The sequence below is a fragment of the Coloeus monedula genome (genome assembly GCF_965178545.1).
Source record: "Coloeus monedula genome assembly, chromosome: 1".
NCBI classification, from domain to species: domain Eukaryota; kingdom Metazoa; phylum Chordata; class Aves; order Passeriformes; family Corvidae; genus Coloeus; species Coloeus monedula.
The window spans coordinates 112,196,014-112,340,192 of record NC_138781.1 but is presented as its reverse complement, the minus strand read 5'-3'; the positions used below and the strand labels follow the sequence as shown (position 1 = coordinate 112,340,192).

At 41.2% G+C, this 144,179-nt stretch overlaps 4 protein-coding genes across 4 annotated transcripts; 1 reads left to right on the top strand and 3 right to left on the bottom strand.

The window, feature by feature from the left end:
- Window positions 1–23,136: 23,136 nt before the first annotated feature.
- Window positions 23,137–28,942, bottom strand: LOC309583496 (histamine H3 receptor-like; the record flags this gene model as incomplete). Its single annotated transcript, XM_082299199.1, has 3 exons — window positions 23,137–23,922; window positions 25,912–26,078; window positions 28,696–28,942. The coding sequence occupies 3 exons, from the start codon at window positions 28,940–28,942 to the stop codon at window positions 23,137–23,139; spliced, it is 1,200 nt and encodes a 399-aa protein (XP_082155325.1).
- Window positions 28,943–34,350: 5,408 nt separating this feature from the next.
- On the bottom strand, window positions 34,351–40,659 carry LOC309574071 (histamine H3 receptor-like; the record flags this gene model as incomplete). The annotated part of the gene is made up of 3 exons (XM_082283410.1): window positions 34,351–35,142; window positions 37,707–37,873; window positions 40,413–40,659. The coding sequence occupies 3 exons, from the start codon at window positions 40,657–40,659 to the stop codon at window positions 34,351–34,353; spliced, it is 1,206 nt and encodes a 401-aa protein (XP_082139536.1).
- Window positions 40,660–43,222: 2,563 nt separating this feature from the next.
- On the bottom strand, window positions 43,223–56,767 carry IMPACT (impact RWD domain protein). The gene is made up of 11 exons (XM_082280809.1): window positions 56,676–56,767; window positions 55,721–55,849; window positions 54,940–54,992; window positions 54,592–54,654; window positions 52,407–52,492; window positions 50,712–50,840; window positions 50,333–50,427; window positions 48,041–48,114; window positions 46,427–46,517; window positions 44,335–44,469; window positions 43,223–44,086 (listed from the first exon to the last, which is right to left on the bottom strand). Exons 1-11 carry the CDS (start codon window positions 56,709–56,711, stop codon window positions 44,015–44,017), a joined length of 963 nt encoding a protein of 320 aa, XP_082136935.1. The 5' UTR covers window positions 56,712–56,767; the 3' UTR covers window positions 43,223–44,014.
- A 6,847-nt stretch (window positions 56,768–63,614) lies between these two features.
- OSBPL1A (oxysterol binding protein like 1A) lies at window positions 63,615–141,893 on the top strand. The gene is made up of 28 exons (XM_082288192.1): window positions 63,615–63,759; window positions 69,058–69,180; window positions 74,668–74,753; window positions 76,650–76,724; window positions 77,482–77,593; window positions 78,699–78,784; window positions 81,945–82,089; window positions 82,824–82,891; window positions 82,972–83,016; window positions 84,446–84,519; window positions 84,604–84,667; window positions 85,591–85,692; window positions 87,157–87,279; window positions 89,074–89,155; window positions 91,768–91,874; window positions 111,856–112,018; window positions 119,051–119,207; window positions 124,199–124,274; window positions 125,890–126,024; window positions 128,870–128,967; window positions 129,657–129,839; window positions 130,335–130,442; window positions 130,534–130,623; window positions 130,873–130,999; window positions 134,236–134,352; window positions 135,126–135,249; window positions 136,961–137,051; window positions 140,728–141,893. The coding sequence occupies exons 2-28, from the start codon at window positions 69,060–69,062 to the stop codon at window positions 140,828–140,830; spliced, it is 2,862 nt and encodes a 953-aa protein (XP_082144318.1). The 5' UTR covers window positions 63,615–63,759; window positions 69,058–69,059; the 3' UTR covers window positions 140,831–141,893.
- Window positions 141,894–144,179: the final 2,286 nt, after the last annotated feature.

Below are 144,179 nucleotides of genomic sequence, written 5' to 3'. Positions count from 1 at the left end.
CCCACCTGGCTTTCCCCTGCAGCTCATGCTTAAGAGAGGAGCCTCTCAGCAATGGCTGTGCCTTGCAGCTGAGCCTTAATCAGGTCAACAAGAATGGATTTTGCTCCACACTCCCAGTGGAAGGCTGTCACATGAGCATGGACAAGAAGTCCACAGATCTTCTGGACAAAGTAAACTTACCCAAAAGCCATTGGTTTGTCAGATTGCTATTTTGAAGCCAGCCAATTCAGCTACTCCATCTTTCGCAACTCATCTGTTTGCTGTGGCTTAGCAAATCCGTGGGCCCCTCTCTGTCTATGGCAGCTGTGTTATTGCCCATATTGCTGCAGGGAAGAAAGGTGCTTCACATCTTTCCAGGTTATTACTGCAGATTGGTCCATGCAGAGTGCTGCAGCTGCAGGTTGCAGCCCTGGTGGCTCACTACCCACCCCCACTCCGCAGGCACTGGCATGGCCAGTGCATCTGCTCTGCAGAGCCCCAGGCTCAGCTGGGGGGCCTGGGGCTCATCTGGGCTCAGAAGGCTTGAGTGGCATTTCCACAGGGACCTTCGCCATTCTTTCTTCTCCTCAGCTGCTGCAAAGCAGCAGATAACCACAAATGCATTTTTCAAAAGGAGAGTGTGTCTGCATCTCTGCTAACTCCTGATCAAGAGCAGCAGCTCTGTGTTTGCCACAAATCCATGTTCTCACTGCTCCCGAAATCCCAAAGCCAGTGTGAATGATAGGACCTGAATAAAAGTCAACTATATGATATGGGTTAAAATCAGATGAAAATCTGGAAGGCAGTGTTCAGAACGTGCACAACGTTCTAACGGGTGTTTCAGCTGCAAATCAATCCCAAACTTCTGACCAAAATTCACCCTGCTTTGAGTCAGTCCCAAAGTTCACACCCCAGAGCCATGGAGTAGTGGGGATCTTGAAATCAGGCTTGAATCATCTGCAAGATCAATGCTATTTACACCTTACCCGATGGCAGCAACACATCCAAAAGGGATTTGCTACACCTCTCAGAGTAGCCAGGATCTGGGAGGTCAGCCTTTTTATTAACAGGCAAGGCTGTGCCATGTGAGGAACAGCAGAATTTACACTTGCCATCTGCAAAATGAATTACATGTTCCAGGCATCTGCAGCTTCATAAATTATAACACAGTGTCAACAGTGCACCTGTGAGGAGATTTTAGACAACAGGAGCAAAGAAACTGCCAGTGAACCAAGGGGATGCACAGGCAGGAACGCTGGGAAGGCATTTGGCTGCTACCTGCTTCAGCTTGCCCGAGCTTTTCCCTCCTGCATGCCCAGCCGCCAGCAGATTCGCACCACCAAGAGTCACAGAAAGTGCACACTTTTATCAGCCTTTTAAACGCTGCGCCCCTTTCTGTAATTAGGTGTGGGGATGAGGCTCTGCTTGGCCTTCCTCTGTGGTTCCCCTTGAGCATCACTGGTGAGGGGCTCTTGGGGGAGAGGGGGCAGGCAGGGGGCCGGGGGGCTGGGGTTTTGCATATGAGATTAAGGACTGAACATCCTGTTCATTTCGCTTTTATCTGTCTGTGTGCTGTAGCGCTGAAGTCTCTGCTTTCCCTGTGTTATATTCAGCGCGCAGAGTGACTCATCTGCAAGCGCAAATTACCTTGCTAAAGTATTCTTAGGAGAAATAATTAGCCACAAGCACCTCCTCTCCAGCCTCCTGTATGTGCCTCCGGGGACTGGGGCGCTTGACATAAATCATTTAGTCCCGAGCCCTAGCACACACCTTTCCCAAAGGACTCCATAATTGGCAAAGTAGTTGCCAACCGGGTTTAAAGTGATTTGAAATTGTTTTCCATACAGCCTTGCTGATAGCAAAAGGTTTCCCCCTTTCCTCAAGCATGAGTTACAGTAACATGATTGGATGTAACCCGTTATTCAGTTCAAGCTGTGATTCTGATACAGTATAGACAATATAAATTCCCCAGAGCTCTGTGAGGCCACCTCAATGGTCCATTTAAGTCCAATTCAATTAGGCTCACTATAGTTCTTAGGATTTCTTAGGTATGTTTGCAGCAGCCTTGGGGTTTGAATGTGAGAACAGTATTCATCTAGGAGTTTTAAATTAGGTCTCAGGTGTCATCATTCTAAATGAATTATTACAGTGGTGTGTTCATGCCATTACAGGTAAGGTTATGTTAGTATCTCCATTCAGCCATATTAATGCACCAAGGGCTGGAGCTTGGTATGTAAGGTCCTTGCCTTACAGCGTCTGCTTTAACCTCTCCCTCAAAATAACCGGGCTGCCGGGCACCGAGCTGTGTTTAAAATACGTGTAAATAGCTTGTTTACTTTCAGTTTCTGACTGATTGTCAGCGTTGTGAATTAGGAGGTGCTGTTACACCCGCAGCACTGCCAGTGCCCTTCCCTCCTCAGAGGGTCGGGGAAAGGGACCCTGTCCAGCCTGACCCCCCTCACTGCCGATGGCAAAGAGGTGTGCAGAGAGGAATGGAGTGCTGGGATGGGAAAGACTGCAAACGTTGCTCCTGCCTTTCTTTCAGTTGTTGGATTTTGGAGTCCTGGTTTTGCTTTATTTCCCCAGCCACGGCTCGCAGGGAGGGAAACATGAAAATGTGCTTCATTTCGCTTTCCCCAGCTTTTCTCCATTTGTGTCTGCATCTGATCTCCCTCTGGTATTTAACGCTCCTCTCAGTGCTTTCAGGAATGAGTGTGGTGAGGGAAGAGAAGCACTTCAGCAGCCCAAATGGCCCCTCCATATTTCATGTCTACAGATGGACACCATTTGGCTCCTATAACAAGGCAATGCAAATGCCAGCTATGTAGATGAAGCTTACTTCAAAGGAGGAAAAAAGAAGAAGCAGAGAAGATGATTAATTTTTAGCAGGGAACTCTGGAAGCCTAAACTGGCATTTGGATTGAATCCTGAGACTAGATTTAAAGGTCAAAGATAACATGTCTTTATTGGCCTATATGTCGAAATTATTTTCATTGTTTTACTCTGGTCCCATCTAGTGGCTCCTACAGAAAGTGAGAGCCCTTCGCTCCGTTGCTGTATTACCTGGAAAAGCCACAGTCTCACTAAGGCTAAAGAGAGAAGGGATAGGGGATATTTCACAGGTGGAGACCTGAGAAATAAAGCAACCTGTTGACCTTTACGTAGTTTCACACTGGCTGTCAGGTCTCCCAGATCCAAGCCTCCTGAGACCCATACAGTGCTTCCGAGAAGAGTATCCTACCTCTCAGAGCCATAACCTTTTCCTATTGTTTTTATCCTGGAAATTTCACTTAGTTTATCTCCACTCTGATTTGCTACATCTTGCCCCTATGCTCCTGGGAGAAACATGTCAATATTTTGCCTGTGTTATATAGGGGAATAGTCAGAAGAAAAGACTCAAAATCTTTCCTCTGCTCTCTGTCATATCTTTGCTAGGGCAGACTGTAGCCCTAAGGTCCTTCCAAGATCAAATAAATGCCTCCAGGAAGAAAAGATCAAAGGAGAAAGAAGCTTAAGAAGTCACTAGTCTGGGTATTTCCTCCTATTAGAGTGGCCCATCATGATTCAAGCAGTCTCCTGGGTAACAAAAATTATGGGGCAAAGCATGTTTCTCTGGGGACAGAGGCCCCCAGGTGAGAGAGAGCATCTGTAGGGCAAATCCACACATGCAGGACTCACTTTTCCCACAGCCATCTAGAAGAGAGTCAGACCTCACCCACAGGCCAAGTAGCAAGATTAGTAGCAATTATTTCCGAGATTCTCAGCAAGGCCTGTGGGCGGTGCAGCACTAGCACAAGCTTCGGGGCACCTCACAGCCAGGGCTTTGGCTGAGCACAGAGACATGGGATCCATGAAGGTCACTGTTCCTCCAAAGGCATTTGGAGCACACACTGAGGGATGGCTCTGCTGTTTCAGGACCTGAGCTGGGATACCCTGACTGCCTCATTATGCCATAGGAGCTTCTCTGGGGGATTGACACTAACTGGGGGATGCCTGCACCATCCATAGATGACCACTTAACCAAATATATTAGGTCACCTGCTAGGTGCTGGGTGTTTCCATTCATTTTCTTGTAGCCAGCTTCAATTTTTAAGCCTAAATTTTGTCTCCTTATTTTTCCTTGGCACGACCTCACTTCTTTTAATACTGCTACTATTGAGGTACAATCAAGGTCACTTCAGAGTGTCACTTCTGGGACTGTTCTTTGTTTGCAGATACCCAAGGGAATTAGAGCCAAATGACTTAGTCACATATGCAGATATCTTATTGAGTCAAGGTCTCAGTGAAAGGGAATGTAATAAAAATTAATATCTCCTAAGGAACAATGTTGATTTGCAACTTTTTACCTTGTTTACCAGAACATTTTTTCTGGGAAAGCCTATGACTTCCAGAAGTTTTATTTTAGTAATTAATTGTACAGATGTATTTTCTTACCATTTAACTAAATTCTTTTGCTAGAAACCCTTTTGGAATTTTAATCAATGGAGATTTAGTAGGAAAATAACAGGTGCCCACTTTATATCTTAAGAAAGGTAGGACATGTCACAGAAGACAAATTTTGACATCCCTGCAGAGCTAATCTAAAGCCAGACTGGCAACTGGGAGAAAAAACCTTCCCTAAAACACAAATCCTCAACAGCTCTCTTTTGGACTCTCAGATCTAGGAATCAGTCTTCATCCGTGAGGAGCTTCTGTTCAACACAAGTATTGGAGAGGAGGAAAAGAGAAGAAAAATTACTTTGCCTTTGTCTCTTTGCTTGCCCAGCCCTACAGTCTTCTGTGGCCTAAATGCACAAAGCAGAAGTATTCACAGGTTTGCCTAACATTGTACTGTTCACAATCATCCTCTCCGGACAGACCCACTGCCCCGTGGTCACTGGTGTTTGTCAAATGTTGTCTGCATCGGGAGCACCTGAGGACACTTCCCAGCTCCCTTACTGGGCAGCCCAGTTGCACCGCAAGACCCACTGCTGCTTCCCACACGCCCTGCTTGCCCCAGGAAGTGAGTGCAGGCTGAGGATGATGTGCTTTTCCTGGCTCCCTTCCTGGCGTCCTGCAGCTCAGCCCTGATGTATCCATGAGATGCAGCCTTCTCATCCCGGCTGGACTCCCACTGCCCTCAGACCTTTGCATGCAGAGAAGAGATTAACTCTTTATTGTGAGGGGGAGTGAGGCACTGGAAGAGATTGCCCAGGAAAGCTGTGGATGCTCCATCCCTGGGAGAGTTGAAGACGATGTTGGATGGGGCTTTGAGCAACCTGGTCTAGTGGAGGGTGTCCCTGCCACAGGCAGGGGGGGTGGAACTGGAAGATCTTTAATATCCTTCCAACCACCATTCCATGATTCTATGAGTCCATGAAGCGAGCAGCCACAGGAAATGTCAAAGACACTCTAAAGCTACTGCTGGGGGATCCTGCTAATTTCATCACTGTTTCCTTCCACCATCAGTAAGTAGCTATAACAAAGAATGCACAGCACCGATACCCATAGCATCCATACCTCACCCTCCCAGAATCCATACGGACCTTTTGTGTGAGTCGGGGCTGCTCGGAGCCACTCAAAGCAGCAGATCCCGCAGTGGGTGTGAAAATCCCGTGTTCTGCCACTCCATAGTTCTGCCACACCATCGCTTCTCCTTGCGTGGCTTTCGGAGGGTTTCCGCGGAGCAACAGTGACATCCAGTGGCCGCATCCACCCGGTGGGATTCCTGCTGCAGGCACGACTCGGGATCATTACAGATGCTCTGCCTTCATTATGGAAAAAAAGCCGGCTCGCAGAGAACTGCCGGGCTGGTGAGAGCGCACCCTAAGGGACATGGGGGCTCGCCTTCCAGCAGCAAACCTGTGCGCTCCTGAAGGCAGCTGGGGAGTCGCGGGTCAGTCAGGGGAAAGCAGGAACTGCCCAAAGAACGCGGGCAGAAACAATTTTGTGAGGGGGAGACAGTATTTCTGAAGGGGAAGGTCATCTCTAAGCCTCCGGCCACTAGCCCCCCAAAACCACAAAAGAGACAGGGAGTAGCCTCACATGAGTGAAATTATCCTGGTGGTGTTTTTCCATCTCCTTGTTTCGAACCTCACAATTGTGCCTGTAAATCTTCCAGCTGCAGTCAAGGGACTGAAAAAAAAAAAAATGGCAAACGCTGTGATTCTCCTGATATCTGCCCATCACTGGAACCTTGGCTCCAAAATAGTGAGTACAGGGAAACGGGCAAAATCAAAGGGTCAGTGATGCTGCAACCTCTCTGACTTTTTTCCCCCAACAGTCCAGCTTTAGTGTAAATGATGACAAGAGCTACCCTTAAAAAACTGACCTGAGGCTAAGTCTCCACCGGAAACCTCTGCCTGTGGAACCACATTGGTTTAAGCAGTGACATTTTTATTCCTGTTTTTTATTCCTGGTAAATCCCTAGAGCAGGATTAGCTGTACTAGAAAAAGTTCCTGTGAAGGAGTGATGGCAGGCGAGTTAACAGGCAGTAGTCTCCACTCACTAGCAGTGCCTGGGGCAGCCCTAGCTCAGCTTCAGTGCCCTTTCCTCCTGACCCTCCTCCCTCTGAAGCACAGCCCTTGAGCTGTGGCTGTGCTGCTGGGCTCTGCGGCTGCGCTGGCTCAGCCCTCCTGCTACAGAGACCCTTCATCATCACCCTTGCCTGTAAGATCCCTTACACAGCAACAGCCCAGTATTTCCAAGAATACGCTTTTACTGGCAATAGTACTAGTTACAAGTGCTGCAAGGTAATTTGCCATGACTCCCACAACAATCTTTCCTCTCGTAAGATCTACAATAGTAAAAAATACTCAGTAGGTGGAAAAAATCCATCATAGAGGAGGGAGAAAGGCTCTGTGCACCTGAGTCATTCCTTGTGCATTAAAGATGAAGGACTGGAGTAACTACATGGGAAGCCACTTCCCAATTTCATTATCCTTGGCTGCACGGTAGATATCATAGCTCTAACATTTAAATAAGTTACATGGATGCTGAGAGAGGATGACCCATGACCCACAAATGTTGAGAAGTGATTTTTTGGCCCCTGAGAGGAAAAAAACCCAGATTACTAATTAAGGTAAATAGTAGCTTTATTTCTAGCTTTCCCAGTTGCTCCAGGGACATTCAGGACTGTCAGTGAATTGGAAAAAAAATCAATAACTAATTGAGAAGTAAACATTTGCTGTTACAGGTCATCCCCTGCAACCTCAAGCCACAGAAGAGGAACCCTCTTGTAAAATTTCAGTCCCTCAGTCTGGTTTAAGACATTGACAGGATTCTAGTATGACCACTTCCACCTCCCACATGGTAGATCTGAGGGAGGATAGAAACCCTGCAAGTATCCTGCTAGAACCCCTCACAACAGTGCCTGGAAATAGACAATATAAATTCCCCAGAGCTCTGTGAGTGCCCGGGACACCTTCCTTGCTCCAGCCTTGCTCCAGCCCTGCTCGTGCCTCCTAAGAATCACTTTCTAGAAATACTGGAAGTGGTTTCCTCACTAGCAGTGAATGTTTTGAGGATGTCATGGGCATGTGGGCAGAGCTGGACCTATCCTGGATGAGACAGCACCAGGACAGCCTTCAGAGGTGCCTCTTCCAGAGGCACACCTATGGGTGCAACTCTCCTTTCGTGGAGTACATGCCACTGATCTCATAACTGTAAAATGACTTTTTACCACTGCCACTGTCGTAGTTACCATTGCTGGCTGCCCTCGCAGGCAGGCAGAGGGATGTGCCCCCGACCTCATCAGGGAGCTTCTCCCATTGCAGAGCATTCACCGCTGTCACATGTGTGGAGGCTAAGGAGAAGGAGAACGGACTCCACTTTTCCACCCCTCACTTAGCAGCTGCAGTAAAAGGTGGACCAACCCAGTCTGTGAGAAAAACTTTCTCACACAAGTTGCTTGTTTAACAGTGTTGGCTACTGCTGCTGTCTTCCATCCCCAAGCCTAACAGGGAAAAACCCCTGGGAAACCAGCTGCTGTTAGATGTGCAGCAGCTCCAGCAAGGGGCCCAGGTCAGTGACAGTGGTGGTAACACGCCAGGAGTCCTGGAGCCGGGGTACAGCTGTCAGCACAAGAGGTGGGTGCCAAAATTACACCAGCACCTCATTAACCTGGAGAGGCAGCTCTGTGCAGCAGAGGAGGCAGGGATGGCCGAGGAGGAAGAGGCCAGGCTGCTGCTCAGATGTCAAAGCACAGGCAGTAATTGACAGCTACATGCTGGCAGGCAGCAGTGAGGGAGAAATCTCTATACCTGTCCTCCCAACATGAGGAAAGAGCTGCATGGTTCTCTAACAACCTCATTTCAGAATCGTCTTCCTTTTCATGTGCGTAATAGCTACCAGCAGCATCTCCTGTCAATTGCTGACAAAGGATCCCACCTGGCACTGTGCAGATGCTGCCTCATGAACAACAGGCCACCAGGAGAGAGGTGTTGAGCGTTGGAAGATTTATAGGAATCAAATTCTTCTTTGTAAAAGAGAAAAAATGTGGGTGGCAAGAACAAAAAGGATGAGAATAGCAAAAACAAAGACAGGGAGGAAAACCTGCTGTGAGGAAATACAAGAGGAATAAACTTACAGGAAAGAAGTCAGTGGCCCAACCAGACTGGTGTAGTGAGTCTGGTCCCCTCTTTTGCTTTTAAACTATGTCAGAACTTTCAGTAATGGATACTGCCTTCAGATGGAGGTCTGAATTTGCACAGATAGTTCCTACAATTCCTTTTAACTCATAAGATTTCCTAGTTGTCATTTCCCTTCCTCCAGGAAGGGCCAGTAGCTAAGAGAAAAGACCCATGCAGTGATATTTTGCTCAGGTACTTCTCAATCCTTCCTTTGTATCAGTGTAAGTTCCAAAGGTGCTTTTCCTTGCCTCTAAATGTCAGTAAGCATGGATGTCGGGTAGCACTGTGTCTATGACCACAGACACTGATCTACAATTTGTCTTCATTTTTCACCTTTTTGTTTTGTGGAGGCACAGCTTCTCTTGCTCACCTGGCGGACTGAGTCATCTGACATTACATTTGCACTTTCCCAGAGGCCAGCAGGCTTCAGCTACTAAGCCATCATCATCCAGCCTCCCCCTATGGGCATAATATGCTAATTTATACCTACAATCAAGCATCTGTGATACCATTTGTGCTGCAGATACTTTGGAGGGAATTGATGGTTATTCAGATCTTGTGTTAACTGAGGAAAAACTGATTTATTTCCCCACTGAGTGGAGCAGTTACTAAAACCAGTGTGGATGAACTCTGCTTTTTCAATGTGCCTTGGCTGCATGCTAATAGTTTGGAGTCTAGGTGACTCATTCATTGGAGAAACTTTGCTCTCTGAATTATTCACTTATTCAGCCTACTAAGCCAGATAATAGGAAATGGCAGAACCTTTCCTCATCTCTCAGAGGGTATATTAATATCCTTTAAACATTCATACTCTGCCCAAATATATACATTTCAAGACTTATTTTTGCGTGTGTTCTTTTTCTGTAGTTGATTTGATATTCTTTTATTCTAACTTGTACCATGCACGTTTGGCTGGGAATAGAGCCGTACTTCCACACAAAGAAAGAAGATGGGCTCCCTTTTTTACACAGGCATTTTATGTGTGAAGATGCTCAGCATTTATCCCCTATGATGGGAACCACCACCACCTCTTTCCTGTCCTACAGTCATTGTCTATTTCTAAAGTCACTCCAACTTTATTTTAAAGTACAAACAACTCCATGTGAGTGAATTCATCATCATTTACATAAATTACAGTAGTTTTTCTCTGAGATAAAATCCAAGATACACATTACTTCTTGTGTGTATTCAAAGCAGATTTCATTACACCTTTCTAGCTGTCTACCTTTTCCCTCACACTGATTCTCCATTTCAAATTCACCTCCTGCCTTACAGTCCTTTGCTCTGGCAGGGCCAGGCCACCCAAAGTGCAGACCCCTTCTGCCTGCTCTCATTTTCCTAAGGCCCCTGCGCCTCTGTCTGTTTTACTTCCCATTCAAGCCAAAACAGCAGATAAACCTACTTCTGTCCTTTTCACACCTTCTTCTGTGCTAATCCCCCCTCGTGGAGCACAATCTCCCCACCACCACACTGGTCACTCACTGTGTCCCCAAGCTGTGCCCAGCTCCTCCAGCAAAGATGAACCACCAAAATCATGGCATCATGGAGATTCAAGACGCAAAGGTGAGCAAAGTTCTAGAAGGCCCTGCATAGTGAGAGGGATTTTAGCATTGCTTTTGCCCTTATCTATATATCACCACATAATTATTTATTACCATAAATTCTGTTAACGAGGAACAATACTGAGTCCAACAACAGACAGACAAGATAGGTGTGATCCACCATCCTAGACCCCTCTTCAAGATTCACTTCTTCCAGAATCCCTGAAGGCTGATAAGGAGTCGCAGGTGGCTGAGATGCTTTTGGTGCACTAATTTCATTTCATTCTGTTGCCCATCAAGGCTGGTAACCATTTTTCAGGCAAGGACCAGATCATTCTGTGATTATAAAGCACCTAGCACAGCTAAATCTCAGTCCAGCTTGTCTGTCAGCCTCCAGTTACGCAAAGCATGATAATATCTGATTGCGTGCCTCTCCATTTGTCCCTCCCTTGGGGCTTCCAGTATGAGAAAGTCAATCAGGGACCAAGTCACCCTGTGCATTGTCTTTTGCAACAGGCTCCTGTCCCAAGTTCCTCTACAAAATTAATATAACATGATAATATGTAGAAAGTCTTCACTCAGACTTCCTTCTTATCCATTTATTCTTACAATAGAAACTTAGCAAGGTCACATATAATGATAATAATAATGGGATTAGGGGTAATTTAGAACATATATAAGGACAGTTTCTGATCACAATAAGGTGAAACACCTCTTTTCTCCTGCTGAGGCCTATTTGCCCTGAGTCATTATTTATCTCTGGCTCTTCACAACCCTGCTGTGCTAATACTGTTTCAACAGAGATTTTTAACATTTAATGAAGGCATTATGTTAGATTTTAAGCAACTGATTGTAGTATTCTGCATAGCTGAACCTTATTTTTCCCCTTCACTTTTTTTCAGGTGAAGCATTACATTTCATTTCAACCAAGTTGGTCTCTGAGTAGACCAGATTTAAATATCTGCAAACTTGCTTGCATTTTCTTCATCTAGGGATAATAAAGCAGCACATGAAAGCTGTGTTTCTGAAGTTTAGTGCTGAACAACACATTGGAAAAAAAATATGGTCAGTGATGGGTGAGAGAAAGAAATTGCATGAGGAGTGCTATTTTGAGAAGAATTAACACTTTCAAGAATAGGAAGCCCACAGGGGCTGAGTGTGGCCTGTGAATATGAGCATGGGAGAGACCCAAAGTAATTCCTTCTTGCACAGCCAATGTAAGCCATAGAAATACCCTTGGTGTGTGGTTGCACCTTGTAGGGTCAAGAAACAGTGAAAATCCAATGCATACAGACACCGGCAGAACCTAAAAGAAGAAAAAACTTCTCCCTCAGAGATATCCAGAGTCCTATGGGTCCATCGTACTGTACTATCTATGCCATCCCTTTGCAGCAGATGAATAAGGAAGGGAGAGTGTTAAATTTCCTGGCATCTATTTTAACACATCTTCCATTCTGGGACCTTAATTATATCCAGGTGGTGTCCAGGTGCAGTTGTCTGGACTATCTCCATTGGGCACATTTGCTTATAGAATAGTCTGGTTAGAGGCTTTTTTGTTTTAGAAAAATGTGTTCTCCTGGCCATTCATTATGGGCTTGCACTCTTCCCAAATTTTCCCTATGTCCCCAAACTGAAAAATAGCTAATCAAAGCCATAAATAAAAGAAATCCACTTTGACAACTGAGAACACTCCTAACTAAGTTTATACAATACACTAGGCATCACTGATTATTCCAAAATCCACAGCAAGGGCATATTTTAAACAGTGCAATATTATTTCTGAGATGAATACAGTTTGTGCTTTTTCTTTTTGTACTTGAGACCACCAAATCTCACCATGAAATCTAAAATATACTCTGGACTTTATGAAGCAGTAATATGAGAAGAAAGAAAGCTATAATAATAAAAAATGATGGCACCAATATACAAGAAGAACTTGAGGAAAAAAAGAAAGAACAACATTTTTGGGAGGCAAAATAATTTTCCAATGATCAGACACTAAATTTCACCACCAGATTTGATTAGGCCCAACAATCTCACTAAGATTGTTCATGAGCTAATTGCTGTCAAAATTTTATTATGGCAAACTATGACAGCCTAGATGTGGGTTAGCAAACAAATGCTTCTAATGGTAATATGGTCTGACAATATCATTAACTGTGAGGACCAACAAGTATCCTCATTCTCAGCAACCTTCATTCAGAAGATCACAGTCTGGACTTGATTTGGTTCATATCTGAGGCACTATAAAAGACAGATGATTAAAGAAAATATCTTTTAAGGAGTTATTACAAACTGGCTCAGCTTAAATTAAATGTGAAACACAGCAAAAAGAAAGTTTCATAAGTAAAGTCATTAATTTGAAAGAACAAAAGTGCAGGTAAGTCAGCCAAACTAAATATTGAATGTAAAGAAAATGTTCAGCTTCCCTAAGACAAAGATGACCAGCATGCTAGAATAGGAAGGATGAGATAATATCCTGCCTTAAATTAGAAAAGCTTTGCCACAAGATTTTTCAAGTCTGTTAGCAAGTCTCTTTGATAAAGTAATAAGGTTGTAGACAGTGCTGTAGGACTGGGGAACAAGGGTATGACCTCCAATTAAGAAGGTGAAAAAATTGACCCATATTTACAGGTCTATTAGAGTCACTTGAATAGCTTGCTAGGCTTTAAAATAGCATTCTGTGGGGAGTCTAATTAATGATGCAGGGGTAAAAGCAATATGGGATAAAATGCAACATGGGTTTACTAAAGGTAGACCTTGCCAGATTCACTTAATGTCCTTTTTTGAAAAGGGAACTATGAGGGCAGCAGGGGAGGTATTTCTAGTAAAAATAGGGAAGCATTCATGTCTTTGTACGAGGCCCAGGTGATACCATATGGAAAACTGCTACAATCCTGGTCACCCATGTTTCAGGGAGATGCCTTCCAGCTGGAAGAGGCACAGAGAGGTCAGTGGGAAGGTTAGGAAAATGGATGTGAGATGTCTGGCTGTTCAGCCTAACAAAGGCTGGCTGACTGGGGATATGTCTACAAGCAGCAGCCTGGGGAAAAGAGACTCAGCTAAAATAAAAAGCACTGGCACGGAACCTATACATACAAAGTGGTCAAAAGTAAATTCAGGCTGGAAGCAAAATGAGCTGCAAAAGCTTTGCAGCCCAAGCAAAGGTTTCCAACAAGAGTTGTGGCACAGAAAGCTAACTACAACTCAGGCTGAGATGCAGGTATGTGAGAAAGGATGGCCCAACAAAGGGACCAGAATGTCACTTCGAAGACTCTCAGTGAAGATTTCCTCAGTTCCCACTCAATGATTTTCAGATAATTGCTATGATTTTACATAAACCACATGCTCTGAACCAACTTTCAAATCAAATTATTCAAATTAGTTCATGTTAAGAAACTAGCACAAAACTAGCATTGCTATTAATTTTGCTGGTGGCAGGAGTTGCTGCTGGCTGCTGACAGGATCCCCTTGGCCACTGGAAACCCTTGTCTCGTTCTGATGGGACAGGGTGTGAGGGGGAAGTAAGTGCCACGCTGTGGTGGACCCCATTTTACTGCCTCAGAAACATTCCCTTCCATTTAAAATCTGTCTTGCTTTAGAAGTCTTTCACACAGGAAAACAATTGTGGATTGTAGCACTCTACTTCCTCTGCTTTCACTTCCTCGGAGAATCAAAACTGACACACAGAAAGAAATTTCTAAAAAAAAGTAAAACCTGTTAACTTGTTTACACATTTAAAGTGTTCTCAAGAACTGAATGACCTTCACGGGTCACCTCCAACCAAATTTATTCTGCAGTTACATGAAGTGGTGCTACAGGCCTTGTCAACCTCTTCTCCCAGCTGACCCCTCTCACAGAAGCTGGAAACAGTGTGGAGCAGAAAGGCTCTGTTCAGCGCCAGATACAGTCTACCTACAAGGGTGACACTGCAAGACCATGCTGTAAGAAAACTGCTCACATCATCACCAAACTCATGAATGTTTGAGGGAAAAAAATTAAACTTTGGGTGACAGTAATTTCAGTGGCATTGAACACTTTGAGAGGGACATAATATGTAACCGAGTCAGCTTTGAAACCTGCTGGATTTCACAAACTCTGCTGCATGAGGAAGGCTTAATTTTTTCAAATGTCTGAGGGCCTGCAAATCTGCAGCTAAGCTGCGTTAAAGGTTTAAAGACCATTTATTATTTTCTACGGATCTAAAATCCTTAAATCACCTTAAACTCTTAGCTCATCTAAGATCTTAAAATAGAAGAACATAAGCTCCCTGCGTCACTGTATCAAACATTAATCTGATCAATATTTACTAAACTTATGCAGATAAAAGTCTAAACTTTATATTATTAAAAAGTTGTGAGGTTTTAGAACTGTCATGACTAAACGTGGCTCAGCCGACTTTGCAAAGGCAGTCGGCATTCATGTAAACTTTCACGCTTCAGAGATAGTTTATTCTCTGTATTGCACACATCCCTTCAATTTGGGGACCCCTCTTTATCATTTATGAGGTAGGGAGCCACTATAATAAGGAATAATCAAATTATACCATACCAATTTTGTCTGTATGACTAAGGAATGCATCCCGCAATATTTGTATGGATAACTGCGCTCCATCATTTTGTTGTCCTTCAGCAGGGTTTCAGTCGCATATTGCACAATAATCACAAATATTGTGAAATATATACAGGCTTGCAGCTTGTCTTTTGATTTATTCTTCAGATCTTGTAGAATCATTAAGGTTGGAACGGACCTCCAAGATCATTAAGTCCAACCTTTGACCAAACACAATCATGTCAGCTAAAGCATACCACAAAGTGCCACATCTACCCATTTTTTTGAACACTTTCAGGGATGGTGACTCCACCACTTCCCTGGTGAGCCTCTTATCATGCTTAACCACTCTGTCGGTGAAGTTTTTTCTTAATATCCAGTGTGAGCCTCCCCTGGTGCAAATTGAGGCCATTTCCCCTCGTTCCATCCTTAGTTGCCTGGAAGAAGAGGCCAACACCCACCTTGCCACTGCCTCCTTTCAGGTAGTTGTAAGAGCAATAAGGTCTCCCCTCAGCCTCCTTTTCTCTTCCCTCATTTCCAGAGAAACTTAACTTTCCCTATTCAGTGTTAAGTAGTCTCTTACTTCCCTCTATCACATCCTTTGTTGTAAATTAAGGGTAGTTTTGCTTTTTCTTTCTGTTCCCCTAACAAAACCACAAAGATGGAAAGAGAACTTTGCTTTCCCCAGCACTGAGGAGATGTCCAGAGTAGTTAAAGATGAGAGTAATAAAATAAGGAAAGAAAAGAGGCTTTAAAGGACTAGCAGCTCCTGTTACTGGGGCCTTGAACATTACAGTGGAGAGGGAATTAACGGCTCAGCAGAGAAAATGGGCTGCAGCACCTTCATATAGCCCAAAAGTGTAGGGGTGATGGGGCAGCCTAAGGACTCAGCCAAAGTGTGTGCCCTCGATGTTTGTCATTATATGCAAAGATAATTTAGAATTGGAGACCCTGCAGGCTGGCCCATCCAGGTGCCTGTGCTCAGGGTACTCAGCTCTGGAAACGTGCTTCCTTTGGTTCTCTGTTGCCCACCTCACACCTCTGCCCTCCTCTCTCCAGGGCAGGGCACGACTTTCAAATTCTCCTCACAGCTGTGGAGCTGTGGAGCTTTTTGCCTCTTAGAAAAGCTAAATTGGAGGCCAAGTGCCCTGACTGACAGCAAAGCACAGCTGATGGCAAGAGCCACCAGGCAGCCACTTCTCTTTGCAGTCTGCTGCCCCACCTCAGGCTCAGCCAGAAGCCCTTCAGGTGCCACAGCGGCAGCTTCCCCTTCAATTAATAAATCTGAACCGGGAAGAGCCATGGAGAGGCAGGAATTATCCAGGGCAGTCAAAGGGGACAAGGCAAAGGCTAATGGCCTGAAGCAAGAAAGAAAGGCAATCCAAGATGAAAAGATCTTAACAGCAAGGTCCGTCAGAAAGCACCCACAAGAACTCTTAGAATGGTTATTTTTGCTTTGGGAGGATCAGGGGAAGGAAGGAGAGGAGACAACTGCTTCAAGTCCAAGAAATAAACAAACACACTCCAGGAATACTAATCACTACAGAAACACTTCAAGTTGCTCCACTGAGGGTGAAGTAGTCCCCTCTCCCCAACCTGGCCAGAAATCTGTAATATTATCAGCCGTGCAAAAGTTCAGTTCACTCTTTTACCTCTGTGCAAAGCTGACATGTCATAAATGAGGAAAAAAGCGCCCATTTTTTAATGGGCAACCTTGTAAACTGCACCCTTGTTACTAGCATCCTTTTTTAAAGGATCGAGAAAATTTGGAGGGGAAAAGAAAAAAAATAAATACTCTATTTAAACTCTCAGAGCTTTTCCAGCCCAGAACTGGATATAGCACAGCAATGAATAGCACTTGTCCTTCTGCTGGTTCCCTTTCTCATGAAAAATACATCCAAAGAAATCTGCTACATCTCTCTATGGTAATTGATTCACTCAGATCCCTTCTAACATCTAAGAAACTGTGTGAGATGAGACACTCAAATATGGCTCAAGGTCTTTACCAGAACCAGAGGTGTATTTTGCCTGTTTTCTGTTTTAGTAGGCAAGTAACTACTCCTCCTCATATCCCCCATTTGGTTCAGGTTTCCTACCTGTACAGATATGCCATCCCACGTTACCAAGGAGCAACAAATCTCTGACTTCACAAGAAATAACTTGCACAAGGGCTAGGGCCTAAGCTCTGGACATGGGAAGAATCTCAGAAAGATAAGAAATCCCCACTTTGCTTCAGTTTTGATTTAAACTCTTCTTTCTTCAGTCTCTTATATGCACAGATTCAAGTAGCAAGGAAGACTTAAATCTGCATGCTAGATGGGAAGAATATTGAAAAATATAGTACTGCCATTCCTTATCAAGAAAAAAACTTACAGGCCTTTACACCCAGGTTCTCAAAGCACTCTAATTTCAGTACCTCCAGCACGGTAAAGAGGAGGGATACAACACCAGGTGCAAGGCTGTAAGAAGAGGTGAGTCAGAGGCCAGTGCAATTTGCTCTCATTATACCTGATGTATAATAATGAAAAAATTACATTGTGACATTAACTAGTGTGCACAACCCAGCAATAGAGAACAGAAAAAGACACTGTGTCAGTATAACAGCACAGAAGTCAGGCGGTGAGTTAACCTGAGATGGCATTAGTAGAACAAGCTGAAAACTGATTGATCTGCATACACTGGAATTTATTACAGAAATAGAATACAAGTAATATAAACCCTTAAACTTCAGAGGCCATACCCATTAACTTCCTTGGCTTTTTTGCAGAAACTAATATGGCTCATGTCCTGTAAAGAAGGCATTTGTACTGACATACTCTCTTTTTACACATTTGAGGATTGACTCTACTTGCAGTCATTTGTCAAAAGCAGCAGAACCAGTTGAACGTAAATGTCCCGGCAGGCAACTCCACAAATTTTAACAGTTACAAACAGTTTCCCATGTACAAGCAGTTCAAGACAGAGTTAAAGTTGCTCAGACCTTTAGAATGCCAGGGAAAGCATTAGAACCAAGATCTGTCTTACTGGGGAAGTTCTCCATCCCCAAAAACCTGGCTGAGCAGACCCCCTTGAAGTTGTCCACTGTACAGATCAGACAAAGGCCTACTCCATTGTTGTATGGCACAACTTGGCTGTCTTGGTAAATCTCCAATGACTTCAGCAGAGCTAAAGCTCTGATCCATAGGAATTGACTGAGAAACATATTCAAGTACTCATATCCAAAGCTGCAGTTCCATTGGTAGTTGAAGATAACCCAAAAGTAAGCTGCTGACAAAGGGCAGCAAGAAGGGCAGGAGAGATGGACTTCTCCAGCCCATAAGCAGACTAGCTTAAATAGCTTAATGAGAAAAAAACCTTTTATATCAGAAGAGAGGGCACTTTTTTCCAACAAGCCAATGCTGAGGACCTGCTCTCAGCTTGCTGTGACCCTCTCTCTTTTTCCATTGGTGACATAAGGCTCTGCTTTAAATTCTGAGCACAGGATGATTTCTATGCAGAGCAATTTAGGAAGAAGTTCTGTGCTGACTTATGATTATCTGTGTGACTAAAGTCTTCCTTTCTTTGCCAAGGTAATAAGCCCTTCCCCTAATCTTTTGTGCAGCAGAGTAAATATTAGATGTAATACAGCAGATCTGGTGGCAGTTTTAGCAGAAAGGTGCTGGTGTCATATCATGTAGGATTGTACATATAAATGGCACTTTTTGAAAAACCCACGGATCTGCAGGGTTTAAAAATACCGTGTAGCACCAGTGACACCTGCAGGAACATGCTGGTTGGAACAGCAAGAGGGAAAAAAAGCCAAAATGAGGCTTCTGTGAGAAACTACTGTAAGAAAAGCCAGGAGATGTACTCACAGTGCCTGACTCCTTGGCATATTTAAGATAAAAATTTTGGGCAGAGTTGTTTAGCAAGAAGAGAAAGTAAATGAACAAGTATACACACAAGTGAAAATCAGAGCACTGTGCCAACACTTAAAGGCAAGAAATTTGCTTCAGCTTGACATACAGTACCCAGATCCTGAAAAAAAAGAGAGGAAGAGTCTTGAGGACAATTCCTAGTGATTAACAGCGATATAAGAAACAGTCTGCCTTTTCCACCTCCCCTTTTGCATGGTAAAAAACTGAACTTCACCTTCATCTTCTCTCATTACATGATGCTGTTCCACTTTTGCCACACAAGAATCCAGCCACTCAGCTTTATACCAGTTTACCCTATTTACACTAGGAAAGTTGTTTCTAATGCACATCATTAACACTGCTGCTAAAACATTGTATTTAAAATAAATGCATGCAGGTAGAAAACAAAGGAAAATTTGGTTTTTCTGCTCAGGATTCATTTGTAGTGGTTCTTGGCTTAAAATTTTTTTTATACTTAGTGAAACAGCTGTACAAATATGACCGGGGAACTGTTGGGCAAGGCACAGAGAAATATGTGCCACAGCAGATCTATAGACACTGCAAGAGTGTGGAGGAACATGAACTACCTGATGCAAAATGGGAAACCTGGTAATACAAGAGTACAAGAAATGTGGTGACTCTGAAAGGAAAAAAAATGCATCACTGAAGGATATAAGTGACAGGAAGATTGATATAATGATAAAGTATTAGGATAGCACTGGTAAAAAAAAAAAAGTAAAGAGTGGGATCTGGAATTTTTGGGGGGGAAGAAAGCAAGAGATCCTTTGCAGGCAGAACTGAATCCTTCTGAGAGATGAGTGGTATCACAGACTATGCTGCTTTGGATGACTTCAGTTCCCCCAGTATGGCTGGGGCAGAACATGACAGAACATGAGGTGACAAGCTGTGTCCAAGGCCCATCTCAGAAGTCCAATTAAAGCCTCAAAAAAATGCAGAAGACAGAGCTCAGAGCAGCCTACAGGCCCTCATGTATCTCAGGAGAGGACCACCCCAGTATAACAATGCTCCTAGGCCCAGGCTGATGTCAGGACTGGAGGTCCAGAGGAGGTCAAGTCATGGCATTTAAGTCCTACTGGGTGCCCACAAGGCCCTCACACAAACAGCAGTAAGACTTAATTGGTCTTGACTAAGGTTTCTCAGCAACAGCCCAAAGACGATTTTTTATGAAGGACTAAGCTGTTGTTCAGTAGTGAAACTAAAAAGCCACCTCTCCAAGGTCCAGACAAATTCCTCCTAAAAAGCATGGCACTGTCTTTTGTTCAACTTTAGATTTTGGTCTTAGATGCACATCTGAATTTTGGTTTGTTTTATGGTTCCACAAGTCCAAGGGAGAAGTGAAATCTGCATCTGACAGTAGTATCAGATTTTCCCTCTAACCATCAGCCTTACTGCTGCCTTTCATCAGCATGGATCCCAGGCCATGGTTTGCAGGACCTGCACTGACCATGGGTTCAGAGCAGGTATGGGAAGAATTTCATGCCATCAGCATGAAAGCATTACTTAGGTCAGTAATGCAGGTTACTTGTGCAACTTCCACAAGGACTCACAGTCTACAAGTCTCCTTGGTCTAAACCCTCCCCCGACTGTTCCAAGGGTTTCCACAGCCTGGCTGAAAGGTGTACAGAGATCTTGTGAGACCCCAGCTGCAGTTCAGCATCCAGCTCTGGGGTCCCCCACATAAGAAGGGTATTGACCTGTTGAAGCAGGTCCAGAGGAGGGATACAAAGTTGATCAGAGGACTGGAACACCTTTCCTATGAAGACAGGCTGAGGGAGTTGGAGCTGTTCAGCCTGGAGAAGGTTGTTCAGCTCCAGGGAAACAGCCTTCCAGTACCTAAAGGAGGGCTACAAGAGAGCTGGAGAGGGACTTTTTATAAGGGCAGGTAGTGACAGAACAAGGGGCAATGGCTTTAAACTGAAAGAGGGCAGGTTTAGATTAGATATTAAGAAGAAATTCAAGGATGATGAGGCACTGACACAGGTTTCCCAGAGAAGCTGTGGATGCCCAGTCCCTGGAAGTGTTCAAGGCCAGGTTGAATGGGGCTTTGAGCAACCCAGTCAAAGGTTTGTACTTGTCCCTGCCCAGGTACAAGTGATCTTAAAGGTCCCTTCCAATCCAAACCATAGCATCAATGCTGTGATTCTGTGCCTTTCTCTGCTGGAAATAATTTCTACATCAGAAGAATAAAGAGACTAATCTAGCCCCTCACCTAAACAAATCCATTTTGCTTTCCCACCAGTTTCTTTCTGACTCCTCTATCCTACTAACAATAGGTAAGGAAAAGAGAGGGAGATAAGACCAAATAGATTCCCAAATTATTTCCCAGTACAGTTGCAAAGGCTGACAAAAATAAGCCAGAGGTATTACTGAAATGTCTGCTCACGCCTCTAAAAGCAAGTTTGCACCAAGAAGCCCTGTCCAGTCCGTGTTTATTCTGATCACTCCTAACATGTCAAGTCAGCCCAAATGGAGGCAGCATTAAATGTTTCACTGCTCCTCAGAGCACCTAAGCCTGTCCTCCATATCTTGTATCAACTAACCTCAACTCGCTTTTCCTTGGCTTTGCACAGGGCACTGCTGCAGAATTCACAAGGCCTCAGTCAGCTTATAAATAAGCCTCTGTTGATACCAGCACTCAGCTCTTCTGGCCTGCACCAAAGAGTTGTGGCAGAGACCGGGGTGGTATGAGAAGAAAGCAAAAGATGTGAACAACAAAGTGGAAGAACAGAAAAAAATGTAACACGTCATAGATATAAGATTATGTGTCCTTGTCTATACATGGCAAGAGCTAAATTTCAAAGATATCTTTTTGATAAGCTAACTAGATTGAAATCTTTAACTCTGTATTGCTGACACAGTCAAAAGTATGTCTTATAAACTTTAAGGAGGATTTTCTCTGAAAGCTGACACAGACGGATCAGTTTGCACGTGTTCAACACTACTGACTTTACAAGTGGCATTTTAAAAGAATGACAAAAACTTTGCAGATGAAAGACTAGTACATGCTGCACTTAAAGAAAACAGGTGGGTGTAGTAGCTCTTGTGTTTTGTGTTCTGGCATGCTTTGGAGATATATAGATATAGATATAGATATAGATATAGATATAGATATAGATAGATATAGATATACTGACTTTTGGCAGTAATTACAAACCCAACTCTCTGGCCAAAATCTTATAACAGATGCAAAACATGGGTCTTCAAAGTAGTTTCTATTGAATATCAGAGTTTTCATCACATATTTGAGAGACAATACTTCTTACATTGCTGAATACATGTGTAATTTGTATAAGTAGAAGAGTATGAATTATCATATAGTATAGCAAAATATGTAACTGTGATTAATGCTAATTCAGCCTAGAAGAATATTCAGAAGACTGTTAGGTAAAATATACTAATACACTGTATGAATATACAACAAAATAAAATGGACACCAAATACTTCTCACATTTCTTTAGTTTTCATTCTTCCATTTATTTCCCAGCCTTATACTTACTGACTATGTGATGAAAAGAAATTATTTACACTTTAAAGTTACACCTGTTTAGTAAGGAAGTTAGTAGCTGGTAATTCCAGAGCCACGCAACTAAATAGCCCTTAACAGTATGGAAAGTGTGTATTGAAAGAAGATCACCTCCAAGCTGTCTCAGCTCTCACCACACATACTACAGGCAGACATCAAGGTCAGCCGTTTTTCTGGCTCATGCAGAAGAACAAACACAGCCTTATACAGTGCGTAAGGAATATACCCATTAATCACAACCTCCAACTAAGAGCTTGCAACAGAAACAGAATTGGATTTTCCCCCTCAAGGAGTGAGAACAAATACTACTCTTCCCTGTGATCTCTCAAAACTACATCTGAAGACGTCTGGTTTCTTGCAGAATAGTTGGGCATCCACGTCAGTGCTTTACACACCTGAATTCTCTACTGCTGTAACTGAGCAAATATAGCTACTGATGGCCTTCTGCAGAGACCACATACATCCAAGTTTTTGAAAGTAGTCCCTATTTGCTTCTGTTGGCCAAAAACCTTTAGTGAAAGGAAGTAATCCTGCTATGTGCCTGACAACAAAGTCATAACTTCACTGGATGTTTCATATAGGCAAAAATCAGGTTCTGAATGCAGTGAAAATTGTTCAAAAGAAATAGAACAGAGAAGATTGCAAATTTAGAATACAATTGACCCTATGGGTAATACACAATTTATTGTATTTTTAATTAATGTCACCTGTGAACAAAATATAAGCTGTACTGCAGTTGAAGAGAGCATCTTCAGCAATTAGAATTAAGATAATATGGGTAGACTACTAGGCAAAGTCAGACAGAGGCAATAGCCTTTAACTGGCCAGTTAAAATAGCTGGGAAAAGTACACAAACCTTGGGCATGCACATTTGTCTGCAGGAAGACATTTCATGAAAGTTTTATTTAGACTTTCCAACTAGTTTAATCTCCTAAAACAGACTAACTCTAATTTCAAACAGTGGCTACTTACATCCCTCATCCAGCTCCTCTTGGACCTGCTTTTTTTTTCCTTCTAAAAAGAACCTGATCTCAATGTTGCAAACTTTTTGGGACATAGTATTTTCAGAAAAGCCATTCGAAATTTAACATGACAGAGAGGATAAAGAAATGGGTTCAAAGAGGAATTGATCCACAAAAGCCAAAAAGTTGCTTCATACAGGGAGCTATGGATGCACTTTCCTTGGCAGGCCCCACGGATAATCATTAATAAAGAGTATGGGGCCCAGCAAATGGTAAACACACATACAATTATGGCAAGGGTCTTCACTCTCTTCTTGTCCTGCTGCAGTTTTGATCTGGTCTTTGCACAGAAGGAAACAGGACAGTCATTTTCTGGGGTTACAGAATAGTCTCTGGATGGAGATGAGCAGTCAGTTACCAAAGACTCTTTCTTTGGTCTCATGGAGGAAGAAACACTGTCCTCTGCTTCTGACAAACGAGATGAAGTCCCTGGCCTCGGCAAGCCACAAAACCTCCAGGATAAGCTGCTCCTCCTTGGAGGCTCACAGTCCTGCACGCTGCCACGCCGCTGGCGCCTCTGGATGTTGTGGAAGATGTGCATGTTGAAGTAGGTCACCAAGAACAGCGGCACAAAGAACTCCAGGGTGGATGCACACAGGAGGAAGTACCAGTTGTCAAAGAACTCGGCGTAGCACTGATCTGCCGCTACCACGCTGTGTCCGGCCACGTGCTCCCAAAGCAGGATGGCTGGGCAGTAGAGCAGGAAGGCAAAGACCCAGATGGCCACCATCTTGATGGCAGGGCTGGATGTTATTCCCTGCCGGGCTCTGTAAGATACCTGCGAGGGAAATAAACATAAACAGTTCATGTTGGGGTCCCTTCCCCCCGCCGTGTAGCCCTGGGAGAGGGGCCCTGGGGGGACAGGCACGGGGTTTCCCTGCCCCTGGTCAGCCTCATTCCCCATTGGTTGTTTTGTGTTCCCCTGTGCGGGCAGAGGACCCTCGGGTCCCATGACTGTGGCAGTTCCTTGGCAGAGCCCCGGCCATGCGGCTGGAGAAATAAACATCTCTGAAACATCAACCACAAATCGGTCCATATATATATTTCTTTCCCACGGGCCTCATTGTCTGATACATCGTGTTACAGAATCCCCACTATAACAAGTTCAGACTTGTAGAGACTTATTTTGGAAGTAAGAGTAGTAACAGGGGAGGAACTCAAGAGATGCTTGGTGATACAGAGCTGTAGCCGTGCTGATCAGCTGAAGCTCACCCAAGTCTGTTTAGTTCATTGATGCTGACAGAGCATAGGGTTATCTCTCTTACAGGTTAATATCACTGTACGAGGGTCCAGGTCCAGGGGACGAAACATGATCATCCATCTGTACCTAGTAATTTGGTATGCCCTGTTTGAGACACCTATTGTCTGAACTAGCAGAGGAATTAGCACTTTATAGTTGTTTGGAGCGTGACTCCCACTCACTGGCAACAGCACTGCTTTTCACAGCATTTTACAAACAAATAATGGTATGCACCATGGTGCTCAACAGAAAATGAGGCACATAGATTTAACCTATGAGAAAATTACTTACTTGACACTTCATGAGGATGAAGGAATAGATACCACTTCTGCACCACAGCCCTTAGCTGATGAAACTAAAAAATCACCCATTTCCTTCCTTCTCCACCCACTCCAGGGCCAGTACCTATTTTCCACTATATGTTGCAGAACAGATAGTTATATTGTGGTTCACATCCTGCTCCATCCCTTTCACAGGATGAATGTGTAATTCTGAGAGCTTAGACATACAATTGTTAGCAAAAGTTTGACTTAATGTCACTAGAACTATCATACCAATGCCCATAGGTATTAATTGCATTTGTATAGGAGCTCTGAATTTTGCACTTTGGAAATTCTGAGTCTTTGGCTCTCCAGCGTGAGGTTTCTTACACAACAAGGTTGATTTCCCAGATGTTTTCTTTAATTAAAATAAAGTAAAATAATAAAATTTAGTAAAAATGTAATTCTAGTAATTTAAATTAGTTATCATTAACAAAAAATAAGACTGAAATTCTATCACATGATCATACATCACAAAAGAAGTGGAACCTTTAGTTCTCTGTGACATTCCCTGCCACTTGAGCTAACAACGTGGCTGGTGAGAAATGCTGGCCTCCACCCCTAGCAGGGCCCAAGACATAAAGCACACACCAGGCATGTAGGATTCTCCACAGAAAGCAGACAGAATGTGTCTGAAGTTTGAGGTTCTGCTCCAGACACCAAGAGGATTTTATTGCTGCATATCTACAGGCAATGACTGCAGTCTGCCCCTTGTTCCACTCTCTGTCTGTTTGCTCTTGCTCCCAGTCTTATCCAGAATCATTTGTGACCACATCTCAGGTCTAAACACCCTCCCTGGTGTCCTTTATTTCACTGCCCTAGCTTTACTGTCTTTTCCTTTCATACCTGATTTTAGGTCCAAACCCAAATCAAATACTCTGAATTTCCTCTTTCCCTGCTCCTTTTTTACCAGTCTGCTGCCTTACCCTTTTTACCCCCTAGCCTGCTTTTCCTCAGGCAGTAACCAAACAGCAGCTTGCAGCAGAAATGGTGAGAAAGGTCCTGGTTGACCAGCTCTGCACTGAAGTATGCTCAATGGAGTATTCACCCAATCTAGCTGCAAATATCTAATAATCTCCACATGCCAGTATATTTTTGAGAGGGATTATCTTGACTAAATTTGGGTTTATGCTCATCAGCATGGCAAAGGTTGGTGAATATAATCTTCCAAGGAAAAAATCAGAGAAGCTATAAACAGGGTACTTACAGCTTTAGTAACTGACAGGAAACGGTCGTAGCTGATAAGAACAATGTTAAACACTGACGCTGTGCAGAGGAGATGGTCCATAACCAGCCAGAGCTTGCAGATACCTCTTCCCAAGTGCCATTTCCCTGTCAGGCTGTAAGGGATGTAGAGGGGCATGCAGAACACACCTGTGGAAAGCAACCACAACGACACCATGTGGTTCATAGGGGATTGCAAACTCCTGGAAGCAGAGAGACACACTATGCTGGTACTTGGGTAAAAAAACCAACAAATCTATTAAGGTGAATGTGTAATTTACACACAGAAATTCTCAAATTCTCATGAAATCCGATGGTGACTTTCTATGTCTTCGATCTTAGTGTGATTTATGCTGATTGCTGGGAATAAGCTCAAAGCAAGTCAGCAAAGAAGGATTTACTGAAGAAGAAAACTTAAGTCTAACCAACTTAGACTCTCTAAAGGTATATAATAGTACTGCAGCATATATGCACTGTGGTTGCATTCTGACACGTAACCTCATCATTGTATTTCCTCTGTTCTTTTATCTGTGTTTTAATTTTCCCCCAAACACATCTAAAGGTGCTGCCAATGGCAGTTATTACTGTAAGATTGGTTAGCTTTTGTAAGCTAAAGACAATATATTGGGCAGTCTGTGTGGTGTTTGGAAATTTCTTTTACCAGAGATAAAGCAGACACAGCAGAAGTATGAATCTCCCATTTTCAAGGAATGTTTAATTTCATGCTTGTTCTCCACCTGAGAATAACTCCAGAACTACTTTTTGGTTTGTTAAATTTGTGTTTTGTCCAAAAGACCTTCCACTGAAGTACTTCATTAAGAAAAAATCATGTTTGTGTTTTATTTTTAAGCCAGCAACTTCTTCATTTTAACACTAATATTCTTTCAAAAGTGTGGTGCAATAGCTCATGCTACATTCCTGAAAATGCTGATCTACCAGAGACAAATAGAAAATTCTATGCAGCTTCAAGATCCATTTTAAACTCTCCAGATTATTCTTTTCTTGACATATCCACCAAGATCTTAGAAGTTACTAAACATATCCAGGGCGATGTGGTCCACTGACAATAAAACCTGGGCAATGAGCTGACAGACTGTTCTCAACAGGGAAACGCTCACAGGGCTTTCAGTACTGATGGCTTGTTTTAACATATATCTCAAATACAAGCAGCATCACTTTGGTACAAAATACACATTTTTCATAGCTGCTGATGACAGCTCCTGTTCTCATGAACTTCAATGGGATCAATGTTTGGCACCATGTCAAAAAGTAATGACTGCTTTTAGCTATACATATAGAGGCAAACTCCAGGTTTTAAGCACTTACATTTGAAGCTATTTTTATTTTTACTAATTAGTGGATGCAAAAGACACGAGTCACATCTCTGGAAAGGTTCCAGGCTTTTAATAAATTTTAAGAAAAACAACCCCACAACAATTTCAGAAAAGGAAGTATTTGCTGATCAATATCAGAAGCAAAATCTTAGATTTGCACAGTCTGTATAGGCTGATGGCAATCTGATGGCAATCATTTCCTCTTGGCTGATATAAGAATGCATGAGGCACCAGCCACAAAGAACTGATGTGGAAGGTAGATATTTAACTCTCTTGACTAAACTATGAGATACAAGGAGAAACAGACCTTTGCAGAAGAACTGAGCAATGAAACAGCAGCTCCAGCAAATTGTCTGCCTTAGCAGGAAAGCAAAGGCTTCATCATATGCATCGTTTGGTTTCTGCCCCATGGGACAAGCCCCAGAATAAGGCAATACATACTATAAACGGCATAAATGAAGGAAAACCTTAAAGGCTAAAATAATACACTTCACTACACAGCATTGACAAAGGAACAGCATTTGGTGGGATGGTATTGTCAGAAGTGCAGTAGGTCTGTGGCCGCGATTTCCTTTCTCACAATTCAGTGAATACCGGTCTCTGTGACCATCCTGAAGAGAAAGCCTTTGTGTGTAGCAGTACCTCCTCGCCAGCCTCAGGCCAAGATGTTTGCTGGCACATCTGCCATGGGACCATGGTTTTGTCAGGTTTTCTCTGCTGCAGGGACTGTTTCCCTGGCTCCAGCCATGGAGGAGTACTGCACTAGGCATTCACACCACCACTGCCTCACTTGGCATCACCAGCCAGGACTGGATCCATGGCAGCTCCAGCAACCAACTCTCCCAAAGTTCTGTAGTGGCACTATGGGAAGAGGGAACCAATAAGGAATGTAGACAAGAGATGCCAGCAGGGTGTTACTGGTATTGAACAACCCATTGGATCAATAGCCTCTGTTAAGCTGAAGCCAATAAAAAGACCTGGTGATAAAGTGTCTTGCTGTAGTGTAATGCATTCATAAACCGTTAGTACTATGTAGAGAAGTAATTCATTTACCTGGATGTATCACACATAGCTGTCAAATATAAGGATGTTCTGAAGTGTGTGATGAACACTCTTACAGGAGAGGCAAAGGTAAATCATAAACTGTTGCAAACAACCTCTTCGATTAGTATTCACACATAACAGTTTCTTGTTTTTCTTGAAGCAACATTAAAAGTATTTATATGAGAAAGGGTGCATTTCTCATTATAACATACTTTGAGACATACTGGGCTATTAAAATACTTCATTCAGCTTCCACCATTCCTGATCCTACCCCCAGACACAGCTGCAAAATAGTTCTCTCAGAAGAAAACACACAGAAAATAAACACCATTGCTGCTCCTAAGACTCCTACAACACAATTAGCACGAGGCTCCACACCTGTGACTTACCCACTGCAAAGTCAGAAACAGCAAGATTCAGAAAGAAATAGTTACTCCGATGCCTGAGGTTTCTGTCCATAATGAAAGCAAGGATCACCAGGATGTTCCCAAGGATGGTCACCAGCGACAGCAACACCATGAGGAAAGCCAGCAGCACCAGCACGCCCAGTGAGAACTCGGAGCTCGGCGACTGGCTGGGCCACGTCTCGTTACGCGCTGCAGCCGCGTGCGGAGCTTCGGCCGTGCTGTTGTGCATGGTGGGTATCCAGGTCAGGTCAGTCTGGGAAGGAAGTTGTATCTGGCAAAGTTATCCAAAAGGTTGAGACAAGTCTATTAACAGGCTGGGCTGAATACTGACACATAAAAAAAAAAGATTCACAGTATCGAAAAAATGGAACACAAGACTCCAAGACCTGGACTCGCTAAGATTTCTTGATCTGAATGCACCTATTGGCCTAAAGAAAGACACTTCATAAGCAGTATCTTTCCTGGACACAGATCCTTATCTACTGATGTCAAAAAAGCTTGTCAGAAAATAACTCTCTTCACAGTCAAGCAGTTTGCATATTAGCAATGTGTAAGTGGTTTTACATACCTAATTGTGCTGAAGCTAAAACCATATCTCATTTTCACGTCCACAGTGGTGAACGGGATTAATATTATTACAATTCTATTTCTCTTATAGTAAAATGTAGACACGTTTGCACTTGCTGCTGTAACACTTTTTAAATTTTACAGTTAATAACAGAGAGATATTTCTTAGTGTTGCTGGTTACAGAGCATTTATAATGCAGTTACATGCAGCAGAAGCATAACCAATACCTCTTCAGCTCATCCTAATCAGAAGCTCTGGGAAGAACAAACCAAATATTTGGATTTTGAGGGTCTTTATAGTGTGGCCCATCTAATCCTGGACCTCCCAAGTAATCCTAGATAAGATTTTACTCCATGTAGTGCCAAGCCTAGTGCCTAGTGCCAAGTACCTTCACAGGTGTGAAAAAAAGATAACCCTTCCTCACCACAATTCCATTTATTTTGGTAGGTGTGCACAGAATTTGGCAGGCTGACGCTCACCGACTCTGTAGCACCATGGCACATGGTGTGACCAGCATTTCAAACTGCAGCCATAATGCCAGGTTCTTGGGAAGATGTAGGGCAAGAAACAGGGAAAGAGAGGGTAGGAAAGATGTGGGGAGGAAAGATGTAGTACTCTGCTGAGGAACAAAGGGAATTATGTTGTAAAGAGTCATTAAAGCAAAAGGTGTTGGGTGACAGAAACAGACCTCAGGAATGGCAAAACGTGGCAAGGAGACACAGCTGCCTTAGCTGTGTGTGCACGGCTGCAGCCTGGGAAGCACAGAGGAGGCACTGGGCAGTCACCAAGCCACACTTGACATGGGTGGCCTTGTGGTGAGAGCATGTTGCAGAGCTCAGGGTGAGGGAGGTGATGAAGTCTTGTTTAAGCAGCTCAAGGAAGCGTCTGGACCACAGGATCTGCTTCTCGTGCAGGACATTAGAGTTCATGGCATCTGCTGGAAGGGCAACACAGCAGGTCCAAGCAGTGAACAGGATTCCTGGAGGCTGTCAGGGGGAACCTGCAGATACAAGTCCTGCATGGGCCAATGGCGGTGACGCATAGCTGGGTCAGCTGCTCAGTGGTAAAAAAGGGCTGTTTAGGGATGCTATCAGTGTAGACTTGGCTGTAGTGATGATGAGGTAGTGGAACTCAAGATCCTGAAGGGGATGAGGAAGGACAGTAGCAGTGCAGACCATGGGCTTCAGGTGAGCAGACTTCCATTTAGGAAAGTGGTAGTGGGATCCCATAGGAGGCAGATCCAAAAGACAAGGAGCTCAAGGAAGCTGAAGGCCTGCCTCTAAAGACAGCAACCTCCATGCACAAGAATGGTCCCTCCGAGTTCTCAAGAAAACAAGCAGATGTATCATGACAGTGGTGAACCTTGGGGACTACAATGTAACATGGCAGCATGAAGGAGTTTGAAGGAGGGACAGGATAAGAAGGAGATATTTAGAAATGTTTCCTGGCCACGTAAGAATGATGTTAGGAAAACAAAAGCTCACCTAGAGCTGATGATTGTAAAGGACATCAAGGACAACATGAAGAACTTCAGCCACCCCATTAACAGCAAAATGGTGAAAAATAAAAATATAGGTGCTTTGCTGGATGGGAGCAGTTATCCAGTGACAGCAGGTGCAGATAAGGCTGAGGTACCCAGTGCTTCCTTAGCTTCATTCCTCACTAACTAGGTCTCCCTTTCCTTCATGCTTAGTGAACGAGGTCAAGGATGAGACCTGCCACGAGCAAGTGAGAATAAAGTGGGATTACTTGAGGGGACTTGACCACAAAAGTCCATGGAACCCATTGGGCTATCAAGAGAACCAGCTACCACCTTTGCAAGGCCACTTTCTCTCCTCTTAGAATGGTTGTGGAGATGAAGGGAGATTCCCAACTGAAGAAAGGCAAATGTTGCAACGATCTTCAAATGCTGCCACAAGGACAAAATGCCAGATCGTCTTTAATCCTTGGGAAAATAATGGAGTGAGTCCTCTTGGAAGGTATTTCTGAGGACCTGGGGGAGGAGAAGATGACTGGGAACAGTCAGCATGGACTTACCATGCCTGAGCATGTTGGTTGTCTTCTTCGATAAAATTACTAGATTAGTGGAAAAGGGAATATAGTCATTTGCTTTTAAAATTAGGGAATAAATCAAATGTTGAAGTTTTAATCATAGTCCTGTGTGGCACTGAGGGGGAAATCTATGTGGTACCTCCTTTGGAAAATAAATGACATGGACATTAGGAGAATCATTAAAGTTCAATATTTGTTCCGGAAATAAACAAACAAAAGATAACACAATTTCTTCCAACATGTATTTTTTATTTGTTGAGAGCTTTTTTTTTAATCTGAGAGTCAAAGTAGAAAAAACTGGTGTGGCTTGAGTTGAAGCTCACAAAGTCATACTGTCACCATGTATTTATGAGGCCTATTGAACATCTGCAAAGACAGAAGAAAATTCAAGGACATGAATTGGTGAAATGGATGAGTGACTGGATAGAGAGACTTGGGTGAGAAAACCCTTTGGCAAGAAACATCCATTTGAGTCAGGGCATAAGAACAAAAGCTGAATAAATATTTTACCATAAGCCTGAAAAATGTCTGATTTATGATTTACAAGGGAGAATATTTATGATGCCACCCTGACCAAGACCGTTTTAAAGCTGTGGGCACAGTAACCCAGTGCTTGACTTACCCTGGGAACACTAAGCAAAGTTTTCAACAATTAGAAAAATAAAACAAAGTTTTCTAATACACAGGAGTGGTGTGAGAAAACAGTTTGAACACTGTGTGTGTAAAACAAACTCTAAAAAACACTGATCTCTAGTAGCTTCACCATGATATGTTGTTTCAAATTCGCTGCAGATTGTGCTGCCTGGCAAATTCCCTGACAAACTAGTTTTCCAGCACTGCAAAAAGTGGACTCAGTTTATCTAGTCAATTATTTTGTAGGTTATTTTTCCAAAATAAACAACACATCTTTAAGCACAAAATGCAAACTAAATTTTTGTACTACAAGCATAGAGATAGAAAAGCAGACGACTCAAATACACTTCTATCTCAGGCCTACCATCAGTTTCTCTATTTAACAGATGCTTAGTACAGCTATTCTATAAATGTTTTAACTCTGTGTGTTTAGATTTTTTAAGCATCACGGGAAAAAAACCTCACAAAGTCTCTGCCAGCACCACAGCTCATGACAGCAATAACAACTGTGCTGAATCAATAACCTCCTCCTGAAGCTGCATCTCTCTTACCAATCAGGCTCACAATCCGTAACACTAACCATGTGAGGCAAGGAAGCATAGCGAGAATGAACAGTGGAAGATAATCTTCCAGTGTGAAAACTGACCCACAGCCTGAAGAGAAAGAAGCTGACTCATAAACTGACCAGCTGAAGAGGAGTCTTCATTTCCAGTCCTCTGAACAGAAAGATATTCTAGCTCTTCAAAGCCATCAAATTTTGTGCTATAATTAAGCTGCTTCCATGCATTTGAATTGTGTTTGCAAAGGAGTACTCTGTTATGGCAACACTTCTACAGCCAATTTCAAATTAGATCAAAACTATTTAAATTAACTGCTGCTCTTCATTGTTCTGTGCATCAGATTTCTCTTTCCTTATTTTATACATTTTCATATTTATAAACAAAGAGGAATAAAATCACAAAAAAGGAGAGAAAAAAATGTAGCCAGTGCCTCTCACTTACCCATCCATGAAAGCCTTCTGGGTGAGTTGCAATACTCAATACATGGTAAGAAAGTTTGGCACATGGGATGGGGTGCAATCAAGCTCCACTGCTTTCTCCAACACATCTACTCACTCCTTTCAGCACTGGGCATTCAACTGCTTTGTTTGTTAAGAGCTGCTTAAGACATCTCTGTGTCAGCTTCCAGACCTCTGAAAACCCCATTCTCAAGCAGTGAATATGGCCCTTGCTCCCCAATAGAAAAAATCCATTTTGATACTTGTTCAGAGGAAGAGAAAATCTGTATAATGTCACAGCAACAGGACACAAAGAACTGATCTAGTATAAAAATCACTCTGCCAAATCAAATTTGTTCCAGACATTTTGATAGAATATCTTTGCACTTGCAGAGCTTTACACTGGAGAGGCTATTGTCTATTCTTGCACAGCCAGCCAAAATCATAAATCCAGTATGAAGTTAGCATTGCTTGCTCTGCTAATTCAACAGGAATGTGATCATGTGCCCAAGCCTGGCCTATCTTTTAGGCAATCACACAGTGCACAGATCTGGCACTAAATGTCATTTAAGCGTGACCAAAGAGGCAGCCACTGTCAGGTGAAAAAACAGTATGGGTGAAAAGACTAACAACCACTTATGTCTGTGACTATTTGGATAACCAATCTCAAAATTCTCTTACCAAGGAAAATTTCATTCTCTGAAAATCATTCAGAATTACCAACTTGCACATACTGTGTCCTGCAACACCTGGTAGGAACTACATTAAAATTTGAAAAGGACAGATATGGCAGGTTAGGCAGTCCATTCACTTGCATTTTGCTCACTGTGGGGATTATAAGAAGGAGAGGGCACTCTCTTGTCTTCATAATAGTTTATTAAATGAAAATATACTGCTTCTGTGAGTACTTCTACAACCTTTTAAAAATATAGCAGAATTGCTTCTTCACTGATAGCTTTAGGTTCACAAATAGGACATAAATTTTACTTCAACACATACATGAGCAGGTATCTCCCTTCAGTGACTCTATGGAGATAGCGATAGAAGAGTTCTTTCACAGTGCCAGCTCTATATATTAAACAAAGGAAAAAAAAAAAAAAAAAGAAGGAAAAAATATACACACACCCACAAACCAAGAGGACATCCAGCAAAGTTTGTTATTCATTTCAATGTACTAGATGGTAATTAATCTGGCATCATACCAGCAACACCAAAAATGAGATCCTGAAAATTAGCAATATCAGGGCAACTACATAACTCTGCTGGCTCTTAACCAATGTCATTAGTAAACAAATGGGTTTTTTCTTTGTGTATGCTGATGATACATATGAAAAGGTACCACTAAATAACAGAGGAACCTTATCTGTAAGACATTTATTTCACCTCTCTAAGAAGAAGGTGTGTTACCAGATCTCAATGTCGCAAACTTTTTGGGACATAATATTTTCAGAAAAGCCATTCGAAACCGCAAATGACAGAGAGGGTAAAGAAATGGGTTCAAAGAGGAATTGATCCACAAAAGCCAAAAAGTTGCTTCATACAGGGAGCTATGGATGCACTTTCCTTGGCAGGCCCCACGGATAATCATTAATAAAGAGTATGGGGCCCAGCAAATGGTAAACACACATACAATTATGGCAAGAGACTTTGCTATTTTCTTGTCCCGCTGCAGTTTTGATCCAGTCCTTGAACAGAAAGAAGCAGAAAAGTTCCTTTTGAGAGCTGTAGAACTGGTTTCTGTTCGAGATGGACCATTAGCCACCACTGCTGGTCTCCATGACCTCGATAGTGATGAAACACTGTCCTCTGCTTCCGATGAAGATGAAGTCCCTGGCCTCGGCAAGCCACAAAACCTCCAGGATAAGCTGCTCCTCCTTGGAGGCTCACAGTCCTGCACGCTGCCACGCCGCTGGCGCCTCTGGATGTTGTGGAAGATGTGCATGTTGAAGTAGGTCACCAAGAACAGCGGCACAAAGAACTCCAGGGTGGATGCACACAGGAGGAAGTACCAGTTGTCAAAGAACTCGGCGTAGCACTGATCCGCCGCTACCACGCTGTGTCCGGCCACGTGCTCCCAAAGCAGGATGGCTGGGCAGTAGAGCAGGAAGGCAAAGACCCAGATGGCCACCATCTTGATGGCAGGGCTGGATGTTATTCCCTGCCGGGCTCTGTAAGATACCTGCAAGCAAAAAGGACGTGTCACATATTCAGATAACATTTTGGAAAAATTATGTCAAAAAAACCCATACATAATCAAGCCAAATGTAATATTTGTTCTGTATCTCCCCAGACACCTAGGACATCTTCACTATGTAAGGTTCTGAAAAACTGCTAGTCTTGTTCTCCATACACTGTAGCTCTGTGATTTATTTTAATATTGGGGATAGGAGAGGAGCAGAAATTATGGTGGCTAAACTATCATTTGGCTTCACAGTATGAAAGGAGATAGCTTGTTTCCACCACACAGTAAAGTAGCAATAAGGAATTGGTAAGGAATAGGTTTATGATACATCAGCCCAGGCTCAGCAGAGAGCGAAAGCAGCTGTGGGAGTTCCTACATGCCCAGCAAAAGTAGAAGCCTTCTATATTAGACAGGTTGCCACGTGAGACTGCAAACACCAGACAATATAATTTTTCATACTGTTTCCTCTTGCCATAGCAGAAAAATCTATCCCAGACATATACTATAACATCCCCTGCCTTTTTGAATCACTCTATTTTAATATTAAATATTAAATTTAAAGATTTTCATGTCTACCCAGACAGGATATTAAGAATTAAAATAAAATCATCCAAAGTTAGGAAATACAAGAGCTAAGCCCACCCTGTAACAGCCCAGCCATACTCTTGTTCCCCTGCATCTTTCATAGCACAAGAGTTGCTAAGTTGATGATAAAGCTGGATATTTTTATTTCCTCTGTACTGTTCAACATTTGGCATCTCAGGCTTTCCTCAGAACTGCTGCCTTCCTCATCAGCTTCCTATTCCTATTAGCAGAGCACCTGCGTGCTACACAGAGAGTAATGAATGGCACCTTCACAGCCACACACCAAACAAAGGACATTGACCCTATTTCACCAGAAAGTATCAGAGCAGTAGTGCAGGGTTATACACACTGGTTTGGATTCTCTGTTTTAAATATCTGTAACCTGAAGATTCAGACTCCTCTATATCTTAAAGCATCATATTAGCTCTGTGCACCGCTCCAGGTCTGCAGTAATGAATTTGCCACCCTGTGCAAGACCACAGGCAGCTCAGTTTAGAGGCAAAAAACAGGAAGCTGGGCACAGCTTCACAAATTGTTCCATCTGGAGTGACTGGACCCTGGCCACAGGCTAGGTTTGCAGCAGAAGCAGAGATTGATCCCAAGTCTATGAGGAAGCATGGTGTCTTTTCTTTGGACAACAGCCCTGTTACACATTCCTGGACTCACTCCATCCTAATAACCTAAAGAAGAAAACCAGAATGTGATCATGTTAAAGAAGACCAACAGCAATTGAGTAAGAACATGGATCTCAGCTGGGTTACAGGAGTCCTTTCAATTTACATTTCTCACATTCTAAGCTCTGCAGCTTCATTAATGTCTTAGATATAGGGACTCTGAACTTACTGTTCAGCTTTAAAAAAAAAAACAAACAAAACAAACCAGCAAAATCCAACTGTAAAACCACACCACTGGGGAAGAAGGGAAAGTGATTAGGCATCGTATCAGCACTTCCCAAATGAGAACCTACCAATCTAATATGAAACATGTCATTCAAGCAAACAGACCCTGAAAGAAGAGAAGGCTTTGCGGTGACCTGACTGCAGCCTTCCAGGACCTGAAGGGCAAGTAGAGACAGGACAAGGGGCAATGGTTTTAAACCAAAAGAGAGTAGGTTTAGATCAGGTATTAGGAAGAAATTCTTTACTGTGAGGGTGGTAAGGCACTGGAACAGGTTGCCCAGAGAAGCTGTGGGTGCTCCCATCCCTGGATGTGTTCAAGGCCAGGCTGGATGGAGCGCTGAGCAACTTGGTCTAATGGAAGGTGTCCCTGTCCACGGCAGGGGGTTGGAACCAGATAATCTTTAAGGTCTCTTCCAATCCAAACCATTCTACAATTCTATGACCAAACACCAATTAGAGCTTAGAAATAGTGAATGATCGTATTTATTACTTGAGTCCTTGGATATCCTCTGAAACAGAAGAATGACAACACTCAAGAAACATCTCTTACCTCTCCACATATTTGGATTCATTCTTCTTTTTGCTTCAAGGGATCAGTTGCCACTCAACTGCTCATTGTCAGCACATGTCAATCACCCCCTGTGGTAATTCAGATCCTCATCTGATCTTCACTCAGTCCATCTCATGTCTCTCCATACCCTCTTCTTAGAAAATTTATCCAAGCCTTAGTACATCCTTGACTCAACCTAGTTTTCATGACCACCACCACTTTGAACGGCCAAAGCCCAAATGCTCCACATGCCTGCTGTCCCTTTCCCACCTTGACCTTCCCATCTCCTGTGTAGTGTAATTCAATAATTTCTAGCGCAGGTGGCACGAGGGTAACATTGAGGTCATAGGCAAGGCAATGTCCTATCTCTAAGTCCCAATGCAACATTGAACCATCACCATTTCTCCATTAAAGTATGGTACCAACAACAAAGCATCATTTAGCTTAAAGTGCTAACTGTGACACACTCTTGAGTTTTATAGAAATCTCAATATATATAAAGCAATAAATAGAAATGTTATTCTTACAGCTTTTGTAACTGACAGGAAACGGTCGTAGCTGATAAGGACAATGTTAAACACTGAAGCTGTGCACAGAAGATAGTCCATAACCAGCCAGAGCTTGCACAGGCTTCTTCCCAAATGCCATGTCCCTGTCAGGGCATAAGGGATGTACAAGGGCATGCAGAATGCGCCTGTGAAAAGAAACCAAACACACACGTCAGCCAGCACTGCACTACATGAGAGCAGAGAAACATTTCTGCAGTATCTGATCAAAGCATGATTCATATTGACTGGAATTCCCACATGGAAGGCTTTGTATTATCCTGCAACCAAATAACCTTTACTAAAAACTAGGTACTAGTAATGTTCTTAAAATTAATACCTCTCTGGAAGGTGCATCGTGTTTATTATGTATCATTGTTACTTGTCCAATTAACACCACCTGCCAAAGGAAGGAGCAGTTGACTGCTTTAGCTACTGAAGTAAACTCTATTCTGTGTTATCTGCTGAAATTAAAACAAACAAAAACATCTTTCCCTCCATGTAATTCACTGTTTTCTACAATAAATTACCCAGTTGCCATGCTTTTATCCTCTTAGAAGCATATGTGTCTGAAAGTGTTCCAGAAGTAACTTCTGGTAGAAATACGAGTTCCAGACTAATTTTTAAAATTGTATGATCAAAAGGCTGACAAGAACAGCACAGTTAAATACACCCAGCCTAACACTTCTTCTCATCATAAACCTTGATAATAACCACTTTTCAGTAGCAAGCTGATAGGATACTATCTATGGGAACTCACCAGACTGTGGGAACACACGAGTGACCCAGCCGCACCCATGGCTACCTAAATATAGGCTGCTAAATCCAAACGTTGTGAAAGTGCCAACATGAGCTCATTTTAATGGATTTTGAGGTGATCACCCTACTGAGCCCCAGTGCAGCCTTGGGAGGCTGAAGAGCTAACGGCGCAGTCAGCTGGGATGCAGAAATGCAGTGAACAGCATCGACACTGCAACAAAACGGAATCACTGCATTTACAGAGCAATTGGCACTTGGTCTTTGAGCAAAACATTATCGATTTTAACATTCACATCAGGAAAAAAGCTGTGGTTTCAACTTTAGATTTACTACATAATAGTGTGTGTACTACTGTAACCGAGTATCTTGAGAGTTTGCATTTCCATACAAATCTTACAGCTCCTGTTGTTCTCCCTGTACTACAAATCAAGAGATCTCTATTCAAACACAGCTATAGGTCCAGAAGCACGGAGACAAAGCAAAGGTTGCTGAATGTCAAAATCAGATAGGTTAGATATGTTAAAAGTATAAGCAAATGACTTGCAGGCTTTTAGCAATTTAGATCAAGAAGAAAGTAAGGATAATTTAGGCATACCCCAAATCTAAATAATATAGCTAAAAAAATACAAATCAGTTTGACTCTAAAGTCAAACTAAGGCAAAGGCAAAGCTTTTAACCAAATTTATGAATAAATCTAGACATTCAGATAAACATAATACCACAAAACAAAAAATTATGGAAAGTAGGTAATGACAAGCAAGCTGTACTTCCTTCTTTGACAGAGAATGTTATTTACCTTGTACTTCTCAGCTAGATGCTGGTATTTGTTCAGTATGACACTAGAGTGTGCGTCAATGAGAGAACACCAGTTTGTCCACTGGTTTTCCGCTCACTGCTCTGTTTTTTTCCAGTGCACTGTAAATGGAGAGCAGGCAGCAAGAGCTCTGCAGCACAACAAGGCAGAAATAAGCTGGAAGAAGACATCAAACATACAGAGGAAGAGATCAAAACATTATACAAGGAGATCTGGACATCACATGGATAGGACTGTTAGAAGTTGTGCCCCTGACAGAATTGCTGGCACTGGCAATAAACTAAAAGAAAAGTTTGTTTTGTTCTTTCAGTATACTTCTTAAATATGTACATAAAAAAAAAAAAAAAAAAAGTGATATAAGTCAGAATACAGATTTCATTAAATAGCCACAACTATTTAAAACCATCCTTTTACACACTCAATAATTTAACCAAAGTTTTTAGCAGACAGCCAACACTTCACAGAATATTGCAATACATCAGTCTCCAACTGAGTATCACACTCATGTTTCAATCGTACTTCTTCTCAGGACAAGTTTCCAAACTGTGTCCCTATGTATAAATATACATGTAGCATCAAACTTCTTAGAAATTGCTTGATTTGTAATTTTTATTTACCTATACAAACACATATTCCCAAGGTATTACCCTGGATAGAGCATGTACAGCAAAATGTCTAAAAGTACTATTTGTCATTATTTAGTCACAAACGTCAGATGATGATCTGTATTGTGTGACAGCAGACTGAAATAGAAGATACTGGCCATGTATGCAAGATCTGTCAGACAATATAGGCTGTATTTGATTTGACTATCTAGATTTCAGCCAAAACTCTTCACAAACAACTCCCATTCTTTGTTATTCCATAAAATTCCCACAGTAGTATTTTATCCTGAAGCATTAAACATTACCTGCTTAACTAACAAAGCATCCTTTTTTTCTGAAAAATCATAGGCTGCTGAAATACTTCATGCAGCTTCCACCATTCCTGATCCTACCCCCAGACACAGCTGCAAAATAGTTCTCTCAGAAGAAAACACACAGAAAATAAACACCATTGCTGCTCCTAAGACTCCTACAACACAATTAGCACGAGGCTCCACACCTGTGACTTACCCACTGCAAAGTCAGAAACAGCAAGATTCAGAAAGAAATAGTTACTCCGATGCCTGAGGTTTCTGTCCATAATGAAAGCAAGGATCACCAGGATGTTCCCAAGGATGGTCACCAGCGACAGCAACACCATGAGGAAAGCCAGCAGCACCAGCACGCCCAGTGAGAACTCGGAGCTCGGCGACTGGCTGGGCCACGTCTCGTTACGCGCTGCAGCCGCGTGCGGAGCTTCGGCCGTGCTGTTGTGCATGGTGGGTATCCAGGTCAGGTCAGTCTGGGAAGGAAGTTGTATCTGGCAAAGTTATCCAAAAGGCTGAGATTCATAAAGAGTTAAAATAGGATGGGTGAAACATCCAGTAAGCATCCAAAAAAAAATTGCCTCAGAACGGGAAAAAATTAAAAACTTTTGATGCTAGATCAATCTAGTTTTCTTAAGAGTTGTTAAAGCATGCATAGCTCTAGCAGAGTTCTGGTTAAGAAATATGCAGTTTTTTCAAGCTCATATTTTAAAATGCAAGTTCTTCTTTAAGCAACCCGATTCTTATCTGTGGAGGTCAGGAGGGCTGATTTGAGGTTCACTCTTGCTTTCCTCCCTCCCTTCCTGATGTGTTTTGCTTGCTAGCATTATATACAACTTTTTCTAAATTTTGTTTCTTAATTCTGTGTACATATCTTAATGAGAATATAAACTACTTTTTAATTTCATCCTTGTTTATCTGACATTGTTGCAATTCAGAAAGCCTTTGGTCCCTCTCTACCGTAATATATTTTTCTGCTGACAAAAGGCATGGTCAACTTTGTTGTTGCTGTTGTTCTCCTTTTTCTGGACTATGGGGCTGAAAACTCATATGATGTAAATAAGCATACATACAATTACTTACCAGAGCCGTTAACCTGTAATGGCCCAACCCTCAGAGATCAGTTCAAAACTCTCACTGGAATCAGTTTTAAAAATCTTAGCAGCAGCCTCAGTGATACAGCACCAGCTGCTGTTGCCCCAGAACCAAGGAACTAAATACACTCCCTGAATGAGAATGAGAGCTTGGCAATTAACTTTAACAGGATGAGGCTTTTCTTTCCACACTGGTGGGAAAAATCGTGTCTTCCACAAATGCTTGTATTTTGTATGAGTAATGAAGCCACTTGCAGAGAGATGTGAGTATTCTACAGTTGTAAAAATTCAATCATTTTTATTATGGGTTCTAAAAACACTTTGGTGTCTAATTTTAGATACTTAAATCTGGAAAATGCTGGCTGTCATGTATTTGCCTCTGCTGTGGGAAAAATTCATTAGCATTTGCCAAGTGCTTTTACTGAATGTTTGAATGGCAGTAGTACAAAAATGCAAAACTTTATTATCCATGCAAATATCTTCACAGCATGTATGTCCATCACTGGTTTAAGCTTTATTTCATGTCCAGATACTGCAGAAAACACACTATGGCACAATTACTAAGTAATACCAGTAGCCTTTCTTCTGGTAGCTATACTGAAGCCTCAAGATGCAGTTCAGCAGTTTCACTTTTTTTCATGAGAGCCAGCTGACCTTGCCACACTCCTGCTTTCCAGGAGTATATAGCTGCCTAATTGTACTCCCTCTCCCTCCCTCAAAATTTTTTATTGGATCTTAAATCTAACTTGATTTCTTGGAATCTTAAATATCCAACTCTTCCACACCTAGCTTCAAAAGCCTGTGTGTCACAAAGCATCTACACATATGAAGTTCGATACGAGACCCACTTCATGAGCTTTTAGCGGAATTTTTTGTGCATGGCTGACTACGATTAAACCAGTCGAGAACACGTCTAGCTAGAAAAATATTACAGTAGCTACTAGACTGCCTTCATTTTTTACTGAAATAGACATGCTAGGCAATAAATGCATAGCAAGGATTCATAAGTAAATGTCCCATCTTTCTCTCCCTTCCTTCTTTCCCCCACATTAAGGAAGGACACATACTAAACAGTAGAAACACCACCCTGACCTACAAACAATAAGAAGAAATTACTAACAGTCCAGAATTGGTATGCTGATGTAAGAAAGACAATTATCTTCACTTTTAAAAGTCAGGCTTTTAAAAATGTGACTTTTATTATTTCAATCATCTGGAAGATTTCCAGATGCATGTTGGACATTTAGAGGAAGTATTTGATAGTGAAACCACCAAGCAGCTCTTCAGAAGGTACTCAGCTAATGAAGTACCCCAATCCGAGAGCAGATATAAACTCTTGGTCTGGTCATCTGAAACACAAAAACCAAAAAAATCATTCTGATACTACCTTGTAGGAAACTCTAATGCTGTAATAGCTAAACTGTTTTCAGCTGTACTCCTGATTGATTTTCAGAATAACAAAGCAAAAACAGTAAAATAAAAAGATATGACAACGGAGTGGCCAGAAAGACAAAAGCCACTATTCACCTTTTCCTGGTAATGTTTGATTCTTCACTGACATATTTTTATTACAGGCAATTGTACTTTGGGTATAAATTAATTCTATAATGCTTCTTTTCTTTTTTCTTTTGCCAGATAATGAAATTTGTAACTCTTCCACAAGTGGGCAGTATGTCTTAAAAACCTTATAGTATCTGATAACAAAAATGGTTAAAACTGCTGCTTCAGTTCAACATTAAAATTAATGACCCAGCAGAATTAAAAAAGTTAAGAGTTGTTTTCAGACATTTTTGTAATCTCTTTCCCTTGTTGTATCTTCTTTTTCTTAGAATAAAGGAAGTTTAAACTTAGGAAATGCTTGCAAACAAAAATAGGAAGAGACTCTAACTTCTCTAACCAAAAGTGTCCACAAGACAGTTACACAGCACCTCATGCTCTCTCTGAAAGAAACTGTGTGAAAATAAAAATGCATTTCCGCTTTGATGGTCTGCTTCCAGACATTTTAAAGGACAGAGGATTCATTCTGCTCACTGACTGTATGGTCTATTTCACCGGTTCCTTTAATTATGCAACACAAAATTCTCATCTTTTCAGCAGGCTCTTACAGTGTCAGTTGTCACAGAACAATTATCAAAGAAATTTTGTAGTGGTTCCATCACATTTCTTAGTTCACTGCCCATGTTCAGTCTTATGCCACGAAGCAGGTCCTATCTAACATCTGATCCAGAGCAGGACCAGGCACTCCAAACACAGCACTCGACCCCATTCTTTCCTTTCACAAGAGCACCTAAAACTTTTTAAGTGACCTGGTGTATGAATGACTCTAATCCCACTCTCAATACAACAAACTGGAGAATTCAGTTACTAATACAAGACAGGTATTTGAATCCAGGAATGGAGAAGATGAGAAATTCACATTTTCAATTAGTCAACTGTTGTTTGGTGGGAAGGGGTGGGATGGAGCAACGGTTCCAGATGCTGCACTGTCCTCATAACAAGGAGCTCAAATGTGTAAGAAACAGAAAGCTCGTGTCTAAGCTCTACTTCAGAACAACAGAAGAATTCACAAAACGAGATGAAAATGTATCTATGGCTTTACTGAACTCTCTTCTGTATACAACATGTCCATTCTATCAGATAAGGCAATAGGGTCCAGGTTTTCTTTTCATATAAATATGTGCAAAATAATCTTTTGAAGTTTTTTAAAAATAAATTAGTGTTCTGTTCTCTTCTTGTTGTCCTTCCTTATCTTTTTGCTCTTTCCGGCTTGTCTAGATGATTCTTCCTGAAATGAAAAGCATTTCACAATTTAAAAAATATTCTTGTAAACCACGAGTATTCTCCCAAGGTCACCCATGAGAATTATTTTTAATATGAACAGTATTCATAGGTCATTGGGATTTAGGAAAATTTTGACTTGTATAACGTTTATCCATTCACATAGGTTGTATTCCTTTTCTTCTGCCTTCATCTAAAGGTGGAAATTGACAGAAGTTCACATGCAAATGCCTTCATTCTCAGGGCAGAACATACCGTTGATGGTACATAGTTGTATTCCACAAGGACGTTTCTTGCACAGTTGTTTATATGTTTGAAACGATCCGGTCCCAAGAGAATACCTCCATACCAGCGCGACACCACAACCAACACGTTGTGGACATTCAAAATCTGTGAATAAAAGAAAGCAATAAAAGCTGTTATCTTTTAATTGAACCTGGTTTACTGTTGACACCAATTTGAAACGTAAAAAAGGTCTACTATCTTGTATTCAAAAAAATTACTGAGTTACATTTCTTATTCTTTGGTATGATCAATCATTACTCTCTCATGAAGCTGATTGTCTATTTACATTTTTGGAAGTGTTGGTGGATAAGGCTAGGCCAGGCCACAGGCATTGTACATATGGATAAATAAAATGCCATAAGCTAGTACTGTTAACATGTGCATGTCAACAACCATTAATCATCTCTTTTAAGGAGAACAAAACAGGTGTCTGACTAATTTGAACAATACTATTAGGAGAGTCAATCATTGTTTGTGAAAACAGAAATATTCTTAGAATTTTAAAATGAGAAGGACTGGGGGCATGTTCTATGACAGGCATTTTCTACTCTACATTTATGTATTTGCCATAAAGTCTGTATGTAACAACTTCTGACAGTCAACAGGATGGTACTAATCTAAAATCTAATTTCTTGTAACTAGAAAGTGGTATCTTGAAATGCTGGACTTATCTGAAAAAAGATTAATTTCTATTGCAAAAAAAAATAAACCCAAAAAAACCTGGTAAGTTCAGCAACAATAAATGTTTTAAATCACCTTATTTTCATACCCATATGTCATGAGAGCTCAAAACAAAAAAACTGCAAGATCTATGAACATCTAGAAATCAGCCTATAAACTATTACAATCTTTTCCTATGGCTGAAAATTGAACTTTTCTGATCTCTATCGCACATTCACATTTGAAAGGGGATTGTTATGTCACTTTCTAAACAGGATTTTTATTGAATAATAAGTGCCTAGACAAGTTTCAAAAGCACATATTAACATGCTGAAGAAAAGCTGATAAGCTCAGAACAAACTGAAGTACAGTAACTGCCAAATTGCTTCTTTGCATTATTTTCAGAGCAATAATGTTTTCACACTTAGCACATATATTAGCATATACTGCATAACCTAAGCTTGTTTATTTATTCAACCTTCCCAAGTCTGGTTTGAGTTATTTAGGAAGTTTGAAAAAGTTCAAAATTAAAAATGTCAGAATGTTTCCATCAATTATATTTTTTTCAGGAAAAAAAAAAAGGAAGCTTGGTGGGTAGAGGAGAGCCTCCAGGAATAAGAGTGCAACATACTAAGCAAAAGAACATTCAAGCAAGAAATGGACAGGAAAATAAAGTTCCTGTTGTGAAGAGGACATCAATACAAAATAAAAAGAAATATATTGTCTGCTTACACAGCTAAGTGACCTGAGGCACAGCAATAAGATGTACCCAGCTGTCCCCTGTAGCTGTGCTATTTTAATTATGGTTTTACGAGGGCTTGCAGCTCGAACCAAAATTTATCCATCTCAACTCACATTTAGTAGCCAAGTATTATTTCAACCCTTGAAGACTAAAATATATGCGAGTATGAGGGCTAAGGACCCAGAACAGGAAATAGCACAACAAAAGAGACTAAATGATCAAAACAACTCTTTCACTCCTTTTGTATTTGAAGTTCTACTCTGCAAGTTCATATACCAGTGTCTTTTTATTACACCTACTCGAGGAAACCACGTGAAGGTTGTGCACAGGTCAGCTGTTATATTCTGACAGTCAGCCCTCCCAGTCTTCATTTTCTGTGTACCTTACACCACACAGGAAGCATAGGAATTAAAGCTTAGTTCTCTTTTAACCCATTCAAACTATCCCTGCCACCTATGAAACATTACTCATTTCTGTGCTCCGAGACTTGTAAGTGCTACAGTCTGTGTTTCTCCTTTCACCTTGAGAAAGCAATCATCTGGCTGGCTATTAGCAGAACAAAAGTTTAAAAAATCTTCTACAAGCTTATTTACATTTTAGTGATTTTTAAAATCAATTTCAATTCAAGATTTCCAGAAGTCAAAGATTAATTTCTACAACCTGCATAAGATGGAGAAGACGGCCACCTGCTGCTGTCTCTCCATCATCTTCACAATCCTGTAGGAATGTTTGCTTATCTTCACAGTATATTCTATACAAGAAAAAAAAAAAACATAAAATGGATTTTAAAATGTCAATCAACTAACATTTCTACATGATTAATAAAGTCTCAGATCTTTCATACACATGTGTATCAATTCTAATTCTCTACCGCAGACATTTACATGAAAACAGGATGAGGCATAGGGTAAACCACAAATGTTTATCTGTACAGTAGAATAAGTTTTGAGAAGCTTTTACACAGACTTTAGCTACTTCAGGTAAACTCCAGTTTAAAGTCCCTAAACAGAAAAGTACCCAGGCTTTTAGCCTAATTATTACATCTAGCTGAAACCGACTCCATCAGATACAGATTCAAATTATGGTATAAACCTAGAAGCTGGAAGAACTTGGACAAAAACATGAATAATTAATTAGGTCTGTACTTCAGCAGCAACATGAAACTATTACTGAAATTTGCCTTTGGATTCTCCATGTCATCTCCCTCCTCAGGAGGCACTGCAGTAAACTTTTGGGTGTATTGTTTCATAAAAAGGTCAGCTGCCCAGGTCTAATCTTCCAGAAGTAATGCTTAGAGGTCTACTGAGCAATAAGTTGGTTTGTTACCAACTTATTTCCTAAGTTCTGAACTTAGTTACAGGTGACACAATGAGAAAGAGGCTTCTAATATTATATGACAAAGAGGAAGCAGTAAGTATGTGCTTTTTCCTTTTTATTTTTTCCAAGTGGATTTGGATAATAAGAGTGAAAGAAGCCAGATCATCATCTGTAAGAACAGAAATGCCCTCTTCACCGAAACTTCTAACTCAGGTAGAAGCTTTTACTTTTTGGTAAAATAAGCTTTCACTTGCTCTCATTTCATGTTTCATTAGGATCACACCAGGATGGGCATGAATGGATCAGCACCTGTGTGTGCTTTTTCAGATGACTGGTTCCTTCAGTAATCAAAGGGCTCCCTTCTACTGTCACTTACATTCCTCAGAAAACCTACACTGGCATCTGGATTGTGACCAATTCATTTCACATAAGCTATGTTCACAAAAGTTGCCAGAAGCAGATGACTGCCAAACTCAATTTTACCTGTTTCTCATAATCCCTGAAGTTTCTTGTATTTCAGCTGAAACTTCGTATGCCAGATGTCTGCATCAGGCTTTCTGATTCGACTCTTATTTCAATTGAACATTTTCAGCTATTTCTAAATATAAGGTTGGGGGGGGGAAAAAGAAGTTACTTCACCCAAGTGAAAACACATTTAGTTCAGGATGATGTAACATTTCCATGCTCAGACATACTACACAAAGTATACCAACACGTGTTCAAATCCACTTTTTTTTTCTATTCCTAATGCTGCTTCACATTCTTCTTTCCTACTGTATTGACCTCAAATTCAAAATAACACCTGCAACATTTACCATACAAACAAGAAACCTACTCTCTAAAGCAAGGAATTTCTTTTAACAGCAAGGAAATTTAGTAGGAAGGAATTTCTTTATCATGTCCTGCACTCATCTGTCAAAGAACACTAAAAAAAAAAGAAATCAGTTTGTATCTCACCTGTATGCATGTATGTTGTGGGTAGCACTTGCAATTTTCTTGTTCTCATATAATTTTTCAAGAACTCTTTTTACCTATAGAAAACAACAGAAAAAACCCTCCTTTTGTAACAGTGATTTCATACATCCCTCTCAATACCACTGCTAAAAAACCATTTCCCTAGCACTACCATGAAACAATATCATGCTTTGACATAAAATGTTCAGTATGATAACTCAAGAAGCAGCTTCTCAGTACTCTCATACTTGCTTTAAACAATTTTTCTGGGATACTGAAAACAGCCTGTCCCTTGAATTTCTACATTGTGTACATTCATACTATTGCTCAAGATGTAGAAGGGTCAAATTGCTTTATTAAACAAGGGACAGATCTGGAAAATATTTTTAGTCAGTATTAAGTATCAATTGCACCTGCCTACTCTTCTAATAGTAAGTTAAGCTGGAATAGAACACAACTTGACATACATATTCCCACTACACACTGTTTTTAGTTATTTCACAAAAACATTGTTTAGAAAGCCCTACTACATTTCAAGCTTTTCCTTTTCCCTCAAACATGTTTTTTTTCACAGCTTCCACTTCACAGAAAGAACAGTAAAACCAGAAAATGTCCTATTAGCGGTCTGAAAGTGTCAGTACTTCCCAGAAAACAGATATTCCCATGTCTATCTCTTTGCTCTTAAGAAGTACCAAATTCAAAACATTTATCAGTATCAGTTCATCATATGTTTCTAAGTTAACATGCCAGCAATTGTTCAACCCGTTCCAAGGGTCTAGCAAAAAAAAGAGCTTTTGATTAAGACATCGTTTTTGTACATAATATAAAGCATTACTGAAATTGCAAAAGTCTGGGAAAACATGCCTGGCAAGTAAATTACCTTCCCTGCAAAAACCAATGTCTCAGAGGAGTAATCAATAGATATATTAAATATCTGCCCTAGCTACACTGTGCTATTTTCAATTCTTCTTGAAGAAATTCAACCGACAAGAATCACCTCAAATGAAAGATACCTCAATGAAAAAAATCCTATTATTAATGGAGAATATTGCTTCAGACATCTGTCTTCTCCTTACTTTGAATGCTGAAGGAAGACAACTGGTATTTCTTAATACACTTTCATATACATGGACAGTAAGTTGAAACAGTAAGTTTCAATACATGGACTTAAAGCACAAGTCATATGAAACGATCATCACCTTTGACACTACTTATTTGCCAGCTACCAGATTCCTAAAAACATACTTTCAAGATTCATTTTTGTGCTACAGCTGTACCTTCTCTAAGTGATTCTTTAATATATATAAATGACCTCTGCTGCTTTAGAAAGGGAAGAAATGCGAATCATTGGCTTAACATATCTTTTTCATTTCAAAATGCTTTTATCATGACTTGTGAGCAAGATTGTTCCTACATACACAAAAACCCAAACAAATGTACAGTCTATGTGAACTTGAAAGGTCAAAGTGCTCCAGAAGGGATGCTAGGATTCAGAGACCAATTCTTATCTCCATATTAAGCAAACTACTGAGGGGGAAGAAAAAAACAAAACAAAAAAAGCACCAACAGCTTCAAACGTTTCAGCTTTTTTACAGAGAAATCAGCCTAAAAACCCTGTCAATATGTCAATGTTTTTTCATAGTTACTGAGCATGTAGTAGACCTAGCTTACCTGGAACTTCAAGAAGCACTTGACAAAATCCCTTATCAAAAATTCTTAAAACAAAACCTAAAATTGCACAAAAAGAAAGAGAAAAATCCTCTCAAGGTTTAACTCTTGAGTTAATGAAAAAAAAGAACAGTAGTTTCCCCATTAAACAGGGATGACCAAAGGAGGCTGATGGTAACACATGGAAAGTGATGTACAAAAGAAGCTCCAAACCCCTCTCAATTAGGTCATGATAAAGATTTACTTATGCACGATCCAAGTGTGTTTTTCAACAGAATTCCTTTCTGAAGGAGGGAAAACATTTATAAACCCATTTTAATTCCTTTTCCAGCTAACACATGATAGACTCGGAAACTTCCAAATATGTTATGATAAACCTGCCAACATCCTGAAGTCAAATAACAGTGTTCTTATTCTCTTTCATCTAATGCACATAGTGGTGAAGAATAGCAGGAAGCATTGCAGAGCTGTTATCTAGAATTATTCAGCTGACAGTGAAAGCAAGACACCGGTAACTACTCGGAAAACATTAGCACAGAAAGATGCACAGAACAGACAGACCAACATATCTGGCAAATTCGAAGTATTTCAGTAAAGGCAAAAGGAGAAGAACTGATCTCTACTAACTTGTCTGGTTGTCACCACTGGAGCCAGATGTGCTTGGAAAGTGCTCCTTCGATCTGTGATTGGGTTTCCATGATGTATGGGCGGCAGTTCTTCATCTGTGGGTCACAAACAAGGGAGTGTTTCTTTTCTTTTAAGAGTACAGAAACAATGCAAGTGGCTATAAAAGTAAAGAATGTCTCAATTTTAAAAAAAGGGACTTGGTAAAGTGAAGTACAGAGAATAACATACAAACCCACCAAAAGCATGTTAGGTTTTTTAATCACTGTTATTAAACTTTATTATAATTCTATTGTCACTAGTTTAAAGCTGAGTAGAAAAGCAGAATCTTCAGGCCTCTTTGAAATTATTTCAACAGAACTAACAAGAGCATTTTTTTTACCTTCCTGACTTTCAGATGTCATGTAATTTAACATTTTACTTTGATCTTCCTGAACGGGCTGATAGTCTAAGAGAAAATCATCTCCATCATCTTCATCAACTTCTTCAGTGGTTTTCTTAATATCTGGTTCTATTAAGATACAAGTAGTAGAATTTATTACACATTTTTTGCAAGACAAGCAAAACAAAATTTCAAACACTTTTCCTCAAAAGTCTCTGGCTTTTCAGTTAAAAACAGTTTGACATTAAGAATTTTTAAATGGAGAATAGCAACATTAATTACAACAAAACCCAAAGTACTCAGCCCAGTATTAACTTAAAACTTCCTGAGAATTAAAAATAAAATACTCATACTATGGGATCCTTCCATAAGATCTTCTGTTTCAATACTAACAGTATTTCTAAGAAAAAAAAAGAACAATCATGTTTACTGTTTCCATTAAACAGTCAAGATGCTACCTTTTATCTGAATTTAGCAATCAAATTAAGCTGCTGCTTCACAAAAACTAGTCATTTAATGGTCATCTAGGGAAAAATGTAGAACTGTTGCTCAATGCTACCTCAAGAGGTTATAAAATCATTAGATTTGAAACATCCCTCTCAACATGCTTCAAGTATTCTGGGATTCCCAAAATCCTGTTTTCCTTCATGCAGAGAACATCCAAAAAGTCATAGTCAATAACAAAGGAGGAAATATACACGATTCTGACATCTGGATTTAGAGCCAAATTAATATACCACAGTTTGATTCCTATTCAGAGGGCCTATGATGTGCTTATATGTATTTTCCATAAAAAACAGAGGGTTGATAAAGCATGTTCAAAAATGGAAGCCATAAGGTTGTGGTCAAAATACCCAAACTTCCAATACTGTCAGTAAAATTTTCACTTCTCAGTGTCCACTCCTTTAGTCACATTAGTGAAAAATGACTTCTCCAGTGTCTGTGATGTAGCAACAAAATGCACAGTTTATGGAAAGACTAACACTGGACCTTACCGTAGAACAACACTGAAAATGAATTTTTTTTCTCTTCAGACTTTTATTTCTCACAGGACTAAGATAAAACCCGACAGAGAAAAGTAGTTCTGTTTCCTTTTGCCATATGTGCATGCATGCATGTCACTGACACATTTCATAGCAATTTAGCATGTTAATGTACAAACCACCCCCCCACCATTTTTTGAAAGAACAACTGTGAATTTACACAAACAGCAGAAGAATCACTGCAGCTCTACTGATGATGTACTTCTCATCCCAATAGAGTAGAATGAATGGAAGGATGAAAAAGTAAAATGATGGAATACTTGGTCATTTGTCTGCATATTCCACTGAAGTTTATCTTCTCTTGAATCCCAATCCTCCAACAGTGCACTCAACACCAGAAGTTAATTACTGGTCTGAATTATTCATTTGCAGAACAATGCATAATGCACCTGTGGGCAGCACTGTCCTTTCATACAAGTAACTGCATTCCTGAGAAAACTGAGGACTTTGTTCACAGGCCACCCACACCTTCTTTTCCCTACTGCTTTTTTAAAAGGGACACTACCACTGTAAAACAGTAAGCCATGACACTGGAGACTGTTTCCTGATATTTAGATCCAATTCAAAAGTGGGCATAAGCTAACTTGTATGAAATCTTACTTTGCAGTGGAACAAGAACGAAAATGAAAACCCCAAGTATTTTCTGAAGTACCTGGATCTGAAGACTGTGCCTTTTGTATCAGAACTTCTCGTATCTTCTCCACCCATAAATACAATATACTTTCACCAAGGTTCTGTCTGGAAGTAAAAACTCATGGTAAATGAAGAATCACTTCTACAGATTTCACTTGGAAAGTACATCAAATAACATACAGATTTCAGACACACAGAAATATAACATAAGCTAGAGAGATAAAGAGCTTAGGCAGGCTTGTGTAGAGTTCTGTCTCAGTAGCTCACTGGGTGAAACACATACTGGTGGACTATGATGGCAGGTCAGTGGAGCACTGGAATGAAACACTACAGTTTGGGTAATAGGCAGTGCTATAGCACAGGGAGATAAAGATTTAGGTCTAGTAGGCTTCCCTCAGGGGGCACACGTGTGTATTAGGGTACTGGGGGAGGATGGGATGAGCACATTTTATATATGCATGTTAGGAGTTAAGGAATGCTTCTTTTTTGTGCAGCAGGACCCAAACAACTCAAAACACGTTTCAAATGGTTGTAACGGTTATAAACTGTGCCTGTTTGTCTAAAAAACAAAAGTAAAGATTTAGGGCTGTAGACATCTCATGGTTTCTCACTAATTTTATTCTTACTGCCACCATCTGGGCACCAGGTAAGTAACAAAATTACATCTTTAAACTTTGCTTAACATATACAGCACTGCTGTGGAAACAATCAAATTCAAATAAACATACATATTTTAAGAAAAATATTCAAGCAAAAATAAGGATTTCATGAACTTGTAGCTCTGACTGCAAAATCCACACAGACTCCAGAACAAATCAACACCATGATTTCACACTGCTTATTGTATCGAAGCACTGCTTTAATACCTGAAGACTTTTTTTTAGTGATGGAATGAAAAAGATTATAAAATAAAATTTCCCTGCTTTATGAAAGTAAATAGCAATTTGTCCAGCCATTACCCAATTACGGTTTCTGAAGAGTTGTAAATTACATTTCGTGTCTCCCAAAACAGACTTGTGATCTGTAGTGATCCATTTTTTCCATTGCAATTGACAGTATAGTTCACATTGGTTTAGACTGCAGACCTTCACAACTTAGATCCCTAGGGACTAGAAACCTGGTCAAATACAATGTGAACGATGCAGAGTATCTCTGTTCATCTTGACAACCATGCAGACATTGAATAGATAAAAGGCTTTCACAAATACTGTACACATCAGTGACTACTCCAGGTTTTTCAACAATCTAAAATGACATATAAGGCCCAAATACATTCACTTCCTGAGGAACTAACAAAGTGAGAGCAGACCAGCGAGGGCTCTGAACAGCAGCTGATACAGACAGAAGGGAGCTGCAAGGGACTGAACTAGTACAATTCGACAGCCTACGGGACTGCAGAGGGGAGAACAAAAAAAGAACCATGCTCAGAGCCCTCACATGCCAACTTGTGCTGGATGCTCAGGTCTTTAAACAACCCCCTACAGCAGCTCTACCTGTGGTAGAGACTCCATCAGATCCTTTGAATCTGGACAGCATTAAGGACAACCTCTGTCCTTTTTGCTCCACTGAACAACTGTAGTGAATGTGATCACACAGAACTTTTCACTTAAAATCCTTGTGCATTTTTAACACTTCAAATTAAATTTTCCTTGCTTAAATGAGCTGTTGCTTAATTAGCTAAGAAACCCAGTTAATCAAAGTAAAAAACCCTTATGCAAGCTAAGTGCTCTCTTCCTTATGGCATTAAAAAAACATCTCTTATGTGAGATGCTCAGATTTCAGTATCTAGGGCAAGACTGTACTTCCCCCCCCCCCCCCATTTATTTTATATTATCTTTGGGATCTGAAAGAAATAAATAAACCATATAAAATTACTATATTTTCTATCCCACTTTCACAGCGATTCAAAATCATGTAATTTGAGTATTTCTAAATGCTGTTATGCTTTCATTATGCCTTGTTGTTAGCTGCACACTGTGATAATAAACAGTCCACAATGCTCCAGATTCCAGTTAATAGATTCTGCATGTGTTTATTTTAAAACCTACTTATCCCTCAGCTTTTAAGAAAAACTGGTATGCCACTTACGCTCATAGACACAACAAAATGTTTTCACATCCTGTGTTTCAACATTCAAGTGCAGAATAGATAGAAACTGAAAATACATTGTCTCCTTTTACTTTATTCCACAGTCTTGGACTTACACATATATTTCTTCCAAGCTATTTGCTAGTTCTGTATAATCCTGTCCTCGAAGCCAAGGGGCACTAGAATGAAAAGAAATGCAATGAAAATTGTGCTATATGCTGCTTCCAACATTCCCAAGTAAATGTGGTGAACACCTTGAAAATATAACTTTGCCAACCATAAAGATTCTAGCTGTAAACATCTTGGAAAAAGCAAGATAAAGAATAGAATATCCTTGCTGGAAACATCCCCCATTCCCAGTGTACTTTAATTCAAGGAGCATTTTAACTAAACTTCCACTTACAAATAAACAATTAACAGTGTCAATTCAGAAAACACAAACGTTTGCAGAAAACTTCACCTACTTTAGTTGATAAATAGGTGGCTCTGCAGTTGGATATCCTGGAGGCAAAATCACCTGAAAGAAATTCAGGGTATGTATTCATTGGACTACCCTCAGCTAGCTGAGCTTTACTGAAGGACTCTGATGTCAAGCACTAGGACTACAATTCATGTTACAAATGAAGAAAACACTTGGGTATGTTGTCACAGAATAACAACAACCGAATATTTGCATTTTAAATTCCAATAATGGTAATGCATACAAAAATGTTTCATGGGGCAATTTATACAGATGCAAAATAAAGTACAGAAAAAAACTGAAAGAAGCTGCACACATGATTACTGGACTTAAATAAGTGGCACTGGACTTCCCTAAGTAGACATTTCAATGTTTCTTATGCTAAGTAAATTATTGCTTCCAGTTCTGAAAACATAAAGTAAGGAGTTGGATTAATTAAGTTAATCCAAATTTCGTTTTGTCTCAACACTTTCCAGAAAGCAAATCTAGAAGCAACTGCAGCAGATTCACTGAGGCACAAAGTCGATGTAAAAAATATTTCAGAAATCAGTCTTTGGTGAAATACACTGAAATGCTTTGCTCAGGTATGGAATTAGGATACGCAACCACTGAATATATCACAAGCACACCAATGTTTTACAGGAACAATCACTGAAAAGTCTTATCACAGACTCCAATCCACAAGCTTCCTAATGCATGTGAGTTGATAATAAACCATATTTAAAGCGTTTCACCTGCATCAGTCCAACTGCAAAACTTAGTTAAACTTCTTCTCACCACTATACCTGCAAACAGAGGGTCCATTTTGGTTGATCCAGACAGTCACTAATCTTAATGCAATAGATTTTTTCATCTTCATCAACAACACACCAATCATCACCATAGATTGATGAAAGGGCTTCAATTTCATCAATCTAAGAAAAAAACAAAAAAAAAGCAAAAGTAAATAACCCTCCCCCCCCCCCCCCATAAAGCCCACACAACTTTGTGCGCCAATCATCTTTTCATCTTTTTAAAGTCTTGCTCTTCTACAAGTTATCAACAGATGTGACCAGATTCACTGCACTGGAAGGCCATAAGTACTAGGGATCCAGTCCTGATTCACAGGACTTAAGGTGCACCAGGGGAGGTTTAGGTTGGACATTAGGAAGAGTTTCTTCACAGAAGGGGTGATTAGACACTGGAATGGACTGCCCAGGGGGGTGGTGGAGTGCCCAGAGACGTTTAAGGAAAGACTGGACGCTACACTTAGTGCCGTGGTCTAGTTGACTTGGTGGGGTGTTCGGCCACAGATTCGATGATCTCACAGATATTTTCCAACATAATTGACTCTGTGATTTTGTAAGTAGCCTTCGCTCAGTTCTCACACACAGACGTTTTTGAATTTCTGAGGACAATCCTGTCATTCTCAGCAGTGACCAGGTGAGCAAAATGACAGGGAGCAGATGCCAACACGTTCCCTGCAGCTCCCAATCGGTGCTGCTCCTGGCTAGGTGGGACCCCCGCAGGAGAAAGTCCCCGAGGGTTTGGCACTAAGCTCTTCCTGAGGAAGAGCGGATATTCAGCAAGTTCCATAAAGAAAAACCGGAGAAGTGCCTTCCACCTAGAAGCGAAACACCTGAATTGGCTCGGCGGTGCAGAGCCACAGCGGGCACGGAGCCGCTCAGGGGCCGGGGTTCACCAGGAGCTCCCTGAAGTCACCGATTTCCCCGCAGCCCCCTCGCCCCCTCCGCCGCTCACCTGCTGCTGGGCCCTTTCCGTGTCACTCGCCGCCATCTGGACCCGAGGGCTAGAGGAGGAAGGGAAGGAGAAGGAGAAGGAGGGAAAAGCCCAGGGAGCAGTCCGGCGTCGGGCCGTGTGCGCAGCCGTGGGGTGACGCTGAGGGCCCTTCCTTCCGCTGCAGGGACGGGGGGAGCGGGCGGTGTAGTCGTGTCTCGGGTTGCTACACAACCTTCATTCTATCCCTCCTGAATAGTTTTCCCTTATTTCTTACATCCGATTTTTAAACTGAAGTGTGTAAGCAGTTCTGTTGCAGTGAGGATTTTAGTGATGCAGCCGTTTTCACCTTGCATTTATGGCACTCGGAATGAACGATTGACATAACTACACAATTCCCTTTAAAAATTATTTAAAAGAGTAACAGGTGTTCCAAGCAGTTTTCATTACATTAATTACATTTCATGTCATTTCTCGAAATCCATTTCTTTCATTTAACTTGGGCAAGTTTATGGCATCTCTTTTAGAGACGGCACTGATCAGTAAAGATCTCATTGCACGCAAAGCATGGGTTCACCGTTTTTGCAGGTTTTGTAGTTTATGTTTTCTTCCAGTGTGATTTTATACTGACACAGTTGGGAAGAATTCAAGGTAAACTTCGTTTTGCCCTACTCGAAAGCTTAGAGAACTTGCGCCCGTTCCGGAGAACAGGATTAGAGTTCAGAATGATTCCGACAATCAGGGCAGGCGTTCTAAAGACAAAACAAAAACCAAAACAAACGAACAACCCACAACAAGAACAACATTAAAAACACCCAGGATGCAACTGAGTAGGGAGAAAACTAGCACTGTGATATCAACTACGTGTATCCTGGATGGAGAACTGGTTGCACAGTGGTTCTACAGAAATTATTTCAGAGTTAGTGAATAGAAGTCTTTGTTTTCAGTGTCACAGACAGAGTTGGTTTCATTATTTTTGAAATTATAATAAAAAGAATATACCCAGTCTTACAACATGACAAAAATGCACATTTTATCAGACAAAGTCACGTATTCCAGTTAATTTTAAAAGAGAGAGAGACATAGACAGAGTGAATTGTTTAAACAATTGCCTTCTGACCAAGACATAACTGAAAGCTTTACTCCATAAGGACCTAGAAAAGATGGTGCTCCATCTGTTCATCCTAATACTAAACTGCCTTATAAATCTAAAGAGACAGCTATGACAGGACTTAAACTTCGTAACAGCAATCTCTCTATAGTGCTTGTGCTTTGTAAATTGCTATTTTTGACTTAGCTGAACAAGTGAGTTACATTACTATACACAATTTTTGTTATTAAATAGCTCAAAAATGTTATTGCCATTTATTATGACTTGTCTATAAGTCATAAAAGCATTGCTATGAAAGACTTCAGCAATCTACTATTGGGCCAGGAAGAAACTGCTCCAGATAAGGGGGCACAGAGAATAAATCACAAAAGCTGTATGGACTGTAGACCTAACAGATTTCAGAGGACTCGCTAATTTCCTTTTATTGTCATTTTTATTTGTGACAAGTCTTATTAAATAGAAATGGAGATAAATGTGGCTAATGAATCTCCAGCATGTTTATAGATACTAAATCAGTAACAGAGTAGCTGAACTGATATGGTGCACAGGAGTATTTACCAGATAATTAATGTCTTTGTCTGTCTGAAACATTCTATTAAAGCAGATATGAAATACACATCAAATGAAGGATATCAGTACAGTAGAGTTTACTAAACTATTTGGGGTATTTTTTTAGTACATAACTGGACCTTACTGTTCCTTATAGTGAGGCATCTCCCAAAAGGATACACTTCACAGCTATGCTTAAACTTTGATATTTAAAACGGTTACAAAGTCTAACCTTTGGTCCATCAGTTCAGCCTTTGTGAACCACAGATAGCAAAGAAAAACATTTAAAGCTCAAGTCAAATCAATTAAGCCAAGAAAACCCTGAGGTCAGGAAGCAGCCCAAATCACTACCTTGAATTCAAATTCTTTATTCTGTTTTGTCAGGGCAAGATAATACACTGGGTAATTACTCATTCCCTTCTGCAACTAGAGTCTAATACTGGAGCACAAAAACTTAAGCAAGATATAAATAATATTCATTCAGGCAGGACTGAATCACAAATAAGTGAAAAACACAGAACTAAGAAATACAGAAGAATTAAGGTTTGAGTAAAATATCCATAGCCCTGCTTTATTTTGCATACAACAGTTCAAACAACATGATGCATTTTCAACTTCTTCTTTACAATAAAAGGAAGATTGAGAACAAATAAGGACAAGGTCATGTCGTGTCATGTCATGTCATGTCATGTCATGTCGTGTACTACTGATTAATGCCCTCAGTTCTGTACTCTGGTTTTGGCCAGGATTTTCTTCTACTTAGACTCTTCCAGTAGTGTCTTAAGAATAGCTCAAGGAGAGCATTTTGCTATAGTTTCTCATTCAACAAAATACTAAATTCTCTTTAATGCTCCAATTCTACTCTACATTCAAAAGAAATCTCATTCTATAATAGAAATCTTAATTGGGTCATCCAATAATGAGCATTTATCCATTTGAGGACAAAGTAATTCAGCTGATTTCAGTTCCACAATGATGCATTTAGCTAGACTGTGGTCTAAACTGACCACAATAAATTAGCTATAAGGTTCAACTCTCCATATACAGCTGATCTATTATTTTGGAACTAAAACTGAACCAAACTGATTCAGTGACAAGAACAAGAAAGTGCGTTAAACAAACCTGATTCTTGGTCTAAAACTACATGTCTGGTAAGACTGAGGAGAAGCACATGTACAAGGGGACTTAACACCTTGGTTAGAAATGTTTCTTCTCATATAGCCACAACCCTGTTTTTGTGCTGGCTATAGCAGGGTACAGTTGCCTTCTGCAGAGCTACAGAAATCCAAAAGCTTTTCTATGAAGTATAACTACTAGCAGACTTTAGGAGCCTCCTGAGAGAAGAGGACCAGCAGTGAATTCTCACATTTTCTCCTGCCATACTTGCATTCAGATAAAAAATGGGCATGTTAAAAGGAACTCTTCTCTCTTACAGTATTTTTTTCCCTGCTAGAGGATACCTCAGAAACTACCTGAGCTTGCTTCAGTGCTGCTTTGATCAGCAAAAAGCATTTCTCAGCTCAGGAGGCAATCCAACTCACACCATCCACAAATTCACATTTTATGGTTATTTCCTGCAAAGTATGAAAGAAACTCAGCAGCAGACTCACATCTGCAAGAATTCCTATTGCAGGCAGTTCAGAACAACATGAACATTTGCTTCTATCACTCACGGGCAGTTGCCCATGGTAATACAGAGAGATCCACAAATAAATAAAATCAGTATGGAAATATGGCAAGGACCTGTGCTTTTCAGAGTTGAGGAGCAGTTTCCTAAAGAAGTGCACCAGGGCTGCATGAAAGCTGCTAAGGAGCAAATTTTCAGGACTGCTCATGAGCTAACAAACACACAGTCATTTAACACGTTACTGCGTGAAAACAAACATACAACCCATCATGTATCATTTATTACTTTCACTTCTCATTTTCCTGTGTGCACTCCCTTGCCCAGTCATATATCTCAAATTTGACCAGTATGCTGTAGTCTGAAGAGGAAGAACACAAAGTCTCAGTGCCATAAGGGCTGCCCCATCACAGAATCTGAAAGGATATAAAAAATACTATTCTGTGAAAACCCCAGACAGTTCAGTGAGTTCTGTGCAAGGCCGTTTGCCAGTGTGCTCAGCCCTAAGATGGGACACCTTTCATGCTTTCTGAATCACTAATTTCAGCAGGTTATCTGAAAAAGGAAAGACATGAAAAAAAGAAACAAACCAGGGGAAAGACACTTAGAACAAAATCTTGATATCAGCAACACTCTTTTTCTCATTTCCACACTTCAAAGTCCAAATGCACTGGCTCATTATTACTCTGGGATGTGCAAGGAGGCAAGACACGGGTGAAAAATAGACACTCTTTGAGGACAGTGGAAGCAGGGGGAGTGTAGTGATCCTGGCCAGGAGAGGACTGTACATGCAGGGGTTGGTGATTCACAGTACAGTTACTGGAGCAGGCCCAGGTGTGTGCTGTGCTGCACTGCCTTCAGGCCTGGGTTGTGGTGCACAAAACCCTTGGAAGCAGGATTAACTCCACCAGCTCCTTGGCACAGAGTGCAGGCAATTACACCACGTGCATGGCCTTGCCTTTATCTAGAAGCATAGCAAGGAGTGACCCTATCTCATGAACATCCTTTATGAATGGCTGTTTTCTTGTAAGAAAACAAAAATACTGCAACCAAAGAGGAGCCTTTCTCCAGAGCTGGGATATGTACAGCCTGCCATGAGAGAAGTCCATCCAGGGTCAACCCAATGCTGCAGGAATGTGGACATCATGGCTTCTGATTTATTTGCTATCTCTGTTGGTCTTTACTCTGTCTTTTTAAAACATTAAATTTATTAGGTTATTTGTTTTCAGGCCTTTCTTACCCAGATTCAGAGAAAAAACCTGCATTCACTGGCCGAAGAGTGAAACTGAACTGTAAACTCTGTGTTGCATTGCAATGGGTTATAGAGTAGGCGGGTGGCAATATCTCTATTTCATTATAAAATTTGTAAGAAATACAAGGTGATAATATACATATTTTAATTTTGCATTCATGTATGCAAAATAAATACAAAACAGGAAAAGGTTTTATTGTGAGGTTGCTTAAAGCATTTATGGCATTGTGAAAGATGGCTCAAAGCCAGAAGCAAGAGGAAGAAATAAAGGTAAAGGTATGTGGGGATAATGCAGCTAGTGCTTTGAAGGTAAGGGCAGCAACTTGAAGTCCTGCTCCTAAGACAAGAAAGCCAATGTGATCCTTCCCTGAAGCCTCTCAGATGTTATATAATTTTTATTAAAGCATTGCTGGAAGCAGATCTCTTAAGATAAACCAATTAAAAGTAACAAAAGGCAGCAGAAGTCCAAACATGATACATTTGTGTTATCTCTGCAAGTGTGGAAGTGTTCCTTTACTTCTTTTTGGTATGTCATTCTTCGAATATTAAAAATATATCTCACTATAGACAATGCAGAAAAATGAAGCTTGCCTCATTATCTATGCCTTAAGAGTTTCACAAGAATTGCTCAGGTTTAAACTTGCTCACTTTTGGAACAGAAGTTTCATCCTAATCTTTTGTGGTGGTTTGTCATGGCACCTGTGGCTCCTGCCCTGCCTTTTCAGTGCTCCTTCTGCATATGACACACACTTGGTCATGCCACAACACTGCAAAGCTTTCCTGCTCCCTTAATAAATTCTTGCAGGATTTCAAAGGCACTGTAGGAGTTTTCAAAAGGCAACCCCTCTCACATTTTCTTTCCTTTTTCTGCTAAAGGCAGAAAAACAAGGTGCTAGCTCTTGGCTTCAGGTGAAATGTGTAGTGAATAAAAAAGCATAGGACAAACAGAGGGGAAGGAGTGGTGGACCAAAAGGCCTTGAAAAAAGTGAGTACTTCACTTTTTGTCCCTGGTAGCACCCAATTTCTCTTTTAGGTTGCTATGCTGTTCTTAGAAGCAGTGTGTGTATTCACAATTTTCTTTCACCTCCACACGGTTGTACATGCCACCAAAGCGATTTCCTTTTCCCCTCTCTGGCGATGCACCATTCTCGTAGTGTTACAGTCCTCTTTGAGGCCAGTTTGTGCCCCCATCTCTCTGAACGCCTGTCGGCGTCTTTGCGTGCCGCCCCTGCCGGGGGAGCTCCCCGGGCAGAGCGGAGCCAAGGCCGTGCAGCCGCAGCCCGGGCACTCACACGCGTTGGAAGGGACCTCTGGAGATCATCTGGTCCAACCCCCTGCCAAATCTGGGTCACCCAGCGCAGGTGACACGGGAACGCGTCCCGGTGAGTTTGGAATGTCTCCAGAGAGGGAGACTCCATGACCTCCTTGGGCACCTGTTCCAGTGCTCTGACACCCTCAACGTGAAGTTCTTCCTCATGTTGAGGTGCAACTTCGTGTGTTTTAGTTTATGGCCATTGCTCCTCATCCTGTCGCTGGGCACGACTGAAACGAGTGCGACACCAAACCGCAGCGGGCACAGGGCAGTACCTGCGGGGCAGCCCCGGGTCGCAGGGGAGTCACTGTCCCTCCCAGGGCAGGGCGGCCGCCGCCGCCTGCGCCCGGTGCGGGTCCGTTTCTCTCAGAGGGCGGACGCAGCGCCCTCGGCGGGCCCTTGCTTCACTCCTCCCGGCTTTCCAGGCGGGCTGCGGCGAGATATGGACCCGCAGAGCCTGCCCGTATGGGGCGCCCGCCTGGCCGGTCCCTGTCCCGGTGCCGGTCTCGGTCACGGGGGCGGTGCGGCGGCCAGGCGGGCGGAGCCCTGTCCGTCCCGCCCCGCCCGGCCTGCGCGGCGGGGGGGAGCTGCCGCGGTGCCGCTGCCGGTCACATGTAAGCGCACCCGGTGCGCGTAGCACAGCGCGGGGCGGCGGCGGCAGCTCGCGGGGCGAGGCGAGGCCGGCGGCGGGTCAGCCCGCCCGCCTGGAGCGGGTTTCCTTCCGTGGCGGGGCCGGCGGGGGATGCGCCGCCCTCCCGTGGCGGCGTTGGCTTTGTTGCTGCCGTGGCCGCCTCTCCCCCGCAGCCGCCCGGAGCGTGTTCGGGGGTGGGGGTGTCACAGGTTCCCCCCTCAGGAGTCTGTTGTGCGGGCAGTGGGGACGGCCCAAAGCCGGGATCGGCTCGAGGCACGAAGCAGAGGCGGCCTTAGAGGCGGGGGCCGGGGTGGTCTCTGGCCCTTGGGAAGCGGTGTTGTCGCTTGCTGCTGTGCGTGGGTGCCCCTTCCTCCTCCTCCTCCTCCTGTTCCCGCTGTTCCCCTCCCTGGAACAGGCGCGGCGCTGGCCGGTGCCCTCAGGTCTGAGCGCACCTTTCCCCGCAGGCAAGGAGCGTAGCTGCTGCGACACGTGAGCCTGACTCGCCTTAAAAAGTGTTTAATTACCGGGACCGGAACGAGCCGCTCGGTTCCAGGCGGTTCTGCTGAAGTTCTGACTGCTTGGGACTGTGCCTGTCTGCTGATCCGAGTGAGATTTCGCACGAGCTGTGGGTGAGTTATTCGGAGTGCCTGTGCTGAAAAAAAGTCTTTGATGTAACAGGACTAAAATACGTGCGGAAAACAGCCAGGAGATGGCCAAGAACGAGGATTAGTTTAAGTAGTGTTTCCTTGGCAGTGGTATTGAATAGATGTGTTAATTGCTATTAAACAAACAGTGTATTGATTTTAGAGAGGTGCTGCCTTCACAGGAAGACTGTGTCATAGAAGCATGACCAACTTCTACAACCCTTTACCCGAAGACTGAAACAACTACTTTTAGATAACATCACTCATGCTTCTAGTGAGCCACTCTTTCTTCTTGGAGCAGCTCCTGCCAGTACAGTGTGTTGTGTGGGTTTGTAGACAGGTTCTGTCTGTTTGTGCGGTTTGGTGCGTTTTGTCTGCCTTCTTTGCAAGCATCACATCATAGTGCATGCGTGCTGGGACACGTAAAAAATCTTCCTGAGCGGGTATCATCCTTTCCTACAGGAATCTAATTTTCATTGCTAGAGGGAGATCTATTGAAACACTAGACAATGTTATGCTTTTTGCCAACCTTACTGTTTGTCATGACGAGAGAAAGCTTCCTATGCAACAGTGGCTGTTGCCTTAGAGCCTTAATGTTAAGTTGGCTAGTGCTAGTACTGCTTCTACTTTTCTAGCTGTATATGAGTGAAACCCACTCATTCTAATTAGTGTATATTGTCATTGTTCTGGGCTGTGTACATGGCTGGAGGATTCAGCAGGAGAAGAAATAAAAGCAAAAGCAGGTGAGTCTTATGAAGAGTGCTGCCTCGTAGTCAGGGATGGCACTTTAGATCTTTGTAGATCACTTTGAGGAAAGGAGCTTTTTTTGCTTGGACTTTATCCTAGCAGCAGGGTAAAGTTGGTAGTTTGTATATCGGTAGTTAAGTGGCATTTTGTCTTGAAGTATTCTGCAAAACTCCCTTAAGTAGGTGTGCAGGCAGAATGGTAACCTGTGCTCTCTGTGTAGGAAACAACTGCTGTGTGAAGACAGACCCTGTAATAGCGTGACAGGATCACTCTGGCATAGGTCTCGTAGAAGAAGATAAAAGCAGAGCATCTCAGTGCTATTTTTTTTACCTTCTTAAAGGATAAGATTCAATTAGCAGTCAAGTACTGCTCTGGTAGTCCTAATGAGTTCAACAGAAGTGCCTTGCAGTCACATCTCAGCTGCAGAGGAGATGCTAAATAGTGTTTTGTGGTGTTGTGTCATGATGTACCAGTGACTGTGGAGACTGCCCTGCAAGCCTTTCAAGGGCACAAGGCATAAACAGGGGTTGTGAAGGGCAATTTAACCTGTATCAGCTGATTAATGGAATAAGCTAATAATGGCAGCACAACTGACTGAAAGATGTGTTCTCCCTTAAGTGGCTAGTAGATTGGCATAGAGGCAGCACAATTCGTATAGATTAACCTGCTGGTAGTGTCTTAAGGCTAGTAACTCCAAACCAAACAATTAAGTTCCACCCTCAGTGATGATGGCCTGGCTTGGTGCCTCAAAACTGTTGTGGGGATTTTGGATCACTCTTCGTGGTGGGTCATGGGACCAAATAAACTCCTGTCTGCATGGGAGTATAGGTGTACAAAGTACACTGCAAGTGCACACTGCTTGCAAGGGCCTGTGTACTGATTTGTTTCCATACTCTAAACTTGTCACTCAGACTTGTGTTGGTGGTTTCTCATCTCTGTTAGAGAGCAAATCCTGTTGCTTAAAACAGTATTTACAAGAGTATAAAAGGTTCTGTTAAGAGCCTCACTGCTGCCAGCTTCATTTAGGCATGTCATTTAGCTCGTTAGCTGAAACTTCGTTCTTTACCACTTGTCTGATGGGTAACTGCATGCAGATTCGCTTTCCAGCCCCAACTGTAGAAACACTTTCACGTGAGTGATCCGTTTAACTATGATTAATAGCCAGTCATTCTTCTGCATCATTGCATGCTTCAGGCTTATAGTGTGTATTTGAAATTGGAGGCTTGGGCTAAACAGCAAGGTCTTTGGGGACTAAACCAGTGAAGCAGACAGACCATGTTACTGTGCATGTTACTCTATTGCTAATGTTTGCTGTAAGAGTACAAACAAATCAGCGATTTTAACCTTATGAGTATTTGGTGGTAGAAAAACTGTGCAAGTAATTTTATATAGTGATTGAACTTTCTGAATATCTTGAGCTGTTTAAGATTCGGGTCATGTACGTAACAGGCCTTGCTGCATACAAGAGTTGTTTATTTGAATCAGCGTCTTGGTTTCTTTCCCAAGCAATCTTTTCTTCCTTCTCATCAATATCAAATGGAGACAGCAGGTTCTTAATGCGTTGAAAGTGCACTGCTATTCGTACCTGCTAAGTATGTGGGATGTTGACAAGTGATACAGGGTAATAATAGGAGTGTGTTTCTTGTCTGAGAGATGGCTAAAGCAATACTGTGTGGGAAGGGGTGAAAATGAAGGATGAGCTTAGCTTTTTTTTTTTCTTTCCCCCCTCTCCATGATGGCTAAGCCAGAAAAATGGGTCTAACTATCCTCTTAGCTTTGGTTTGTGTGGTTCTCACTGCTGCATTCTGTGTCCCACTGAAACTGTGTCAGTCAGCTTCAGAGATAGTATTACAGGCTGATAATACATTAACATACATGATTTTGATCATTCTCTAGACCCTGCTAGAACTGATTCACTGAGGAAAGCTATACCTGCCCCAGTAACAATAAACTCTGCTGTGTTGCCTCCACAAATGTTTTAAAGGAAAAAGTAGCTTCAGGGCTTGAAGGACTGCTAGAAGAACTAGTACTGTTTTGTTTAATTTTCTGGTGGAACTGAAAAGCATGCATGAACAAGAGTGCTGACTAACCACTTCTGGAGAAGGCATTTGTATCCTTTGTCTGTGGTAGATTGCAGGTGACTGATCCAGTCTGTTCTTCTGAAATGTGCTAGAAAGGGCTTGCTTAGTATTTGTCAAATTCTTTGAAAACCAATTCTCTCTCCCCCTTTGCTGATTGAGGAAAAGGTAGGGAAACGTGTCTTTGCTGTATCGTTAGCTCCTTGGCAGTCTGTCCTGTTCTAGATTTCTGCCTCAGTCTTTAATATTACAGGATCTGTTACAGGCTTTTTGTTCCTTACCCAGTGTTCTCACTGTCTCTTTTCTTGCTGAGTGGCTTCTTATCGAAGCCACTCAGCAAGAAAAGTCGAAGAGCTCCCTGCATCTATTTAAGCTGCGAGTGTGCATGGTGCAATCAAGCTGCCTGTCCAGAACAGCAGAGTGTAAACAGTTTGTGGGACCAATCAAAACCTCTGCTAGTATAGGAAAGCTAACTGTGTGAGGCCAGTAATCATTAACTGACTGCAGGATCTGGTAAACCTAGTGAACATACTAAACTGGAGACACTAAATTTGGACAGAGCCTCTTGTTTTCCTATTTCCTATTGTATCAACAGCAATAAATTGTCTATAGGAGCACAGTCTTTTGAAGCTGTTTTTAAAATAGTTTCTCGGCACATCTTAAAAACAGTGTGTTTAAATAGGGCATTGCTGTATCTAGGTCTAGTTGAACCATAGAATAAGCTGAGTCAGAAGGGACCCATCAGGATCATCAAGTTCAGGTCCTGGCACTGTGCAGGATGCCCCAAGAGTCACACCATGTGCCTGAGAGCATTGTCTAAACACTTATTGAATTCACTCAGGTTTGGTGCTGTCTGCTTCTCTGGGGAGCCTGTTCAGTGCTCAGCCACCCTCTGGGTGAAAAACTTTCATGATACCCAACCTGAACCTCCCCTGACTCAGCTTCATGCTTTTTCCTCAAGTCCTGTCACTGGTCACAAGAGTGAAGAGTACCTGCCCCTCCGCTTTCCCCCATGAGAATGTAGAAGGCTGCAGTGACTTCTCCCAGCAGTCTTCTCTTCTCCAGGCTGAACAAACCAAATGACCTCAGCCTTCCTTCATAAAGCTTCCCCTCCAGATATTTCATCATCTTCCTTGCCCTCCTTTGGACATCCTGTATTATCTTAATGTCTCTTTTATATTTATATTTGGTGCCCAAAACTGCACACAGCACTGGAGGTCAGGCCATCCCAGTGCAGAGCAGAGTGGGACGATCCCCTCCCTTGCCCAGCTGGTGATGCTGTACCTGATGCCCCCCAGGACACGCTTGGCCTTCCTGGCTGCCAGGGCACTGCTGACTCATGTTCAACTTGCCATTGAGCAGGACCCCCAGGTCCCTTTCTGCACTGCTACTCTCCAGCATCTCATTCCCCAGTCTATACACACATCCCAGGTTGCCCTGTCCCAGATGCAGAGTCCAGCACTTGCACTTGTTAAACTTCATACAGTTGGTAGTTGTTGTAATAGCATTTAAAAAAAAAAAAAAAAAGGCAAACTAACTTCAGATTGTGATTTCAGTGTGGGAAAAAAATTGGTTAAGATATTACTTCGTAACAGTATTCATCAACAGACCTGGTAGGTACCAGTATTGCTTGCCTAAAGGTCTAATGCTCCCAGTCTAGTAGGGATCTGTAACATAGTTATGTTAAAAGGTTTTGTTTTCTCCCTTCTTTGAAAGACATAAATACCAATTTTTCCTTTGTAGTTCAAGAGCAATGGTAGGATTAGAATTAATTAGTGATCTTTTACAATTGTGTGTTAACTTCCTTATATTGTATTATTTGTGTTTCTTAAAGATAAGGTCAAATCTACAAAGTTGTCTGAGTCCCTGATTACCCTTCAAGTCGAGGTTGCAGGGCCTCAGGTACTCAGGCTCAAGAGATGATAGGACTAATCACTGATGGTTATCTGACACCTTCATGCAAAGACATTCTGTTCCCCAGGGTCAGCAGCCAAAATACCTGTCAATTAATTCTTAAGTAATATTTGGGCTAATGGATGTACATAAGTTACCTTTCTTTTCCTTTCCTGTTGTCTTTGGAAACCTTGAGGGATAAGGGTGAAAGCCTTGTAACGAAAAAGCAAATGCTTACTGGTTATGCTTGTAGCAAAGCTTGCCTTGTTTGTGGCATAGATCTTCAGCTCCCAGGCCACCCTTAGAATCTAGAAAACAGAGAAGCAAGAAAACATGGGTATTTGGTTATTTAACTGCTTTGTATGAGGAATTTTAATGCTTCTTAGTAGCCTGAGTGCTGGACTGTTGCAACAGCTTGCGCATTAAATGTGTTCCACAGAGAGAATAGTTATCTTTCTCATAACAGGGTTAGTATTAAATAACAGGGAAAAGTGATGTAATTTTAAGCAGTAACTTACAGCAGTATAAGAGATTGCAAAATCTGTTCTTTCGTATCTTTTATTAGAGATGACTACAGAAGCAGAACAGCAGCTTCTCCATGATGCTAGAAATGGAAATGCTGAAGAAGTTAAACGGCTGTTGGATACCTTGGACAAAGGAGAAATAAGCTTTGATATCAACTGTAAAGGTTAGTAGCCTTCCTCAAATGTTTGTAATCTCGCTGCTGAAGTCACATGTAGTGAAACTGATAGTGATAGTATAATCTTGCTTTCTTTGGAGTGCTCAGTAGAGTAATAAAAAACCCACTTATACAGCTTTTACGCTATGATTTGAGGACATACTTGCATAGGGGAGAGATAATAAGAGTATGGATAGTTGCAGCATACAGAAAACCTCAATGTAATTCACAGACACTAGAAGTGTCAACAAGACAAGGTATCAGTACCTCTTTTTGCCTGTGTTTGTGCTTATGCCAACTTGGAAGCTTTAGAATACTAAACAAAACAGACTGTGGTGCCCCGGGGATGGTTTAGGGAGGTAAATAGCCTGCAGCAGGGCTGCAGAGAAGATTAGATCAGGTCAGTCATTTGTGTTCTGCTCGGTGTGAGTTTGTTTTATTTTTATATTTTTTTTAGTCCTGTGTTTTGTTATCACACAGTAGAAGTGCTACATTTCTTGCCACTGGCAAAAATGTTTGGGACAAATGTATATTTTTTACTATTAGCAGAATACTGGGTTACTTGGGAGAAGAAACTAAAACTGGTCTTCATCTGTGTCTGGGTCTTTGTCCAACACTGAAGTTTTGCTCATGTGTAGCTAACATAGTTGTGGCTCAGCAACTTGCTTGCTGTGCATTAAAACTTAAAACTGGTACTGGATTTGCTAGCTTGCTAGCAATTGCAGACTACCTTACTTCTTTATTATTTTAGCAGTTTTATATTTCTCTTTATTTACACAATTGTGTTTCTAGTTGCTTCCAAAAAGTGTATGTGTATCCCATTCTTTCTCCCCAGGCTGATATTCCGTTGTTTGGCATTTAACTGATTAGCAGCACTGAGAAGAAAGGGCTACAGAGGGAGAGATCAACTGTGCTTCCTCTCAGCCGTAACAGAAGGGAAACCCTTGCCCTAAAGGGCAGGGATTCCTGTTATCTGAACAAGCTCTATCCCTTTCCCAAGTCTCATTCTTAATCATGAGCTTACTTATCCTTTTGTTTGACTACTCAGCCGTGTTTTGTTTTTTCAATGGTTAATGTACTCGCCTCAGAAAAACAAGTTGTGAAACGCAAGCTCTTGCTACTTCATCTTTGTGGAGCTAGTTCATAATTTAAAGGGCAACCAAACAGACCTTGATGAAGCTGAAGTCCTCCACCTTTAGAAGTATGTCCTTGGTAAATATTCAAGATGCATAGTGCCTAAACAGTTGGAATAAAATTACCTTAAGATTCATGCAACGGTGCCCATAAATAAATTGTTGAAGTCTCTTGTGCTTAGAAGAGATTTCAAAGTGTCTCTGATGTGTTCTTGCACATAATCTGAAGTCAAAAAAGCATAATGAAATGGCATAATCTGCCATCTATTATATCAAGCAAATGGGTCTCTGGTCAGAAGGTCTGCAGCATAGAAGAGACTCAGGTAATGAAGTGAAAAATAGTGCTTAGCTGTTTTTCTAGTTTAACAATACATACCAGCTAGTTAATACTTGCTTGCTAATGGTGGCTCTAGGAAGCTAGAAGGAATGTGCTCATGGTATTGTATTTAACCTAAACTAGTTCCAAATACGGATTTTGTTTACAGTGAAATCTCTGCTTTTGAAGTTTCAATTCTTCTAAGTGTTAGAGGACACAGAAGTCTAGTTAGTGTTTTCTGGGGGAACTGCTCTAGTTGTGTGAAACTTCAGAGTTAAATCTCTGTTCTTCTGCAGTCACTTTTCAGAGGCTGACTTGTTTCACTCTGCTTCCATAGAGTATTCCATTGGAAACAGTCTAAGAAAAATTCAGGCCAAACAGTATCTGCTGTATAACTACCCCTGCCATTCTGCCTCCTCGCTAGCCAAGCTACTCTGTCTTGGAAAGGGAGGAGGGAGAAAAAGTGAAGACAACCCTTCCCCTTCACCTCAAAGCTAACAAATTTTCGTTTATATTCCCTATCAGAAGCCCCATCCCTGTCCAAAGATGAGACCTATCTACCTTGGTGCTGCCCTCACTGCTGCCTGGACGCTCCTCACAACGCCACAGGCCCTCAGCTTGGTTGTCCCACAGCTCAGCCATAATATCTGGGTGACCCTAGCAAGGACATTAAAACAAGATAACTTGTGCCTGTCCATAGGCAACCTAGACAGCCCATTGTCGACATGCTTGGTAGGGATTCCTCTAGCAGCACATGAATACCCATATACAGGTAAGAAACCCAGTCCAGTAGACATTTGGGATGAGTGGACCAAGATTCTTCCACAGGCACCAGAGGAACCCCAGTCATTACTGTGTGCAATTTCATTATTGGGTAATTGGTTTCTACCCCACCCCCTGCCTTTCCCATAAAAAGCTCCTTGTTTCTGCCCCTCGGCCGGGAGCCTTGTCCCTGGCCCTCCCCTTCACAGGGGCTGCTGGACCATAAAAGCTACCTCTGTGGAATTGCCATACAAGGCTCCTGTCTCTCTATCCCTGAGTTGGCCTTGGGTGATTTCACAAAGAGCTGAATCACAAGAGCTGGAATCACCTGTAGGTGAGAAATCGCTACACTTGCTGAAATCCCCTGCTGCCCAGGGAGGCCTGCCACCACCCTGGAAGAGTTGTTCCTTGCAGGACGCTCTCTCAGAAGGTCACGGCGCACTGGGTTGTACACCCCGGCTTTCTGACAGCAATACTGTTTTGCTACAAGTTACAATCTGTTGGGTACTACCAGATAGTAAGCACATAACAACCTGATGATTAACTGAAGTACACGCTGTAGACTGTCTTTTTGCAGCCCTCAATCTTCCTTCTCTTCCTGACAGCTTCTTGTGCTTCTGTCATTACCTTGGATAATAGATGTCCCTAGAAAGTCAGGGTGTGGGGAATGTCTTCAGAGCTGTAGCAGTTGCTTCAGGATTTGCATCTGATACGGCAATGCCACATGGCTTGGAATAAAGTGCTTCTGGAGCAGGTGGAAGGCTGTACTGGAGGTAAACTTCCTGCAGGGTGTGCCTTGGTAGCTGTAGGTCTGACAAGTTAATGTGCCTGGGTGACAAAGCCTATCTTTGACATCTTCTCCTTGTCTTTTCAGAGTGGAGCTGTATCTGAGGCTGGGTGTGCTGTATATTCATAAGTCAAGTCTGGCAACAGTGATCCTAAACATCACAATTTCAGCCAAAGTGAAGGAAGAGAAAATAAATTCAGGCTTCCTGCACTTGCTCTGTTGTGACTGTATTCTACCCTGTCAGTGCTCATAGATAAGCAGGATTTGCTTGAGGAAAATCCAGCCAAATTATCTGAACTTCTCTTTTCGGGTTCTTCAGTTCACTGCTTTGGAAAGAGGGTATCTGCATTAAAACAGTAACAAACCCAGGTTTCATCCAAAATAATCATGTTTTCTAAGGCCATCTATTGTTAGCTCATTCTCATTAAATACAAGAAAATAGCATATCTAGGAATTTGCAAAGTAAAAAATCTGGAAGGTAAGGTTAACAGTCAGTAGCGTGTTATGGCAAAATGCGCATTTGAATGACTGCACGGTGGCCTAGCAGCCCACAGCTGGAAAATGACTGCCTGCCTTTTCTCCATTCTCTAAACAAATGGTGACACTTGAGACTAGAGTTAACTGACATTAAAGCAAAGAGCTGGGTGTAAGGGAGAGAGGAATTTTTTTTTAATGGAATTACATTTTTTCTCCTTTCCTATCCTTTCATTCTCCCCTGCATAATGGTGTCATGATTTAAAATAATAATAAAAAAGGTACAAAGACTTGTGGTCACTTGAAGAGAAGTAACACCTCAAAAGCTTGAGAAATAAATGGTCAGCTAACATCAGAAATGCAAACATTCTGAGTGGATGCAGAACAAGGGTCTGTTCTTACTTTATTCAGTAAGAACTCCAAATCTGGACAGGTTCCTGGTTATTTTTTTTCATGACTGGATTCCTTGGCAGCAGCACCATCTTGTCAGTGCTGTTAACTAATGACTGTTCTGGGCTAATTATATGAATTCAGTGCAACTCAGATCTCTTTTGTATTCTTTGAATGAATCTTATTCCCTACTGGACTGAGGCATGAGTGATGTCCCTTTAGTTTGTTATCCACCATAAATAGCCCCAGAGTTAGTGATCCACACAGTATTTATCTTCTGTGATACTTTGGCCTATCAGTGACAGAGAGTAGGAGCTCTGTTTTAGGCCAGATTGTAGTGAGGGAGAGATGTAAATCTGGGGTTGGAAACAACAGGAGTTGAGAAGAAAGATAATCAAATTACAAAAGAAATTGTCAATAAAGGGCAGGAATGTTAGCTGGAAACAGTTATAAGAAATGGGAAAATATTTCAGCTCTGAACCGCATTCTAATGTTAATTTTTAATGAGAGCAGAAAAGATGATGAACTTTGAAGATGAACAGTTTGTTTTCTTTGTGCTTGTGGCTTGTTTCCTCAGGGCAAACTTATGTTGTGCATGTTCCATGCCTCAGTACCTGAGGTTATATGACAGGGGAAAACTTAGTGGTGGCAGTAATTTCAAAAGAATTTCTACTGCCTTATTTTCATTTTTCTTCCAAGTACAAAATGATAGCTTTCAGCTGACACTGTAATGCTGTGGGTCTGTTGCTTAGTAAAAACAAAGCACAAGTTGCCTTTGCTTAATACAGTTGAGTGTTGCAGTTGGAAAGTAAAGTGAGTTGTTAACCTTAGTAATCTCTAATGCTTTAATATCTTGCTTTTAAAGAAGTGATTATAGGAGAGTTGTTGAATTTCATACAGCCAGTCCTCCAGGTCATGTTTTAAATGCTCTTTAAAGCATAAATCATATTTTCTTGTGCCTGCTTCCTGTCTGTGATTTGTCACTGCAACTTAGAGCTGTAGATGATACATGAATTCTACTGCACATAAAGATTTCAAAGCTCATGACTTAGGCTGTCTTTATTAAAACCGAGTAAAGCACAAGACAACAAAAAAACTGATAACAAAAAGCCTCAACATTAGGTCATTCCACCTGTTTTATTTTGAATCCTTTATTTGAAGGATGGGTTGTCTTACCTCTCATTTGTGTGAAGAAAATAAAATTGTGTAAACCAGCGTTTTTTTGATAAACAAGAGAAAAATGTACTTGCATGTGCCATTTTCATAGTGAATGAAGAATGAAAGTAACTGAAGCCTCTTGCTAGTGTAGAAAGGTGTTACATGCAGATAAAAGTTTTATTCCCAGTCAGGCTACATGACTTTGGCCTTTCAGAAAGTTGTGGGGCTTTTTGTTTGGGTTTTTTGGTTTTTTGAGGGTTTTTTGTGTGTGTTTGTTTGTTTTTTGTTTAAAATTTGAATCCAGCATTCTCAAACTGCCTCCTGATTTAGTAATTTAAATAATAGTGTTGATGTGTCCAGCTTCCTTGCTCCTCTGCTACTGTGAAGAATGGTAATCCATGACAACCTCCAAGCACATGACAACATCTCTTTTGTGCTGTGTGACCAAAACGTAATTTACCTGTTTTGTCTTTTAGGCAGAAGTAAATCTAATATGGGTTGGACACCTCTTCACCTTGCTTGCTATTTTGGACATGCTGTTGTGGTAGAGGATTTGCTGAAGGTATATTTATATTTTCCTCTGTGTGTAAGGCTAGAAGCAGTTGGTGTTTATTCAGGTTTTTGTCATAGAAGGAAGGAGGCTTTGCAGAGAGGCAGAGCCACTCCTACAGTTTATCTACACGTAACAGAGATAACTGACTGTTGTGACATTAAGATAGGCCTGGTTTAGAAGGACCCAAAATAGTGACAGTGGAAGGATATACAGTAGCATAAAGCCCTTACTCTGAGTAGTTTTTACAATTATTGATACTTAACTGGTTTTCTCTTGGAGAACAGCTACCTGTGTGTAGGAACTGAGGACATGTAATATATAGTATGCACTTGTGAAAGTTCAGTTTTTTTGAAGCTTAGTGGGTATCTGTGTATAGTAAGCCAGCGTGTGATACTAGTAATGCAATTACTTCAACAGTTTGGTTAGTTTACTGTAGTACATAAAGTACTTCAGTTTAGGTAATTTCAGTCACGGAGCTTTAGAAAAGGCTGAAGTGCCTCAAATGCAGAAAAACTGCATTATCTAATTCCATGTTGTGTATAGAAGTATGCACAGAATTTTGTGCAAAGTAGCTTGTATGTGTTTCTTTCAGGCTAACAGTTTGACTCATTATTTCTTTCTAATGTCTTTGAAATAATGATCTGTGTGATGAATTTTGAAACAATGGACTTCTGTTATCAAAACTGATGTGTTTGTATTTGCATAACAACTGCAAATGCAGTGATTATGTGGCTTCTGACTGAATTTTTTTTTTTTTTTTTTTTTTTTGCTCTCAGGGTAGCTTCAACCAACCTTAATTATATTAGGCCCTCTTTAATATTTGAAAGGTTTTGCTGTAGATGGCAGGGGTGTGATAAACAGCCTCAAGTGCAAAGCTAATCTAAACTTGAATTTCATTAAGAATAAAAGCTGCCAGCCATAATCCAGACTTTAAAGGAGGAAACAAGTTTGAGATTTCTTTGAGAAATTCTTCTCTAGCCTACACACTTGCTCAGTAAATAATGCCATTTTCAATTCAAGCGGGCTACTTAAAGCAAAAGGTAAAGTTTTATCACTTAATGCATTTATCAAGCATCCAACGTCAAGAGTTGGAGGAGTATATGTAACTTTGTACTTTGTGTTCCTTTGATAGGGTTCTTGAAAGGGTATTATTTAAAGACTAGGGTGAGAAATAAGTGAGGCCGTGCACTTCTGAAAGCTAGGCATGTATAAGTGTGTCTTTGTACTTGTGCCTAGATTTTGTGCTCAAAGAGCAAGTGAAGGAGGCATTACCAGGTACAGAGCTCTGGATCTAGTCAGGTTCATCAGTTAACTTTAGGTGGGCAGCAATGGCCTGGCTAAATCACATGATCTAAAAATACATGATGAAGTTTAGTATGCCCTGCCCTCTTTTTCACCCTTTGAGAGGCTAGGTAGAGTGGTGTAGAAGAAATGCTTAATGAAAGGAGGATAGGATTCCTTGGTTTCTTGGAACAGTGCCTCTGCAGTGTGGCAAACACTCTTCCTTTCAGATAAAAGGTATAGGATGGAGAAAGTGTGTGACGAAGGAAGATTCAGCACAAAGACTTACAGAACCCCAAACCCAAGCCAAACAAAAACCAAGACAACAACAGCCCCCACCCCTTGTATTAAACTCATTTTCCATATACCCTTTTCTTCAAAGTGTGAGAGATGCCTGGAAAAAATGCAGGGCCTTTTCCTTTTTGAAGCAATTTAGAGAATGTCGGCTGTGAATCTTAGATAAGTATTTTAGCTTTGTTTCCAAGATAACTGCATTACAGTTTTGATCTGCTTTGCCACGAGGCCTACATTAGTGTCCTCTCTCCCCTTCCCCCCAGTCAGAGGGAATAGCTGTGTAGTTCTTGTTGGAAGGACATTCAGATGTCTTTTGGTCTTGCTGTTTAGGCTGGTGCAGATGTGAATGTGCTGAATGACATGGGGGACACTCCACTCCATCGTGCAGCTTTCACAGGGCGTAAGGTAAAGTACGCTGGCTTTTTTTGGGCCTCACTCGTAGAATTATTAAGAAAGTGCTAGCAATAAGATCACTTCCAAAAGATGTTTTTACAGTGTCTAAAAATGACTTATTGTCTGTTTTGGTACAGTGTGTTCAGAAGGATTAGGCACATTGCCTAGCTTGTATAACTCTGTCTAAAAAAAAAAGCCACAGAGAGAAACCACATTGTTTTAATCTTAGTAGCTTCTGGAGAGGAAAGAAATCTCTTAAATTAGGACACACAGGACCATTTGGTGTCTGGAAGTGCTGTTTCTTCATAGTTAATTAGAACTAAAGAGCTTTTTTTATAGGCCTTTGTAATGTGACACTAGTTTGATTTTTTTCCCACATGCCACCATCGTTCCAAAACTAGTACTACCTCTATGGATAACATTTTGGCCCTTCAGAAGGAGTGGCTACTCCTCTCGTCAAAAGAGCCAATTATACTATTTTTTCTATTAAATTAAGCATTCACACCAGGTACATCAGCTTTTCAGGTCAGTCTGTTCATCTGTAAGTCCTGTTGGTTCCTTCAGCCTGACTGATAGGACAGAAAGGTTGCAGTCGGTCTCGCTCTTCAATCTCTCTAAAACATCCCTTCCTGTTTTCATAAGAAACCAGCAGTGGTGAGAAGCCGTTGGTTACAAAGCTCATCTTACAGGATGCCCATAGCTGGGAAGCCTGATTGTGGCCTTGCAGTTGCACAGGCAGTTAAGCAGTGTTTTTCAAATTGTTTTTCAGGAGGTGGTGATGTTACTCTTGCAGCATAATGCTGATGCTTCTATTGTTAATGGGAGTGGAGAGACTGCAAAAGAAGTTACTCATGACAAAGACATAAGGAATATGTTGGAAGGTATCTTTAATAGGTCATAGTCTGTTTTGTGTTTTTTTTAACGTGTGCATTCTAAAAGCTGCTTTTTTTCTTGCAAGTTACAGAAGCTCAGTTGAATTTTCTATTTAAATTTGGTTATTAGAAAGAAAAAAAGTCATAGTTTTTGGTTCTTGTCTGCAGTACTGATATGTGGTGTTTCTGTGTGACTTGAGAGTTAAGTATCATGAATACAAATAGCATTATTCAGGTAACTATTCCAGTCCAGCTGGGATAGTCCTTGCTACAGCTTTGGTACATGAGTAGTCAAAGCATTGGCTCACTGGAAGAGACAAAACTCAAGTCAAGAACAGTAAGTGACTTTGTGTCAACTGAGTCATTAAGAGAGCAAAATTCTGAAGAGTTTGAGAAGGTGACCCAGTTATGGATCAGGTTTAGGACTTGCTATTGCAGTCTTAGACGTGTCAAAAGACATAAAAAATAGAAACCCTTCCCCTTGTTTCCTCCATGGCCTCACACGTGTCAGAGGTGAGGCAGATTGTGTCCAAATACTAACCTAATTCACTGATTATAGTTTTGGAGAGTTCAAAAACTGTGTTGCTTCCTGGTATTACTATGTGATACTCTTAAATACTACTGGAATGCTGTGTCCACTCCCCCAGACTGCATATGAGAAGTGATCTCTCTTCTGATTCTACATGCAAATGCACAGATAACTCATTTCCACTGCTCATCTGCTGAATCATTAGAGGAGAATAAAATTTTTGTAGGATGACAAGAAGAGTAGAAGAGAAGCTGAAAAAAACATAGGGAAGATCTGAGATGAGGGTATTGCATAGTTCCCATTTTCCCTTCTGCAGGGAGTGGTCTTGGTTTAAAGTGTTGGAAAAATAATAATAATATGTATGTTTATAAAAACTTGCACATCTTGTCAAATTTTATGTGCTTTGAACATATTTTTGCTCTGACACAGACTTTTCTGAGTAAATATTCTATTAATACCTGTCCCAAATAAATAATACTGGAAGCTCTTGCTTTGCTAGGCTTGTTTTGCTATAGTTTTTTGAATGCTGTACTTTATACATACTTTACTGAGACTGATCTTACTTTTATTTATTGTTTTTAATAGCCGTGGAAAGGACACAAGAAAGGAAGCTGGAAGAACTTCTCTTAGGAGCAGCAAGAGAGGGGGAAACAGGAAAACTGACTGCCTTGGTAAGAATTCAAGTCAAGTGATACAAGCTATAATGCTGATGTAACAAAATATGACATTGTGCCTTGCATTTCAAAGGGCTGTGACATTGAAATATTAGTGCTGTGCACCATTTTATATTGGTAAGGTGCTGAACCTTCAAGGATTTTCCAACCTCTTTGTTGGAGGTTGCAAAACCAATGGTTTTCAACTTCTTTCATGGTTTTAAATCCTTTAGAAAGAATTAGCTAGTTCGCTGCAAACAGCAGTGTAAAGGTTCATGGTCTGCTGAGATAAGCTTATTAGGTTATTGTGGAATGGGTGCCTAGGTTTTCACCACAGTGTGGCCTGTCTTTATTCTTGAAAGTAAGCCCTTTGTCATTAGCATCTGTTGTAGGTTTTAATGGACAGTTGTCTGCACAACACCGTTTCATGCTGAGCAGAAATTGAAAACTCTGTGCGTGTGCACACTCATAGTAATCCCAGATGAACAATGTGGTGCCATAGTAAGGCTGTGGGAGAAGCAGATCACAGAAAGACTGGAGAGTGCTTCTGGACATGATCTAGTCCAGATCCTGTTTGCAGAGCAGAATGAACTAGAGCAGATTGCTCAGGATGAAATCCAGTTGGGTTTTGAAGCAGAGTCCCAGTGCTTGAACTCAAGCTTTTGGGAGTCCTGAAGAGTGTCCTTGGAAGGAAGACATGCAGTATGGAACATTTTCTACCTACTTTAGCACCTTTAGTAATACCTTTTCAGCATCAAAATTCACAAATGTGATATTTGTATATTGAGATACTTGATGTTGTTTATTTTTCTGCCTGGAAGCCAGAGTGAACACCTCTTCAGAATTTACTTCTCCCCTCTAAATTTTTTTCTTGTAGTCCAAAGATCCCTTGTCTTTCTAACTCCTTGCAAGGAAACTCTTGTTAAATCTTTGGTCATTCTTGTAATTCTTATTTTGAGTTTTTGCACTGTCCTCTTTGAAATGGAGACAGAACTAGAACTGTACACAGCCCTTAAGATGTGAAAGAATAGTGCATTAATACACTGCACAATTGTACTAATTGTAATTAATACACTGATATGAGTTATCTGTCCTTGATTCTGATCATTTTAACACTTGTTACACGTCTGCTGACTAACCCTTAAGCTGATGTGACAAAAAAAATCAGAAAAAAGGTGACTCCTTATAGAAATCTGTCATTAAAGACTCTGCTTTCTCTCATGTGGCATGTAACTACGCGTGAGCATGTAACTCTCCCTGCGAACGTTTTAATTTCTAAGTGATTTTCTTTTTTTTATATTTGGTATCTTTGAGCTCTGTACATGTGAGGACAGCTGTATGTTGACTCCTAAACCTTTTCAAAGTACTTATCACATTTTTGACCCTGAGTCAGTTTTTAAGTAAATTCTTACCAGGTGTTCCTTGGAATACACTTGCAGCTCTATGGTGTAAATCTCTTTGACTTTCCCACCCTTAATACCTCTGTCAATCATTTGTGTAGCTCTTCAGAACTGCCCTTTAGCTCCAGAATTCCTCATACTTTGCCTCCTTTGCCTGTTCAGGCCTTTCTGCTCCTACTGTACATTTTTTTTAGCAGACTATTATGCTCATAAAACACTAGCTGTTTACATTTACTTTTACTGTGACACCTAACACCAGAACATGTTATTTACTAGAAGTTAGATCTTCAGCAGCTGAATCTTAACCCAGGCTCTTTAGTCTACTTGAGGCAAAGCCAGTGTGTTCTTCCTGTGAGTTCTCAGAAAATGTACTGTACAGTTCCTGAAGTGACTGGAGAGATTTTTATCATAATGAGTTGATGCATGAAACTTTATTCCAAGTATTCCCTTGTAAAATGGCATAAGCTGCTGAAAGCACAGGCACGTGGCTTAAAAGGTATGGAGGCAAGAAGTCAGGAGACAAAGTAAATGTAAAACAGCTGGTTGGAAAGATCTAAAGCTAAGGAGTCCTCAGGAATGCAAGCATTTGACTACCATGTTAATGAGGTTATACTTCCACAAGCTCCCTCTTTTTGACTTTTGTTCTCAGTTGATCTGTAAACAACAGTAGTTGTTCCTTTATAGAAGACTAGTTCATCCTTTATAGAACTATTTCTGAAGCATATATAATGTGGTTGCTGTTGATGTTAACTTAGATTGTGGCCATGGGAATTCTGTTATTATGGAGTAATTTTTCAAAGGTAGCATATGGCTAACGCGAATACTTAAAATGAGTTTCTCTAAAGTTGTTGTCAAGCACTTGTGACTCTGGTCTCCTTAGGCTGCTTATCAGTAATTTAGCCTTTCTGTTAAGGCACTCCCTTTTGGCTTGTGAGTTTAAGTAGCTGATATTGCATGAAATGGTTTGGGCTGGAAGGGACCTCTATAGCTCATGCAGTCCAACCCCTATGTACACATCCAGTAGCTGCATATTTGAGCAGAAGTGTAGTGGTCTTTTGGGGTAGTTAGCAGTGTCATGCTTAATGACCCTTCTCTTTGATGGGGTCAGTTTCTCAAAACATTTATATTGTGTGCAAGTAAAACTCAGTTTGGGTTGGGGCTTTTTTTCCCGTGGTTACATAGCTGCTCTTGCCTTAATAGTTAGACTTCAGAATGCAGCAAAGCTGTTTGTGTTACAGATTGCCTATTCAAGGAGCTCTAAATGGCCTAGGATATCTGTCACTGAGACTGGCAGGTCTGCCACCCTTCAGTACAGAGTTCTTACTCTCTGAAACTGGTGGCTGCACAGTCTTTTTCTGCATTTAGCACTGGCCTGTGTTAACTTCTGCACTGTGCCTGGCAGTCTTCTATGAAGAACAGTAGGTTTTTGGTAGTAGAACTGGGCAGGGCCATTCTGGTGTATAAATGACTGAGCTACTATACTGGGCAACTTTCCCTGGCACCATGCAGTTGAGCAGGAAAAATGTGTCCATATTGTGCAGCAGGGGTGGAAGGAGTGTATATATAGCAAGCAAAACACTGAAGTTCCTTGCTCTAGCTGAATGTCTTGTTTGATTGTTGCAGTCCTTGCCCTTGTCATAACACTTGTTAAATGCCCTCTTTGTTGACAGATCTACACTGAAGCATCCTAGTTAGGAACAACTAATTTTTAGAAGAGAGAATATGGCATCTGGGATGGGGGAAGATTGATAAGTAAGCAGAACTTTGTTTTTTTCCAGTTAAACAAGCACAAACCACCTGATATCAACTGTACTGATCAGATGGGGAACACACCATTGCACTGTGCAGCATACCGTGCTCATAAGCACTGTGCATTGAAACTTCTGAAAAATGGAGCAGATCCTAAAATACGAAACAAAAATGGTGAGTATCAAAAGAAAAACATATTAAATGTTAAGTGGAGACACAAATTCAATGTCTTCTGTAAGCTGTGTTACTTACTGTGGAGTGATCAGGGAAAGTCTTATGGTGCTTTACAAGCTTTGTATCACTAATAAAGGAAGGCCAACAGTGACTAAATTGCAGGAGGCTGAAGAACTGTAGCAAAATACTTACTGTATGTGCTTTTATTTTCCAAACTTAGCCATTTCTAGAAAATTTAATTACATTCTTAACAATGAAATGTGCCTGGCTTTTGTTTTCTTGATGCTAAACACTGAACACAGGTAACAAAACACAAGATTGAAAATGTGGCCCAGAGAAAGTGACTCCTCAGAAGAAGGCTTCTGATGAAACCAAAAGGACGAAAACTTGATGCAAATGTTATGCAAACTGTGTTCTTGTCCTCTGCTTAAAGATGCCTGTGTCTTGGTATTTGTGAATGTTCTAAAATGTTTTTTATAGCTGGAAGCTAAAAACAAACTTAAATCAGTAAGGGCAAAGGGCTCTGTAGTTAGTAGAACTCTGACAGGCAGTTCAGGGCCTTAAAGTTCAAAACGCTTTTTAGTCTTCTGCTCCTGGGGAGTTCATGTTCCCCAGTTCCAAGTAATTGTAGATGCTTGGAGGCCAGACTGATGAGTAAAGAGTGTCAAATTATTTTTAAGTACATCTAAGTTTATTTGTGTCAAATTTTCATGCCTTGTCTTGTTACTAAACAGATCAGACACCCCTTGATCTAGCCCAGGGTGCAGAAATGAAACTGATACTGGCAGGTAAAACTGGAAAGGTAGGAACTTTTGTATCAATTTAAAATGCCAAGGCTGTCTAGTTGAAGCTATTACTATATGAGCTTTAACTTCTGTGCAGGTTATCAACAAACCTCTGAGACGATATGAAGGTCTCCTATGGAAGGTATGTCTTATTTCCCTTTCTAAAATAGCTTGTAAGCTATATGTCAGTATGTCCTTTTTCTATATTTCAGTTATAACTGATGAATTAAGGCATTTTTCTATAATATATTTGGTAAATGGCTTGATTTAGTCTAATATATATAGATGGGCTGGCTGGGTGGAGTGGCTACTAGATTCATGGCATCCTGATCTTAGCCTCAGTCCCTAAAATCTCTATTTCTTGGTAATTTTTGTGGCAAAGCTTCACTGTGATAAGGCTTTTTTCCTTGTCTGTGTCGTGGGCAAAATGCATATTGTTTTTTCTTTCCTTGATAGATTACTTTGATAATCTATGACTGATACATTGTCTTTAAGAAACTGTGACTAATATTTTGCCATCATCTTCAGAAAATTTTAAAACTTAATGTGAAGGTGGCATTCAAAGAGTTTAAAAGTTGTTTTTCTGTGTTGCTCAAGTGAATCTATTTTCCCTTCTTAAAAGACAGTCTAGGTGAATGCTTTATTATGTTGCTTAATGAAATCTCCAAAGTTTTCTTCAGTGTAAATTTTCCTATATCACAATTGTAATAAAAGGAACTGTTCTTAAACGAGAACTGTGTACTAGAGCTTGAGAAAGATGAAATGTTTTAGTTGGATATCTCAACATGTTTTGTTTCTCATTTGATTTTATAAAATAGAATTGAGTGGTGACCAACAATTCCTGTAATATTAAAAAAATGGAACATTTTAATATTTCAGTTCTTACTGAGTAGCAGGCTCAACTTTTATCTTCAGGTGGTTCCAAAAACAAGAGTAGTGCTGCAGTTGTAAAATATTCTCAGGTTGCTTGATCATCAGGATATGCAGAACCTAAAAGGTTTTTGTAATGTTTACTAGTTTTAAGTGTTAAGGAAGCTTCTCTGCCTGACCATGCAGGAGTCACTCTGTCCATCACACTTCTTCCACCAGAGACTTTTAACTGCTGGAACCAAAGCCCCTTTGCAGTTGATGGCTCCAGTGAGTTGAAGGGTGCCCAGCTTGGCTCCCTAAACTCATCACACTCAGTCAGACAAGATTGACCCTTGGTTTCCCGTAGCTGAGTCTCAGATGTCTGGATCCTTACTTTAATCATGGTGCAATAACAAAATAGCATCTTGAGCTGGTGCCTCTGAGGAGGGACCCAAACAAAGGAACCCCTGGGTTTTTCTGTCCCTGCAGTCTGAGTTTGTGAAAGTCTGGGGTCTTCCTGCTGAGTCCTCGGCTCTTGACACCACAAGTTGCTGTGCCCTTGGTTAAGCAGAGGGTCTGTGCCAGTTCATGGTCTCTCACCTCAGGCTCCTACCACCCAGAGCTCAATCTGCAGCTCACACTGCAGCTGCACACTGAGCTGTCTGCACTAAATGTATACCTGGCTTTTTTTTTTCCTCCCCTCTCTCGCTTTAAATTCTTAGAGCTCACGATTTTTTGGTTGGAGACTCTACTGGATAGTTCTGGAACATGGAGTCCTTTCCTGGTATCGGAGACAGTAAGTTATTTCTGTGTTTAAATTTCTGAAAAGTGATTTAAATAAATCCTGTCTTCACTTTACTAAATCTCTTCTCTTTCAAAGAGCTGATGCAGTGAATAATGATCATCGTCAGGGATGCAAGCATCTAACACAAGCTGTCTGCACGGTAGGAAGTGAAGTGTGTTGTAACTACTGAGCTGTTTTTTTATGTTCCATTGTATTCCATTGCTGGTTAATGAAAACTTCCGCTGGATTGGTAACCTGATCTTTGTTATAAAATAGGGAGAAAGCTTGTGCTGTTGAAAGAAATGCTTGTTCTTGTCAAGCAAAGTATTCTTTTATGTAAAGTGGCTGTAAAGCTCCCTCACTGCTTTCTAAAGTCTTGAAGATTTAGACACACAAGGCATCCTGAAAGCAGACCGGGTCAGTTTGAAACATGTGATCTGGAATAGCCAAAGCTCCAGTTCCTCCTTAGCTGTCCCTGGCTACTTGTGACTGATTGCATAACTTAAGCTGATCTCAGCTGAAGGACTAGTCAATTTTGAAGGTGACTTTTGGAAAACTTTGCTAATTTCCATTATTCTTGTGGGAATCCATTTTGGAAGGGGTAAACAGAGGAAAAAAAGGCCAGGTGTCATAATGCACAGGAAGATGAAGTGTTTAAGGAAAATGCATTTAGGATAATTTTGACATTTCTATAACTGCGCCATCCTAGCTTGGCACCACAAATTCTGTTAAATTGCACTTATATATATACCCATATTGTATGGAAAAGTGACTCTTGCTTTTCAGTATCTACAAACTCCTTAATATTGGTGATCTTGAATCATTGCTGAGGTTTTGTCTGAATCAAGGGGTGCAAATAAATACAAATACAATATTTAGACATAAAGAACCTCTATATTACTATTCATGATGTAATGACACACTTTGGAAAACTGTTCTGACCAAGGTTTTTGTAAATTACAATTACTTGGATCAAGACTGAGGCAAAAACTTCTGAGTTAAGCGTAATTTTTTGCTTAGCTTACTCTTCATTTTTTTTCTGATTCATTATACTAATTTTGTGTTTTTTCCACATTGCTCTAGATAAAATCTACAGACCGTTGCTTCTTTTCTGTCAGATGTTTTGATGACACTGTTCATCGTTTCAAGATTCCTAAAAATAGCCTTCCTTCTCAAACTAGAGAGGTAATAATGACCCTTTATCGAAGGCATTAAAATACAGTAACTTCTGTAATGAATAATTTGCATACTACTTGCTATGGATGAATTATTAGCAGCATGTTTCATACCTTGATCATCAGGACTTGGTAGCATAAGTGCAGATATTAAATCTTTTAGCAGGGTTATAGATTAGACAGCAAAAAATTGACCCGTTGTAATTATCTCTTCTTTAGAATAAGTGCTTATTTTCCAGCTCTGTGCCTCTATGATGCCCTGTTATCTAACTTCCTGTTTTTCATTAACTTCTCCATGTGATAAATTTCTATTGCAACCTCCTTCTTTTGCACTTTCATAGATCATTATTCCAAACAAAAGAATCTTTAATGGTACATTCTACTCTTAACCATATTCCCAGATGACCTAATAAATTATATTTTCTTAAAAGGTGGGTCTGAAACAAGAGAAATCTGTTTTTTAGAGCTATTTGTAGTATATTCACTGTTGTACTTCTACGGGTGTACTAACTAGAGGTGGAGTTGGGGGAGTTGGAGGTGGAGTTGGGGGAGTGCTGTGTCCCGTTCTGGGCTTCTCACAGCAAGAGATATGAACATACTAAGAGAACCTAACGAAGGGCCATTAAGGTGATTGAAGGGATCAGAGCATCATTTCTATTAGGAAAAGCTGAGAGAACTGTGACTGCTCAGTCTGGAGAAGGGGAGGCTCAGGGAAACTTGGCTGCATATGTAAATGGCTGAGGAGAAGTGCAAAAAGGGACAGGGCAAGGGCTCGTTCCAGTGGTGCCTGGTAACAGGACCAGAGGCAATGGGCACAAGCTGAAGCACAGAGATTTCTCTCTAGACGTAAGAAAAAAATGTGAGGGTGACCATGCACTGGCACAGGGTGCCCAGAGCAGTTGTGGAATCTCCATCCTAGAAGATTTTCAAAAGCCATCTGGATGTCCTGGCCAACCAGCTCTAGGTGGACCTTCTTGAGTAGAGGGGTTGGACTGGATGACCTTCAGAGGTCCCTGCCACCCTTAGCCACTCTGTGATCCAATGAACAGGAAAAGGATCTGCCTCTTAATGATGACAGTACTTGAGGTTTTGTGCACAGTTTTTCATGCATAAGAAGGCAGACTGTCACAGGGACCTTGCTGTCTGAGCAGAAACCCAGAGATGCAAAATATATTCGCTACAGTCTTTTAATTAATGAGAGGGGTTTTTATGTGACTTTGGATAGACTGAGGAGTGGGTTACAGTTGTGCTTAAGGGTTAATAAGTTAAATCTGTGGTGCTCTGCCCACAGAGTATTTAATCTGCAATACATGTTACATTTTCTAACAATCTATATCTTGCCTATTGAGATGTCTCATTTTACTAATGACTGCCTTATTCCTATCAAGAGAAAACTTTGTTGTTCTGCATACATGATACTGTGTTTTGCAGATGACCTTTGAAATGTTTATTAACTCTGTTTTTATCTTTCCAGAGTTGGCTGGAAGCAATAGAAGACCACTCTGCATATAGCACTCATTACTGTGCACAGGAACAGCTGAGCAGTGATGATGATGATGATGCAGTATCTGTTACAGAGCTTCAGGACACTCTGAAAGTGTGTACTGAATACTTGCTTGGCTCATGTGTCTGGGCAGTTGCAGATTAGTATTGTTTTGTGTTGAAATACTTCAGTATCCCTTTAACTAAAAGTGATGATTCCTCCCAGGGATGTATCAATGCTGCTTGTGTGTTTGCACTGCTTGCTGTTGTGTATCCTGCTCAGACTGTGTGGCTAAAATGGCATGTTTATCATAGCTACAGGGCTGTGATGTCGCTTTTGCCAGCATTGCTGTAAGATAGAAAGCTGCTTGAGTTGAGAGTTTCAGCCAGGAGAGGGAGCCTTGCGTACTGTACTTGTTATCCTCCGGTCTCAGTGTCACCAAAGCTAACCTACATCGAGCTCTGCCTCTATAGAACAGCCAATGAAGTGTTTTAGAAAGATCTTTTATCACCTCAGATCACATTAGATGCATTGTACAGTGACTGCTCGTACCTGCAATGGAAGTGAGTAGTCTTTGGCAATTCTAGCATTCAGCCTGTGATTCTTGCTTTTTGCTCTACGTATACTTCTATTTTAAGGGAAAGTTGATACTTCAGTGCAAAAATCTTCATGTGGCTAAACTCCAAGTGGCTTGTACCATTCCTTTTAGTACAAGGACTTAAAGTAGCTCATGGCAGAGCAGAGGTGGCAGGATAACTGGCACTGGCAGTCCCCAGCAACCTACAGAAGATGGTATTATTTAGGTATTATTTAATAGATAACAGTGCACTCAAAGCCCTGAAGACCACCTGCATCCTGGGCCACATCAAAAGCAGAGTGGCCGGCAGGGCACGGAAGGCAATTTTCCCCCTCTACTACGCCCTCATGAGACCCCACCTGGAGTGCTGCATCCAGCTCTGGGTCCTCAGCACAAGAAAGATGTGAACATGTTAGAGCAGGTCCAGTGGAGGGCCACAAAGGTGATCACTGGGAATGAATGAACACCTCTCTTTGAAGACAGGCTGAGAGAGCTGGAGAAGCAAAGGCTCCAGGGAGACCACATTGTCAGTTTTTAAACGGGTCTTATAAAAAATAGGGGGAATGACTTTTTACACAGGCCAGGTGTGTAATAGTGATTACACACTAGATGTAGTGATAGGATAAGTGGGAAGGGGAGAGATTTAGTTCAGATATTGGGAAGAAATTCTTTACTGTGAGGGTGGTGAGGCACTGGAACATCTTGCCCAGAGAAGCTGTGGATGCCCCATCCCTGGAAGTGTTCAAGGCCAGGTTGGATGGGGCTCTGAGCAACCTGGTCTAGTGGAAGGTGTGCTTGCCCAAGGCTGTGGGCTGGAACTAGGTGATCTTTAAGGTCCCTTCCAACCCAAGCCATTCTGTGATAACTGTCTCCAGGTTTGAATGCAGGCTTGAAAGATGATGTTGGGGTTGGTTCCTGCATGTCACTGTACTTGCCATTTATCAGTTAACCTATGAATGTGCTTATTTTGTCCTTAAGTTTCTCAAAGAACAAGCACTTGTTCTTCCTGGATTTTGAAACTGTTCAGTAAAGAATGAGGGAAAGAGCAAAAGTGGTACATACAACAAAGCTTTGGGGGTTGATCTACTACATTAAATTAAACAAGATCTGGTCAGCAATAAAATGTGCATAAATATTTTGTTAGCTTGTGTGTCTTTGAAGGTAGTTTAAGTAATTTGTTTCAGTTTTAATATTATCAGTCTCTGGGCTGGGAATCTTTGTTAAGATTTAATGCTGTCTAAATTTTAAAATTTCACTATAGTAAAGAGAGTAAGCATACGCTTTCCTTAGAACAAAGCACTTCTGACATAGCTATCCTTGTTGTCTTTCAGAAAGCACAAGCATGCCAACAAAGACTCAGTAAAGAGGTTTCGGACTTTCTTGCAATGGTTAAATCTTTGGATGCTACAAAAGGTAGAGCTTATTCATTTAAAATGTAGTTTGTTACCAAGCAACTAATTTTTTCTTTCAAACAGAATGCTTTTATTTCCCCAAAATGAAATTTTCAGGAGCTTGAAAATAAGGACTGTTTTCTCCATCAAAAAAGATTGAAATAAAGTAGCATTATAGTAATTGCTAACAATTAAGATTTCAGATTTGGAGAAACAACTAAGAAGTATGCTGATTGAAAGAAATGTTATTAGCAGGTGTAAATGCAGCGAAAACTGCCTCTAGCTATAGTCCTTATTGAGTAGTATCATAAAAGTACAACACAGGGGTCGTCCTTCAAGGTTTAAAAAAAAAATCTGTAGTTGGTAGCTTATTGCAGTGCATGAGTGTCTCCTCACAGGTACAAAGAGCAGTGAAATCACAAGACTATGCAGAGAACTGGAGGCATGGTATGATGGCACATATTCCACAGATTTTGCCATGACTTTTATGCCAGCTTTGAACTTCTCAGGCTTCATTTCATGTTATAATTCTTTACACGTACCTGGATTTTTGCAGCATAACTGCTAAAAAATATCGCAGGCATCAAGATGTTAGAGATTTGTACTTATTTTATTAAATGCCTTAAACATGTATGTGTTCATGTATTAAACACACAGAGGAGTTCTATAAGAACACCTAACTGTTGGTCCTTTGAGCATGAGTCCTAGTTATATATTGTGGCTAAAATTATGAAGCCCAAATTAGAGGACAAGTTGTTTGTCTGTACAGATCTGTAGTCTGTAGTAGAATACCAGTGTTGAGGAGAAAAAAGTTCTTCTTTCATCCCTGTGTCTTTCCAAAAGGAGTCCAAAATACTGCTTTTTCTCCATATGCTACTGGGGTAAGCTATTCGTTGATGTTACCCTGTCTTTTTCATAAACTGAATTTTTACCAAATTTTTATTTCACAAGGAAAAGTGGCATTTCGTAATACATATGAGTGTGAAGTTTTCATAATTATTACAGTGAATTTTTCACAAAAAAAACCCCAGTCTGAAAATTATTATAAGGTTGATAAATTCCCTTTGGTAAATACAGAGGCAGTTTCCCTGACTCCATCATGCTGACCTGAAGAACAGTGAAGTTCTTTTTTAAACAAGAACATGTTTAGAAAGGACATACACAACTTAAACAACCAAAACCCATATTAAAGCAAAAGCAGATGCTATCTCATTCCTAGAAACTGCTGGTCTTGGCCAAGAGCAGTAATAAGTTCCTGTTTTCCTTCCAATGAATGTTTGTAACTTGCTAGGTCAGTGAACTGTTTCTGGGTTCATGTGTGACTTCTATAGGTCACAACAGAGACAACTTCTGTAGTTCTTCCAGTTCTCCCATTGTTGTGGTATCTTTAAAGTATTTGACTCCTCTGGCTCCAGAAGAATGCAAATTTCTGAGTTAGCCTTCTGTGTGTATGGGATTTTCCCTAAAAACGTTTGAGTAATATAAAAATGGCTATGCTGGCACCTGATACTTAAAATTCTAAAATTCTCTTTGTGTTTCAACATGCTATTCTGGATCCAGTTATCTTTGAGATTTCTGCATCTTGTATATTACAAATAAAGTTGTTTCCTGCTCCTGCACTCGGTGTGCTGCCCCTCCTTTTAGAGGCCCTAGCTGTTCTTAATAGCTGCTGTAAGACTCAGCTCGAGTCAGTGGTGAGCTCTGGTATTGGAGCACAGTTAGTGTGTGGATATGTACTGTATCTTGTCCTGCATAAGCAGTATAAATTAAAAAATAAATTCAGGAACTGTCACTGATGGACCTCTTAATCTTCAGTGGTGTGACATCATCTTGATGCACCTGTGTTACTAAATGGTGTCAACTGATCCTGGAGTCTGCAGGCACTAAATGTAGCAATTATTTTAATTGCAACAACTATGCTTCCTGAGAAAGTGGCTTACTTGATTTCCGAGGAATTGCTGCACATCACAAAACTTCAGATTGACTCAATTTCTACCAGCTGATTGAGTTATCATGATTTCCTGCTGGTTCTAGACATGCAGTCCCTTCTATAAATGGTCACAGAAGTCAGGATTTAAGGTGAAAAGCTTACTACTTACACATAAGATAAGTCCATGAAAATAAGATCTTCCCCTTTAATTGTTCAGTGCTTGTAGTTACAACCCCATCTATTTTTTTCAAACCTACATTTACAGCTGCACTGAGCACTGTGGTAAGATTTTTTTCTTCTATATATTACATGGCAGAAGGTAAAAAAACACTAAATTTTTCACTTTAACTTATATTAAACCAGTGCAGCATCCTTTTTATTTAAGTTCCATCACCTGGAGCTTTAAAATCTAGAAAGTGGTTAAAAGAAGATTGTTGCTAGTCCCTTTTCCAGTGTCTTGCTGCCATGGCTTACTGCCTCTGCTTTCTAAACCATGCTGAAAGAGAAACTCCATCTATTCATGTGCCTCTTATACCAGTACTAGGGAAAGGATGCAAAAAAAAACCTCCCACAGATCTTCCAATACACCAGCCTTCCTGTAGAATGTGAATGTTGTGTCTGTATTACTTAGAGGAAAATATGATTAAAAGAATCCTGTAGTTTACAATGTCCCTCTAACATTACTAATATTTTTGTGCTTTCAGGAATATCTTCTCCTCTCCTGCAGAAAGTTGATGTGGTCTCTGAAGTATCCCAGGAAACATGTGAGGCTCTGGCTGAGTGCCTCAAGCTATTCACAAAGCAAGAAGGGGTATGTATTGTGCCGTGTGGGTCTGTAAAGGGTTGAGCAGCTTAGCATATTTGGCTAGTTCCCTGCTTACCTGTTACAAAAATAAATACACAAACCCATACAAATTCATGTTGTTGGTAGATTGTCCTTTTCCATACTGAATGGGATGAAAATTCATGCTTCTGGAGAAAGAGTAGGTATATGCCCCTACAAAAGGATGTCTTAGTATTTGGGTGTTTGGAAGAGACATTTTGGTTACAAGCTACTGCTTGCAATGTTCAAACTGAATGCTTGAATTCAGTAAAGCTGTTGCTTTGCTGATTTGAAGGTCAAAATATTGAGAAAATTAGGTTTTGGATTTTTTTTTTTTTTTTACTAGCTAACTGAAGTGTTGAACAATATTATATTGCTTCTGAATTTGTTTTTCAGACCATGTGCTTAGTGGGTGTGGAAATGCTATTTGTTGAACTTCTGGCTTTCCCAGTAACAAATATCTTGTATAGTGTTAAACATAATGCAAACACTTCAATTTGGGAATATATGTCAAATTCACTAGTTCCTGGAGTAGGAGAGCTGGTATTTTTCTTCCTTCCTGAGGATGCCCTAGTACCATGGAATAAACTTGTCTTCCTGTACTGTGGTAACTATAATCCCTTGGTTAGGCTCTTCTTGTCATCAGTAAGCTGTGTTTCAAAATGAGGTTTGTGTTGGTGCTGTTAGTCTTCCAGTTATTTAACAGTGAGCTACAAACACTGGCTCTATTGTCTAGGTTTGTTTTTTTTCATTCCTTTCCAAGTCCTTTTGTCTCCAGTCACGAGTCTTTTAGACTTACTTAAGTTCTAGCAGAGTGGAACAAGCATCGCTTTTCTTACACTTGAGTTTTTTCCTTAAGAAAGTCTGATATTAAAGTTGCCAGCTTCATTTGCAGATGAGGGGGAAATTGTTACAACAGTGGGTGTATAGTGTTAGTTAGTATTCCTTAAATGCTGGCATCTTGCTTCAAGCCAGACTAAAATAGCTTTCCAGAGTGGAATATGGCAAACATATGGTGAATTTGTAATTTCACCTTACTTGAACTTGAATAGTCTCAGTAGGTGTAATAGAGGCCTTATTTTAATCTGGAAGCACATAGATTTGGGCACAGAGGGATAGGCCGAGGTGTGAACTCGATGTTCCACCATAGCTAGTGAAATCCATCGATCATGACAGGAAGAGTTTTTTCTCTTGGTATTTTTAAACTTCAAACTACTGAGTTCAGGAATATAGTGCAGGCTTTTAAAGATGCCATAAGATTCATAAGGGAAGTTACAGCTGCAATCTCTTCCTAAGACTTACAGCTTTCCAAGAAGCTACATTCATTAATCAGTACTGTTCTTAAACCCACAGCATTTGGCTTTGTTGTCCTTTATAAGTCAGGGCCCTGTTCTTTGCTGTTCAGTGTTGATTTCTAGACTGTAGCTTTGTTGGCATTGCAAAAGATACATATATATATATATATCTCTATATATATATCTATATCTTTTTTTAAAGATATATATATCTTTTTTTACATATATATCTGTATATATATCTATATATATATATATAACCTTGCTACTGTATTGTGCATGTCCCATGAAATCTGGTTATCTCTAGAATGAACATTTCTCAAGCCTAGTGCTTTTTTATCTTGCCTCTTTAAGGACAATTCTTTTTCCCTCTATTTAAATTGTCAGCATACCAAAAGCTACTGCTTGACTAATGAGGAGAGGCTCCCCACTTCAGTAAGGATAACTACAGTGAACACACTTTTGGCTCTCTAGAGAAAACTTTATTTAGTGTTACTTATCTCCGTGCTTTGGCAATTGTAGCATAATCGCGCAGTCTGCAGATAAAATTGCTAACGCAGCACTGAAATAGACAGCTTCAGCCGTCTTCCACTTGTGCTAGAGATGGTGCATGAGCGTGATCTCCGATCGCTCCATCTGTCCGCCGCTTCTCCTTCCCCGCGGTGCCGCCGTGCGGGGCTCGGCGTGCGCGGTGGCGGCGGGGACGCTCCGAGCGGCCGCGGGGCGCGGGGCCCGGTGCCTGCCCGGCGGGCGGGGGCCGCGGCCGCTGCCTCCGGCGGGGCTCCGGGCGGAGGGGGCCCGCGCTGGCCGCCACCCGCGCCGGGAAAGGCGTGACCTCCCCGCTCCGCACGGCGGGAGCGGCTGTGACGCCGCAGAGCCGGGAGCGGGGGGTGGGGGGAGCTTCCAAAAATAACCCACTGCGGCGGGGCTCCGTGCGGGGCGGCCCCGGAGGGCTCGGGAACCCGCACACCCTGCGGGGCCGCCCCGGGAGCCGCGGCGGTGAGCGCTGGGCAGCGCCCCTGCCCCGGCGGCGGGGTGGGGGCGCGGCAGGGGCGGGCGCGCTCGGTCTGTCAGGCCATTTTTAGCCGGGCTGGGAGCCGCCGTGGCCGCCCCGCCGTTCCGGGCTGGTTTCCTCCTCCTCCTGTGCCGCCGCCCCGCGCCCGGCGGAACCCGGCGGGAGCGGTGTTGAGCGGAGCCGCGCCCCGGCTGTGCGGGGCGGCCGCGACTCCCCCGCCCCGCCCTGCGCCGCGCCGGGGCGGCCGCGGAGCCCGCGGCGTGTGGTGCAAGGTGAAGGGGCCGCCCGCGGCGTGTGCCGGCCCGGCAGGTGCTGCCGCCGCTGCCGCAACCGGGGCGGCTTCCCTCGGAACGGTGCCTGCCCGAAATCGTCCCGCGGTATGTAGCGTGCGTGATGGGCTGGAGGCTGCTGTTTTGTGGTTCTGCTTCCTTCTTGACATTGGGATGAACCCTTCAGTGTCAAGCAGATACGAACAAGGATACTTTTTGCCAGTTAATTAAAACATGTGAGGGCAAAAGAGAATGTAACTTGGTTTCTTTAATCTGAGTGTTTACTGGGGCGTTGATGTCGGAGCCAGCGAGCACAACTTGAAACGTTTTCTGCAGTGACTTTGGCACAAGGTTAGTAAGTAGTGTTTCAAAGCAGGATTTGCCTTGGACTATTTCTTGCAAATATCAGAACCTGCATTCCTAAAGCAGTTCGGTTCTAGTAATTTTTGTGTCCTGAGTTATTTTATGTAGTTGTAGAAGGAGTTGAACTTAAGGTTCTTTTCGTGCTATTCTCTCTGCTAGATTTTATGAATGAGTTTAAAATTCATCTCTAGTACTTGAACTACCTGTGCTGAAGCTGTGTGAAATCGATAGAAAAAAATTTATTTATTTATTTAAAGAAATTAGCTTTTTACTTTTCTTACGTTGCTTCTTCACTAACCAGTGCTAGGTAAAGTGTGCAGATGAGTATCTTGGCTCTTAAGTTTCACTTTTACCATCAAGGGTTATATGTAACAGTAAATTAAGAGCTCATATTGCATGAGTGTAGAACGGATAGCAGTTTTAAGCTGGTTTCATTTGTAGTCTGTCTGTGGCTTTGCAGGTGTTGTCTTTCTTTCTGGTTCGTTTTTGTCTTAAAAAGAGGACTTGTTTACAAGCTGGTGAAAAACCTTAGCTGATGAGATAAGGAATTCAGGGAAGGTTTCTTCATTTTTAGAATTAAATGAGTTGTATATTCAGCTATGAAGAATAACTAGTTAAGCTTATCACTTCTACAGAAACTTTTTAATATCAAAATGCTGTGGGTCATAGTCCTTGAACTTAGTTATCTTTACCATGGCGTAATGTGCTATCTCTTGTATGCACATCCTGTAAATAAAAAATGTGCACACAGTTCAACTGGCAAATATCAGTCTCTGGAAGTTCAGTGTACTGCCTTAGTTTATTTCCGATTTCTTGGAAACAATTGAATGTCTAAAGGTTAGATGTGTCTGTGTGTGTTCTTGTGAGTGAATGCTTGCATGCTCTTCGGCATACAAATTGTTGTCTTTAATATATTTCTGATTTGTCTTCTGGGAGACTGTTATGAGTGTACCTGTTATCACTTAAACCTTCTTCCTACCTTACTGTACTGTGAATGAAGAAGGTACCTGTAGCCTATGTCCAGATGACTCCTTAATGAGAAATTCTATTATCTGTTTCTTTGTGGGGATGCGGGTGAGGAGAGCAGTGATGGCACTCCGCAGTCAAGGGAGAAATGCCGATAAAGGCACCCTGAGCAAATCTGCTAGAGAAGTCCTGGCATCCATCAGCAGTCTTTTTCTTCCAGCTGGCAATATCATCAGCTACATTAACCTCTATAAGGTCTTGGGGGGAGAGATGAAGAGGGGTGAGGGACTTGAAATCAGAGAAGCTAAGAAAGAGGTTAATGATACGATTCCTGAGTTAGGTCTAGTAAGGGGATCATGTATTGGTTGGCTATTGAACTAGACCTAGAACAGAGTCCATAGTCCCTCAGGTGATAAAACCAGTGCCTTTGTTTCTCTGATCTTTTCTCTTTGTGCTTAGAAACAAGTGACAGCCCTATTTTTTAATTTTTATTTTTATTCCTTTCAATCAAGGAGCACAAAGGAATTATGTTGTCCATTCAGCTCTTGCTGAGAGTAGCGGAGACCAAGGGAAAGCCTCAGTGAGTCAAGGCCTGTCAGCAATGCCCTGAACAACTGGAATGTTGTTCAGGTTGTACACTTGTGGAAATAAGAACAGTTTTCAGACAGTTGATGATTGGACTAAACACAGGAAGAGCTGTTTGATGTTGAGAGTATCAAGGTGTACCTGCATCAAGAAAACCTTTATTTACTCTGGGTCAGTAACTGACTTGATCCTGTTTCTTCCCTTCTCCACCAAATGAGTAGAAATGTACTAAAAATACCTAGTGCAACTTGACTCTTGTTTGAAGGTTTTCAAGTTCATTGGAAGGTTCTCTATGCTAAGATGGGCTCCGTGATAAAGACTGGTATTTTTCCCTTATGCAGTGGAGCACAGGATATAAAGTGTTGTGGAATGTGGTGTAGGCACAGTGTATAAGAGTACAAAGCTGCCGACAGGGAAGTCATTTGGAAGGTTGTTTCTCCTGCTAGAATGTCGACAGTTCTACTCATGCCTTGATGATTCTTGCTGTACTAATTTTTGGGTGCTGTATATGTCTTTCTTCCGGGCTAAAACTCTATAGTGAAGATATTAAATTTGGAGTAAGTTAATAGTGAGATGTTTGTGAGTGGCAAAATGTTTTTCCTCTGGAAGCGTTTTTTTTTTCCACCAGTGTACTGAAGTCTTGCAGCTATCAAGCTAACTACAGATCTATGAAGACAATGTCCTTACCAGTAGAGGAAGGAGTTTAGCATCTTAGTGAAAGTGTCTCAGAGGTAGGGGAATTAAAGAACATAACTTCTTTTTTCTGAGATTTTCCTAGAGCAGCCAAGATTCAATAGGTCGCCAGAGTGGGCAGTGAAGCTAAGCAGCAGCCCAGACAGAAGCTTTTTAAAATAAGAAATACTGAGTTTCTATTCAGGGGAAAGATAGATAAATATTACTGCTGTTCTTTTATGAAAAGGTATTATGTGTGTTGACAGAGTGCTTTTTTTGAAGCACTTGATAGGTTTTGAAGCAGTTGATAAGATCCTTGGTCAAGTGCTGTATTGGAAAGGCTTCTGGGTGAAAGATGGTTCTGGCTCACAGAAGGACACACAGGTGTTACTGTAGGATAAAAGGCAAGTGCTTCTGGTCTTTCTAGTACAGCAGGGTCCCAACTCTGGAGACCTTTTTGGTAGTTTTGTGGGGGTTTCGGTTTTTTATTTGTTTATTTTCTTCAAGATTGCTGATACAACATATCCCCAGCTACAAGTAAAAAGGTTAATTTCAAAGTACAGAAAGTGACATACTGACTTCTAGCAATGGGGAAAGTCTTGCTGACCTGTAGCTCAAAGAACCTGCATGGAAGCTGGTCAGACAGCTTGTCTGAAGGCATTCCCTGCTCCTCACTGTGTAGCCCAACTGGAGGCCCACTGCTAACTTGTTCTTGCACTTTCCATAGTGGGTTAATGCTTATTCAAAGCTTGGCCAGTAGATGTGTGTTTTGTTGGCAGTTGTTAAGCAGCCTCGTGTAAACTAACTTGGAATCCATTCATGGGCCTCTGGGGAAACACAGTGTAAAAAACACACTGATTTGAAATGAGGCTCCTCCTTAATGTGCTTCTGCAGCTCCTGCTCTGAGGTTTACTTCTAAGGTCTTGTCTACCACTTGTTTGTGTATTTAATTTTTAATGCAAAAACATTGAGAAAACAGTCTTAGCTGAGGCTGCAGGGAGAAAAAACAAAGCAGCAATCAAGTTTAATGGAATAGTACTTGACAGTACTATTCCTTACTTCTCAAATATGAATTAGGAATTCTGTTTTCTATGAATTTATTTGCAAAATTATGCTCTTGTCTCCAAGCTGATGGAGACAAACAGAAAAGAAATGTATAACATGGATATATCTTCTCTAAGTGTTTTCACTACTTAGTGCTATGAGAATATTGTTTGTTTTCCTCTCCTGCTTGAAAAACAAACTGGAGTGAAAAGATGCACACTTCTGTTCTTCTGATGTCATTGTGGTGTCATCATGGCATGTAAAACTGATCAGCTTGTTTTTCATATTCTGGCTTAATTTGTACCTGATGTGTTTTGGAAGAATGGTTGAACAGCTAAGTTCTAAAACTTGTTAGCTCCCAGCCAGTTAGTGTATTGTCAGCTAAGGACTGGTAACACTTCAGGAAAAAAATGAAGCAGCAAAAAAGCAGGATATAAGGCTGAACCTCTCTGCATAGCACCATGCCTGTTAACTTTGTTTGCTGGGATTTTGCATGCAAGTGTATAAGATAATTGACTGCAGTCACCGTCTGGCTGAGTGGTCTGGTTTTGTGTCTCAGCTGCATAAAACATCGGAACACTGAACTGGATAATTGTGGTCACGCACATTTACTAATTCTCTGGAGATGTACAGTTCTTCTCGACCTCTCTTTCTTGAAACTTAATTTATGAAAAATTAATATAAAAGAAAATAAGGCCTTTTTTTTCTGTGTAAGTCTCATAAAAGCTATTTTCTTAGAGTAATAATTAAAAAAAATAATTTCTACACATATGAAAAATAAATTTAATATAGCCTATCCAGTACTGGATATTAACACATGCTTTTGAGGGAGACAGAGTATTTAATTCTTTATTATGTGTGTATTTTATGCAAAGCTGTTTTAAAGGCAGTGTTTCTGGGCAGCATAAGTAACTTAAAACTTTGTGACACTTAACAGTTGTAAAATCATCTTAAATTTGTCATGTGGTGGCATTTTAGTATATTTTAGTTTTGCTGGCTTCCTTAAACATCAGTGATACCGGGTCTTTTGCCTTATGGGCTACTAAGCTGTCCATGTGTAGCCTTTTCTTGAATAAAGGAGATTGACCGAATCTAAACTTTTCTGCTGTTCTTTCTGGGTTTTTTTTAGTTGGTTTATTTTAGTCACTTCTGGTCCCTTGAAATACAGGGGTCTTCTACCTGTGAAGACTAAAATGGATGATTTCCTGTTTAGACAGTATTAGTGCTTATGGAAGAGCGTGTTGTCCATTGTGGTTTTTGTTTTTAACCTAAGCTTGACCAGGTCACAATCATGGTATTTCAACTAAAACTGCTTTTTGCACTTTTTTTATTCTGACTTGTTAGAGCTGATACCGTTTTTATAGTCAAGGTAAGCAACTGTGAAATTTGACCTCTTGTCTGATTTTTTTAATCTTGTGACCAAATGTGTACTTGTTGGCCTCTCTCTCCCCAGCCCCCCAGACAACCAGTGACTTTAAAAGCTTTATCTGTTTTAATATTAGTATTCAGAAGTGTGTTATCTCTTCTTGCTCTGTTGTCCAGTGATGAAATGCCTTAGCATAATGCTAGCTGCTGAGTCACTGAGACTATCACTAGAATTGGTAAATGAGCTGTGTTTAGAAAGTATTTACACCCTGAAAGTAAATCACTGGTGCTGTAGTTTTTCTTGAAGGTACATGCCATGCCTGTTCATAAAGGAATGTTAGTAAACTCTTTCCCTATATTGCCTGTATTGTTCTTAACATCACTCTCCTTGCAGCAATAATGCACTTTAACAATAAATGTGTTCAGTGTTATGTGCAAATGGGAAATACAGGCCTATGCTGTCCAGGTTGGTTGGTTAGCACACACAAAACAAACTATGCTTCATTTATAGTGAACTGAATGTTGCTGCAAAGCAATGGTAAGGTAGAGGCCCTCTTACAAATAAAGTGTATCCATTTGTTGTGAATATCCTGATGAGTCCAGTATGAAAAGATGCCCAGCATAGCCCTCATCTGAATATCTGATTTCTAAGCATAGCCCTCATCTGAATATCTTGTCTTTGGGAGTGACACCTGTGATGTGCTTGCTTTGCTTGCATAGCTTCATGTTAAACCATTTGTAAGATGAATGTGAACTCAGTTGTTTTTGAATAGGAATGTTTTCCCTCCTCTCATGCTTGTCAGTGCTACATTATTAATGTTAGAACGTGGACATCAATGCAATAACTCTTGGATCCATAGGTATGCTAGGAGACTTTGAGAATAGCTTTAGAGCACGCCTATTTGAAGGGGGTCTGCAGTGTACATTGGTAACGTAGGGGTACTTTTTAACATAGAAGTAGATTGTAAACTTTTTCATCCGCTTCAGAGAGTTTTGTGTTGCAAAGCTAACTGCTTTCACAACAAAAGCTTGTTCAAATATGTTTGACCTTTAAATAGAAGTACAGTTTCTTGTTAATTTTGAAATATAATAGTGTCGCTATTGCACATCCCTTTTTTTGAGTCAAGAGCTATGGTGGGATAAAGGGTAGAGAGAACAAACCTATTCTTATCTTGTCTGGAAATATTCAGTGTAATTGGTCAGAGCATCAGCCTCCAGGCCTTGTGCAGGGTTACAGTAGCAGAGAAGCATCTGCAGGAACTTGGTGGGTTTGACCTGATAGACATGCACTAATGGGACACCCATAAACAAGGTTTTTATCATTGTGGTGGGGAATAATCTTGAGTTGTCAAGATAATAGTATACCTCCTCTAGGTAATGTGGTAATCCATGTATTATCTGTAGTATACCTTTCTGGAAACGCCAAGAACATTATTAATTGTGGATGTGTCCTGTGCTATGCATCCAAATTGGATTGTGTGTTTTTCCAGTGAAACGTCTTGCTTCAAGGTCAGACAAATCAAATTGAGGTTAAAATGAGCTGTCTGAGCCTTTCAGACAGCTTGAAACCTTAGACAGCAGGCATCTGTGCCTATGGATAGCGGAAATACAGCTTCATCTGACCTGTATCTCCTCTACCTCTGAAGCGACATTTTGGGCTAAGGCCTAAACCCTAATTTCACAGAAGAACAAAATGGAAATGGTTGAGGTTGGAAGGGACCTCTGGAGGTCCTCTGGTCCACCCCTCCTGCTCAGTCGGGGCCACCTGGAGCTGGTTGCTCAGGGCCCTGTCCAGATGGCTTTTGAGTATCTCCAGGCTTAAAGACTCTATAACCTCTGTGGGCAGCCTGTGTCAGTGCTCTGTCACCACCACAGTGAAAAAGTGTTTGACAATCAGAGGGGATTTCCTGATTTTCAGTTTGTGCCCATTCCTTCCTGTCCTGCCACTGGGCACTACTGAGAAGAATAGTTGTCTTTGCACCTTCCCTTCAGGTATTTATATAGATGAGATTTGCCCTGAGCCCTCTCTTCTTTAGTTTGAGCAATCCTTAGACATACAAATAATACTTAAGGGGCAGTCCAGTACAGTAGTGTTAGAAAATTTCAAGGAACCATGTGTCAAAGATCAGCTGATAATATACGGTCAGTGCTTTTCTACTATTGTCTTTTTTCCCACGTGCAGTTTATTGAATCTAAAAAATTATGTGTCATCCTAGGCTGTTGGATTCTGTTTCGGCTTGGGGTGGGGAGAGCATAGAACTTTCATCAAATCTACAAGTTTTCTTCTGGCAGCCAGTGAGTTTTATTGGAGAAGTTTGTAAAAGAACTTCTTAGAAATTTAATCTGGGGTCTCTTTTTCCTCTGAACTGTAGATGCTACCGGATTGCATATAGGAGAGGAGTAAATAGAAGGCTTAACAGTAAATAGCTTTGCTGCAATGTTCTTGGAAAAAAACAAACAAACACAACAATAGAAAGTTCCCATAGTATAAGGGCAAAAGTGTTTGAGAACGTTCGTAAGGAGAAAAGATCTGTTCCACTTAATTGGGAGTATTGGGATGGAATTATCTAGTTCTGCATTGAATTTCCGTACTCCAGAGCATATTTGTCTGTTTGCTCTAGCTGCTGGACAAATGTCTGCGTGACATACTCTAATTTCAGGAAATGTCTTATCAACCTACCCAGGGCCTGGATGAAGTCTGCTGGCTGTTGCCTGCTTAGGAGGAAGGACAAAAACAGTGTCTCATAGGACAGTCATCCCTAAGAAGGGGCAATCTTCTTAATGCTCCAAGTCCTCCTAAAATCTGAAGTAGAAGTGGGATTTTTGCATTTGTATCGGTCTTTGAAGTCTGATTCTTTAATATTGGAAATGTGAGAAGAGGGTGTTCTGGGCTCTAGCAGAAACAGTAAATGCTTTCCAAGGTGGATTTCATTTGGTGATCAGAACTCCAGCATTGTATTGTAGAACTCACTGTTGATTTCTGGCCTATGTAACATATTTCACTTTAATTTGGTTAGTGTCCAAAATGAAATAAAAACTAGCAATTGAGACATCTGAGTTTTTCAGAAATGCAGAACAGCTGTACAGCATGCATGTTTGTTTTGGAATTGCTTTTTAAAAAACCTGTCAGTTAGTCTTCATGAATAATGAATAATTAACAAGATTCCCAGTGCGGAGCTTGTAGAACAGACAGACAGCTTCAGAAGTGTTAATTTTTTTTAATAGGAAGCTGTTTTCACTCTGAGTCAACAACTGAGTCCAGCAGCACTAGTAAGCCAGTAAGAGCCAACAAAAACATGGCAAAGACATGACAGTTGCTTCAAAAGAGAAAACATTGCATGCATTTGCCATAATCCAGCTGGGAAGAAGCATGGGGGAGAGATTACAAAGGGGTTGATCAAAGTAATCAGTGGTGTATGCGGAAGAATACTTAAGGGAAGTAGTTAGATCAAAACTGCCTCGAGATCTCTTTTCGAAACAGTCCTTAAGAATAAAAAGGAAATGTTTCCTGTATGCATTCTTAAAAACCCTTACGTCTTAAAGTCTGGTGTCTCTGTGAGACTAGCAAACTTCAAAGATGTCCAGTCCCTCAAAGGGAGAAGACAAAAAGTTGTCCCTACCAGATCTGAAAGTGTCCAGCAATATGTTGTTCTGGTTCTGTTAGCATCAGTGTAATAGGTCCGCTTCAGTGAGGCCTTTAGTTTGAGTAAAGTTACTTGTGGCATATGCCTCTGAGAACATAAATGCTTAATCTCACTGGGGCAGTGAAATATCCTTGCAGTGTGGTTTTTCTCTGGTAATCTTGGAGCTCTGCAACTCAAAATGCGCTTCTCAAACATGTGCATCACTGCAGATGTCATTGAGTCCCAGCTTGTTTTTGGCATTAGTGTTGGCAAGAGTGAATAGCAGCCATATTTAATTTCAGCATTACTCAGAATAGAAACAATACTTCACAGAAAATGACAAAATCAGAAGGCTTTTTCTTGGAGCTCCTGATATTTGACTAATCAGTATTATAGTACTGGAACACAAGTAGGGACAGAATGGGCTCTGGAGACTGGCAACTTCTGCAGCTCTCAAACCTAAGCAGACTTCATGACATTTATCAGATTACAGTTAAATTGTTTAAGTAAAATGTGAAAAACAAATACTTTTGAAAGGAAGACTTGGAATTGCCATTGAGTCTCACTTTAGAAACAAGTCAGAAAGAGCTTTTTAAGTCTTGACTGTGCAGAAACACTTTGAAGAAAGCAGTTTCTCTAATGGAAAAGCTTAAATCCAAGAATTTAAGCTAAAACCAGCCTTCTAACCTGCAATCAGAAATTAGTCTTTGCAGTTTTCTCCTGTGCTCTTAGACGGGTTACTGGCTGAGATCTGCGACATTCTCCACTGGTTAAAACTGCAGTGCTTCAGCAGCCTCTCAGTAAACAGACTTTGACATAGCCAAATGTGGAAACAGGAGGGGGGAAGGAAGGCAGCAAGGTCCGTGTTGAGGAGGAAGTGTTAGTGTCTTAGGAGGGAAAGGTGGGAGGCAAAGAGGCCTTGTCCCTAGCATGTGGATAGTTCAGAAACTGTTATTCCAGGCAGTCTTGAATGATGAATTTTTATATTAGACATGGTGCTGGGAGAAAGGTGCTCTCAGCATCTCCAGCTTTTCTCTTGAAAAACCGTTCTCTTACTGCCTAGATGTCTGCCTGAGTCAACATGATCCTGCCAAAATACGAATTTCTTCCGTGTGGATGATAGCTTGGCTCTTGCTTCTACTAGTGCTTCCGCTGTATTTTTCTAAGTTTTATGATCATACCTATCCTTTCCTTCATTAGGAGAATTTGATTATATTAATAAATCAAATATAGGGAAATACTACAACTTTATGCTCAGAAAAATGAAATGTAGCTGCTCCAAATCAGCCCTGCTAAACTCCTCCTCTTGAACTTTGATGTGAATGTTCATAGTATACTAACAATGAACTCTTGTGTTCATCTGGGAATGACTGAGGCAGTCGTATGACTTGTTCTACAAAGTCTTTGCTTTCTTCTATAGACTTTGGGTTGGGATGTAAGAGAAGAGATTACCAGGACTTTAAATTGGTATGTATGGGGTTTGATTGTGTGTATGTGGGTCTTTCAGCATTTGTACAAAAGGAAACTGTATTGGTGCTGGTTTCTGTATATGGGTCTGAAAGAAAGCCAGCTGTAACATTTACCTTCCAAGTGTGTTTTCTCTTTTGAATATGATGATATCCGTAAGATGTGGTCCTCTGATGCTGTAGAGTCAGCTGGCTGGACTTCGGAGATGAAGACTGATGCTGTCTTGTGATACAGTAAATAACCCTTTGCCTATCACCAGTGAGTTCAGCTTACCTCCTTGATTAAGTGATCACATCTTGTTTTGCTTTTCAGTAGTTGCGGTAGCAGTAGTTCAAGTAACTTTCACTTTCTAACTATGCTGGGTTTGGATCTGATAGCTCTCTGAAGCCAGGTAACAGGCTTATGGCACAGAGATAGGGAAAACCTAAGGAAGAAACAGTGGCTGAAGTAAAGCATGACCTATTTTGGATAAGTCCTCTGCTCCCTGGGATGAGCCACGGCTGAGATGAAGTTTACAGGAGCTAGTTTACTCCAGCAAATGAAGAGTTAGGATGCAAGACTTTAACATATGTTTATATAGCAGACATTTGTCACAAGTCCCTTGTGCTTGATGGTGCTGGGGAGTAGTGAGTCAGCAAGAGGTTCTTTGTAGAAGGGCCTATGTGTAAACAGATCAGAACTCCAGAAGTTTTGTGTAAAATATTTACATGCTTTAGGAATCTGGGGATGTGTTCCTGAAATCGATTTGGGAATCTGTTTGGGACCACTTTGTTGTTGCTTTAATGTGAGCTGTCACACTTGCAGTTTTTTGAAGTGCCATAGGAGTATTCATAAATGACTCGTTCCTTTATCTAGTGCCTCAGATACCTGAGGCATACTTGCAAAGAAACACTTTGAAACTAGAACTGTTCCTGCTTTTTGGGAGTGGAGAGTTAAGAGAAAAGCAGGATTATACATATTCATATAATATACTAATATGTGCTTAGTGGGAGTTAAGCCCCATGAGTAGAGGTAAAAAGTCAATCCTTTTCTAAAATCTGTTTTCCTTCTGGAAAGCGTCCTGTGTTGAAGTTCAAGTATGGTTAAAACTGAGAACTTTCAGAGTGCGTTCTCTTTGAGAGCAACTGGTTTCAGTTTTCACTTCAGTTGTAGTTTAAGCAGCTATTCGGTACTATTCCAGGTGGCAGAATGTCTAACTGCTCTTTTCATAGAAGTCTGTCCTGTAGAACTAGTGCTGCAGTAGCATGCTTTGAAATTAGCTAGCAAAATATGTAGAACTGTTCTGTTTCTAAACCTCGAGAAAAATACTCAGTCTTTACATTTCTTCCTTTGTTCAAGACATGGAGGCAGGCCTGGCTCTGTAAAACTTTTTAGTTCTCATTCTACATTAAACATAAAAGAATAACAGGTTTACTCAGCACTAGTTCAAACTGGACATTGCAAAGGACTGGCTTATGCAAGGAGGCACTAGCAATAGGGACTGTATTGTACTAACAGCAAAATTGCAATTCTATGAGCTTGTTAGAACAGACAAACTGTGTACATATCAAACTCTGCATTGAGGTTGTGGTTTCCACTCCTAGCCTCAGATTTTTTGGTATGTGTTTCCACTGCTACCCTCAGATTTCATTTGGTATAAAAATCCCAGAAGAAGGGACAGAATTCTTGCTTTGGATTCCCGGTGCTTTCTGTGACAGGTTTTCTGTAGTGTAATGTGTTACAGTGCAGTGCTTTGTAAGTTCTTTCAGGATAGTATGTCGTGTTGGAGTAGCTGACTGTGGAAACTATCGATTTCATATGAATAGATGTAGTGTGAAACAAATGGTAGGTTTGATTTGCTTTATTACAGAAAGCATCAGGAGATGTTTGCAGAAAAATGCCAGTTCTACTATAGCAGAATTTTTCTAATTCCTTATTTATGTGATAATTTCCTACCAGGTGTTAGACTAGCCCCTACCTTCCTACTGAAAACTTGCACCTCGTTTGTGTGCTTTGTGGTAAATGTCCCATAAGAAATGACACTTTTGGGAGGATGGAGTTTCTGTGTGGCAGTTGGGCAAAGCCATTCATTTTGAAAACCGAAACCTCCCTTCTGAGTTGTCCAAGACGTTGGTGAGGCGGTGTCACGGGCAGCTCTCCCATGCTCAGCTTACTGCAGAGCAGGGTGGGTACGCAGTGTTCTGACATTCCAGCAGAGTCTGCTTTCAGATCCCCTCGTGGTCTCTCTGTGAAAGGGGAGGTACTTCCTTTCAGCACAACTCTGAAGTCTGCGTGTTTTGGGCAGTCGTTCCTGACACTGGAGTTGAGTGCTTGAAAATAAAATTCAACTAAACCACGCTGCAGTGTTGTGAAGTCTGTCTTTTCTCTCTCTCAGTCCAGGAGAAGTAGGATCTAAGGCTGTCTTTTAATTTACAATTCTAATGTTGAAAGCATGTAGCACTGCATATTATTGAGGTGTCTGTATTTGTTCTATGCCTTGCACGCTATGTGTTGGATTTAGTGTTTATTTGCAGCTGCAATAGCGTGTTGCTGAGATGACCATTTATTAGCTGGGCATAGAGTGGTGTGATCCTTTCCTACCCCACAAAAGTTCCACTGTTGCGGTGCATTGATTCAAATTAAAAGCACCCAGCACCAAACAAAGCAAGTATTTTGTGTATTGTACTAAGATGTCTTCAGGATAGACAGAGAGGCCTTCGTTACAGGCTGTGCTGATATAGTTCAAGACTTAAGCCTTTAAAAAAGAAAAAAGGAGGAGGGAAAAAAGAGTGGTTTGGTGCATGTTAGTAGTCTCCCACCTACCTAAGGAAGACTGAGGGTACAGAATGGAATGGGACTGGTGTTTGTTACATGCAGATAAGCTTTTTGATATTTTGGAATAGGCATGTGAAGTTTCTGCCAGTAGTATACAATGAAGATGCTAACTTTTAAACCATGCTCTTGTGTTTCACAGGATTTCAGGTAACATGGAAAGGCAATAGGAGTGTCTGCAAATAGTTTGTTACTTTCCTTTAACAAAAGAAAGAGAAGTCTGATTGCTAAAATAACTCACTTCTACTATTTAAACTCACAATTTGGTGTTCACGGCACCAAATATTACAGTAGCATTTACAAGAATGTTACAGGAAGCTGATGGAAGCAGATTTCCATTCAATAAAACCAAAAGTGAAACTGGTTACCAGACCGTGGATATCAAACAATCTTTGGCTGGAGAAGTAAGTTTCTAAAAATGAATTGTTGCACTGACCTAGATACACTGACAGAGAACCACCAAGACTTCAATATGAGGTTATAGCTCTGTCTATAGCTGTAAGGATAATGATGGAGTGACTGCTTACTTCTCTGAGACAAGGGTGGATAGTTTCCATCAGAAATAGTAAATCTGAAGTTTGACTGTAATACCATTCTCTTAGAACTGGAAGCAAGACTGATCTAAATTGTCATTGTGTAACAGTGTGAGCGCAAGGCCAGTTTTATTGATAACTGTCTGCTGTTGTGCAGAACAGCTCCTGACAAGGATAAGGTAGGAGGCCTGGCCAGTTGAGCGTTGGGAACTCAGCTGGCCTCATGCCGGGTTCACTTGGGCACTTGGTGCTGCTTTCTGCGTAAAGCTCAGAGGAAAGCTTATAATGCTGCTGGTGGTACTGGCATTGTGGGCACCAGTGACCGGGGTCAGAGAGGTGGCAGCCATTCCGTAGCTGGAAGGTGAGGAGCTGAACCCAGTAGGATGTGAATTGCCATCTGTCTCTTTCTCATCTCAGGCACCACCAGGAAAGGTACAGAAACCACAGCTGTATTACAAGCTGTGCCTTATGCAGACTGTCAATAAAATGATTCTTCTATTAATCCCTCATGCTCAGGCTGGATTTCCAGAACTGTGTGTACACAGGTGTCTGCATCATTTTGTTGTGATATTTACTACAGTACATAAATATTTGTGTCAGTTCATAAAATGATTTAGTATTCAGCTAATGCAACTTCACAAAATCAGGTGATACTTTACTGAAAAATACTGCTGTCTCTGCATCCAAATTAATAGACTGAAATGCTTCTCAAGTTTGTTGTTTTATGTTCATCTTCCTCCCTATTACATGAATCCTACAGCTGTTCTGTTAATAACAATTTTTAAAACTGGTCTGGAAGTTCCCTCTGTAACCTTGCAGATGTTTTTGTGTTGGGACAATGAAGAAAGACACAGTGGGAAAGAAACAACTTTTGCAAAAGGGATAAAGCTGAAATGCCATCACCGAAAATGGTGGTGGAGTAGCAAGTTCACCTCAGATCCTGTTCATTGACCATGTCTTTTGAATGAGAAATAGAGCATGTCAAAATTATGCATAATGACAGTCTGCTTCTTACATTTTGGGAAAACCTATCACTCAATTACATTGTTCAATAAACTTACGCTTTGGAAGCAGCCCCAATCTGCCTGCAGTGCTTCTCGTTCAGCTGGGAAGAGAATGTGTGATTCTAAGAAAACAAAACAACAACATTCTGGCTTTACATTCAATTTACTGCAAGTAGTTTTTAGGAGGTGTATCTCATCACCTTGTCTTTTATTATTACAAAATTGAGGTATCTCTTAAAGCTGCTTTGTGCTAAAAAATAAAGAGTAAACTGCTTATTTCAAGCAAGGTTCTTTCTCCTGTATTGTTGAGTACGTCAGGGTTGTATCAGCTTTATCTCTCCCAGCCTTACTTTTCTGTGGGCAAAATCAATCAAATACAGGTAGCAGAACCATTTTTAAATTTTTTTTTCATTCTCATGTTGACACTGTGAAATTGTTTTGGTGCTTAAGGATGTGGTGTTGTTGCAGTGTTTACTGACAACAGCCCTCAAGGAATGACTAGTGTAGAGGTGCCAGGCTGTAGAGGTTGGTAGAGCAACCCCTGGACTCTCTCTGAATGTGTGTGTCCATCCCATAAGCTCCATACTGTTGACAAAAATGTTATAATACAACTTTTCATCTCAAGCCCCCAAATATTGACTTAGGTTGCTTTAAAACCAGTTTATTCAGTTATGAATTAACATCCCAATGGTTGCAAGCAACAGAAGTATGTTTTCTTTTTTCCTTAGCTTCTGGTTAGCGTTGTGTTCCTTACGGAAGAGATAAAAAGCTTTGGGTTTTGTTACCTACTAGTGTATAATTGCTGTACTAGTAAGTGCCTGGCAACTAGGAAGTCTGGAAATACACAGAAAAGTGAACCTTACTGTAAAGCTGGAAATTTATTTTACAAAAAAAGAACTTATTTGTAGTACACCTTCTGCAGTTCTGGGTAGCTCTACATTATGATAAGACAGAGGAACCTTAAAGTCAAGAAAATACTTTTTTGGAGGAGGCTTGGTCTTAGACCTGTATGTGCTGTTGCTTGTTTAGTCATACAGCTGTGACTAAAGGATGCTAAAAAGGTCCATCTGGGGTTTTAGATTATTTTGATTTTCCTTCTATTTGCTGTAAGTTTTAAATTAAGATTTGAATTGCTCAAATCACTTACCAAACCAAAGCATTAGTGCGCAATGGCATCTAATTCAATCCTGCAAAACCAATATTATTGCAAATAGCATTTTCATAACTGGTTTTACTTTGGTGTTTAGTAAGAATGAAAAGTACCATTTTCTTTTCAGCCCTCTATCCTCTCTGTCTCAGAAGAGTAAAATACTGATGCTGTTTCTCTAAATGGGTGGTTCCTTAACTATTTGATAGCATACCAGATGTATTTAGCAGAAACTGCCTAATAACAGATCATTTGCATGGCATGTCTGATTTGTTTGAAACATTGCAGTAATTGGCTTCATTGGTACTGTCAGAGTGAACTTTAAATGAAAGTGACAATAACTAGTCCAGATTTTTTTCATTTTGTTCAGAGTAAAGCTATTAGACAGTAAGTGACTTACTGGTTTTTCTGCTTTCAATTAGCAACCCAATTTTATACTCTTTTAATTATCATTTAATTGGATTCCCCACTTACACTCAGAGCCTGGCAGCCAAAACAGCTGATTTAGTATTTGGCACAACTGAGGGGGTGAAAATTTCTTCTATAAATCTTTCTCTAGAGGAGATGTTTCTGCCAGCATAGAAGCTCTTTTCTAGAAGTAGCAAATATCTTTTAATATCTCCTTACTAGTCTCTTTTGTGCCCAGCTCTGAATCCACTATTTGAGAAGTGGTTATAACTGAAGGGGCTGAAGCCTCCAAAGTAAAGCTTTAATGTAAACTGTAACCAGATAGGACATACAAACAGTTCTTAAATTAGATTCAAAAAGGTAATGTTGGTATATATGTAAGTTATCCCTGTACCTGTTCCAAGAGATTAATTGTCATGTCCTTGCATGTTCTTAGTGGAGGGGGAATTAGTGTTGTAAACTGACCTTTGAGAGTAAACTAGAGGGCAAGTCAGGGGTTGGGGGTGCTTTTAAAAAGGGACTGGAAGGGAGAAAGGGAAAGACTTGATGGTTTAGGGACTGAAGGAGAAGTAGCACACCGAAGCCTTGCTGGGCTGGGAGAAGTGACCATTTCTGAGCCTTCAGTTACAGCCCTCTCCCCTCTGCTGGCAGACAGAGGAGGCAAGGAAGCACCAGCAAAAAAATGAGGAAATAGGAAGGACATGTTGGTTTCTCATTACTAGTACTGAACTCAAAACATGGATAACATCATCTGCTCTGGAGCCCATTGCATGTGTGAGTTTTAAAAAGCATCCACCGTCTGGTGGCTGGACTTCTCTTTTTGTTAACTTCTGGCTCCTTAGTAAACTGGGGAGTGTGGACGGAGGGCTGTTTATATCGATGTTAAGTCAGTTACCAGAGGAATCTCTTTTTTAACCTCCTCCTGTAATCTTCAGGGTTAAATGTTTTCAGCTCATAGTTCAGTTGCAGTTATTTGTAGCTGGCATTCACATTTGCTCTCTAATTCAATTTAGATGATGCTGCTTGGCCTAAATTGGAGCAGACTAGTAGAAGGAGCTTGGTGCATGTAGAAACCGATCACTGACTCCTTAGTTAAGGTCATCCAAGTAGAGCTGTAAATATTTCCCCTCAGTTTTAAAGAATAGTTATCTGGCTTGTACTCACTTACGGAATTGTGATTGATACTGTCAGATCTTATGTGTCAGATTTTTTAGCTACTAAAAATGCTGACTAACAACCTTATTGTCATCACACAAGTGCTGTAATACTCTCATTAATCCATGTGGTTTCAGTTCCAGCTGTTTGCTAGTTATTTATTCATTAGAGTCTATTTTCTGAATAGCTTCCAGCTACGCATTCTTCAGAGAGATTAGATTTTATTCATACATGTATCTACTTATAGGTGAGGAATTTGAAACTGGAGCATGAGCAGGAGAAAAACAAGATCTTGTCAGAAGCATTAGAGACACTCGCTACCGAACACCATGAACTAGAGCAGTCTCTGGTTAAGGGATCTCCGCCTCTCAGCATCCTCAGTGAAGAGCAATTCTATGATGCTGTTTCAGGTAAGTGATGATGTCCAGAATGTGAGTGTGTAGACAGCATGTGTGTAGTGAATGTATTGGGGGTGGGTGGGTTGGGGGAAGAAGGTGGGCGCAGTCTCAATTCAAGTGAAATCTCTGCCTTTCTAACATGGACCTCATTTTAGGAATATGCGTGATGTGTTTTATGATCAGGGCTCTAAAAATTTGCCAGAGTTCACCTGTAGAATTGTATTGCTTCACCTTAGCACGACCAAAGGTTACAAAACCACAGGACAGTAATGGAAGGTCTGATTGCTTGGGTGTTTACGCTCTTTTTTTGAATAGCAGAACGTAAGGCTCCTGTTTTGGGAGAGGTAACCGTATGTTGTAGCCTTGTGACTTGCTTTGTCCATGATGGCGTATGCTTTTGCCTTTGTTCCGTTGTTAAGATCAGACTAAAAATCCCTAGTTTTGAGGCATAACAATGTTAAGAAAGGCCTGTTCCATTTCAGTTTTGTGTACCTGAAGTGTTAAACATGAAAGAAAGGGATGAATCAAAATCCTGCATGCATTTATTAAATGTCTTTTCTTTTCCTATTTGTTCTTCAGTTTAGTATCTTTCATAATTTAATATGCAGAACATGCACATAGTGGTTTTGGAAGATTCTGAACTGCCTGACATGATTACAGCATGAATTTGTATAGAGTGACTGTACGTAGTGCAGCTCAGCAGTCACTCTAACCAGGTGATTCAGCAACACACACCTGTCTACAACTATGAAGGATCTGGAAAAGCTTGAGGGTGAACATAATCTAATTGTAGCAGACAATTGGGTTGTGATGGCAAATTTCACTAGCAAGTATGGGGTTACTTTTTCTGTGAACTGAGCTGTCTGATGCTTCTGACAGATGAGAAAAGCAGTGTTCCCAGACTCCTTGATAGGTGTTCTGCAGTGAGAAACTTCAGCAGTAAAAAAACAGGCAAAGGAAGTCTATGCACAGGAGCACAGTGAATCAACTTTGTGAAGCAGACTCTGCTGTTTGGCACAGTAGCAAATTTATCAAGCCTTCAAGGAGGAGAAGAGACTGAGGAACACTGAAACAGGTTCTTCATCTGGAACCAAAGGAAAAATTCTGCTGAAAGGCCTCAGGCTCTTTTGACTGTCAACAAAGCAGAGAATAGTTCTTTATCTGATGCTGTTGGAATGCAGTCTCTCCAGCTGGGCTTGCTTTGTGCATATGAGAGAATATTAAGCTTTAAAGAGCTGCTAGTTGATACATCTCATAACTGACCTGATCTCTAAATACTGTTGAATGGAAGTGTCCAAAGCCATCCCTCTTGTTGTTGGAGGTGGTGGTTTTGTCCTTGGAAGCTACAAACAAATCACATTAAGTGGATTTGTAAAACTGTGAAACTTGCTGAGTGCATATATATACAAACATACATTAAAAAAACCAAATGTGATTTCTTTCTCCTTTGGGAGAAGTTACTTGACATAATATATCTTAATTGCATTTTAAATAATTTTCTGGGACAGACTCAGTTCCTTGGCTGTCTGTCAATTTAATCAGACTGGTGTTAGGTTCTCTTCTCTAGGTTGTTCACATTTAGTGGTTTGCAGAGATTAGGGTCCTTTCTGTCTCTGAAGGGGGCAGGGATGGGGAGGTGGCGAGAAAAAGGGAAATGTGACATATTTTCCTGACTGCTGGATGCGTGTTATCACTTTCACTTTAAGCATAAAAGGAATTAGTTTTTTGTTGGTATGGTTTGAGGAGCAGTTTTTTTACTCATCACTGGGATCCTGGTAAAGCTTTCTAGCCTTCATGCTTTTCTGCTGTGTCCAGGGAGTCTCAACTAGAAGGCTTCTTGTCTCTGTATGACAAGAATACAGTGAGAACAGAGAATCTGGGGATATTTGATACTGGCTCAAAGTTTGGGAATGTGGGTCTTCTTTCTGAGAGAGGAGCTGTGATCTTAAATTTTTCATAGAGCAGTGCCTAGGTCTGATCATCAGAAGCTAAAAATTTTTGTCTCTGGAAATAAATTGCTACAACTGTCTGCAAAGCTTTCGCTTAACCTGATCTGCAAACTGATAGCGTTAAATTATATTGATTTTGGACAAATAGCCATATTCAGAAATTATCTTTCTAGGTTGTATAGGAGATTTAGCAAACACCAATGTATTTTAACAGGGTGATATAACAAGTTATAATGTCTGTCAGTGGGAAAATGCCACTACTTAGAGTATTTTTTCTATCAGGATGCCATCTTTTTCTGCTTGCAGTTCTATGAATTTTTAAATCCGTGCTGTAGGAGTGAGTTTAGAAGTGAGAGTGTTGCATAAGTAGGCTTGCACTTTGAGCTGAAGAATTGTTAGTTTTGACGTGACAGGTTGGAAGAAGATGCCACTGCTGCTTTTTGTTTTGTTTTTTTTTTAAAGAATTTTGTATGTATAAAAGACATTTCTTGTTTACTCTCAACAGAAATATCACTAATGGAACAATTCAGAGCAATTTTCAAGCAGGTTTTTGAGGAAGAGGTGTATCAAAAAGGACATATTCACTGCAGGAGCTACTTGTCCCCATTTGCCATGCTCTGGTTCACACTGTAGAACAATCCAACTGCTCCTGAATGAAGCTGAATCAGAAGATACAGCCCAGTAGTTCCTATTGGACACTCAGTCCATGGCAGTAGAGCAGAGCAGATCTGAAGAGAACAGCACTAGACGTGTATCTGGTTCGATTGTCAAGTCCTCAGCACCATCTGTTCCGCTTGCAAATCTGCAGCCGAGCCACGCTACCTGCTAGTGTTGGCATAGATTGAATTGCTCTCTGTAAAGTCTGTGGTGTGTGGTTCTCTTTGTAGAAATTGTGGCCAGAGTTACAGAAATATCCTCTTTCTTTTCCAAAACTGGAGTAAGGAAAATGTTTGCAGTGTGGTAAGATTCCTTACTGAAGTTGATTTCCTGAAATCTCTTCTCTTTTTATTTTTAAGTGATAGGCTGTTGTCAGTACTTTTTGACAGTCGCAGTAGTTCCTAAATCCCTGCAATAAGAGAGCTATTTAAGGAAGAACCTACAGAAAAAGCAAGTTGTGTTACCAAAGCATGGTATCCAGTGTTAAGAAGAGCAAAGTTAAGGGTGTTATTAATCTGAACTCTGATAGCCATAGGTCAGTTAACAGCGCTTCCTGGTGCGCTGATGCGCTCATCATGGGAGTGGTGGAAATGTGTAATTAAACTCGATACCACACAGAGTGCTGCAGCTCTCACTTTCAGGATTGAATGCTTAACATGTGTCAAACTCTTCTATGTTTAAAGCAGGGTGGGGTGGAACGGGAGGGCTCTGGGGAGGGGAAGAAGCACTGAACAAGTAGCAAAATTAAAAAGATCAATGCCATCTCCTAGAGAGCTGGAGAAGTTATTAGCTTGGATTAATACAGACCTGAGGAGCATATGAAAATGGAGTACAAATGCAGAGTCTGTCCACATTGCTGAAAAATGGCTGAGCAGGTGAAGAATTAAAGGGTAAAGGTACTTGATTTTTGCCTTTCAGATAAGGTCCCATTCTCATATGCAAATTGTGCACCCTGTTTGGGAAGAATTGAGATCTGCCTTTGTTTTTCTCTTTTAAACAGGTTTTATCTGAGAGGTGGGGGGTTTTTCTGCAAACAGGAATTTTGTGTGCGTTGAGAGGGTTATTGATGGAATCTTGCAATAAAAGCAGCTGTTTAGCTACAGGAATATTTAAATACACTGAAGCTAACCTGTCATAGTACAGCTTCTGCTGGTATCTACCACTACTGGGTGCTGTGTTTATAAATAATGTTCCTGAATGGTACAAGAAGTAGCAGACTACATCCGTTGCTTTTGTTTGCTTCCTAGTTTGTCTCCAGTTATCAGATCACTTAAAAGTAAAAATGGCACAAAAAGCATAGAAACCTATTGCTCTTCCTTTCATGTTTAGAGTAGTTTGTCAAGGGGCTTTTTTTGAATGTGTACCAGAAATACTTCACAGCCTCTGTGAGAGCACCACTGCCTGTGACTTCTTGCCTTGAACAGTGTTAAAAGAATGAATTCAGGCATCTCAGAGCGATGGGAAACACCTGGTCAGAATTCAAACTCAACAGTGCCAATGGTTAAACACTGTCTTTCTCAGGTTTATTTATTAATCAAAAACACTGGCCAAACTTTTCCATCTGCATCTGAAGACTTACCAGTTGTTGCAATAGGAAATGAGGTCCCTTGAGTTAAGTTTCTGTCATTGCTTCTGCTGTTTCCCCTTGCTTTCCCACTCTTGCAAAATGTAGCTGGTGTTTGTACTGTTTCTCTTTCAGGTTTCATGAGCTGGAGAGCTTCCTAGTCAGCCTGGTCTTGTCTCAGAGATCACTTTAAAATTTTGGCTTCTGAACAGGGACTCTTATTCCTTCTCCCCTCTCCTCAGCCCACAACCCCTTAAGTTCAATTAAAAAAAACTCCTCATTTTCTCCTAGTCATCTGTTTGACAGCTGCTCTGTAGAAACTTGTGAATATAAATCTTTTTTTGCAGTGACGGGGGAGTATGCAAATCTTAATTCAGAAAAGAGTTCGCTGCAAGTGCACAGGGAAAAAGCTCAGTTTGAATTGCCTGTTGATCTGTGCTCACAATACAATACTAGGCTTGTTCACTCTGACACCGTAACAAACTCTCAAGGCTTGCTGAGTTCATTGGGTTAAAGGGGGGTAGCTGAGGTTAAGGGCTTGGAGACTGAGATCTTTGATGGCAGCCGCTGTTGTAGACAGATTTTCCCAATTTCTCAGGAAAATGGGTGAGGTTTCTCTGGAGAGCAATTTCTTACTACAGCTGTGTTTCATTCTTCTACTGTTCTTTACTGTATAGCATGAATTGTTGCATTAGGTAAGGCACATGCCCCGGAGAAGGGTGTCTGGTCAGTGTCTCCAGCTCTGGAGAGGTTTGCAGGTGCAGAGCTCAGTCCAGCAGAATCATCTCTTGGCACTATAAGGCCAGCATGAGGAGAACTGAATGTGTGTGGTATTTAAAAATCCTTGTTACACTGAGAAGCATATCCAAGAGTGATTGGCAGTTCTGGTGAAGCTTATCTGTTCTTGCCTTTCTGCCTTTGGAGTCCTGGCTCTGTTGCAGAAACTCAGATTGAGAGAATTTGCACGCTGTGACTCTTGTCTGAAAGCAAGACAGTCCTGAATGGTACAAGAGAAGGACTCTGCAGGAGTAGATCTTTTCCTTTACATTGCTGGGTTGGCTTCTTGTTCTTCTTGTCATGATAACTGTTGGCACAGTTGAGCAGCTCTTTCAAAAGAGAGGTGGAATACCTACCTCGAGGGGGTTTATAGATTGTCATGTGGTCAGGAAGCTGAGGCCCAAGTTGTGTTACACTCCTAGAGTGTCTCTTCCTCTGCAATATTTGGATATACAGGAAAACTGTTTTCCTGGCTACCTGTGCTTAGGATCTCTGGACAAATCTGTATTTTATGTAACAGACTTGTCCCAAGTAAAAATGGTTTTCCTTACCCTACTTGTTAAATATAGTACCCACCAAACCAATGCTTTGATATGTTATATCATAACTTGGCACAGAACTAGACTGACAAATTTGGGGAAAATTGTGAGAAGATTCTCTGGAGTGCCAGTCCACTTTTTTAACATACCCTTAAGCACCAGCTGGCAGTTCTTTTCATTCCCTAGCAACTGGCTTAATTCCAGTACTGTCTTGACAAGGATAGGCATGGATGTTTTAAATGAGAGATCTCCTTTTTGCTTCTAGATCTCTCTCTAGAAAGGATGAAGACATTGTGACACAACTCATCCATTCATCAGAATTTTGTCCTGTTTCTGACCCTTATGTAATCTGGATGTGGTAGAAAGTCCTCTTATCACTATATATATACACACACCCTCCAGCAAAGCAATATACAATTTACGTGTTCTGGAGAAACTACTGGCATAGATTTTTAAAGAGAAAACAAGAAAGCACCTGGCAGTAGACAGCTGTGAGTGAGATATTCTTTTGGATAGGCTGCTACTTCAGCAGGTTTTGATTACTGGGTTTGAATGAGAACGAGTGTGTGAGAGAATGGCTAATTTTGCAATTATTCCTCTGGGGTTTTGCAGCCAAGAGCAATAACATATGCTGGAAGCAGTACATGGCAGGAATAGTGTCTACTATAGTTTGGGTCATTTTCAAGTAGCAGTGAGGCTTGCATTAAGCTGTTTACCATTCAGTGTGGTACCTGGTTTCTGCTATAGGATTTTTCAAATGAGATAGAAGTTGATGTCTTGAGCTGTTCCCTCACTTCCTGGAACTTGCAATTGGATAATCTTTTGACAGTCTTGCCAGGTTTGAAAGAAAACTTAACATAAAAATACAGCCTTTCCCAGGAAATTGTACTTTTTGATTTGGGGCAAGACTCTCTCTTCTCCAGAGCTGGAGAAACACTACCTGACCTGGTTGGCAGGAAGGTGTTGTTTGTTGATGTTGGGTTTAGTTTGAGATGTGATGTGGATTGTACTATTAACCTGCCTTCCACAGTACGAAGTTTATCTTGTTGATTGGTGAGCTTATCACCTAGACTTTTCTGGGACCTACGTGGTTCGTGTTATCTGTATGATACGTCCTCCTGTTCTTTGATACTTGTTCAGTGAGTTAGGAAGTAAAGGTTGGTGAACAGCACTGAGTGTCTTAAGAACTCAGACCCATCTGAAGAAGGAGTCGTTACTCAAGGTACCTGTCTGTTTGGGAGGGTGCTGGCACCTCTATGGCACTGGCTCTTGTCCTGAGCAAGGTCTAGTAGCTTCAATTTATTAAAAATGCCAAATTTTGGCTCAGCTCGATAGAGGATTTTAATGTATAGTGGTCTTGCTTATTGTGCAATTTCTTTATATCTAGATGCTGGGCTGCAGCAGTCTCTGGCAATACTAGTTACTTACCAAGTGGATGCTGTCATCAGGACACAGTAGGCTACTTAGGTTTCAGTTTTGTACGAGGAGGGGAGATCTGTCAGTGACTGAAGTCTAGCACAGGCAGTAGATTCATTAACATGCACCTGCTCTTTTGCAGATTCGGAATCTGAAAAATCATTAAGTGGGTTTGAAACAACAGCAGCCTACTCATTAGAGGACAGCATGGATTCAAAAGATACAATAACTTCAAGCATGTCTGAAGAAAAGGTGTGTGGCAGTGGGGAGTTGCTGTCAAACGGAATCAAAAAACACAGGTAGGATGTCCGTTCTTACGGTTTTATAATATGCATTAATGGTAAGAGACCACAGGAATCTCTGAAAAGCGAACAGAAAACTTTTAAAACTTTGTTAGGGATGGTTGACAAGTAATTGGTTGTGCTATGGTTTTATAAAGAATGTTTTTCCAAGGTTGGTGTGCTCCTTTGCATCTTGATGATCCAATCTAAATAAGTAAAACCAAAATATAATGTGCTGTTTAAAAATGGACACACTTGTTCTTTATTAGATCTTATTGAAATCTATGTGGATTTTAATTCCTTCATGTATCTTTGATGACCTATACCTCCTATTGCCTCTTTAATTTCGAGTCATTTGATCCTTCTGTTGGTATCAGGAATGAATGAAAAATATTGCTAGCCTGGCATCAGAAACTCAAGTGTGAACAAAGGGAGTCTTATTCTAAAAGTCTCATCCATGTTTTATGTGCTTATTTTGTGTTGTCAAATGATCCATTTTTGTTTGTTTCCTTGCCGATAAAGGAGGACAATAGGTCTGGAGTTAATGAGATGTAATAGACACCACTATTCTCCAGTTTCAGTGAAAGGGCAATATAACATTTGTGCTACAGATAAAGCCAGACTTCAGCATGTTTCAAAGAGACTGTTCTGGATGTGTTTTGGAGATACAGGATGATGATGGGGACACCAGATTTCTGTAAAAACAGGAAAATAGTATTTAATTTTACAGAAGGAAGCTAGATAGCTTTTAATTACTTGGTATCTTAAATAGTTAAATTGCAGTAACTGTTGAAGTGCATGGTAGTGTCAGACCTGATGTTTCAAGGGTCAACCTGTGCATGTCTCATACTAGGCAAAGACTAAGGCAAATGAGGGCTTGGGTGGAGTAAAGGGTGTTTTGGGGAGATAACATAAAGCAGCTGACTAAGCATGTTGCTCTGCTCTTGTGCTATTAGCAAGATTCTATTTATGGCCTTGGCTAAGTGCCTTCCCTAATTAGAGCAGGAAGTTCAGGAGTCGGGGGGGAAGCAGTAGGTGAAGGTGGACATCTGAGTTGCCTTCACTGTCTTGGAAACGGCGAGGAGAAAGGATACAGTACATAATCAACGTGAAAATGATGGTCATGTTGACTTGCATTGTACTGAGGAGTTTTAAGAGGATTTGATCTTCTGTTTACTATAAAAAAAGAAGTTACTGGGCAAGTTCTCATAATGCTGCACTGTGCTGTCAGAACTGCAGGGGGCGGGTGACTGGAGGAGCATTTCAGATCTCCTGATTTTATAGAGTAATGAAAGGTAGTAAACCAGTACCTCTGCTTCACTCGTTTCTCTGAGCTGCCTTTTAGTGATAGAGAGAGCATAGGATTTTAGAGTAAAATGAGTGCATAAATTGGCTAGTAACTTACTGCTAAAGCAAAGTAAAAACTTTTTTTTCATCTGTTTTGCATTTAGATCAGAATGTATGACCGTATTTTATGTGACTAAGTGGCTCTAGAATATATGGCTGTATTTTATGGAATTAAATGACTGTAACATTATTACAGGTAGAGCTGTAATGTTAGGCTTTTTTACCTGGCACTTTGGTGCCACACTGGGTCTTGTCCCCAAATATATTGATGCAAACTTTTTCTCCCCAGAAGCTCAGATGATTTAAACTTTACCTGCAAGAGAACCTTCTCAGGGGATGGGAGATGTGTGGTATTTTTAGCCTCTTTTCTGAGGCTGTTGGTAGTAGCCATGTTTGGCCTGGTGTACAGCATCTGTTTCATGTGGCTTCAGAACTGTGTTACCTGCCTGGAGCTGCTGGCTCCAATTTGTGCCTCTTTTTGTCTGGGGGCTTGTTCTAACTATGTGCATGTGGTCAGATAGGCACTGTCTGTGATGCCACCTGTGTCCTTTTCAGTGCAAAAACTATAACTTCTTGATGCTATGCAAATTGAGGGGTTCAGAATGTTCTGACATCACTTAATTCCATCCTTACAACCTTGAGTTTGCTTATAGCTTTTTTTTTTTTTTTAACTTCCGTTTGTATTAACCGCATGGAAACAAGAAAAGTAGAACAGATTAATTTCTTTTGCTTAAAATCTTGATACCTTCAGATGAGTAAAGGATTTGTGGTTGCCTTTAGGTTGCACATGAGAGTACCTAACACTCTTTTAGCCATCAGTTTAAATAAGATTATTTCCTGTCTTCATCTAGACAACCTGAGCTCTAATCTACACCTCAGATATTATTTGAGTGGTTGAGAGTTTTCCACTCAGAAGTGGAGGATGGTTTTTGCTTGGCAGGGGGAGCATACATGCTTTGGGTTTGGAAATGTAAGAATAAATCTGTTGGTTCCAAGGAATTAAAAATCTTGGGAAGTACATACACAGATAGAGGAAGCCAGTAAAACATATAATCTGCTGGTTTTTTCTGGGTTTTTTTATGTAGTTTGCATCCTACTGGTTGTTCGCAGAGTGTTTTGAGAGTGGACCTAATTTTTGTACACTTCTTGGGAAAGGATTTGAGTGAATAGTACAGTACATAATCTGGAAGCATTCAAATAACTTCTTTTTAAGAGGGAATTTTTTAATCTGAGTCAAACTTTAAAAAAAAAAAAAAAAAAGGAAAAGAAAAAACCATCCCTCAAAAAAGTCCAAGCAAGCAAGCAAACCAATAAAAACTCTGTTGCATAAAAAATGTTCTATACTAAGTGCCAACATTTCACATCCATGTGCCACTGCCATTTCCCTCTTATTGCTGAATTTTGTAGTCAGTTTTCCCTTTGGTCCCTGCATTGGGGGCCTTTCAGGATGCAAACACATTGGTGTTCAACTTAATGGGAGCCTGGATCAGGCTGGCATGAAGAGCAAGCTAAATGTGCCTTTTTCACTCCATATGTTTCCTTCCCCACAGGATTCCTGTAGTAGTTGATGTGTAATAGCTAATGCTTTGGACAAGTGTTATTGTTTAAGTAAAGGATCCTAAATACATCTCATCTGTTCTACTGCACAGAAATTCCAGTAGATGTTTTTGTCACTTACAGCTAAAATTAACTTCCTGAGTTGTTTTTGAAATTGACATCTGGAGGGAAGTTTCTGCATTCAAAAACCTTTTGTTTAATCACAGGGAGTGTGTCAAGGTTAGTAGGCCTCAAGTGTTGGCTGCCTGTCATTTTTCCACATATCCTTACTTGTCCCTGGGATATTCCTTGGTGGCTTAAAACTGCTTTGTTTTTTCAGTACATGTGTGTGTTGTAGAGGGAGGAGAGAGCTGACTCCCATAGCAGGTTTGACTGGTATAGGCAACAAATATGGATGAATGGCTAAAACTGAATGCCAAGTTTCAAGTGATAAAACAAATTTAACAAAAGGGCAGGTTAACTTTCATGAAAATGTAAGTTTTAGTGTGTAAGGAAAGCAATTCCTGTGTACACTTCAGCAAACTAAGGGTTAATGTGTTCAACATGCAGAAGGGCTTACTTAAACACAAATATCACTCTGCTGACTGCCTGCATTAAAGGATACACAGGAAAAACAAGTAAACATTACAAGTGAAGGTAAGACTGAATAGTTGGTGGACACTGTCCTCTCCTGGACATTTGTATCAAAACATCCACAGAAGTATTTTATATTTCGTATTATTCGGGGTGATCTGTTTGACGAAACTTTTTGTTTCTCAGTGAAAAGTCAGAATAGGGAGTGAGCAGTGGTACATTGGTCAGTTAAAATAAATCCTCCTACCCACTCATCCTCTGCAGGGGAGCTGAGGAGAACAAGTCAGTGTTGGGCTTGTAGCTACTTGCTAACACAATAGTTTGCTACTATGAGGAGTTCAGGCATGTGACTGGGTTTTTGATGGGATGGGGCTTGTTTTATTTTAAGAAACGTTTTTTGGTTTTGTTCTTTCTGAAAACTGAAGCATCAGCCCTGGTAAAGGTGTTTCAGTGGCAGCTGAGAAGTAGGGGAGGTAGCACTGCGAGCAGAGCTACTGAAACAATTTAGCCTGGGTATTTTTTTTCTCTTGGCAGTGTTTCTGTTTATTAGAAAAGTGAGGTGGAGAAGGAAGGTACAGCCTGTTCACACTCTCTGAGAAAGATTGCTTTAGCTGCCTTGAGCAGAGACAAAACAACCTTGGTTAGGAGGGCAGCATGATCATTTAGAGTTAATTAAACTTAGAAACTAATAGTTCATGCAGTTTGAGTGAACTCTAGGTAATTTTTATCTATTGATAAGAACAGAAAAATTGTGAATTTTTCTCATTTGCAATAGCTTCATGATCCAAAAATGAATTTTAGTATTATGGACAAAGGACTTTGACCAATAATTATGCCTTTTTAGAAGTAAATTGGATTAACAGTTGAGCTGGTCAGTAGCAGTAAGAAAACTGAACAGACTCTGTGCCTGATTTCCCGTAAGGCTGAGAAATACATGCTGTGCTCTCAGCCTAACTGTTGGTCCTTGGAAGTACACTTATGACTTGTTTCGGGATATTTCAGCCCCCTGTAAAACAGGCTGCTCTGTTTTCTCTTCTTAAATGATGCTGATTTTTTGTGTTGTTCCTGAGGGCTGGTTTTAGTATAGGTCATAAATATTGTGGTCCTTCATGGTCAGTATAAAGGTGACTAGCAAAAACACCCCATAACAACCCCACTGTTTAACTCTCAGATCTGTTCAGACGTACTGAACATACTTATATACCTATTCACATTTAACTTCCGTTTTCTCACAAAGAAAAGACACAATTAAATGTCTTAATGGTGCCATTGTGAAAACTGTTCTGATGACTGCTGTAGACATTCTCTTCCTCTGGTGTTATGCAAAATTAATAGTTCTGCTTTTGGAGAAATGAATGTTTCTGCGCAGGTAAAACAATTTAAGTGCTTCAAAGTAGCACTGTCATTCCCCCTGGCTTTTTAATTTAAAATTTGGGAAACTGTTACTTTCATAAATGAGCATTTGCATTTATTTGTCATGGTTAGTACTAGAAAACTTTTCTTCTGCTTTTTTCCCCTCTTCCTTTCCACAGAACAAGCTTGCCATCTCCGATGTTTTCCAGAAATGACTTCAGTATCTGGAGTATCTTAAGAAAATGTATTGGCATGGTAAGTAATCAGAAAGCTATGATAAAAAATGGGGAGTGATTGTTTTATTTGAGGCCCAAATGAAAACTTGTTTGGGAGGAGAGGTCTTTTGTGTGTGTTTGTTTGTTTATGGGGTTGTTTGGTTTGTTTGTTTTAGTTTATTTTTAATTTGCTGCTTACGCTTTATTTGCTTTCACAACTTAAGAAGGTAAGACTTGGTCAGAGCAATATTCTTTAAGTAAAATCATCTTCTCTTAACTTTGACCCTGTAAGTACTTTGTGGTAGCAGTTTGGTTTTGTGTTTGGTTTTTGTTTTTTGTTTTTTGGTTTGTTTTTTTTTTTTTTTTGACTGTGGAAAAAGCAAAACAAAACAACACCAAAAAAACAACCACTTTGATTTTGCTCTCGTCCCTTCCCTTTAGCATCTGAAGTCTTCCCCCTTCCATGGTGTTACTGACCAGACGGTGGCCAGATCAGAGTTAGCTGGTTGGCACCTAATCTGCTTCCAGCTAAGTGTTAATTGAGAAGAGTTCTTGTCTCCATTAGATCCTACAATAGGCTGCAAATACTTGTTGCTGCTAAACTTCTGTCAGTCTCTAACAGTAGTCTACAGAAGGGAAGGTTTGTGGTTTTAGTTGCTGTTGTTTTCTCCTCCTCTCCTTGGTGTAGTTAGGAGCAGCACCAAGCAGTGAGGTGTGGAAATGCTGGGGAATGCCTGCATCAGCAGCTCCAAGTCTCCCGAGTTGATGTGAAGTGTCTGAGGCTTCTCACAGTGGCTTTAGTGAAAAAGTGTTATAAAGTACAAAGAACAGATTGGAAGACTGCCTTGCATAAGGTGTGTGCAGGGAAAAAGGGTCTCAATTCTGCTTTGCAGCCACTGGTGTACAGAGGTTGTAGTTGTGGGAGGCAGCAGAACTTGCAGTGGCCTGTACCGAAGTGTCTGCCGAGGCTCCTGGAGCCAGGTGCTGCTGTTCTGGCTCAGGACGGTGCTGTTTGCCGCACACTTGGCCAGTAGTCACACTTATACTGCTTCAATTTGCTGCTGCAGGCAGGTTAAACCAGGGCTGTGTTATGCATTCAGAGGGCATGCCTTTTAAAAATGGGAAGAGAGAACAAACAGCACCCAAACTCTAGGGCTTCCTTTAAATTTTTATTCCTGTTACAAATCCCCTTTTTTCTTCAGAACACAAAATCCCTGTTTTTACTCTTGTACTGCCATGTTTCCCTGTCCTTCCTCATTCTCCTCCCCCCATATTTGCCCTCCTGCCTCCAAAAAAAGATGTTTAAGTAATTAGATGGTCTATATCTATTTATGGAATAATAAATAACTTAGTCTTTAAAAGGGTCCGTAATATTTCATTCCATTGTTTCATCTCACCTTCTTAATGCATTCATTGATAGGAAGATTGATGTTTGGTTTTCTTTTTGTTTTAAAAGTAGCCTAAATTCCAGCACAGCTCTGCTTATTGAGCTCATAAGGGTTTTGTCCTTTCAGTATTAGCAGAGCCAGGTCAAGCACATTGCATTAGCACTAAGAGCATCATTTATTTTTGTAATAAGCCAATTACACTCGGGTTACTGCGGGTCAGTGTATCTAATTATTCAGCTTTTAACACGAATTTCATTTGTGCATCAGGAGTTGTCGAAGATCACAATGCCGGTTATATTCAACGAGCCACTGAGCTTCCTGCAGCGACTCACGGAGTACATGGAGCACACATACCTCATCCACAAAGCCAGCTCCCTTTCCAGCACAACTGAGCGAATGCAGGTGCGTTGGCTTTGCTGTTTCTGTGAGCTCTTGGAGAATGGCGTGGGGTCTTTCTTCCTTATAGATGGTCTCATTGTAGGAGGAACTCCTGTAATTTGCTGCCTGTTGGTTTCTCTTATTCATTGGCCAGTTTTGTTTATTGTCCTGGTTTCCACAGGGATAGAGCTCATTTTCTTCCTAGAAGCTGGTACAGTGCTGTATTTTGGATTAGAATGAGAATAATGTTGGTAACACACTGATGTTTTAGTTGTGCCTAAGCTGTGTTTACAATAAATTGAAGACTTTCTGTGCCTTGTGGCGCAAGAAGCTGGGATGGGAACAGAGCTGGGACAGCTGACCCCAACTGTCCAGAGGGATATTCCATACCATATAGTGTCATGCTCAGTACATAAACCAAGGGAAAGCTGTCTGGGGACTGCTGCTCAGGAACTGATGGGGCATCAGTCAGTGGGTGGTGAGCTACTGTGCTGTGCATTACTTGTTTTGATGATTGTGATTCTTCTATCATTATTATTTTCCCTTGTGTTTCTGCCTTATTAAACTGCCTTTATCTCAACCCACTGATTTCACATTTTTTATCCCCCCAGTCTATCCCCCATCCCATTTGGGTTGGGGAGGGGGTGAGTGAGCAGATATGTGTTTATCCTGCTGGGTTAAATCACAACAGTCCTTTATGGCACCCCACAAGCAGCAGAGCATAAAGGGTTGAGATAACAACAGATCTGACCAGAGCATAATAAAGGAAATTCATTATAAGCATTTATGATATTAGTTTGATAGTCTCTGGTAACAATGTTGATTTATTTGCTCTCAGAGCTGCTGTGAATGTTCTCGGAGCTCTGTTATGCAACATCTGACTTGCTGTGTATGTTCCCTGCTGTGCTGTTTATCACCTCTGGGGACTGGGTTAAGGTTAGCATTTTGTTGTACTTTGTAACACTGTCTTATGATATGATAGAATTCCTGGTAGTGCATCTGAGCTGGTATTTGTACTCAGCATTGCCATCATTTCCACACTTTGGGAGCCATCTGTAGGAAACTATTCATAGTTACACCTTTTGCCTTTTCTCATCAGAGAGCAAATCCATGTGGGAGATACATACCATCTTCCATCATCCCCTTCTCCTCCAGGCTAATTAGCTCTTGAGAATTTCAAATATCATCAGGATATCAAACCTGGATGTTCCTTTGCTGCAGCTCTTGATTGTGTTTCAGATCTTGTTTACAGTAAAACAACTATTTTTGGATACCACCCAGAGATCTGCCCCAAGGCTGGGTAGATACGAGTGGCAGGGGTATGTGTGGGATAGTATAGGCAAGCACTAGGATAGAGGGTATCTCCAGCATTTTGGAATATCACTCCTAAGCAAGCGCAGAATCTTGAAAAATTAATAAAATGCTTGGGAAAAGTATGCTGTCACGCTGGCAAGTCTAGAGTGACAGAAATCACTGCAAGGTGCTGGGGCCTGGCCCAGGCCTAATGAGCCCTGTTCAGCACTATTCAGTACCCTCAAGGGAAGAGAAGGCCCCTAGATCTGACAACAAAACAAAAGGCACTGGAGCTGCTCCACCTCCTGTGACTGGCACCACTGCTGAACCAAAGAACCAACCTGTGCTGGTGTGAGTCACCCCTATACACAAGAGGAAGTATTGGGAGCAAAAGTCAGCTCATGTAGTAAGGGAGGAAGGAGTTTCTTCCAAGAGAGAGCAGGAGAAAGATGTAGACAAGACAGACTACTCTGAAGCAGGGCTGTCATGAGAGACCAGGAGGAAGAAGAGAGGTAGCTGCTGACTGGGGAGGAGGGAGATGAAGAATTCATGAATTAGGCAGTACCCACCCAATCCCTATCCCTGAGTGAGCTGTGAGATACACAAAAAGATTTCAGCTGCTCTCCAGGTGAACACATTGTCACCAGCCTGCTCCAATGCTGAGGTAATAATAGGACCAGTAGTCTGGAATTATAGGGTAAGAAAACCAGGCAGGGTAGGATCCCTTTCTAGGAAAGGGGGCAATGACAGAGTGATCGGAAAAAAAAAGTCCTCAGCCTGTGGAGGTGACTCATGTGAGGTGTGAAGGAAAGATATTCCTTCAAGGAAGATGTCACCCAGGCAAGTGGAGCACCTTGGAAAATGTATCAGTACCTGAGGGAAGTAGGCCTGCTAGGGGTGATTTATGATGACCTGGATGACAAGCAGTTATCCAGAGATGCACATTAAGTCAGGTGCATGTGACCCATGTGGTGGAAGTTTGTACAGAACCAGGACTGTCATGGTTCAAGGCAGCTTCAATACCAGACGGCCACTCGCTCACCCTAATCCCCCTCACCTCCTCCATGGGATGGGGGATAGAGCTGTGCAGGGGGGGAAGGAAATAATAGTTGAATAGACTAAACAGGAGATGCACAGTGCAGTCACTCACTGCCTGCAGACCAATGCCCAGGCAGTTTCCAAGCAGCAGCAGCCCCCAGCCTGCTTTCTTTTCCCCCTAGGTTATTTATATACTGCGCGTGATGTCACATGGCATGGAATATCCCCTTGGTCAATGTGCCAGCTCTCCCAGCTGCGTCCTCTCACAACTTCTTGTTACCCCCAGCCTGATGGGGTGGTATCAGAAGTTGAAAAGTCCTTGGCTTTGTTGCTAAACATTGCTTGGCAACAACTAAAACATCAGTGAGTTACCAGCATTATTCTCATTCTAAATCCAAAACAGCACTATACCAGCTACTGGGGGGAAAATCACCTCTATCCCAGTGGAAACCAGGACACTTGTCTAGGAAAATATTGTGGTATTCTGTAACACCATGGCTGCTGTTGATGAACTGTGTGCTCTTACCCCTCTGAACAGTGTGTTGCTGCGTTTGCTGTGTCTGCTGTAGCCTCGCAGTGGGAACGCACCGGGAAGCCGTTCAACCCATTGCTTGGAGAGACCTATGAACTGATCAGGTAATGAACAGAGCCTGCCCTGGAGGGTGGTATTCCATGTAAGAGATGTTTCGTGAGATTTGTCAGCTGGCTTGCAGACTGCACTTCAGCTCATAAGCTTCCAGCCATTCTCCTAGTAGCTGCTGCAGGTGTACGGAATGCATGTTGGTGTTCACCAATTCACCTCTCAGTGAAGAGAAACTACTTAACTTTTCAATTCAGAGCAGGCAACTGAAATTTGCCAGGTTCAAAAGCAAGTTTTATCTACAAAAAATTTTTTTTTTCCCCTGAAATGTTATGAGTGCAAAGTGTGCATGGTACATAAGGAGGGCATACGGGACTGTTCAGAGTACCTAATAAGCAATGTGGGTCTATTAATGTGTAGCTGCACCAAAAGCACATTTTTCTTCCAGTTAATATTTTGGCCTGTGTTTAGGTGAAAATTTTAAGAAAGAGATCAGTATCAAAAGTAGTTATACAGATTCACCAGATCTGGTAGTTCTTGTTTCTTTTTTATATTAAGTCCTTAGTTATTTAAAATGAGGACGTTCTGTGTTTTAGTTGATCTTTTCAGTTAGCCTAGGCTTTTAACTAACTCTTCCCCTGAGTACAGCAGCTGTGCATGGGTCCAAATACCTCTTTCACCTCGGGGAAAACAACTGCAACTTCACTACACTTGATACGTAGTTCTGCTTATCTTTATTTTACAGAGATGATCTTGGATTTAGACTTCTCTCAGAGCAAGTCAGCCATCATCCACCAATCAGTGCTTTCTATGCTGAAGGCTTAAATAATGATTTTGTGTTTCATGGATCAATTTATCCTAAACTCAAATTCTGGGGCAAGAGCGTGGAAGCGGAACCAAAAGGCACGATGACTTTGGAGCTTCTTGAGTAAGTGGATCAGTAATAATTGAAGGGGCACAGGGCCTCATCCTTGATGATTAGTATGCATTAGAGTCTCATGGCTTAGGAACGGACGTGTCCAACACCCACATCCCAAAGTCTTAGGGCAGATCACTTTGTGGGGAGGAGGGGATGGGAAGATGAAAGGAACTGCCATTGTTTCCCCATACATGCTGCATGCTGCTAATAGCACCAGTGGAGGCCTGGGCCTGGATGTTCTCCAAGTGCCTGGACATCAGTTCTGCTAAATGCAGCATGCCTGAGTCCTGTTGGCTTTCCTTGTGTCTTTCCATGCTAACAGTGACTGCACCAAAGTGACTGTTTTAAGGAATTGATAAAATCAGTAGCAATAGGTTGATAAACTCCCTGGGTTTACTGACTTATTGCCATGCCCATTTCAAGACTTGGAATGATGATGGCTCATTGAAGGACTTACATCCAGTACAAAAATACAGTGTTCTAATTTTTATTCCCTTCCCTTAGGCACAATGAAGCCTACACATGGACAAATCCTACATGCTGCGTGCATAACATTATTGTGGGCAAACTTTGGATCGAGCAGTATGGAAACGTGGAAATAACTAACCATAAGTACGTTAAGAGTGTGAGTGCTTTCACCTCCTGTAAGTTTGAAAAGGAAAAGCATTTGGAAGTAATTGGTGCTGTCTTGTTCTGCCTTTAGAACTGGTGAGAAATGTGTACTAAGCTTTAAGCCCTGCGGCCTCTTTGGGAAGGAGTTGCACAAAGTTGAAGGCTACATTCAGGACAAAAGGTAACAGCTTAATTGTAAGTGGGAAACAAATGGCTGCCCTTGTTTCTGAGGGGAGCTGTAGAAGAGAATGCCTTTAACAGTCTGTCAAGGGCACGAACCTGCAACAGCAGGGTTATGAATTCTGCAATACCAATAATGGAGTTTTGAAGTTGCCCTCAAAAGTTCTCCTTTCACATATTTTTGTCTGAAATGGGGAGATAAATCTCTTTAAGCTCCTTTGTAAACTTAGTCTGCTTTTTTTTTTTACAGCAAAAAGAAACTCTGTGCGTTGTATGGGAAGTGGACTGAGTGTTTGTACAGTGTTGACCCAGCTACATTTGAAGCTTACAAGAAAAACGACAAGAAAAATACAGAAGAGAAGAAAAGCAGTAAACAGGTATTAATCACATAAAGAGGTAGGATCTCAAAAGCATAATAAGACAGCTAAATATTTTAGTAGCATTTAGGAGCATTATATTTTTCTTCACTTATCTTCTCTTTCCTAGTAGGATACAAAACAGATTGGATGAGTACCAATATTAAGGGAGAAAATGCTTTCTTTCTTCTCTTGGATTTGTATTCAAACTTCCCAAAAGTTGGTGTGATCTCAGTACTGTCTAGTTCATTACCTGCCTCTTCCTCCCAAGTTACATGGATGAAATAACATATCCATTAGTTAGGCCATTTCTGATCATATATGGTAACATATTCTAGTGGGAGGATTTTGATTCTTAGAAGCAGGACAGATTAGTTTCTTAATTGATAGAGGATCATCTTTTCCAGCTATTACAAGGAATTTTTTTTATTGTTTTCTATTAATTATCACAACTGGAGAAGTCCTGGCATTTTTAAATTTTTCTTCACAATTGATTGCTTTTTTCTCTTGTGGAAAAACCTCATTCATGATTCTTCCAAACTTCTTGTCAGCACTAAGCTTCTTGTTTAGGATGAATGGTGATGGTGACAACATACAGCTTGGTGAAGAACAGCCACTCACATAGCAGCTTAAGACAGGGACTGCTCCCCTTTGGTGACTGCAGCCAGGTTTTTTTTTTGTTTGGGTGTTGATAGTTTCTTCAGAAACTTATGAAGAAAAGAGATGGGGAACTCTGAAAGCAATTGTCCCTGTGCAGGTTCAGATTGTTGCTGTATCTGAGCTTGCTCCAGTGCTTGTCCTCAGGAGAATGGTAAAGCACTGGGGATTGCTGCTTCTCTGGGAGTCTGACCAGGAGAACTCTAGGGAGAAGGAACAAAGGAAAACACACTCCGTGTCTTTGTTCAGCGGCCTTTCAGCATTTTCCAACAATGCTCAAGATGATCATTGCTTTTCACTTTGAAATGGAGCATCCTGTTTCATAAAGCTCAAGCTGCAGCTGGAAAATGCTTTTCCTACTTAATTAACAGAGCCCTTTCTATGTAGAAAACTGAAGGCTTTGTAATGCTAGGTATGGACCAGGTAGTCTATGTTGAATATGTACTCCCACTGCCCCTTGTGTCTGAGGAGCTGATATTTTCTATGGTTTTGGAGCATTTAGATGAGCCAAGTCTCACGTATAATGTCTGGATGTGGTTTTTCCCTTCATGGTACTGAAGGATTCATTCAGGCACAAAAGTAAATGGCTTTTTAAACTTCTAATTAGAATTTTCAGATTTATGTAGTTGTTTTCCAGCTATTACTTCATGCTGCATTGCTACTAATCAAGAAATGCTTCTGCCTCCTTTGAGGGAGCCTGCTCGAATGAGAGCTCTTTTGCAACTTACCCCAGATTTTTGCCTGAATCCTTTTCATTTTTATAGGAATGAAACTTAGAGAAAAATAATTTTTCGGGGAACTAGACAAGCATTCAGGTATACAAAGGTGATATTTTACTAACATGAAAAGAGTTATAGTAGATCCATGCATGGTTCTGCTTGGAATGACTTTTTTTTTTTAATCAAGATGAAGCATTTTGTGTGTAACTTTCAATGCAAATACATGGAAGAGAATAAGGTAGGCAAGAGCAACTGTCCTCACATGTGCCTCATTTACAGACACCTCATTTAAAGAGGTCTTGCTTTGGCAGGCCTGTTAACTATCCTCACAGCAATATACTGAACAGTCGAGTAGCACTGAGCATAAAATATGGATCATCGTGATAAGAGCATAAGAAAATCCACATTTTACTTATTTCTCTGTAATTCTTATGCTGTTTTAAGATCATGTATCCAACAAGGCAGAAATCACATTGTGTACTGTAGCCTTTAAATAAAAGGCTTGGAGTTCGACAGTCTGATATTGAATTGTCCTTGTTTTGATACAAGGATGTCTTTCTGATGTGTCCTGCTTCAAATTCCCAATTTCTGAAGGAATGATTGGGATCATTTAAAGAACAGAATGACAAGGTTGCCAGCACAGTTCAGATGTAGTCAACTAAAAGCCCCCTTTGTCTTCCTGAGAACTGAGGGGCTAAACCTGGTCTGCGCATTGTTCTGCTGACTGTTCATTATTAAAAGCACAGTGAAGGTCTCCTCAGTGAAGCAAAATCCTTACTACAACGTCTGATTTTCTTGAAAATGGAACACATGAATTATCTCAGAGGACAACTGAGTGCATGTTGGGTACTGGATGTCTTCAGTATTACCTGATGCAACCATGGGAGAGCAAAGCTTATTAGCAGCAGGATTAAAGCTGCTGGCCTGCAGCCAAAGTATTTAAAGCATTAGTTGCCTTTAAGTTGGGCTTTAATCTCCAGTGATCTCTGAAACGTGCTGCTGTTTTTAGCTGTGATTGTGACACCAGGTTTTCTTGGGAGAGCCTTATTCATTGTCCAGCGTGGCTTTAGTTTGATATTCCAACATCCGCTTCTGTGGTGGAATTAATGTCAGCAGCATCAGAGCCCAGCTGCCTGAAAGCTGTGTGTAAAACGGGGAATGGTTTAGGACTAGTTCAGGTCACACCTACACTGTGATCACCAGTTACTCTCTACTGCCCCAGTAACCCTCCATGGAGTTTTTTCCTTTCTGGGAAAAGCATTTCACAGTCCTGTGGCTACAGCTGCCTCAGGCCGTATGTGTCAGCCTTCATACCCTTCCCAGAAGATGTAGCTAATTTAGGATATTCATTTCACATTTGCAGTTTGCCATTTCAGTAGTGCAGCAGTTAATGGAAAGGAAGGCTCCTCTGGGCACAGAGCAGTAAGAAGGGCTTTCTGTTGTGCACAAACTGAGCAGCATCTGCAGTTTGTGCTAGCATTTCTTTGTTGTGGAAGGATGAGGAATGTGGCTTCTACTCTTCACGTTTAATGAAGCAGTAATGAAGTTAAGTATCAGGCATGAAAATGCTTGTACTTGAGGAAACAGGACATCTCTGAGGTGGAAAAATTGACATTTCTTAATACTTGAACATCCAGCTTACATCTACAAAGATGTTGATGCAAGAAACTGTTGGTAGTGTTCCACTGGGAGGGAATTGGGAGTATGTGTGCTATGTTAATGCCTCAGTCCTTCTTGACAAGAATCTCGAGAAGTCTCTTTGCTGAAATTACTCACCTTTTGTCAAGGGAATCATTTTCTGTAAGTTCCAGCATTGAATGATCGGGTGTAAATGGTTTGTGACTTCAAAGAACTACTCTTTTCTTTGTGTGCTGCCTTTAGGTGGGCAATACAGAGGAATCAGATGAGATGCCACTGCCAGACTCTGAGAGTGTGTATGTTATTCCTGGAAGTGTTTTGCTATGGAAGATAACTCCAAGACCTCCAAATTCAGCACAGGTCAGCTATGCTGCTTCTTATTGAAAATGTGTGCTATCCTGTTACTCTGTATGGTTTACACAAAACACATCCATTTGTTTTGTCATTAGCAAGTCTGGATTTGCCTGTTTATTGCAACAAATTTCCCCAGCACAACTGTAACTTTCTAATGTGGGGTTGGAAGGATAACTGCCACACGGATCAGTCTAGAATTAGTGAAATTTCTCTGGAAAATGGGATGCTTCGTGTAGATAGTGGCATGGGGCGTTTCCTCACTTCTTCTCTCCATCCTGCTTCCCCCACTGAGGCACCAGCCTTGTAAGAAATCTCGCTGAAGGCTTTATTAGGGGCCAGACACTTCCAAGGACAGACCTGCATGGCACAAGTTGGTGTGTGAAGGGCTGTGAAGCTGGAGACCCATAGGCAGAATACAAGGGTATTGTGTGCAACTGAGAAGACAAAGAGTTGGTGCAGAAAAGATGCCCTCACTGCCTTAATCAAGGGGGAAATCTCTCTACAGAGATAGAGAAAATACCAGTAGGGCTGGAGAAAGAAGATAAGAGAGGAGGAAGAGTGCACTGAGTAATTGGATGCTGGCCTCCTTAAACAGAAACACAAAGGATCACCTACACTGCCTGACAGGGCACTTTTGCTGGTATCTTGGGCAATCCTATATTGAGTGATTAAATAATACAAAAGCACTTGGATATTTGTTTTTAGCATTTTTCTTCTGCACTAAGACAGCAGCTAGAGGCATTGTAAAGTCACCTTTCATCTTTGTCTCTGCATTTCAGATGTATAATTTTACAAGCTTTGCTATGGCTTTGAATGAGTTGGACAAAGAAATGGAGAGTGTCATTCCCAAAACTGACTGCCGGCTACGACCAGATATCAGAGCTATGGAAAATGGAGAAATAGGTAACTTCAGTTACGGGCAAAGGCAGTTTTATTTTTTCTTTAAACTGAGGAACTGGAAAAAAGTTGTTAGATGAACAACTAGAGTAAGTAGCTGACCATGCATTCCTCCATGGTGCCAGGCAGTAGCTCCTTAACACAGCCTTCTGCAGGCTGTGTTGAGCTCCTGGTGTCACCTCCCTGTACAGGGGATGGTTGGGATGGAGCTCATCTTCTTCATAGTCTCCCACATCTGCTGCTGTGGTTCACATTGGTGACCAAAGCAGTGTTAAGGAAAATATCTGCAGAGTGTTAAGGAAATATTTGTGAACTTTTCAGTTTCTGTTTCCATCAGCCTGATGCAGAGGGAGTGTTTTGGTGTACCAGTTCTGAGAAATGCAGTCAAAACTATTAAAGTGAAGCTGCAAATGCCAAAAAATACACTTGATGCAAAATTACACTTCACTGGGAGTTGAACACTTCTGCTGTCCTAGAATAGTGAATTAGAAATAACATAATGAGACTTCCAGTGATTAGAAGCAGTGTGCTTTTAAAATATTAAAGCAGGATGGCCAACTTTGTAGACTAAGCATGGGGGCTGTTGCTTTCTCTGGCTTGCTAATTGATTGGGGTAAGTCATGAAACCCTGATTCAGTTTCAGCTGTATATAACAGGGCAACAACTGTGAGACTTCTGATAAATAATCTGAGATGTAGCAATAAAAACCAGTGTCATGGTATAATACAGTGCAGTTTTGCAGTTTTGTTTCTGTTTTCTCAGAAGCTGCTAACCATGTCTTTGAGGCTTTTAAAAAAGCAGATCAATGAATTCCCACAACTACTCTCACCTGGCTGTACAACTCTTTGTGGCCAGGATGATGGATATATTTGGTTCAGAGCAGCCCCAGTAATTTTTGTGTTTAATTTAAAATGCAAATAACTATGATGTTAGCAGCAGACCATATTCCTTCATGATATACTAGTGGCATGAAGTTTGTGTAGCAGGTAGTTATACACAGTGGGTTAGTAGCCAACAGGGAATGGCTGATCAAAGTAGTTAAGAGAATCATTCTTGGAAGACTTTTAAGATGTGTATGAAATACTTTTTGAGGATTCAGGTATGAGACTGACTTTCATCTAATCTGCTTCTGAGTCTGACTTACTCCTTAGACCTTCTGATCATCCTTCCCACCAAAGAGAAGCGACTGTTCTGCTTGTTTAGGATGGTACATTAGTGCATTAACAAAAAAAATGAAGGGATGCTGCAGAAAGACAATTCTCTGTGGTTTGGAAATGAGCGTTTCAAACCTCTGGTGATGAGGAACTAAGTTGCACCAGGAGCAACTTAACCCAAAACTCAGCCAGAAGCAGGTGGCTAGACTTCTGAAATAAACTGGTCATATCTTTACTTTCCCTGCTGAAATAAATTCTACGTATGCCACCTCCCTTAGCTCACATTTGCTGTTATGTAGACACATTCCCAGGGTCCTCAGGCCATGGATAAATATATATTTAGCGGTCTTAAAGACTAGGATGCCACTGGCTGATCCTGTGCCACAGCTGGCCTGGCTTAGCTCTTAAACTAAACCAGTAACCTTCACTGCTATGTAGAAGGCTTTTTGAATGGACAACTTTTACTGGTTTACTTCTACTTATTTATCTTCTGGGGCAGATGAAGTAACATCCCTGTCTTATATATCATGCTTCAACATCTTCTGTATTTTTATTTGTTCAAGATCTGGCTAGTGAAGAAAAGAAGAGGCTAGAAGAAAAACAGAGGACTGCCCGCAAAAATCGTTCGAAGTCAGAGGAAGACTGGAAGACGAGGTTGGTGCCCTCGCCTCAGTGTGTGTGTAGTTATCTACAGGCTTTGAGCATTCAGGTTAAGTGACAGTCTCCACTGGTGACATGCAGAGAGTGTTGTGTCAGCATGAAGAGCAGACAGACAGCGTCAGGTCTGGCAGTGCCGCTGTTGTGTTTGCAGACTCGGTCCCAGCAGGATGTAGCACTTCCATAGGGAAGCATCAGCCTTGCTCTCGGTTCCTTCCCTCCCTGCTTGCACAGCTATATGTAAATATATGTAAATACAAAGTGTGCTGTCTTCTCTGAGCACTTCTTGGTTCTGACAGGACAGAGATGTTATCTCTGATAGCTGCTTCTACGGACTGTGGCTGCTGGTTACTTTATAATTGCCTCAAATTGGCATGCCTGGCCAAAGAGAGGAGGAAAGGCTCCTCCCTTGTGAGCTCAGCCATGACTTCTCAGCCCAGTGGCTCTGTGCTGATAGTGCTGTGTTCTCACCCAGTTTATCACCCAGCTATATCCAAGACACTGCCTTCTGTTGGAGGGGGCCCCTAACTACAAAAGTAAGAGGAGCTAAGGGAAAAGTTAGCATACAAGGGACCTGCCAGGATGTTCTGGGGATGTTTTGGGGGTTTTCTTTAAACTATGAGGAGTCATCTGGGTGCTCTTACACACAAGCTAAGAAGCAACTGTGAAAACCTGACTAGGTGAATCTGGTTTGACCAGATGAGATCTATTTAAATGCATAGTAACAAACTGGCATATCTTCTCAGGAAAAAAACAGTAGGGTTAAACTTTAAGTAAGCAAGGCTCCTCTCTTCTCTATTATTAATTCACTCAGACACTGTGGATTAAATATCTCTCAAATGTTTGTAACTATAAATCACATTTTTCTTTTTTTTTTTTTAAATGAAGTCACCCACCATCCCAAAATCCCAGGTTTGGACATGACTGCCTTTGTCTTTTTCCTGTGCCTGCTCTCCTGAAGTGTTTGGGTTTGTTTGCATAGAGACTGCTGAGAATAACATCTTTGTAAAGCTTCTAACTGCTGGACAGCCTTGCAGCTCTCGCTTCGTTTCCTGAATTCAGAGTGGTTCTAGCTCTCACCGGGCGTTTTCAGAGCCTGGGATAGTTAGATAGTGTTCTTCCAGGTGCCTGAAGTAGTTTAAATACAGCTCAAAGCACCTAAGGCTGGCATTGGAAGTTGAGGAATTTCCATGGAGCTGTGGTTTTTGGGTTATATAATTAGTTCAGACACCACTCACAAGGTTCTGCAACTGCTGTGGTGCAGATTCTGTACACCTCTTCAGCATGTGTCTGGGATATCCTTTAAGAACTCTTTGCTTTCCAGGATATTTCTAAAGCTTTGGCAGAAGACTCCTGGTAGGAATGCCAGGTGTGGCTGCCTATAAAAGATGAACATTAAGTGTTAGGGAGAGTTGTGCTATGGGGGAAAAAGTGCCTGCTGTGAAGAACTCTCCTACCTGTTCCCAGGTCATCTGTGGGTCTTATTCTGCAGTGCATTATGAACTCAGATCTAAACTACTGCCATGTCCTTGCCACAGAAAAACAGGTTTCATCCTTTGTCTAGTAGAATTCCTCCCTCATAAGACAATTCTCCAAAGTGCTGACTGATTTTTTAAAAAACTTACTTATTCTGAATCCCCTTTACTAGTGGGGTCTTAGTGTTTCTCAAGAGGTGATTTTTGTTGAACACTTAATATTTTAAATGCTGACCAGTAATCTTAAGTCTTGAGTAAAAATATTTAATTCAGGTCTGAAATACAGCAGTTGATTTTGATGAAAGCTGTCCTGTCTTTTCCCCATCACTGACTGATTTAGGTCTTACATGTCTCTCAGACTTAGTTCTTCCCATTGCCTTTCCCCTTCCTGTTGAAGTAGGTGGGCACTGGAGCCAGGGGCACACTGTCCTGACCTGTACAAGTGTTGAGGACACACTAGTGAGCTGTGGGGTGGTAGAATTCCTTAATCTGAGAGGTGGGGTCACTGTGCTTATAGCCCTGTCTCATGGCAAATGTTTGGCTTCAGTTCTGGAATGAGCTGCTGTCACCAGTGAACTGGATGCCTGAGCCCATCCATACACCTCTTATTTGGGAATAGCTGAATCCTCCAGTGGGAGGAGAAGCAGGAATGAGCTATGTACAGTACTAGGGGTGAATGACTTCTGTTGACTTCAGTTCACTTAACCAGGACAGCAGGAGAACCACTGGAGTGTTCCCCTGTTCAGTTACTCTCGTGGAGGCAGCACAAGGCATTTCTTCCAGCACAGCTCTCTCAAGTCCTTTGAGCCAAGCAAGCAAGACTTGCCCGTGAGCTGCCCTGCTTTGTAACATAACCCTGCAGTACTGGTGGCCTTTAGGCTTCTGCCTTTTAAAGAGATCAAGTTATATTTGGCTGGATTGTGCTTTTTTCTCTTCTGAAACCTTACGGTGCTGGAGAAGGGAAGAGCAGAGTTAAACAGGCTGCCTTGCACACAGATGATTTACTTGAGTGTGGTCACTGCAGTGAGTCACAGAAAGAAACAACTGGCTGGCTTCTGCGGTCAGTGAGGACGTGAAAGGAAGCTGTAGAGCACATTAACCACAGAAACAGCTTCTACCAAGCTGGCTTGTGCCATAAATGTGGCTTGGCAAAATACAGAAGGAAGTTAATATGCCTGAGGTCTGGTACTGTGTGCTGTCGAGGCAGAAGATTGAGTAACTGGGCCAAACAGAAAGTGGCATTCACCGTGTGCTATACGGTGCCTCCAGATTAGGCAGGAAGGGAGAAGGAAAGAAAGCAGGTGCTCAACTTCAGTGTTTCTATTAATAACCAGCTTAGTAAAAGCTTGCAAGTAGCTCCATGCAGATGGAATCAGCTTTCTGGGCATTCAGATGAGTCCCCTGCTGCCAGCAGTGTAACACAATGTATTGACTGGTAATAATCCACGACGTTTCCTGCAGCCTGTGGGTGATGTTTCATAGCTGGCACACTTGTTCCGAGTTAACTGCTGGTCAAACTAAAGGGAGGGGAGCAAATGCCCAAGCAGTGGAAACAAGGACGAGTCACCTGTGAAGAGTAGAGAGATGAGTTGTATAGGGATGGGGTAAGGAAGGCCAAGGTAAAGCTGGAACTTGGCAAGGGATGCAAAAAATAACACAAAGGGCTCCTACACATGTTAACCAGAAAAGAAAGGTCAAAGAAGGTGATGATTTTTAAGGTACTTTCCAACCCAGGTACCTCTACAATTCTATGAGGAAGTGCATTGCAAGGCTTTGAAAAACAAGGGGTAATCTAGATCCAGGGAAATAATGTCTTTTTGTTTTCAGGACTGCAGTGCTTGTGGTGTTTACATGTCTTGCAAAAACTGTACTGTTTGTGCATGTCAGAATGGTTGTTCACAACTGCTTTGAAGTAAAGCTGTACCTGTCCTTTTTTATGCAGTCATCTTGGCAACTTCAAATGGCAAAACACTGGCATCAGTAATTCCACCTCAGAGATGTTTAAGCAGTGTAGCAATTGGGGAAATGTGGCCACTGAAAATGACTTTAAACTCACTTACGAATTTAAAACCAAGAGGACTCCTGCAATCACAATAATAATTTTGTGCAATAAACTGCTGAAGATGCAGCAAAGCAGTTCTGAACTTGTACTTGTGTGTGTTAATAGCCTCACTAACATGCTGTATGTTTCCTTGCAGATGGTTCCACCAAGGCCCCAATCCCCACACTGGTACACAGGACTGGCTGTACTCTGGCAACTACTGGGACAGAAACTACTTTAACTTGCCTGATATTTATTAAAATGCAGTAAGGAGCCTCTGGCTGATACAAATAAGTCTTAATCTGTTTTAACATTTTCCCTTGTTCTACTTATCTCCTGAAAATACTGACATGTTATCAAACAGAATATTAAGCATCTCTGCAATAAATCTGGTGGTACATGATCTGCAGTCCTAAAGGTAGGGGAATAACTTTTCTGGCTGATGGTGGGTCCTGCATGGACAAAGTTGCTGTGGTTTCAAGCTGCCCTGAGTACACCTATATTAGGTTGTGGTGTATGAGGAATAGAACACCTTCAGCTGTTCTGTGAATACTTTATTTTGTAGATAACATTGGCACAAGTAAAACTGGTTTTATTTATTGTGACATGGGAATGTTTAAAAAGCACACAAAGTAATTGCAATATTCTATTCTTAAATGAAGAAAAGGGTGTGTCACTTCTGTAAAGATGTAATTTTTCATACGGTGACTTCTCTTTTACTGAAGTAATTCCCTTGAAGCCTGAGCTCTGCTCAGGAGGTTCCAGTAGCGTTCCCATCTCTGGAGCAGTAATGCAGTTGTTTAAGCTGGTAACATTACTCAGAGGTTATTTATTCAGTGTTTTGTGCAGTGTTTTGAATTTTGCTTTCCTGTTTTGTTACCAACCTTATGGTTTAAGGAATTAAGAGCCATTTAAATATCTACAGATTTGATTTGAACTGCACACTAGTAACAGGTTTAAAAGAATCTGTTTCATGCACTAGAAGTTCCGGTGCCCAGCACCACTGCAAGAACCTAATCAGTCCAGGAATGACCTGGTGGAACATGGCAGGGGGACAAGACTGTGTCTGTACTGTGCAAACTCCCTGGGAGGAAGTCTTGTGCATTTCAAAGGTAGTACAGCACCTCAGTGAGGCCTCCTGTGCACAGCTGCTTTACCCCTTTTCAGTGGGGTGCATTCAATCTTAGTCTGTTTATATTGAACTGTGTACAGAGCTTCTAGAGGACGAGCTGCTCTTTGTACAATATTTTAACTGCTGTCTGGAGGTTAGTGTTAATTGAATAATTTAATTGCTACTAAATAAAGGCTTAAAAACTTCTTGCATCTAGTCTAAAGGGAGTGGTGTTCAACAGTGCTGACCCCTTCTGAGCAAGCCTCATCCAAAACCTGCTGCAATGAGGATGGATGTTTCCCTGTGCTCCAGGGACCTCTCTTCTCCCTAAGCAGGAAGTCTCCTTCTGGGGGTGGGGAGGGCTGGGGAAAGGAGAGCTTCCTGCAGCTTGAGCTTTGAGTGGGCTACTGAAATTGTTAGTAAGGCAGTGAGATGCTTTCTATTTTTATTCCAGGCACTACTTGAATTACCCAGATCCTGATGCTGAGACATATTTGCATAGATAAGGGAAAGCCTTTTCCTTGGCAGCCTTTCCTGTGAGGGCCCAGCTCTCACAATGACCTGTAGATGCAGGAGTTTAATACCTGCTCTATCTGTAGGGAGACTCTACTCTCTACTCTGGCCAGTGCTTCTTGAAATCTGTCTTGAGTGCTGTGCCATCTTCCAGGTGTGAGTCTAAGATCCGCAGAAGCAGCCTGGCTGTTGGGTCAGTGCAGGTCACACAGCACTGAATGCTCGCCCTACGGAGAGCAAAGCATTTATTTCCTGCCTGCCCCCCATGACTACACCACGTCAGCACAGGGAGAGGCTGGGTGGCTCCTCTCTGGAACAGCTCCAGCAGATGGGGCAGTGGGCACAGTTCACACAAAGCTAACATTTGGGATGTTCAACATGGGAATGCAGAATGCAGTTCTAATTGCTGGGCTTTTTTTTTTTTTTGAACATTTGCTTAACATTATTTGGTTTATTGCAATGTAAACTCCTGACCTTTTCCTGAAGTGCAAACAGCCTCTCTTCTCTACCTGTTTAAAAATTAACATGAACTCGGTAGACAGTGTGCAAGAACTACTTTAGGTGCTACCCGAATGCGCTCCAAGGGGAGGGTATTTTGCCCCACTCTGAATATTACACAAATGCTACAAGTTCAGGCTCCAGGCAAAAGGATTTATTTAAATGTGAGATTAAAAACTTTGTTTCCTTCAGACTAAAACCAGAGCAGGACTATTACACTACTTGTAAACAAGCAGAGGAAGGCAGGGGCTGTTACATAGGACAACTAGTTTAAGCAATCATCTCAATTATTTTATTTTGAAAAGGGTTAAATTAGGCTTTGAGTAGTAAAATCCAAACAGTAGCATGTTCCTATGAAAGAAGCAAGCTTAACTTCTGCAAGACCCTGCTCTGGGGCATGGGGTCTGATGTAATGGTAGCCTGTCCTTGCAGCACTTTAACTTTCTGCAGGAGCACTTACTGTGTGCTACTGCCAGCTGGTCTTTGCAGACATTACATCATCAGAGGATGGCAACTGGGACAACACTGGCTGTGCATGGCTTAGTTGCACTTTCAGCTGCAGAATTAGAACCAGGGCTTGTTGATTTCTCGTCAGGGAAACAACCAACATTTGGCTGGCCAAAGATGGCATGGGTAGAAACAGGTTTCCAGTCGTGTATGTCATGAACATCAGAGCCCACTAGAACAAAAGGTGAAGGATTTCCCCACTTTTATTTTTCCTGCATCACATAATTTGGAACAGACACTTGTGACAGCTGACCCTCTTGTTGATCTTTTCCCCTGGAAAAGCTGAGCATTGCCCAGGAATAAGGAACCCCACCTCCAGGAAGAGGAAGGCTTTGTGGTGGTTTTTGACCTTGTCTCAACTAAGTTAGACAACAGAAGGTCCACACATTAGAATGTGATGGTGGCTGTCCTGGGCAGCTGAGGCTGTCGCTAAAAAGACAGAAATAATTGTTGGAATCAGGAGCAGTGAGTTCCAGTCATACTGTAAATCCTTATGTCTTAAACAAACACGCCTACACCTTTGTTGGGGTTCCTCCCCCCTGCCGTGGGGTCTGGGGAGAGGGGACCCTGGGGTAGAGGCACAGCCTCAGGGGTTTCCCTACGCCCTGGTCAGCCTCGTTCCCCATTGGTTGGTTTGTGTTCCCCTGCACAGGCAAGGACCCTCGGGTCCTGTGATTGCCTCAGTTCCTCGGCAGATCCTGGCCCTGCAGCTGGAGAAATAAACATCTCTGAAACATCCAGCAAGAATCGGTCCCTATTTCTTTTCTACAGGCCTCACTGTCTATACATGTTGCAGAAATCCCCACTGCAACACACCTAGGGAAAGCAAGCATGATACAGAAGGGATCTGGGACAGCAAGCACTGTTTGGTATGTGGGTGACAAAATGTTCATCATCAGAGCAGAAGTTCTTTTGTCTGGTATTTCTGAACTTGGAGAAACTTGCCTAAAAGTTTGGATTTTTTACAAAAAGCCACTGTT

What these genes read in the sequence shown, in the direction of transcription:
- OSBPL1A (XM_082288192.1), top strand. Translation starts at nt 69,060, where the DNA reads ATGACTACAGAAGCAGAACAGCAGCTTCTCCATGATGCTAGAAATGGA. An exon ending in CAGGAAAACTGACTGCCTTG is followed by an intron (nt 78,785 to 81,944) that starts GTAAGAATTCAA and finishes GTTTTTTTCCAG; the next exon opens with TTAAACAAGCACAAACCACC. An exon ending in GAGACCTATGAACTGATCAG is followed by an intron (nt 128,968 to 129,656) that starts GTAATGAACAGA and finishes TTTATTTTACAG; the next exon opens with AGATGATCTTGGATTTAGAC.
- IMPACT (XM_082280809.1), bottom strand. Translation starts at nt 56,711, where the DNA reads ATGGCGGCGAGTGACACGGAAAGGGCCCAGCAGCAG. An exon ending in CGGAAAGGGCCCAGCAGCAG is followed by an intron (nt 55,850 to 56,675) that starts GTGAGCGGCGGA and finishes TTTTTTTCTTAG; the next exon opens with ATTGATGAAATTGAAGCCCT. An exon ending in CAGTGGTGACAACCAGACAA is followed by an intron (nt 48,115 to 50,332) that starts GTTAGTAGAGAT and finishes TGTTTTCTATAG; the next exon opens with GTAAAAAGAGTTCTTGAAAA.